Genomic DNA, 130,520 nt, shown 5'->3' on the forward strand with positions numbered 1-130,520 from the left:
CATAAAGGTAAAAAACAATATATACAGTGTTATCTTCATTTTAGATGTCAAAAAGTATTTGCGGCTCCCAGTGTTTTCTTTTGCGTGGAAACCGGGTCCAAATGGCTCTTTGGGTGTTAAAGGTTGCAGACCCCCTGATTTTTTTTAAGATTTTTAAAAGATTTGATTTGAATTTGTAATACTTTACTTGAATCTCTTCATCATAGATAAAATCCAACTATAATAAGAAGTAAAAATTACTTTCTTACTTATGGTGTAACTTTATGTTAGTTAGTTTGTTTGTGGCATTACAATAGCTTTGCCCATCTTTCATATACAGTCTATGGTTTGCACTAGTTTATACTGGCAGTTTAAAGCCCGCCTGCACTTGGGGTAAAGTAAGCTGCTTTGGCTTGACTGGGGGGATAGAGCACATATCGTCATTAAATACTAACTTGTCAAATATTGCATGACAGCGTCCTGTTGGGTCTTTGTGTGTATTTAACATGAACACAAGCTGCCAAAGTCTTAGACAGAGGGAGTTCAGGGAAGAGCAGCCAGCTGACAATCAGCACTGTGGCTATTCTCTAGAGAGAAGGTGGAGCTTTCTGACTGGGAATCAATTTTTTTTATTTTATTTATTATTTATTTTGCTTAGCATAATGAGTGAAATCATAGTATAAATAACTATCCTGGCTCTGTCACAAGGTTAAGAATTACTCCATCAGAACCTTGAGAACTCACTATTTATAGATATTTATAGAGTGTATTAGTACGCTTGTGAAAGTCTAGAAGGTTTAATGTGGTTAGTATACTCTCAGAACACCAAGCCTTACCATTTCCTTCTCTTTATTTATGGCTGGTGTTTCCAATCTTTCCATCTAACTTCTCACAAGAAAGTAAATTCACATATTTACAAATACAGAGCTTTTTGTTATAGATATAAGCATGAAATATAAGGATTAAAATGTAAAAATATGAAAATAAGAAGGGCCTCGAGGAACAGAAGCAACAACACACGATGCTGTTTGAAGGTACAGTCTATCTTTTCTATTAATCAGTCACAGACACCTCATAGCTTTAATGCACCAGATCTCAGTTGTACTGGAGACGAATGGAGTCCAGTCAAAGACCATTTACATAACCGAGTGAGTAACGCTGCTGACTCTTGCTAAAATACAGACAGATGGGTTTAATTCCATTAAGTGAGCTACTGTGTGAGAGTAGAGTAGCAGCTGATCTACAGCATAGCACGAGGCTCTAGACTGTAAAACGAAGCCGAGCTTTAGGTGGAGATGACACGGGTGCAGGCAATCAAAGTAAGAGATGACACGTGGCAGGAGGTCAGCTAAGCAGATTACATCTCTCAAGGCCACTGACCAAATTTCCGCCGAGTGGTTTGTCAGTTATATGGTCAATACGGTCATTAAATGAAGCGATTTCGTTTCAGCATCAAGGGCAGCTGGATGTAAGCAATGCTGCAGAGATTATGTGTAGTACATAGATCATAGCTTCAGAGGAAGCTGGAGGCACACGCTCCATCATCATGAACAAGCTGATTTATAAATGCTTCAAATTATTTAATGGAATTTTTCGGGGTGTTTTCAAGCAAAATACAATAAATCAATGTAGTCTACAGCTTTCTGCTTAATAACATGCACTTCCAACTTAACTTTTTTTGGTCCATTTTCTGATGAGATGCTCTGTTTACCAAATGTGTAAGTTGTAACTAATGAATTGAGTCATAAATCATTTAAGCAACTTGAACTTTTCCATTTGTAGGCTCTGAATAATATCCATCAGTGTGACCACACACCTGCAAAATACACTAATTAATGGTGATTAGCTGACATTAGTATGCTTATGAATCTTTAGTAGAGCAAACCTTTAGGTTTTAGATGCATCATTAATCCAACACAGCTGATTTAAATGGCTGGATTTCATCCTCAACTTGTCTTGAAGTTCTCCAGAGTCCTAGTAATGAACTTATGTAATGAACATTTGATTCAGGTGTGTTGACCCAGGGTGATATCTAAACCCTGCAGGACATCGGCCCTTGAGACGTGGAGTTCCCCACCAAAGAACCACCGTCCTTTCTGACCATGCGCTGCAAAAATAACTACAAAATTACTTGAACTTAGGTTGGTAATGGGCAGGGGCTGCTGCAAGGAAACCACTGATCATTTGCAATTATTTCTATCCAACTGAAATAACTACAATCTACACAACAACAAAGTTAAGTCCTAAAATCTCTGTGACCCTATCTGTGCGATAGGCTCCAGCCCCAGACAACCCTGAATCGAATAAGCAGAAGAAAACTGACGCATGCATGTGCTATTGAAACGCGCAAGAGATAAATTGGATTCTGGTTTGGAAAGTTTTGAAGCAAACTGTAATTTTATAAAGTCTGTTAACACTAACCAACGGCTTGGCTTTTTAGGTAAAACATAATCACGATAATCCGAATAACTTGTCTTCAACAATGCATTGAAACTGAATGCTGATTTTTTTGAGGGAACAGGTTTTAAATGTGTAGCCAAAATTTTGCACGTACAGATTTTCTTTTCTTTTTACCTTTTTGCCTTCATTTAAAAGGGGCAGTAGAGAACAGAGAAACAGTAGACATCGTGTCCCCTGTTCTACAAATGTGCCGAGGAAGACACAATCCAGGGAGAGTGAGGTTCGTGTCAGGTACCTTAACCCCTCAAAGGGAGGATGCTTCAGTTCGCTTTTGCTGTGCATATATATTTAAAACCATTTGCATGGACTGTCACCTTGGAACATGTGATTCTCCTCCATTTTTATGGACAGAAATTCTCAGACAGCCAGAGATTCTGAGTTTGACAATAACGAAACTCAGAAACAGACAGACAGGAACACAAAAGCTGTCAGTCATTCATCTGTCCTTTCATTGATTGATCAGAGTGACAGTGAGGGAAGTGGAGCCTGTACTTTTATTTTTCATACCTATCTTACCCTCCTCATTGTTACCCATCTTTGTCGACTAATATATTTACTTTCATAACTTTATTTGCATTATTTTCACTTTATATATTCGCTGGTCACTATTAAATTGGGCCCACTTTTGCAGTCAGAGCTGACACGAATCTTCATGGCATAGATTCAATAAAGTGCTGCAAGCATTCCTCAGAGACTTCGGTCCATATCGCCTTGACAGCATCACACAGTTGCTGCAGATTTGTTAGCCGCACATCCATGATGCAAATCTCCTATTCCACCACATCCCAAACGGGTCTGTCTACTGGACTCAGATCTGGTGACTGTGGAGGTCATTTGAGTACAGTGAACTCAGTGTCACATCTGAGAAACCAGTTTCACTTTAAATAAAGCTCGGTTGATAGTAAGGTGCCTAAACTTTGATACACCTTTGATACAAGACAGGATGGATCCATACTTTCATTTTTTTAAGCCAGATTTTGACCTTACCATCTAAATGTGAGAGCAGAAACTCTGACTCGTCAGACGAGGTAACATTTTTCCAATAATCTTTTAGAAAAACGTCAAATTTTGGTGAACTTGTGTGAATTATCACCTCAGCTTCCTGTTCTTAGTTGAGGCTGCAGGTGTGGTCTTCTGCTGCTGTAGTCCATTTGTTTCATAGTTCAGTGCTTTTTAAGTGGCTGATTAAATATTTGTCATAATGAGCACTGTTATCACAGACAGCAAACAAGATTTGATGTCTTTTAATGATGAAAAATCATATCATGAATATTGAATGCTTTTGCCTGTTAAGGAACCACAATTTGAAATACTGCCTGCTGCATGGTGCGTCATCTATAAGGAGTTTCTTTTTGAGCATGCTATACACTTTGGCCTTGGTTTCCTTCCATACAGCTACCACAAGAATGAAACTGACCTGCTGCCGCACAGGTCAAACCGTGAAAATATTTTCTTGCTCACTGGCTGAACATTAATAATCTCTCTGCTTTGCATCAGATTTAACCTTGGCCCTGCTGGTTGAGAGCCACAGATCCCCGCATTCGTCTTCCAGACATTTAATGACATTGATTTAGCATTTAGCCTTTGTCTCCACTGTGCCACTCCAGTCTGAATTGTAATATCTTCATCTTCTACGCCCCAATCTATTTTATTGCATCCATATAACTGGGTTTCTAATGGGGCTTTATTAGCAGGCCCTGTGCTCAGGGAAGACATTTGATCCTCACTGTAAACCCAGTAATACTCTGTCACTTGCACGGCAAAACAAGTCCTCAGGACAGTGAGTACACCACACTGTCAGCTGCATTTCATTGCATATACACACACACACATAGCCACACTTTTTAAACTGTTAATGTTTCCTAAGTTGCACACTTTAAAAAGCTTAATGATCTTAAGAAGAAACGTTTTAGTGTTTTATAAGGAAATATGTTACTTAGTGTATCCTTCATGTTTCATATTTTGTCTGTCTTTCAGAATCCAAAGTGGTCCCAGAAATTATTCATCTACAAGAAATTAACTGCTTACTTTTTATGTCCCATCATCACAGTGCAAAATTTATGCTTATGCCACAGGTGATCCACATGGAGCAGATGATGTGATTAGATTTTAGAGCATCTTTCTGCATAAATCTGCATGAGATAAAACTGATTTATTAAAAAATTCTCCCAATTTGTAATGAGAAATCTCTCCTGCGAGGATACACCGGTAATCTGTCACTGCACTGGTCACGCAGTCTGTTTTCATCCAATAAAGCAATTCCATCTGGGATACAGTTGACATTCTCCAGTGAGCTATTTCTTTACTTTTGTGTAACCTAAATCCGAATTCCCAAGGTAGTTTTCGGCACCATCTTTACACAGATCCTGATTTTAAATCTGCCCGTGTGGATTTGCGCAATCGTAAACATGCTTTACCAAGCATGTTTGGCTCCCAGTAATCAGCTAATTTAATTGCATGTACACACAGGCAAAGACAATAAAGCAATGAATGCGCCTCTTGCTTTGTTCAACTGTTAGAAAAGGGCCGGGTAGTTACAGATAGCTTTAATGTCATGTGGTGGTTTATCATTTTTTTGACTCACTTTCTCACATCAGCTAGTAATCTGCAAGACGAATATATCAGGATTAACTTGATATTGCAAAGAGGGAATGTGTGTTGTATCTCAAATTCTTTTGAACCTTCTCTTTTTGTTTATTGGATCTAAGCGGAGCTTTTAAAAAAAACTTTTAGATGATATATTATAACACAAGGATTATCCTTCTCCAAATATACAGAGACTTTTCAGCAACACCTAGGAAGAAGTTATGGGTAACCAAATATAGCAGAAACCCACAGAGGAGCCATCATGTGCAAATGTCTAATGCCATGTGAGCCTGCATGGCAAGCAGACTGGTTTATTCAACTTCTGTCACACTGTGAGATAAAACAGAGAAGTGTGAATGAGGCTTGAATTTCACTGATGATGTAACAACAACTTGTGACAGTTGCCGACATTCTTCAAAGGCTGTGGCGTTTGAAATTTTATTGATTGCCATTAATATTCCTCAAACAAATGCAAAAGAAACAGCCTGGACTTTTGAGAAAGGACAGGGCAGATTTGTTTGTGGTCTTATGCTGTTGTAACTCATCAGCCTATGTGTTGGATATATTCTTCATTGTGCTTTTTGGCTAATTTCAGTTATGAGACTGGTGATCTTTAGTTACCATACCCATTTTCTTTAGCTCCAAATCAGGTTGGCTGTTCAGCTTTATCATCAACAATGTTTTTTTTGTTTTGTTTTGTGGTGAATATCTCAGAAGGTCCGTTTCAGAAATCCTGCCCTTACTCATGTGTCATAGTTCCTGGCCTCCATCTCCAGGATTTTATCTTACATACTGCCTTGCCCCATGCCCTATGCTGCTTTACAACTGCATCGTGCAGTAATCACATGATTAAGCATGTGTAGAGGTGTTCTTATTCATCTTCTTGAAGTGCCCAATGAGTTTGTCATGTGCAACCCTCATCTTTTTCATTTTCGTTGTAAAGTCATTACATTTGGCCTGGTTTTGTGGCAGGGTGGTGTTGAGAGGGCCATCAGTAATGAAAAATTATATAGTGCAAACTGCAAGTCAGCATTTTGATTTCTACACCTTCTGCAGTAGAGGCATTAGCAGGATTTTTTTTACATGGGGTGGACCAGGAGTGGCAAGAACACAGCATGGGAACACAGTGAGGGGGGCTACAACACATGAATGAGACCAGAAATGTAAGGTTTATGTCACAGCTGCCTGAAATGTTTCTGTAATATTTAATCCACCGGTATGTGGAAGCGCTTTAGCTGGAATTATATTTATTGTTTTACAAAAAAAGCAAAAACATGATCTTAAAGCATTTGATTATTTTTCAATTAAGATGCCATATTACAGCTATTTACTTCCATTTCTGAACAGAGAAATTAGTTTTAGTGTTTTTTGTTTTTTTGTTTTGTTTTTTTACAGAGAGAAGCTTTTAGTGGTTTAATATTTGATTAATTTCTGATTTCTCAGAGAAGTCTAATGTGATGGTTTAAATTCAGGTATAAAAAACATGAATTCAATTTGTTATTTACCTAATAACTAATGTTAAACTTGATTATCCAGCATACAGTGGAGTAAAAGGAAAAGGTAGTATAAGATGGAAACAGTAAAATAAAACACAAATACATTAAAGCTCAGCAAAGCATTAATTTGGGTTAGCCGCTATTAGCCTCAGCTAACAGATTAGCTTCGCTTAGCTGTTTTTAGCTTGCATTAGTGAATCTTTCTTTAAATAGAACAACATTGTTGAACTTGGACACTTGCCGAATAAACTCTCTTATGATGTGAGCATGTAATCAAATGATCAAAATTAAATCAGAGGAAAACTGTGATTTTATTTTTTTAGGACATTTTATATTAGGTATAATGTTAGCTTAAAACTAGCTCCTGTTATTATTTAGCTGGCTAGTTTTTTATCTGACCAGACACACTACTCAATTTCAATTTATTCAATTCAATTCAATTTTTAAATTAAATTCAGTTTTATTTATATAGTTCCAAATCACATCAACAGTTAGTTGCTTTAATTGTCTTTGTACTGTAATGTAAAGACCCATAGAAGGAAAACAGAAAAAAAACAAAACAAACAACAACAATCAGATAATCCCTATGAGCAAGCATTTTGGAGACAGTGGGAAAGAAAAAACTGCCTTTTAACAGGAAGAAACCTTTAGTAGAACCAGGCTCAGGGAGGGCTGCCTTCTGTTGCGACCAGTTAGTGGTGAGGGGAAGAAGACAGGACATAGTTATGAGTATATATTTTTCCTGTTAAAGAAACAAAAATAAATAAATAAAAAAGCTCTTCTCATTTAAAACTTCTAGAGCGTGCAAAAAAATGTGTAAAACCAAGTGTTTCAGGCAGTCTGTAGCCTGAGCTTTTGGCATGTAAAGAAAATCATAGTAGGTCCACTTTAAATCAAAGGATCACATGAAACAAATGTGGATTTTTTTTTTTTTCTTACACTCATCCAAAGTCAGATTATGTGTTTAAACAATGTCTGCTGCTAGATTTTTGCAGCAGGAGGAACGTAAATGAAGGCCACTCAGTCACTGATGGGCTGGAGACAGAAACAGAGCCACTTTGTCTTCAATAATCTCAGCGCAATATGCCTCGCATCTCATCTCCCGAGAGCATCATTTCCCTTTATGGCTCACACTCCTAAATGGCTGAATTATGCCACCAAAGATCAATGCAAAATTTCACCACTCCCTAGCGTCTCAAGACAAGTTGGCTTTCCAGCCCTTAATCTTAAAATTATAGGCCTTTGGAGCCTGTCTGGCATATAAGACCTATGAGCACAGCATTAGAAGTAAATCTCTCTTTGCCCACTAGATGTATAAGGATGTTATGATTTAGGAATATAAAATGACATAAATCTTGACTTGGTCTACATAGAATTTCAGCCACGTTTATCTTAGGCCAATCAGACAACAGCAATATTTCCATTCACCTACAGGCAACCATGAAGGAAATTCTCAGATCACACTGAACCTCTGTCGCCATCTGCTGGTTAAACAAAAAAACCCATCCACTCCTCAGAAGAATATATTTCTTTAATACATTTCTCAATTCACCAGTCACATTACAGCCGACATGATTACTTTTTATATTATCAAAATCACTGAGAAAAAAAAAAAAAAAATGCAGTATCATAAATATATGACAGTCTCATATATATATTTTTTGTACATATTCATTTCAAAGGTCCCTTAGTTTAAAAATAAGTGTACAACCCACCTAAAAATCTGATAGAAATCTGCTAAATTCAGCGCTGTTTTTTTTTCCTGTAAGAAGTATTTGAAACAGAATGGCTTCTGTCTTTAAAGGGAAGCAACTATAAAGTAATGATTGCCTTGATCTCATTTTATTGCTAGAAAGATATCCTGATTCATCAAACAACCATTGAAGATCTTAACATATGTTCAATTAAATAAGATTTAAAAAGGCCCTATTAGCAAAAGCAGAAGCATAGCACACGGACATTTTACACACACAAAAAAAAAAAACAACAAAAAAAACAAACTGATTATTTCAAAAGGTACAAATGTGAAAATGTGGAGTGTGGCTTACACGCTGACGGTGTGAATCTGAATTACAGTCAAAGACAAACAGTTCAGGTCAGGAAACAAGTGAAAAGATCAACAGGAAGACTTTAAAAGCATCTTGTGCTTATTCTGCTCCTCATAGGGGAGCACGTGTTTTTAAACACCTCCCTCCCTGATTTGTTCACCATCTCCCCTCTATTTACACGTCAATCCATCCCATTAATGTTCGTCTTTATATCGGTCTCACTGCCAGTCTTCATCGTCGTCATCCTCCCCCTCTGATGAGTCCTCTTGGCTGCTGGCCTCAGCCTGCTCTGACGCTCCATTCCCATTACCTCCCCGCTGGGTCTCTGCAGCAGACACAGCTGCCGCCGCCGCTGCTGCTGCTGCCACCGCTGCCGCCTTCCTGGCTCGAGCTTGAGCTGCTGCCTGCTCCTCCTCCTCCTTCTGACGCAGCGCTGCAGCCTTCTTCTCCTGCTCGGCATGACTCTTCATGTGAGCGCTTCGACTCTTCACTTTATAAAACACTCTGTAAGGGAGGAAAAGGGTGCAGCGTTATGCTTGATAGCAACTGCTTGGAATAAAGCGGCGCTATTGAAAAAATAAATAAATAAATAAATAAATAAATAAATATATCACGGAATTCACGGAAACTTCTAAACACACTGTGCCCCACAGAGATCAGCACACTGAGATGAACCAAAAATCACCAGCATTATTTGGACTCTTATAATGAATGAGCAAACATTCATAACACAATGCTAACAGGTCAGGAATTAACGCCAATCTCTGTGATGGCTTTTGTCGTACCTGTTGCATTTCTTGCAAGGAAAAATCTGCTCAGGTTCCTGCGAGGGCTTCAGTGGCACCCGGGGCTTCTTTGCAGCAGGCTCGGCCCGAGATCTGGGAAGTGCTGGAGACTGATGAGCCTCTTTATGAACAGTATCTGGCTCTTTGAGCACCAGCACTGTTCCTGCCTGAAGAGGCAGAAACAGAAGGTTGCGTTTTAGCACAGTTTAGACCAATGGTTCATAAAATTTTGATTTTTTCAAATAAATAAATAAATAAATTGTTTTTTCCTTATTTTAAATATATTAACTGATAAGGATGTGTATCAAAGAACTATGAAATGAAACTTACATAGTCATGAACCTGTAGTGACTGAGCGACCCTCGCCTGCTGTTTTCTCTCATTGATCTGCTCTAAAGACATATTCTTCTTGTCATCCTCATCCGCTTCACCTTGAGTCATCTTCGGCTGCTGTGAACTCTGTAAGGAATCCCACCAGGGAAATTAGGCAGACTATGACCCAGAATCTTAAACATTACTTCAAGACAATAAGATCCTTGTTCCTTCATTAAAGGGGACCCGTTATTTATTTTTTTACCCTAGTCTTTCTTCTTAATTGTCCCCCCTAACCCCCCAAAAAAAAACAAACAACACAAACAGCGGTTTTCCTTAATAAAGTCGCAGCTGTTGAGAGTTTTGCAGCCTCCACTCCCTGGTACACTTGACTCAGCTGTCTCAAGATTTCCTCAAAATGCTTTCTTAGTTGCCAGACCCCCCCCCCCCCTCCCAAAAAAAAAAAAAAGAAAGTACATTAACAGTGGATACACAAAATGTATTACTCTATTCAAGGAACCCAGATGAGGGGCAGCCAATCAGAAGTAAAGTGGGTATCTTGTTTCAAACTAACAGGCTCTATATACGGGGAAGGATAGGATTAGATTAAAAATTGGATCTAGACATCTTTATATGGAGTAATAATCATATATAAATATGATTATTACTCTACATTTTTAGACCAGCTAATGTGCAACCCTTCTTTTCTCACAACCACCAACTCATCGTTCTTGATTCCAGTGGTCTTAACATTTTGCGTGGCCAGAGCACATCCTTATTTTGGTACTTTTGTAAATAACTGCTGTCAACCAGAGAATAGGTCCAGGGGTTGCTTTATTTAGGGTCACACAAATACATGTATCAGAAATGCTGAAGAAAGCCACTGGCTGAAGGGTGTCTGTTTCTTTTTGCTGCCGTGTATTTAAAATAACATAGCAGCAAAAAGATGTGGCACAAAGCATCTTTCTCCATGTGCAGACATCTGTATTCACACACAATGAAACCCCTTCTTAAAAACACTCAAGTTCCATTTGATTAGTTGAAAAATGTTGACGACTTTTAATTAATCCTAAATATATTCACACAGATAAATATAGCATGGAAGACACATTCAACCATGCACACTGGAGCGCACATGAGACATTGCAAATACTACATATACGGTCATGGTAAACAGTACACCAATCAATTCAAAAGGTTTTATGTACAAGCACATAATCTAAAGCACACCTGGTGTACTTAATGCTAGGTAAATACCACCTCAGGTGAGCAACAATACAACATATTACAAAGTGTTATTATTTATTTAACAACAATTTTGCCAAAAATTAAGAAGCAGTGTTTGAAAAGCTGAGTGCATCCCATAATTTGAGAGCTTATTTAACCACCTTTAGAAGCACTAATGTGAAGTAACTGTTTTCTGTGACTTAATCAGTCTCTCACATCATTGTGGAGGAATTTTGTCCCACCCTTCTTTACAGTGTTGCTTCAGTTCACTAAAGTTTGCAGGCATTTGTTTATGCACAGCTCTCCAAGCTCCTGCCAAAACATTTCAGTCAGGTTGACGTCGGGTTTTTAATTGGACAATTATAACACCCAGAAATGATGTTGCAGATTTACTGCTGGGTTTGGGGTCATTCCCCTGTTTTATAACTCTAAGCTTAAGCTGTTGGACAAGTGGCCTCACATGGTTGACTTTGACTGCAAAACCAAGCCCAAATCCTCACTCCTCCACCAACGTGCCTGACAGTTGGTATCAGGCGCTTGTGCTCTAATGTGTGTTTGTATGAGAGGAGTTTCAGCAGATGTGGCGCTATTAATTATGGCCATGAGGCTGTTGAAGAGGCCTTGGTTTCAAGCCACACTGAAGTCATTTATTGCACGTCTTCCTCCTGCTCTCTTACCCAGCTTTCCCGATTCCTCTCCACTGCCCTATCTCAATAAAGGTTAACAAAAATCAATCAAATGCATTTGATTAGCAGCACCTGGCTGCCACGTAGCCTCTTGAGGCTGTAATTTTTCACACAGTGCTTCTGCATTTTGGTTTAACTTTTGTTTGATAAACAACAAATTAAAGGACCAGATTACTTGACCTTAGAATTCAGGATGTGCTTTTTATTACCATGACTGCATATTGACTCTTTAAAATAAAGGTCAGATTTAACCGCGCTTACCTTGACGTCCACGACTGCCTCTGCGTGTTTTTCCACAGGTGAATCAGGAGGGCCGAACATTAAAATCCCATTGCGACCAACTTTCACCTGCTTCTTGTATGTGTAGTAGAACTCCACACACTGAGCCACGGTCTTAGTCCGCACCTTTAAAACAGTCAGAGAAGCGTGCACATGTAAAGCTTTATTGAATAATAAGAATACGTAAGATAATCCTTGAGAAGTCACTCTGTCTCAGCTTATTTTACCGCTTTTTTTTTTTTAAAGCCCACATTTCCTATAAAAATAGTCATTTCCTGTCGCAAAGAGGATGTGAATTTTTCAGTCTGAATGACTTTTTGAACCTTTTTAAAGATGCAGCTCGTCTTTGTGTTGAGAGGTGAGCATCCTCTTCCTGTTTACTCATTTTCCATTACATCTAAATCTGGCATCATGCAGCAAAGACCGAACGTCTTAACTATTATTGTCTTGTTTGATTAAAGCAATTACGTGAATGCCTCGAGGAGTGCACAAAGGATTTATTGACGCTACACAGAGTGCATTTAATCGTATTCAACTGTTTGTTTGGTTGCTTTCTTCCCCCCCACTGATTCACAGTTGTTCTTGCTGCAGGGTCAAATTAACGAGCATACCAGTTTCTGCACCAGAAAGAAGTCCTTCCTGTAGGCAGAGATCCCCTTATTGAAAAACCGCTTCTCCTCTGCTGTCCAGCTGTCAGAGCCTGAGGGGAAAACAAATGCAGTAAAAATAGGCGAGTGAGCAAGAGCATAAATTGCAGAGAAAGGCAAAGGGAAAGCACGTGACAGCCGATTGAAGCAATTAGCATAAAAAGCTTCTTTTTGTTGTTGTTACCTGAGTAGTGATAACCTATCAATTGATGGCCTTTGGGGAAAATTGGATCCTGATGCATCAAACGTCCCAGTGTTTCCTTAAAAGTTGGCATCACCGTGAGCAAAGGCATGTCCCTCATTTGAAAGCTATGAAACACTTATAAGTAGTAGTGTAAATAATGTAATATCTGTACGTCACTTTACTCACAAGGAAATCTCCTCCACATTCATGAAAACAGTGCAAAGCCAGCTCCTGATTGGTTCCTCCTCCTCTCAAAACGCTTGAACATGCCATGTTCATCAAATCATCCACTACAAAGAGAACGTGAGGAGTGTCGATGGTGACAAAAAGCTCAAAGTATGAATAAAAAGCGAGGTCGGTAGGTCACATGTTATGATGGACACTTACTGGTCTCTTTGTCACCATGTTTGAAGGCGGCGTCATCAATAGGAACCCAAACCAAGTCCGCTTTGTGCTGGGCGGACTGGGAAGAAGCTTCATCTTGCAAATCAGGAATTTCTGCCTGGTACTTTTGCCCAATGTTGATCCGTCTGAATGCCAACACAGAGGGCTGAGTTATGAAGCTGTCAGTTAGAAACAATAGTAGGTTGTTTGGATGTTTAAGTGCTACTCACGGTTCGAGGCTCACAGGTGTAGCCTCGGCGTTCAAGGTGAAGCTAGGCGGCGTAACGTCTGAACTCGCTGGAAGAGGCGAATGAAAAAGCACTTGCTTGTTAAGTAATTTATTCAAATAAGTAACTCACATATATCACTGCAAAAGAACTGAAGCAAACGAGACTCACTGGAACGCAGAAGGCTCCGAGCTGCAGACTTGGGCGTAGGCGGGGGCGGCAGGATTTGGTTGGTTACAGCTATGTTAGTGAGGAAGGTGGAGAAGTAGAGTCCGGAGCCCTCCCGCACAGGAGACAGGATGGGTGGTGGCGTGTATGGGGGAAAGGTAAGAGGGTTGTCCATCAGGCGCACCGGAGAACGGAGGTTGCTCTGAAAGGAAGTGATGCTGGAGTAGACGGATGGTGCGATGAAGGTGGATGGTTTGGGGGGAGGGATGATGAGAGGTTCGGGACGTGGCCTGCGCTTCAGTTTAGCTTTTCCGTCCTCATCAAGTCCTGTATCGCTTTCCTCATCCTGAATGGAAGAAGCAGAGTTAACACAAACCTATATTTTTTATAACAATCATAAGCAGGTTTCACGCCTGACTGATCAAATTCAAGGAATCAAGGAATAAATTCTCCCTGCTATCCTCCACCTTCCTCCTGTATTAACCTTTATTGCTCCTGGATCAGACACAACCGGCCATTAAGCTGACTGAACGTTCTCACGTGGTTTATCGTGACACAATCTAAGTTTCTCTGTGAGAAGGGAAAAGCCACACACAGACGACAACACCTCATCAGCTGGGGTGTAAATGGGTTTTACACAACAAGTCAGGTTAGAAAGGCGTTTTCAAAGTTCACCGATTTATTATTAAATCTCAGGTCCAGATCGTTAACTGTATTAAAACATCCTTTTGGACTAAACCGTTTCTGATATTCAAATTATGCTAGTGTGAGAGAGACTTGAGACTTATGTGATAAAGTTTTGTACCTCTATGTCCAACATTTGAAGACCTTGTTGGAAATTAAAGGAACAGTCCCACACAGAACAACTGAACATTTTCTCAGGCCTGTAGTGCCATGTCTCTGTTGGTGTCAAACGCCCAGCTTTGGAGGCATCGCCTGTGCATTCACCTGGGACTTGCCTTAATTTTATGACTTTGCAAAAAAATAAATAAAACTCCGCTGCAACTCCAGAAATCCCAGCGCCCAGTTTCTCCAGTAAACAGAGAAACAGAATCAGAGCTGGCACAAGCTAAAATACCCTAGGAAGAAGTACTAGGACCACATTAAGGAAAAGTACATTGTTGTTCATTTCATTTTAAATTTGGAGATTAAAGTTGTAGTTTGAAGTCAAACAACTCCCACGGCTGCTATACTCTCTACAAAATGCCGGGTATAGATGAGTAATTGAAACGCCAACTTTAATCTCCGTATTTTGACTGTTTTCTCAAAATGAACAATGACATTTATGTTGTTGCACTAATACTCCTACCTAATACTATCATTAATGTTTACTTCTCACCCCACTGTCACAACCACATGCAACGACATGCATGCTAGCTTAATTTGCGATTCTAAACTGAATGTGTGAATGATCACCCATTTTTTTTGTACAAGCCCTGTGACAGATTCATGACCTGTCTGGGTTATGTGGTTATGAAAATGTATGAATAAAGTCATTCTGAAAAAGACACTGAAGCTGAATTTTGCAAATGTATTTTTGGCACGTTTAGCCCTAAACGGGTCATGGTGTCGCTTTACAGTAAGAATAAGCAGACCTCTCTACACCAAACCTACTCGACCAGATAAAAATATCTAAGCTCAATTCGGAGTTTGTCTTCTCCCTACATTGATTTTTTTGCATTACACACATAAAATAGATTTAATCATCTGGCCCAGTGATGAGTGCACTTCCTGAATCTGACTTCACTGTGAACCTACAGTCTGTAATGATGTTCATGTGGTTCAGGATTTTGGAATTAATGAGTCACATCATCTAATTCAGTCCATAAATTGTGGGTTGGTCCAAGTTTCAGTTGCACATCTCTGTTACTCCTCAGCAGATGTCTGAAAGACTCAAAGTCTCAATGTTTAACCACTGCGAGGTCTGAGCCGACCCATGAGAAGTTGAACTTTGAGGTTGTTTGTGTAACTGGGTGGGATGACATTGTCTTTGCTAACAATACTGCTCAAACTTGCATTTTAAAGGGGGGTTATCAAGGTAGTTATGCAATGTGGTCTAAGCCTGAATAAACATCTACAAACACGACGTCTGTAAGTGTTTCATCGTGGTATGCAAAAAAAGAAAAAAGTCCCTTTAAAGTGACTGAAAGGAAAACAATTCAAATCTCTCGTCCTCAGGGAACTAACCTGAGCAAAACTCTCAGTCATGGTGCTTCTCAGCGATCGCCGGCGAGCCACAATGACAGAAGGTTTGCGATCGGATGGTGCAGCAGGCCGCTCGCCCTGACCGGGCCGCCCCTGAGCCCAACCACCCTGAGGATCTGTTTGACCTCTGTGGACTGGCACGGATACTGGGATGACCAGGGGCACCATTGTGGCTTGCCTGCTTGAAGCACCGTCTTCCTGTTGAGGCACAATAAGGAAAGAGGTAGGAAGATTAGAAAAGGCAGAAGAGAGTTGAGGAAGTAGCAGGAAAATAAAGGAAAAGGGATTGAGATATAAAAAGAGGAAGAAGTCCAAGTGGTCACATGAGCTTTTTTTGCATTCGGCTCCAATTTAAAAAAAAAAAAGAATCAGAATTACTGTTTCTGAACAGAAATATCTATTCTTTCGTTGTTTTTTGTAACATTTGAATCACTAAAAAGTCCCCAAGATACAACAGACATACATTTCTTACATTCACCAGCCACTTTATTAGGTACAGCTGCTTTAACTGCGCATCAGTACAAATATCCAATCAGTTAATCACATGGCAGCAACTGGGTGCAATTAGGCAAATAGACACGGTTAAGATGATCCGCTGAAGTGCAAATCAACCACTTGGAAGAAATGCGATTTAAGTGACTTTAAATGTGGCATTGTTGGTGCCAGATGAGCTTGTCTGAGTATTTCAGAAACTGCTGATCTACTGGGATTTTCCCACACAAGCATCTCTAGGGTTTACAGAGAATGATCAGAAAAAGAGAAAATATCCTGCGAGCAGCAGTTCTCTGGGAAAATTGCCTCGTTGATGCCAAAGATCAGAGGAGAATGCCCAGACTACTTTGAGCTGTTAAATAGGCAACAGTATCTTCAATAATAACAATCAAGGTACGCAGAAGAGCATCTCTTAACTCACAACATGAGCTACAGCAGCAGAAGACCACACTGGGTGCCACTCCTGGCAGCTAAGACAGGAAACGGAGGCAACAACTCAAACAGGCTCAACAGTTGCACAACAGATGAAAAATGTTACCCGGTCTGATGAGTCTCAGTTTCTGCACCGACATCCAGGTGGTAGGTCAGAATTAGTGTAAACAACAGGATAGCGCACCATCCTCTCAAACTGTTCTTGAACATCCCAGTGAGCTCAGTGGCCTTCGCAGCCACCAGATCTCAATCTGGCTGGGCACTTTTGGGATGTGGCAGAACTGGAGATTCATGCAATGGACGTGCAGCTGATAAATCTGCAGTGTTATGTCATGACATCAATATGCATCAAAATCTCTGAGGAATGTTTCCAGCACCTTGCTTTAGTTATGCATACACTAGCAGATCTAGTTGTACCTAATAAAGTGTCCAGTGAACATAGAAAGCACAAAAAAATGCAAATAAAGTTCAAAAATACATTATTCGAATAAAAAGTAGCAATGACAACAAAAACATGATACTATCACGTCAATCTGGACAGATTTCTCTGAGACAACTCGTTTAATCAATGCCACAGAGGATTAAAGAATAGAGGGGAACATGTACCCAATAAAGTGGCAGATGAGTTTACTTTTAAGATTTAAAAGCACCTAAATGATAAAGTAGTAACTTATTATTTTCCTCAAAATTAATTCCTCAACCAATAAACCACATATCAGCTTGAAACGCCATAATTAAGAGATCAATTAAAAATGAAAATTTAAAATAAACACCACAGAGCAGAAAAATTAAAGTCTCTTTCAAAACATGTGCATTCCACCTGTAAAATAAAAATAGAAATATATAAAATTTCATCATAGGGCTTTACAAGCACATACTTTGGCAGGCTTTCGGAGACGTCCACATGCCTGCCTGGTATTTCTGCTCATTTTAACTCAAAGAAAAACTAGCAAAATGAGTAATCCTGGCTTCTAGTGGTGGGGGTTAAAGCATGAATCAGTTTTGTGATTTATAATTAGTAAAAGTTAAGAACAAAAGTAAAGACACTCGAGTCTCGTCTCCTGACCTAGAAAACAAAGTGCAGTTTAACTAACCACAACGAAACAGCTCTGGGTTGTGAATCGCCACCTTAAACCTGTTTGGCGTGTAGTGGGGAGAAAAGGAGTGTAGCTATACAGGTTGACAGTGCTGCCCCTCCCTAGCTCTGCTGAATGACTGGGAAAAGGCCTGAGGAATGTGGAGGTGTGCAGACATGCAGCTGCTCCAACGTGCGCGCGGTGCAAGAAAGCCTTCGATAAGCTTCGTAACCCCCTGAGGGAAGAGGACTACCTGTCCGTTTGCTTGCGTTAAAATGGACTCAGACTGAGTTTTACTCATTTCTGCGACTTGTGTTTATGTAAAAAAAAAACAAAACAACAACAAAATAAAAACTGCTAAAGAAACCTTAAAGAAGCAGGCCCCAGTGGGTGTGCCACGATTAAAGTAAATATTATATATCCTGAATAAAACGACAGAGCGTATCATCTTTCATACAGCAGTAAAATGAGGAGAGCAGATCAAAAAGGCGAATCTTCAGTGAACGGCAGACATTCAGGTTTCACCAGATACGTTGTCTGCAGTATCGATGTGCAACTTGTTAAAACAGCCCGCAATGGCTGAGGCTCAACAGCTGCACGAGTCGAGTAAACAAGCCCAAGAAAAGGATTTTGTAAACCATAGGGAAGTTCTGCATAGAAACAGAGTCCTTCCTCTTTGTACAGCTGCTTGCCAACTTTGCCAGATGAGAAAATCTGCTCTCACTTGCACAAATGAGCTGCCTGCCCCGTTCCCTCTCAAGCAACCTGAGCCTAAGAGTATTTTATTTCTTTTTTTTTTTAAATCATATTACTCTCATAAATGATTGATATATTCCCTACAGCAGCAGTGTAATGAGCCATTTCTCTTTTACCTTTACAATTTTTGCAGGCAGGGACTCCATCTCTGACGCCTTCTGTGCCAGGGTTTCCAAGTTGATCTCCTTGGATGCTCTCCTTCTCCTACGGATGACCCCTCCTGTTGTCACTTGGCTTTCCCCTGCTTTCGCAACCTGCGCTCCCGCTACTCCGTTTTGGGGCGGTGGAGGCTCTTTGGCTTGAGACCAGATGTTTGTGGAAGGGGGATCCAGTGGCGACTGCCCCTCCCTGGAAAGGCGACGCGAGCGCCGAGGAGCAGCCGCGTTTGCGGGCTCTGTGGGATTTGCGCCGGCCTTTTCGGGGCATTGATCAGGAACGGCTGACGCGTCACAGCTTTGAGCCTCTGCTTCCTGCTGCGGCTCCGTCGACTGAACATCTTCTTTGGACCCAGTTTCAGATGAAGGCGGCTCGGCAGGCTGATAAGCGACGAAGTTTTGGGTCTGCTGCTGTTTTGGTTGCACCTGTGGCTGTGTCGTGTCTTGCTGTGGCACATTTTGCTGCTGTAGCTGCTGCTGTTGTTGCATTTGCTGGATTTGTTGCTGTCTCTCCTGGAGCTGCTGCTGCTGCTGCTGCTGCTGATACTGTTGCTGCATTTGTTGCTGCAGCTGTTGGATTTGATGTTGCTGGATTTGGTGCTGCTGTTGCTGCAAATGTTGCTGTTGTTGCTGCTGCTGCTGCAACTGAATCTGATGCTGTTGATGCAACTGTTGTTGCTGCTGCTGCTGTTGGTGATGATGGTGATGATGAATTTGTTGCTGTTGTTGTTGTTGCTGCTGCTGCTGCTGCTGCATCTGGTGTAGAAGCTGCTGCTGAGTTTTGGGCTGCTCACTGTAGGGCAGGTTCGGAATTGCCTTGTTTGCCGGAAAAACCGAGTAATAGCCAGATGAGAACTGTTGCTTGCTGGGTCTAAATGTTGCCTGGAAGGGCTGCAGCATGGACCCCTGCAAACCATGAGGTGGCACATGTGACTGGCCTTGGAGCTCCACGCCTTTGTGGCCATGTTGATAGGCTTGCAGCTGAGCCTGGTGCATCGCCGCCGCTGCAGCATGCTGTTCCCACTCGATCCCCCTGCCTTGAGCCGGAGCCTGTGTGGCATCTCTATAAACCTCCACAGGTCCGGACAGCTGATTTTCCCCTCCCATCGGCAGAGCTACACCTTCGTGGACTCCCTTGTGGAACGTCATCTGATTCCTGACATTCACTCCGCTCATGTAGGGGCCAAAATTCTGTCCCCAGGTCGACACAGGAACTTCCTGGGACCAGCCAGGGGCCTGTAAGGAGTCCTGGTGCATCCATTTTACTGGAGCACCCTGTTGATAGTGCGGTAAACTCTGGGGCCCTTTCTCTTGATTATAAACACCAGAGCTGCTGGCAGAGTCACTGTGGCTTGACTCTAAAGCTGGCGGTCCCATACCATAATAAACCTCCCCTGGGTGCTGCACAGCCTCTTTCATGGCTGCAGCACGGTGCTTACCACTCTTGTCAGTATTTACTTGAGCAGGAAGACTCATAGTAATAGAGCTTTCAGTCCCGATCTGTGAGCGTGCAAAAGCAAGTTGGTGCCTCTGTAGTGCGCTTTCACTGCTTGTGGTGAAGAAATTCTTTAACTGTGTATACAGAGGTATCTGGGAGGAAATATAAATCCCAAAGGAAAGCACAGGGTGGAGAACACGCAGTCCTCCTTCAAGAATCAAATCTGAGGCTCGCTGTCCATCCTCTTTAGGGGGTGCAAGACCTTACGATAGAAAGAAGAAGTCAGACACTTTTGTTTTCTTAGAAGACACAGAGTTTTCACTCGACTCTCAGTCGTCTTTGGCAATGAGGAAATTGAGGCCTACACCAGCAGATAGCCCCGTTAGAGTAAAGTGAAAATATACAGGATTGCACGCAGATTGAGCAGAGAGAAAGAGTGCGCGCAGATAGGGCATTGCAAGTTTCGAAGGGACAGACAGACCGCAACACGGCGGCGCTTACAGTGTAGCTGCCATTTGGCACAACAAGAAATACAGGAAACGAAGGGGCTCGTGCAATCACCCGAGCGATAGCCAGTGATGTTTGTGTGAGAGGAGAAAAAAAGAGCAATAAGGAAGCGTCTGAGGAGCGAAGAGCTCTTAGGCAATCCAGCAGATTAAAAAGCATTACTTACACACCGTGTGATCACCTTATCAATGGTGCAAAGAGTCGCCCGTGTCCAACTCCACGGAGTCACTTTGGTTTCGATCAACTGCGCGCAGCTCCATGAAGGGATCGTGCGCAGCAAATGTCATAACTCTTGACAACTTTCCCTCGAGTTTCACAGCGCGCAATATGGCGAGCAGGCGGGCGAGCAGGCGAGCGAGCAGCCCCGCGGAAATACGCTCCAAAGTCCGGCCAGGGCCCGGGGCAGGCTCAGTAACGCCGTAGTTACAATGTTGCACACTGTATCCGCAAAACCGTGCACTTCCAGGAAAACATGTCCACAACTTTCCCCCCCTCCACCTCCTCCCCTCCTCCTCCCCTCCTCCTCCCCTGCACGCAACGTAAGTAAACCCACACGCGAGACGCTGAACGTGCAGCGGCCCGCTCGGGCACTTCCTCAGATCAGTGCGCTTTCGCTGAGAGGAAAGCTCCGAGTGTTTAAAGCCGCCGTTTCGGTTTGTCCGAGGTGCGCGGAAAAAGAAAAAAAGGCTGCGAAACTGCGCAAAACACGCAGAAAGTTGTGCACCTCCAAACGCACCGCCTCACCCCAAAACAGCTCAAGTCACATCCTGTTATCCAATCCGATTGTTTGGCCACTCCCATCGCCGTATCCGTGTGCGTTTGTTTCTCAGTGGCGGCTTCCCCGGAAATCGGAGGCTCGTCACACGGACGCAGTTTGTTGTTGGTTAAAATCAGGCCTCCAACCGGGTTTACGTTTGGATAATTCATCTGGTTCAACAAACCCCAGCTCTTCTATTAGAATTTATTCATCGTTTTATTCATTAAAGCGGGCTTATTACGCGTTATTTAAAGCCCAGCTACTCACTTTTATCATTTCATCCATGTTTATGTTTTTAACAAGAAACCTATTTTAAGCAGCTTCTCTGTTTCCTGCCAGAGACGAATACATTTCCCGTCATCTGCATCTGTCCACAGTGTTATTTACGAGCAGGCACCACACTGATTATCTGGGGTGCATGCACAAACCCTTTTGTGCCTCATTTTTCACATGCAGAAGACCCACCTACACCCACCAGCCACTTTGGTGGTACACCTGCTCAGCTACATTTTGGCATGCAAACATTGTCAACATGACCTACTGAATTTAAACAGCGCATCAGAATGGTGGAAGAAAAGTCAATGACAGATAGTTTTCATCTTCTCTATTTAAATGGGTTGTTTAATGGACTGTACTTAATATTATTGTTCACCCAGTCGCGTGCACATTTATGCAAGGTCTTTTTTTTCCCCTTTAAGCCTTAAGTTCTTCCTCACATTCCCACAGACTCACTCATATTACAAGGGATGCATCGGGAGAGTTCAGTCTCTTGCCCAAGGATACTTAGACATACAGACTGGGTAAGCCAGGGATTGAACTGAGAGTGTGTCTCTGTTGGTTAAATAAAATAAATTAAATATAAATACAGAGCCCCAAACCTCCTCTGGCATTAGCATCAAGACAAAAGCTGTGCACTAGGAGCTTTGTGGCAGGGGTTTCCACAACTGAGCAGCTTCTGGAGGTGCAATGTGTAAGCGGCCCAGTGCTTTTGCCCATATAGTTTATGTGGAACGGGGCTCTGGGGCTTTGACTCAAACATTTTGTTCTTCACCTGCTTGTTTTTGTTAAAACAAACTTGAGGAGCGACAGGTGGCTCTGATTGAAAATCTAAAGCCACTGCATGCTCATATAGTAGCCGACTTGCAGTAAATGTTTTCTTGCTTCTCTATATTTAATAGCAACATTATTCTAAATATTGACATCATCGTGACTTTAGACTCACAAGTAAAACAGAACTCATCAATAAAATGTTTGCTAAGGTCAGAAATCCGAGAAGTCAAGTATACTTAGAGTTCTTTTTTATTTTTAGAGGGGCTGCCACTGCTAGAAATTCCAAATAATGATGACAACTTTTATAATCAGTTGTTGACCTCATGCAACACACTTTATTTATCTTAGTTTTTGATACTCATTGCATTTAAACACATAAATGAGAACACATCATGATTTCATGAAACAGATTTGTGTTTATTTTGCATGTGTTTCAAACACACATGCCTCTGTTTGTAGCACACATGTATAGTCAACTTTTGCATGTTCAGCTCTTTATCTTTGTTTTTGTATCCCCATTGTTAGTGGGGCCCTGTATTATCGCATGCACATACAGTCAGCAATCACAAAGACGTAAACATAATACAAATATCAACTAAATTCATAGAAGAGAACACAAAAATAAAATAATAGTCAAGTTTAATATTAGACACACAAATGTGGTCACTTGGCTGCTGAGATCTACCCAAATGAGGAAAAGATGGGCCTTCAAAATGCACCTCTTTCAAATGCAGGAACTGGAATGTACCAAGTGTCACGTCATCGCAGGGGAGGCCAAGAAATGTTTACGTGACATTTGAGTTTGGTATTCAGTTGTTTTTGTTTTTTGCATTAGATTATTGATAAGTTAAACTAACTGACAAACTAGTTGCTGTTTTATTTACTTCTTATAAGATAACTTCTTTGTTGTAGTTCCCCCGTTGGGCGTCTTTGGTGTGATCAGCCAGTATTTAAGTTCCCTTTTCTTTTGTGTCTGATAGCTCAGTTATATTTTCAGTCTGGTTTTGTGTTGTAGTTACTTTACCCTCATGCCTAACCAGCTGAGTCCCTCACAGTCTGTGTTTTTACCCCTTTTGGAGTATTTTGGAGACAAATGCTGGACTTTGTTCTCCACTTCAGGTTGACATTGTTTTGTTGATTTAGATCATAAATGCTTAGAATAAATAAGCTAATAAATGATGCATTATCACAACATTTGCACAGAACAGTAGATTTAAGCTGCAATCTCTGCATGTCTTCCTTCATTGCTTCCATGAACCGCCTTAGTGGCCTTCCGCCTTTCCTCCTGCCTGTTAGCTTCATCTTCAACATTCCACCATCCCTGCTCTGTGCATGTTGAGACTACCGCCGCCTCCTTACACTCTCCTCCATCTGCTTCCTAATCTCACCATAGTTGACAATGTGGTCTGCAATCATCACAATCCATGGAAACTCCAGCCTGACATTGTCCTTTAACCTCTTCATCACAATAGCAAAGAAGAAAGGCTCAGGACCATCCCTGATGTAATCCCATGCCCAGGTTGAACCCTTCTGGTGCTGTGCAATACAGCAAATGTTGGTATAGAGCCAATAATAAGTAAATACAGGGTTATACCAATACTGATACTGACACTTTTAATATACCAAAGGCAGACAATATAGGGGAGAGCAGTGTGTCATCACTTATGAAATGACCACTAAAACACTGTGATGTTTTACTTTCCATGGCAACATACACTGAACTGAGGCTAGAAACAAAGTATCGATCCTATCAACCCAGTATCGATCTGATAGTGATATCAGCATTGGTATCGATGCTATCGATATTTCGATCGGCCCGCCCATCTCTTCCTTCTGCCACTCCTGTGCATACCTCACCACTATCTTGCTCATAACAAATGAATGTCAGGACTTTGGGATAAAGTATATCTGAATTCCACTTAAAGTAATACTTTGGCATTTTTCGCGGCCCGATTGGCTTTTGGGCCCTCATGTTGCCATATTTCTTTTAATTTTTATTTTGTAAAGAAAGAAACGTAATCGTCCCTGGAGACAGTGTGTGTCGCGAAGTGAAGGCTTATCTGTATTTTTTTCAAGGGCACAAAGCTGCGGCTCCCACTTCGTTTCTCAGCCGCTGTATTCAGCACTAAGACTCCTTTCCTCTGGAGCGGTCTCCGTCAGCGTCTCGCGGATGCGGGACTTTGTGGAGCAATCAGTGGACTCGAGTTCTCTGACGTCACCGCTACTGAGAGAGAGCGTTCGGGGCATCAGCAGCAGGCTAGCTGGCTAACTGCGGCTAACGTCAGCTATGGTCCATCACCATTGTCTCATTTCTGAAATAAACAACTCATTGGAACCGCTCGCATAGCTCGGAGTACGCCGGGAGCATGGGGACCGCTTGGATTTTACACTCTAGCCGAAATCGCGATAGCGCACAGGAGCGAGGTGAGAGAGGCTTGCTACCTAACCGTTATCCATTGGTAAATGTGCTAGTTAGCTTGTTTACAGGACCACTGCAGTGAACACTGTGTGCTGGCGAGGGTACCTTCTAAATGGCTTATCTTATCTAACGTCAACTGAATATTCTGTGCTATCTGTGTTATGCTTTAGCTGTGATTCCAACTAACTACACTATAGTAGGTTCTGTCTTTAAAAAAAATCAGCTAGAGAAGGTTTGGGTTTTAAATGCTCCTTTGAGAGACGTGAGCTAACCTTCACATATGAGCCACATGCTCCCGTCAGAGCACAGTAAGATGACCTGTATGTTCTGTGGATTCAGCATCACGAAGTTTGCAGTGTTTTGAAAGAGGAAACTGACCTGGTCTCTAAAAGCTGTCCCCTCTTTGCAGTGAAGTGCTTGCGACACTGATGCTAGCTGTAGGCTGTAGCTGAGAGCACTCAGGATGAGTGGGGCTGGAGAGCACACAGACATCCTGTCGGTGGGAGACGTGGTCAGAGACAGATGGAAAGTGGTAAGTCCCACTTTAGAAGGAAGAAAAATCACGCTGGTTCATTTCTTCACTATAATACACTTGTTCCGACAATGAGACTTGCCTTCCTTTTCAGGCCAGGAAGATAGGTGGAGGTGGGTTTGGGGAAATCTATGAGGTTCTGGATCAGCTGAGCCAGGCCACAGTGGCATTGAAGGTTGAGTCTGCTCAGCAGCCCAAGCAAGTGCTGAAGATGGAAGTGGCTGTGCTGAAGAAGCTTCAAGGTGAGTTATACTGTGCCAAATCACTGGCAGCGTAGCTGAAGTAATTCTTGGGCAGGGTGTTTTCTGCGCTTAAATGCATTTGGCACCCATCAGAGAGTTTTTGGGCTTCCACCAAAACATAAAGAAACAAAGGAAATTCACTAGGACTGCAATTTTTGAGGCATATTTGTTTGTGGAGGTGAATTTATTCCGGGTTAGACTACATTTGTGTTCATGAAATGACAAAAAAACGACAGGGAGATGCAGTCTTTTGTTGTCAGGTAACGCAGACTCTTTGTCTTAACTAAATGTAGACCATTCAAGATTAAGTGCAAAGTCACTCCCCACAGGCTCAGTTTGAAAAACCCTGTTTGGGGGAAAAAATGGTATGTAAAATGCCTTTTCTACCATTTCTTCTTAAAAATAGAATTTCTTTAATTCAATTAAAGTTGTTATTTCATGTAAATGTGGGTCATCTAGAGCACACAACACTGCAAAAAATGTGGTGTATCAGAATCATGCTTTGTAGCTTGTTCAAACAGGAAAGTAATGGATGACTTGTGTATTATCTCTAAGGAAATGTCTAGGAATGTACCACTTCATCGATATTTGCCTGGTTGACTGCAGTTGGTTCATTGGTAAATGACATGACATTCAGAAATGGCACTGGCTTTTTTTCTGTGGTCTCCTGTCGTTTTTGCAGTCTTTATAAAGGGTGTGATACAAAGCTGAGATAATTCTTCTTTTCCCCTTGTGCAAAATAGAATATGTAATAGAAATGCAAACTATACAAAAAGAAGAAGAGCAAATTCTTGTTTTGTACATTGGCTTTTGTACATTACAATTATTATTACAAATAATCGGTGCTGGAAAATATGTATTACTGAAAGAAATGTGTATATATATTTTATATACTATATATATTTATTTGCTTTTATAAAAATATATACCATATATTTTTATAAAAGTATGCTTTCACTGCAATGGCAGTGTGTTTGACATCATTGTCGTGGTAACAAATAAAGTCATTGCCAATCAAATACTTCCCAGATGATGGATCATAACCTCTTTCCTGATCTTCTCTATATATATTGATGATAATTGGATTAATCACTCCATAAGACCAGTTACCAGACGTGTTGATTTGGGCTGGTATTTCTTTTTAGCCTGCCTTCTTTTGTTCTCCACTTGTCCAGTTTCCTTAGATTTTTCTAAGGACACGCTTAACACCATGCAAATGTGCCAAATTATCAGCTAATAGTTCTTTGGGAATCACCGTGTTGATGTTTATCAAACTGTGTTATCTTTGACGTTTTTCCTTGAGTCAGCTAAAAACATTGGAATGAGTCATGTTTTTTGCAAAAGGCTGCTAGTATCAAAATGCCTAAAGATGCATTTTAAGAACTGGTTCTTTGCTGACTTTTCTGTTATGTCAGCTCTGGTTCATCGAGTTAGGTGCTTTTTTATATGCAAACAAAAATAAAAATCATTCCTTTGATAATGGGCCGGAAAAAGTCTAGACGGAAAATGAGTGGAAAAGCAACCAATGTCCAAAGATGAGTTTTGAAAGAACTTCAAAAATCCTGGAGAACTATTGCTCTAAAAAATACAAGAAAGCCTGACTCATTTGAAGCAAATAATAAAGAAATGAGTGGTGGCTCAAGACTTTTGCACAGCACTGTATATCTTGTATAGGGATCTAATCCTTTGATGGGCTATGCTCTAAACATGTTCAGCGTGAGACTAGGTAAAGAGCTGCAAGGCACACACAGATTTGAGTCATCCACCCTTGCTAGGTGTGCGCTTGTTCTCGTAACACATTCCCTGTCATTCGAATAAATTCAGATTCGCAGAAGCAACAATCACAATCACAGACATGGTATAAAACACGCTTTTTTCTGTGTTAAATTTAGCACAATTTGCAGTAACTTTCCAGCCATAAATCGCATTAATAGCTTAAATTACTCTCTGCCAGTGTTGGTCAAGTTACTTGAAAAAAGTAATCAGTAACTAATTACTGATTACTTCCCCCCAAAAGTAATCCTGTTACTTTACTGATTACTTACTTTCAAAAGTAATTAGTTACTTAGTTACTTTTTTAAAAACACGATTTACAACCTGAATAGGTGATAAAGCAATAGATCTTACAGCCCAATTCTACTTTTTCTGCATAATCCATCATACAAAATGTAATCAAATCTCTTTTTAAAACTTGTTATATTAGTTTTAATCTTTATGCATCAATCAAAAACGTAATTATATGCAACATTCTCTGACTGGAAGAAATTTGTTTAACATTTAAACTTTTTTTCTGCACATTCCAGTAAAATATTTTTTTTTTGTGTGTTTACACTCAGTCTTTCAAATAGATGCAAGTAAAACACAGCAGAAAAGAAATAAAATCAAACACTAGCGGTCCTGTTGCTCTATTTTCACCTGTAAAGCAGGAGTGGGGTAGGCAGATGTTTGCCCTGGTGCAGGTGTGCCGCAGCGGTTAGTTTCCCATTACGTGGTAGTGCACTTGGTGCTTGCTCGGAAGTTTAAGGGGGGTTTTTTTGCTGTAAAAAGAAGTTTTCTTCCCACGCACGCTAATGTTTTTGTCACTTTTTATGGAATCAAACTCAAAGTAAGGTCAGTACTTCCACGCTTTAAACGCTGCATGCTCATTCTCTCTCCCCACTCGATATATTATCCATTGTTGATCTGCACACAGCTGTTGTCACGAACGTCGCACTCGCTTACGTCACTGTCATGAGACATTCTCGCAAAAAAATCACGGTTTTAGTAACGCAGCGTCCTTACGGGAAAGTAACGTAATCTAATTACCGTGTTTGCAATAGTAATCCCTTACTTTACTCGTTACTTGAAAAAAGTAATCGGATTACAGTAAGGCGTTACTGCCCATCTCTGTTCTCTGCCCCCCAAATTTTCTGGAGCAAAAGTAGCACTGACTCTGAACCTTATTAGTAAATCCTGATGGTAGTTTTTCAACACCAAATAGGGGTTTGAACATGAAGATGGGCAAAGCTCAAACTGTATAAATCTTTCTTTCACAGGCAAGGACCACGTGTGTCGCTTTGTGGGCTGTGGTAGGAATGATCGCTTCAACTATGTGGTGATGGAACTCCAGGTAAGAGCCTTGCAAATCAGCAGTAGTTTATTTAATCTGTTCTACTTCTTGAATTTGACGGTGTTGACTTTCTCTCTGAAGGGAAGGAACCTTGCAGATTTGCGCAGAACGATGACCCGCGGCACCTTTTCTGTCTCCACAACTTTAAGACTTGGCAAGCAGATTTTAGAGGCCATTGAAAGCATCCATTCTGTCGGCTTCCTGCACCGTGACATTAAACCAGTAAGTCGACCGTTGGGTTAGATCTTGTTTTATTTGAATATCACAAAAAGAAACTTTTAAACTTGTTTGTTTCTGTTAAAATTGTAGTCAAACTTTGCGATGGGAAGACTAGCCAGCACCTGCAGGTGCTGCTACATGCTCGATTTTGGTTTGGCCCGTCAGTTCACCAACTCCAGCCAGGAAGTCCGTCCAGTAAGTACTCTGTGCCGATTATACTAGAGCATAGTTGGGCTTTTAATCATAAAGGTACTTGTATACATAAAATTATATGCTGAGAAATGGTTTTATAGCATAGTCTGCCAGCTGTTAAATTTTTTTTTTTTTGGAAATTGATTTTAAATAGTGCCCAAAATAAATCAAAAAGAAGTTAGAAATGCATCACCCATGTTCTGTATATAAAAGTGCCAGTATGTATGTACACACGTAGACTCCCTGTGTAATGTTGTGCAGTTTAAAATCCTAACTTGATGTTAAACAAAAAAATATTGCTCTAGAGCACCAGAGCGTGATCCAGGTGTAATCCAGGGATTACAGAGTCAGAGGTATACATTAGAGTTCACACACAACTGCTGCTTTAACTCAGCATGTCATCATGTGACGTGAGCCTGGGACTCCACACTCAGAGCTAAAGTGTGTTACTTATGAGTTTTAAATGTGGTTTTAGCTTTGTGCTTGCTTTACATTTACACCCGTTTATCACTATCACTCTGCCAAATATCTCTTTTCTTTCAGCCTCGTCCCGTGGCAGGCTTCAGAGGAACTGTGCGATACGCTTCAATCAATGCTCACAAGAATAAGGTGAGCTTGCACTGTAGATGTATTGAGCACATCGATTATATGGAAGTTGGATGTAGCCCCTGAGTCTGAAAAGTGAAGTGCCTTAAACTTAGCTTCTCTTTAATGGCCAGCAGGGGGCGACTCCTGTTGTTACAAAATAGAGTTTGGGTTGTATAGAAGTCTATGGGAAAACAGACCTTGCCTCCTTCGCTCTGTGACCTCATCTTATCTTCCCTAACGAGTTAATGACCCAGTGGCTGGTTTCAGATCATAATGAATAAAACATGAAGTTTGTCAGTCTAAGAGTCAGAAAAGAGGGTTGTCTGGAATATGCTCAAATCATGTCTCAGATCCAGTTTTTAGAATCCAGTAGGTGAATATGGTGAAAATTGCTCAAATTGGGGCTTCATAACAGAACTTCACTAATCATATGGTGACATCACAGTGGCAGTGAGGAAACACTATTCCTGAGTATATACGTCTAGTTTTGGGAGCATATGTGTTTGTCATAGACATGGCAGGAAAGTCAAAATCCCTGCTGGCATTAGGTCCAATTTTACCCTTTAACCCCCGTGCCCCTTTTTCTTGTGTCCAAATTTGCAGGAAATGGGTCGTCACGATGACCTGTGGTCGCTCTTCTACATGCTGGTAGAATTTATGGTTGGTCAGCTTCCCTGGAGAAAAATTAAGGACAAAGTATGTGCCTCAGTGAGTTCATTACTACATTTTAGCAATACACTGTAAGGTCATCCTCTCACTCTTTTCCCTCCTGTCTTCCCAGGAGCAAGTAGGAAATCTAAAAGAGACATACGATCATCGACTCATGCTGAAGCACCTTCCCTCAGAGTTTAGTACCTTCTTGGAGCACATCATGACCTTGGACTATTACACTAAGCCTGACTATCAGGTTGGCATTCACTCCCTTGTTTGGCTTATTTTGCATGTGCTGTTTTTTCTTCTGCAACTGTAAAATGCTGATGCATGTGTTTTCTTTTTATTCTCCGTGACAGCTCCTGATGTCTGTGTTCGAGAATGCCATGAAGAGCCACAACGTGCTGGAGAATGACCCCTATGACTGGGAGAAATGTGATTCAGAGGATATGCTGACCATCACTGCCGCAGCAACCACTGCTCAGCAGCTCACCCGCCTCACGCCAGCATACTTAGGGTACGTGTTTGAAATGCCGTAGGTCCATCGTTTAACTCACACTTCCTTCACACTTGGTTGGGTATGCGCTCAGTTATATAGCTGCAGCTTTTTTTAGACTCGAAATCTGCACAGTCAGATATCCCTGAGAAATCACTGCTCTAAATTATGTTATGGGAACGAGTTGCAAGGTGACCTTCCGGTCTCTTCCACAGCATGGCCAATGCTTCAGTGCTGCCAGGCGAGCTGCAGAGGGAGAACACTGAGGATGTCCTGCAAGGGGAGCGCCTCAGTGACGCTGACAACTGCCCCCCGATCCCCACGCCGACCACCCCTGGTGCAGATGTATGGGAAGAGATGGACCGTAACAAAAACCATAAACACGCTCAGCCAATGATCAGGAAGGTCAGTGGAATGTACCGTAATGTAAAGTATGATGCTCTTAGCTCGGGATGTAATACTCATACAGTACTGCTGCTCTTTTGTGCTGTCGGGTGGATCATTTTGCAACACTACGCTGGCTGCTCATGCCCCCCAGTCATTACACATCATCACAGAGTGTTTCCCATAAATATGATTTAAGAATACATTTATTTTTTAATGAGAAAAGCTCTCTCTGACCTCTGCTCCTACATCTTCCTCTGCTAAACTTTGGTTGAAATTGCTCACTGTCTTCCTGACGAATTGGTAAAGAAGAAACAACTTGGGCTGCCTTCCCCTCTTTTTAAAGTGTCTTGCTACAGTTTCTGAAACTCCTTCTTCCTCTTTCTTTTTTTCCCCAGGTTGTGAGTGAGGATGAACACAGTCAGAACCAGGGAAACCAAAGTCCAAACACCGGCTCCATGCAGAGCTCACCTAGACGGGTGCGTTCAGAGACAATGTTTTTGGAACGGGCTGCACCGTTGCTCCGGAGGATGAGACACAGCCAGAGCTTGGCTTTTGAAAAGAGGCTCGGACCAGAACCCAAGCCCACCATTGAGCGATTCCTTGAGGCCTAGTCAGTAATTAAAAATTGCAATTAAACAAAAGCTTCAGCCTTTAAGCAGACGCATTCTTACCTTAATGCTTACAATGTGTCATTTCAGCCTGGGCAAACAGCGGCCTGTCCTTTCTCATGTTGGAGAAAAGTCAATTCCTGAAAAAGGCCCTGAGCAGCAGATGTCTTCCTGCAATGAAGAGCGCTCTGGCACAGCAACCCCCGACCCAGAGGAAGCTGCAGCAAGCAGCGGCTTTGTTGCTGTAAACTTTAGTCCTGTGCCTCAAGAGGGAGACTCTCAGGAGTGGGTGATGCTGGAGCTAGAGCAAGGATCTGGAGGAAGCAAGCCAGCAGCAGAAGCATCACACGAGGGCAAGCCCGGGTCTCACATTGCTGCTGACACGGAGAACCACTCGTCCGAGCGGCAGGATGGCCAGTCCACCGGTGTGCCCAGCAGCCCTGTGCTGTCACAGATGGCCATGCCTGGCACGTGGTTACTGGGACACAGAAGGCTGCCGGGCATGCTGGGACAAATGCCTTCAGTCATTATGGGAAGGTCCCAGATGGAGCAGGTAGGAATAACAATAATCTTGTTGTACATTAACTGAGATCAACACAGGGGAGATGAATTCGACTAAACAGGTTCAACTTAAGGCTGACTTCACAAAGAGTTTCCACAGTTGCTATGCAAATGTAGATGCAATTTGAATGTTGGATGGATAATTTTAAGAATAAAATTTAACAGTGTACAACAGAAAAGAAATATCCAGTTATTACATGCAAGGTTAATATTATATCAGTTAGCTATTGTCTTTAATCTTAAATGTTATTCCCATCTAATAATCATCTAATTCCCTTCAGTCCTCCAGCTGTGCGCCACAATCACCTGTACAGGAGAGGAGTGATGCAATACCTCTAGAGGCACCATGTGGTAAATCTGAGGAAGGGAAGTTGGACTTGGCTCCTGTCCCAAGCCTTGCCAAAGGCCCCACAGCTCATCTGGCCAACGACAGAGACCCAGAGAGCGATTCTGGTCTGCCCGATCGCTCATCGGAGCCGAATCAGCAGCCTCAAGCCGATACCGTGGGCGGTGCTGTGGAGAGCACAGTCACCGTGTCCTCCTCGCCGCCTCCTGCTCTGCTCAAACGAAGGGACTCTCCCTCATCGCCAAGGTTGAGTCGAATCCCTGTCCGAGATCCCAGCAACCCCCTGGACTCTCCGAGCAGGGACTTGAACATAGAGAAGCGTAACCGCTGGAGCAGTCCCATCCCTGGCTCCCCCACCCACTCACCCTCTCCATCTCTGTCCTGTGACAACCTCCCCTCCGCCCTGCCCAGAGACAGGCTCTCCTCAGACCGAGGCTCCAGATCCGACTGTGCAGGAGAAGACCCTCTCTCGCTGTCCTTGTCATCATGCAGTAAAAGTAAAATCCCACGTCCTGTGAGTGCCACGTTTGTGCCAGAGCAACTCACTAGCAGGTTTCTGCCCCGGCCACCTCCTGGGAAACCGCCCATCCGCCCATGTGTAGACAACAGGTATGTGGTCCAAACTGGGGAAATGTGATACAATCATTGTTTCCCAGTAGTTTTTTTTCTCACCTGCCCAAGAAAGTGAAATGATCTATAATTGATGTACTACTAATAATAATCCACTCATTCCTGTTCTGAATGTTCAGCTGCTGCTAACCAGTTAACTCTAAACTCTGAACCAGTAAGCAGTAAAATGTGCAAATGTCTGATGTGATTTGTGTGTAACTTTTGAGGACTCATGAATGCCCGCTCTAATCCACACACAAATATGAAGCAATTTGACCAAACATAAAATTAATTTACAAATGCATACGATTTTACGATGCATGCGCACGTGGAGATTTGAGACTAATTTCATGCTGCCGGCTTCGGACAGATCCATGAATGTACGCAGTAGTCAACTCCCAGTGTAAAACTGGGACATCTGGGCAATACATAACTGTATATCTTAACACAGCAGAGACAAAACAGAGTTGTCAACAAAAATGACAAAAGAAATGAAACTACAGCCTTACATTAAAAAAATCAACTATATGATTCTGTTTGGGAACATTGAGTTTTAAAAAAAGTGAAAATAGGGCAAATAATAATCTTTTTTTTCTTTGACTGCACAAAAATCAAAGCATCCATCCGTCATATTAAGTCTGTTTGAAAACAAACAACAACAAAAGGATGGACACTGCCAATAGGATAAGCATACAACGAAACTGGAAGCACTGCTGAACTTTGTGTATACAGACAAACATAAACAATCATACTATTAAAATAACAGAATAATAAAAAGTAGGTTCTTTGCTATAATAAATTAGAACGATAAATAAATATGTAATAATCCTAATGATAGCAGCTAATACTAATACACAGTAATTCAAATAGCTGCTGAGAATTAGTTTTGTTTTTTGGTTTTTTTGGTTTTTTTGCAGACGGCGGCGGTTAAGGGTGCGTGCCAGCAGCACCAGCGACGCAGACTTCCTGGCGAGCCTGACCCAGCTGATGCAGGACCGCAGCGGGATGCTCTTCAGCCCGCCTCCTTGCCCTCGCAGCTCATCTTCCTCCCTACAGCGTTCGCTCAGCTCCTCCCCGTCCCGGGAGCTCCGCGACGGCGGGGCACTGCAGGGCCGTAGCCGCTCTCCGTCTAGCTTATCTGGCTCCCCTCCTCGGCACGCTCACCCTCCGGACAGGTCTGGCGGGCTGGGTCAGTGGAGCCACGGCTCCAGAGGAAGGGGTTCGATCTACGAGGGTAAAGGCTCCGGCAAAGTGACTTGATGTGGCCGTGTTTCCACACAAATGACTGATCCGTATCGTGCAACTTGTAGCGAGAGGCTGCCTCACATCCAGTCACCCCGATAGCATGTGTAAATATGGTATTTACTCAAGGGAATGTACTGTATGTAATGTAAAGTGTATGATAAATTGTATTTATTTATTTATTCATTCATTCCTTGGATGTGTCTCTCAGAATACTTGACTTTGGTGGCTTGATACCTGCAGCAGAAACACAAATAGTGAGAAAATCTTGAGATTGCCAACTTTTACCTCTCATATCACTACACTCTCTTAACACTCCATATAGGCCTACTATGAGACCAAAAAGGTTATGTTTAATACTTGAGGGATGTAAAGAAACCTAAAATAAAGTAATGCTAATTGTAGATATGTACCATTAGGAAAATGGTATACACTAATAGAGACCATGTACTCACATTTAGAACACTACAGTAGTAAACAACACCACAAGCAGCACACAGACATCAGCATTCATGTATAGAAGCAGGGCATGCAGTCCCATATTGACCTCACTCCTGTAAAACTGCTAGATTAATTATAGTATGTAACAATGAATTGCTCATTTTGGCATATCAGAGTGTAATAGTGTGCTCTTACTTTGCTATAAAGTATTTAACATGCAGAAGGCATCAGCATATTAGAATGTACATGTTTAAGTGCACTCATACTTTAGTATTGTAAACGTGCATGAGTGTCATTGCAAATGATTTCTGGGTTGTTTTTTTGTTTTTTTTATTTGTACAATCGGCTGAAGCATCTGCATTTTTATTGAGCTGCTTCTGATCAAAATACATCCATGACATAGACCAGCAATGACTTGGACTATTCCTTCTCATGAGTTTTAAATTGTATCTTGTTGTTGTGCTTCATGCTTATCTTAAAGACAGTTTTAATATAGTTTACATTATAAGTAAGTAAACAAATGACAACTCCCCAAAAAAAGGTTTTCCACCCCTTTACGTCTCTGCTTCTTGATAATTAACAGAATTTCTGCAGTTTCTGTTAGAATCAGCCAGTTATCAGATAAGGGGGAAAGAATGCACAGATGAACCTCGACTGAGCACACTCAAGTGAAAAAGTGAGGTCAGACAACATCTAATATTTAGATAAAGGTAGATTAACTATACATCACACTGTGTGGTCTTTAAGATATGATGAGACCTGATTACCTGCATACAGTAGTTCATAATACTGTGATGATCACGTTATCAGCTTAATACAGTACTTTTCTCTTGGAGTGGAGGCTTACTTGTTGTCCTAAAAGTAGAATGGAAGACAGAGACTTCAGCTATCACAGCCCTCTACTTAGTTGTGCTGCAACAGGACTTCCGGTGATGCACTGAACACTACAATTCCATTGATGTGCCATGATGTGATGTATCCCAGTTTGTGTTTTATCGTCATCTCTCTATGTTCTTTTCTTTCCTTTTCCCTCATCTCCCCCAGTTGTTTATAGCAGAAAACCACCCCTCCCTAAGCCTGGTTCTGGTCTCTTCCTGTTAAAAGAGAGTTCTTCTTTTCCACTGTTGCCAAGTGTTTCCTCTTAGGGGATTGTGTGGTTATTGGGATTTTCTCTCAAATATTGTAGGGTATTTGTTGGCTCCATATTTTAGTGGATTGCATGTTTGTTTGGTAAATGAAAGGTGGCAATATAAATTCAAGTGAACCAAAATGGAAATTTGCTGGCACGAGTGTACAACTTCAACAGTTCCATTAGTGAAAATGTCTTAACATTTAAATGCTAATTTTTTTCTTTTCTTTTTAGATTTAAAGTAAAATAAGTGTTCTCGATTCATAGCATCATCCAACATGCAGGAAAGTGTAAGAAAAAGCTTTATAGTATAAAATATGTTTATTTACAATATAAGGTAAGCTGACAGGTTTTATGTCATAATGAAAGGTCTTTAAAAGTTATGCATACATATATTCTGCTCTCCTCCAATTAGCATACAGTAGTTCATAAACAGCCAGGAACTGCACCAATGACATGCTTAATTATAGAAGGACAAAACTTTGAGCGGATGACAAAAATGGTTGGAACCCTAAATGAGAAGCCAGCACCACACGAAACCTAAAAACCACAGGTTTCTTTTGAGGTCTAGAAGAGCGGCGCAGACTGTCTGGGGTCGTCTGGTAAAACGCTGATGGAGTCCTCCGCCTTTCCACACAGCATGCAGAGCATAGTGTACTCCTGGACAACACAGAAAAAGACCCGTAAAGTAACAGAATCCACAGTGTGAATCTCGACCGGTTTGGTGACGACAGCGCTACTTGCCTGATATTCATCGACAACAGAGAATGTGTATTCGTGCCTGGCGATGACGTGGTCACAGTTTTTACAAACATCTGGAAAGACAAACAGATGACGGCATTATTTTTAAACTTGCTTCTGGATGGGTTTTCCCACAGTCTGGAAGTAAAATAAAACAACAGCAAAAAAAAAAAAAAAAGACAGATTTACTATAAACTACTGTGTGTGACCATTTTGATTTAATAATAATAATAACAACACTATATCTAGGAGGAAAAGAAAGGAGGAAAGAAACTTGTTGCATCCTATTACAGTGCCACGCTCTGATTCGGTGAGCTCTTTAGAACGACCCATTCGCTCACAAATGTTTGTAAAGGCAGACTGCGAGGCTACGTGATTGATTTTACACATCTAAATTAAAATACTTAACATACTTTTGAATTCTAAATTAAGATTAAAACTAAATTAAGGACGTCATGTTTTCGGTGGGAGAAACGTTTCATCACTCATCCAAGTGACTTCTTTAGTCTCACCTGACTGCACGTTTCTTTAGTTCTTTAATTTAAGCTTAAATTTCAAAACTTACATTTAACTACTGATTTTATCTACTGTTCTGATTTTCTGTTTTGATTTTATATACTGTTTTGTTTGTTTGTTAATTAGTTAGTTAGTTTATTTGCTTGTTTTAATCAATTTTAAATCATGCTTTTTATTTGTTTTTGTTTCTAATGTCTCTGTAAAGCACTTTGAATCACCTTGTTGTTGAATTGTGCTATACAAATAAACTTGCCTTGCCTTGCCTTGAGAAAAAAATGCAAGTAATCTCTTTTAGCCCAAAATTCAGGCTTCAGACTGCCTGAAAACCCTCCATTTCAGGCTTTTTTCCCCCCTAATCTTGGATCTGTATGTTGCCAGTGAGAGTGGATATCCATAATATGGTCACCTCAGACATCCCCAATCAGAAGAAGCTTGGCCTAAAAAGGGAGTCTGTTTTGTGTCATCCACTCATTTCATGCAGTAGATGAGGGCGCACCCAGGCCCAGCTTAAGATGAATGTGAATGAAATCAAAGCTACTCTAGTAGATTGCATACAGTTACAGAGCTGTACATGAGAGTAAGGAGTCGTCTTTAAAGACTTTCCACAAGCTTTTGGAATTTGGCTCTTATCCATCTACAAGAGCACTTATGTATCGTCCAGAGGTTATGGGATTTTCCATGGAACCCACTACGTGGAAAGGGAAATAAAAAATTGCAAGGACAGTTTTCTATAAGATGTCAGTGCAGCCATACAGGTCCTTCTCCAAACAGACTGCCTGGGAATACATAACAGTAGGTGGGGTGTGGGCCACATACTACCGCCCCATTGAAGTGCATTTTTATCTGGTGGCACTGCTATTATCTTCAGGTTTTCTCTTCTAGTTGGAGCACTGTTGGGAGAGACTAACGGTCATATGTGACGATCTCTTCTCCATCATCGTCCTCGGTGGCCTTGTTGCTGATCATCACGAAGTCCCTGTGATGGCAGTTGGCACAGCCCAGGTAGTTCATCAAGTAGGAGCCGTTCTCCAGACAAGTGTTACCCTGTGCGGGGAATAAAGCATTGCAAACATATTTTGGCTCCTTAACGTGATTCTTAAGTATTTTATCAGAGCATCACTGTTTGTTTTGGATTGTTTACCAAACGGAAGTGAGGCAAACGTCACTCATAGCTAAGTGTAGCATTAGCTGGACGGGGTACTTTAAGTTTAGTCACTCGGTATCATCAACTTACCCGGTCCGGATACTCTTTCTGCACACAGCCGTTGCACATTTTAACAGAATAAATTTTTAACTAAGTAAAATAATTATAATTATTAAAGAAGAAAAAACGCCACACATACAGTAACACCCAGCTAACAAATATGTAGAAAAACCGCCTCTTCCGCACGGGACGGCGGTCTCTGTAGCCCAACCAGAGCTGTAAAACATCCTGAACGGCGGACATTGCTCGAAATCCTTCTACTTGCCCCATCTTACCTTTTGTAGATCTACGACATCTCCTTTCCTCTCACAAGCTTCCGGTCTCCGGAACGCGATTGGTGGACTTTGACGTGACGTGATTTACGCAGGCAAACATGGCGGCATTAGAGCAGTGAATGCTTGTTGCCTTGTGAAATTTACGAGGTAAATATTATCTGCAGCTAAGATTTTGTTGCGTGGAACCCAAATAGGCGTCACTTTGATGCGATAAACTTTTCCCAGCGGCTTTGGCGAATCGTAATGTCGTTAATGCTCAAAAAAGTGTTAAAACCGTTTCAAACGAGTGGCTAGTTCTGAGTTGAAGACCACGTTGAGCTAATTTTCAATGTGTTTCAATGGCTGTGCTTCTTTTCTACTGCTCAGGTTCAATATAAATGCTGCCATCAGCAATGACATGTTGAGACACTGAACAGTTTGGGGTTCTAGTCTCACGTCATCAGAAATGGCAAACGTCCAAACGCCACACGAGAAGGTGGTCAAATCCCATGTGGAGCAGAATCCTCCACAAACCTCCCAGACGTCTAAAAGCAGCTACTGCATTTTGTGTCGCAGCTGGTATTTGAGGCATGTAAGTGGCTCTTAATTCACCGAAGCATCTGTATTCTCAGTAGAGATGAATAACCTGCAGTTTCTTTATAGATAATTTGTAATCTTGATAATATGTCTCTAACTACAGGAAGCACACGAGCATATGCACAGCATGCTGCATCACAGAGAGCTGGAGTCAGCGTTGGGCAAGTGAGTACTGTGTCTAATTTGAGAAATGTGTGTTTATCACTGCTGATGACAAACACTTTTCATTCAGTCAGACATACAGTGCAGTGCAAGAGTCTTGAACCACCTCTCTTTTCTTTATACGCTGCCTCGGAGAAGCCAAAACCTTTTGCAGTTTTTCAAGTAGCCTTGAACAATATTGAAAATAACAAAGTTTCACTGACATATAACCGTATTTTTTAATTCTGACAGTATATGTTGTACCCTTTCTTGAACAGAGATTCCTTTCATGACTGTCAGGCATGCAAAGCTTCCTCCATGGGTTTAAATGAGTATGCCCAGCACATCTCGACCGTTCAGCACAAAGCCAAGTTGAAGAGCTTGATGTCCAAAAATGTGAAGCCCCTGTCTCTGTTTAAGACTCTCAGCACAGAGTCTATAACCCGGATCAAGGAGAGAAACAAGGCACTGAAAAGAGAGAAGTAAGTTTTTCACCTGTTTTTAATAAAATGATTGGAATCTCTCCATGTTATAATATGTTGTTGATGGAAACAACTGCCTTTTTTTTTTCTCCCGTCGTAGGAAGAAAGTAACAAAAAAAGAGAGAAAGAAACTGAAGCAGGTGGCTGGTCAGAGGCGTGCTCGTTTGTCAAAGGGAACCACCAAAACAAAGACTGGTGCATCCAAAGTGGAAAAGCATAGACAGTCAAAACAGGTGCAGCTGGAGCAAAGGCAGAATGATGAGCACAAAGGCAGGAGCAATGGTGTCGTCCAGAACAAGGAGAACAAAGTATTCAGTAAGCAAAGACCTCCTCACAATGCAGAATCAAGCCTTCATTGTCAAAGCAGGAGACTGGCTGCTATGTCTGGAGAGCCCGAAGGTCGAAGCTGGCATAACGCGTCTGTCAACAATCAGCCCTGCCGAGTCAAACTTGTGACCTCCCAAATGGAAAGATTCGTCAAGACTCAAGGGGGTGCCACCGACCTCTGGCACCAGATGGCAGGACCTTCTGTGAGCCAGTACAACTATCGCAGCAGGAAGTATAATGGTGCAACAAACACAGTCTTCACCAGCGACCAGCTCCCTGATAATGGAGCCATCATCTTTGATCGGAGCCAAGCTGCGACTACAGGGCAGGAAAGTGTACGCCGCTCAGCTCAACCTGCACCGGCCAACAGCGCAGCTCCTATACGAGAAGTTGATGTCACTGCCATGCTGAAGCAAATCAGAAGAGCGCTGGGTGTGAGGGAGCCATGCAGAGCAGACCGAGAAGCCCGGAGACAGAAGAGTGAGGCCGGCGTCCAGGTGGCTGATCCCGTGACCTCACAACAAAGCAGAACTGAGGCAGAGCAGCCAGCAGGCACCTCCGCTCTGACTGAAAAAGCTCAGGACCGTGAAAAGAGCTCAGGAGGTGCAGACAGACTGCCAAACAACGGGAATAATGCATCTCAGGTGGCCACCAACGGCCTGACTTCACCTAAAAGATGTACTAAAAAGACCGCTTCATCTGAGCCCGACTCAAACAAACCTAAGGTTCGAATTGCTCACAAAGCAGGCCAAGCTCATGGGGAGAAGGAGGCTGGATGTAAATCAACTACAAACACGTTGCTTAGCTTTTCGGGGGCCAGGAGTAATCAGAACTGGACAGCGGGGCATGAGGAGGTGAAAAGGAAGGCAAAAGGCACGCAGAGGTGAGGAAATCGCCATCCAATAAGGTGTTTCGTTGTATTTGTGCTTTCCCAGTTTGGAGTTGATATTTCTTTATGCTGTTTGTTGTCACTGTTTAAACTTTCAGGTTTGGAATTGAGTTGTCGAATCGTCCGACTCACCAAGGCAGCTCAGTGCGTCCGCAGGACTTTGACCTGCCGCTGTCCGAAGGCTTCCACTGGGAGTCGTTTCCAGACTCTGTTTCGGTGCCACACTCGACTGCACCCCCTCCATTCCGAGACACTGCTGATACTGAGCGTGACACAGGGACACAGTCAGACTCTCAGGTTCAGGAAGCTTCAGGGCAGCCGGCTGCAGCTCAGGATCCTGGCAGCAGCCAGACAGCTGCACAAATACAGATGAAAGTGGAGCCAAACTTTGAGGATTTTAATTCAGATTTAAGGGGCAGCACTAGTGCCAGCAAGAGGAAACACACCACGGTGACGGTGATTAGTACTGCATGCTGTGACGCATTTCTGAAACATCCAGTTTGCAGATGCATTTCAGTGGTGGAATTGATATGTTTTTGCAGGTTGACGGTCATTCTGACGAGGAGCCAAGTGGGAAAAAGAAGAAAACAAAGTCAAACAAAGGTGATTCTGATGATTAGTAAGATTTTTTTTAGGTAACAAACCTTTTTATATGCAATGAAATATAAGAAACTGGAACAAACATTGTCACATTTGACCTCTGACCTCTCCGTCAAGGCCAATTGATTGAGCTTAAGGTCAAAGTGACAATCATGCTATATTTAAAACGATGTTTCTTACTGCCATGGTTTGTATTGACATCATATTGGGAATGATATATGGGGATTCTAAATATCACGTTAACCTTCTACCTCAATCTGCTTTCAAACGTTCATAAACTGTCTTTTATCCTTAAAACTATGCTTAAATTCTGAGGCAGCTTAAGATAATGTAGCAGTTTTTTGAGGGGGGGGGGTCAAACATTCGTCAGTCATTCCCTTTTTTTTTTCTCCCTCCACTTGCAGATCAGGAACAAATGGACCAGCTGTTGGCGGTGTCACTGCGTGAGGAAGAGTTGAGCCACTCATTGCAGAATTTGGACAAGTCTCTGGTCCAGGCCCGTAATGCCCTGCAAACTGCGTATGCAGAAGTCCAGAGACTTTTGCTACTGAGACAGCAGGTAATGAAGAAATGTCCAATAAATAAATGTTTGACCTCAAAGGAGCCATTCATAAGTTTGGGTCTTTCTGCTGTTTTAGTTCACTTCTGAGGTCAACAGCCTAAGAGCCAAGCGCATTGAGATCCTGCAGGGAATGCAAGGTACGGTAGATGTGTGAATGTGTGCGTGAATGGGTGGATGACTGGATATGTAAAGTGCTTTGAGGTCCTTAGGGACTAGTAAAGTGCTATATAAATACAGGCCATTTACCATGTACACTGGCAGTGAAAACTTGAACTCAGAATGGTTCCGTGGGCAACAAATGCTTTTCTCTCGTCTTTCTTAATCTCTTCCAGAAGGGTACTCAGGAACATCGTCATCAGCGGGAGCTGCCAGTGTTCGATCTCCCTCCATTCCTCCTTCGAGCCTGTTACCTGGCTCCTCAACAACTCAGCAATCGGCTTCCACAGCTCCAGCATTATCTATCACCCCACCTCTTCCAGCTCCGCTCGTTTTAACAGTGAAGCAAGAAATGTGCCATCGGTCCACAGTTGGACAGGCCAGCCACTTGTCCACAACAGTGCCCAGTAAAACCGATGCTGCTCAGGTCCCTCTGAACCAACCCGTATCTTTGTTTCCCTCCCTGCTGCTCCCACAAACACACTTAGCAGCTCCCTTAACTGCTGCTGCTGCCATCTCTGCCAATCAGTCCAACGCAGAGTGCTCCACATCTGCAAATATACTTCTTTCTCTTGAATCATCTGCCAGGCAGCAGCAGCAGCAGCAACAGCAGCAGCAAGAAACAAGAGCGGGATTACAGGACTGTGCAATGACAAAGATGGTGGCCAAAGAACCAGAGCCAGCCGGTGGTAATCCCGAAAGAGAAAAACGGCAACCTGTGGCAGATGACAAGGGGAACGAGAGCGACGATTCTGTTGAAATGATCGATCACTCCAACATGGAGGTCATAGCCGTCGATGAATCGGACTGTGAGGACTCATTTGGAAAAGATTTAAAGGTTCCGGCGCAGCCACAGGAGCCGCCTCACTCTGTGAATGCTGAGTTCAGCTCTGCAAGCACACAAACGTCTCAACAAAGTCAGGACGACAGGTGAGGTTCACGCTTTGGATCGTTTCAGGGTTCCAATCCTGAACTTTACAGGAAAACTGATCCATTTCTCTCATCCCTTCAGTGAAATTAAGCCGTCAGCTTTGGAAGGGAAAGATGCCAACACGCCTGCAGGTGAGTAATCTCTGCTGTTTGTCAGCAATGATAAAACATACTGCCTTTTTGAGCTAAAATTTACCACGAAAATTTCAAATATGTATTATTTTTTTTTAGATTCTTAAAAAAAAAGAAAGAAATAAACCTAGTCGCTGTTATTTCAGCATCCGTTGATGATGAGGAGCCATCCTTGGGAGAGTTTCTAAATCACAGCGGCCCCGTGAACAGCCTTCAAGTCCACAATGGCGTCCTGTACACGTGCTCGGGGGACAACACGGCTCGGGCCTACAGTCTAGTGGTATGTTCTTGGCACTTCAAAATTTTGTCCAGTTTTATCTCTAGTGCATTTTTTTTCAATTTGAGTCTCTGAACTGGACTTCTCAAGTATCTTTGTGGCATTGGTGCAGTTTTTAATGAAATGAGCTGACAGTTAACCACGAGCAGGGGTTAAAGTGGGATTTGGCATTGATACACGCTGGGTGTAGAATTACTAACGGTACCAGCTGAATTCAGTAAGATGTAAGCAGATATTATGTAAGATATTTGGCTAATTTCCAGTTCCTATTTGCTAAAATTTCACTTGCAGTTCTCACCTGTGAAACTGTGCAGAAACCTTGCAGACATGCTCCTCTTTAGTAGGCGGCTATAAGCTTAACTACAGCAACCTCAGCTTTACGTGTGCACCATGAATGCATCACAGGGGTGAGACAGGGTGTGTTCAAGGTGTAAATGAGCCGTGGGACGTTATTTTCTTATCACTGAAGTATCTCCAGGCCATCACCAGAAGCAGCGCCAGGCTGCAGCGTGTGAACTCATATCAATATGCACTAACCTGACTGCCAGATTTAGTTGCTCATTAGCTGAATGCCGTCTTTCCAAACCTTTCTGGTCCACTTTAGCCCTGACTATGGACAGCATAGCAGATTGTAAATGTGAATAAGAGGTTGCTGGCAGTTGACTGGAGAAATTGGTCGTAAACTTGCAGTTGTGTCATTTAATGTGGTGGTTTCAGGTCCAAGCCACACCTTTCTTTGGAAGGTAAATGTGCTCTGTTTCTGATCTGCATTGCACTTTTACAAGTTTTACTGCCACTCTGTGGTTAGTTGGCCAGTGTTTGCAGACAAGCATTTTTCATGCAAATGGATGGAAACTGAGGGCCATCTGCTAGCGACCAAATCGATCACAATGAGGTTTTTGGTACAGCACCCTCTTTGAGAGGGATTTTAATCAGACAAAAGCGACTGAATGTCACTGTTTTGTCTTTAAAGAAATGTATGTCTCTTTCCTCTATTATTAACATCTATATTTTGTCTTATGTATCCAGACCAAGGAGTGCTTAACAATATTTGACGGTCACACAAATAAAATCAACTGTCTACTGGTGTCATCCATCCCAAATATGCCGACACGCCTCTACACAGGATCCAGCGATCAAACTATCCGCTGTTACAGCATAAAGGTATATAATGTCTTGATAGGACTTAATGTGGTTGGTGTTGGACGTGTTTTTGGAAGTAATAAAGTGCTGCTGTCACAAAGTTGCTCACTGGCTGGATTTTAGTGTGAAACTCAGTCAGAATGTGTTTTTTGAAGTAAACGTGTTTTATTGAGCATTTATTGATTTTGTCTTATAATCGACTGTTTTCTGCAGTCTAAGAAGTGTCTGGAGCAGCTTGCCCTTCCTGACAGAGTGCTGTATTTGCACATAGCCTGGAATATTCTGTATGCTGGGACTGCCAGCGGATCAGTTGCTAGCTATGATGTAAAGGTCAGTGAAATTGGATAATTACATGCCATAGTGTTCATTAAAAAAAAAAAAAATCCCTTCTCTTCTTTCCAACAACTTTGATCTTTTTAGACTCTGAAACAGCTGGATGTGTTCGAGTGCCACGGCCCACGAGGCGTGAGCTGCCTGGGCACAGCTCAGGAGGGCGCTCGCCGGCTGCTTCTGGTCGGATCGTATGACAGCACTATCAGCGTGCGCGATGCCAAGAGCGGCCTGCTGCTGCGGTCACTGGAAGGTCACACCAAGACTGTACTTTGTATGAAGGTGGGGAAATTCTACATCCTTTAACAGTCTATTTTGCTGAAAATGGTTATTAAAGTTTTCATAATCAACATCAAGTCTGTATTGACATCAGAGTCAACATTCAGCATGTGGTAAAACTTGATAGTCATAAAATGACAACAGTGAAAATGTTTTGTTTTCTGTATGTGTGGGAGGAAATGGTTGGCTGGTGTTTGGTTTATTACCTGCACGCAGCAGTTCTTGCATCTTGTTGACTTTGGTTGTTGTTGTTGTTGTTGTTGTTGTTGTCAGGTAGTGAATGACCTGGTTTTCAGTGGTTCCAGTGACACATCTGTACATGCCCACAACATCCATGTAAGTGACTTGACTTACTTAAAAAAGATCAATGAAATTATGCTAGTGGGAATTTTCAGAGTTATTAGTGTTATTTTAAAAAAGTTGAATTCTGTTTTAATGTTTTCTTTTTGTTTTAGTTTTTTAGTTTGGGTGTTTTTAGTCATAAAATGTTGATTTTTTTTTTTTTTTTAAAGCCTGGTTACCAGTCAACCATAAAAGGCTCATTTTCATCCGGCAGCCGCATAAAAACTCAAGTTTGAAAATGCAATAACTCAAGAACAAGCTGGTGAAGGATTTTGAAATTAGCACAATTGGTGCATCTACTAAAAATCTCAAAAGAATTTGAATCTCAGGGAGCTCGACCTCAAGATCAAGGTCAGAGGTATATTTTTTTTAAACGTGAACAGAATAAATCGAGAAAGATGTCACTGAAGATTTTTGAACTGCTACCGTAGAGGCACTACTAAAAGTGTCTGACGACTTCTAATCCTGGTAACCTTGATCTCAAGGTCAGAGGCCAACTTTTGTGAAAATCACTGAGGATTTTTGGATTTATAACATAGGTGCTTCTACTAAGAAGCTGAGGGCTATTACTGTTGGCTGCCGGTATTTGTAGTGTAACTTTAGTAATGTGTGCGAGCCTTGTGCTTTTGGTAAGTGATGCATGCTTGTTATCGTTTAGTTTTGTTGCCATGTTTTCCTGTCTGCAGACGGGCGAGTTGGTTCGCATCTACAAGGGTCACGGTCATGCTGTCACATCAATTGTCATCTTGGGGAAAGTGATGGTAACAGCCTGTTTGGATAAACTGGTTCGAGTTTATGAGCTACAGGTATTATGACTCTATTTTCTTCCAAAATAGAACAGAAAAGAACGCAACAAAGTCGTTTTTGAATGGATGATTAGGTTACTATTTTTTTTCTTTTGTAAATGACCGTTACAAATCCATTTAGACTTTAAATGCTGTGCTGCTTTGGTTGATGCTACATATTTGTCCCTGTGCATGTAACTACACAATTTGAGGAACTTTGATTTTTTTTTCCTTCCACCTTTTTAGGTATTTAAAAAAAAAAATAATTTTTTTTTATAAAAACCTTTGTAATCTGTTTTTAGTTACAGTTATCTGTTGTCGTGTGTGTGTGTGTGTGTGTGTTTTGCTTTTTGTTTAGTCTCACGACCGGCTGCAGGTATATGGCGGTCACAGTGACATGGTGATGTGCATGGCTATACATAAAAGTGTGGTAAGTGCAATTAAAACCGGTCCAGCTGTATTTTTTTGCTTTTTAAATATAAACTTGCATGGCAGCGGTTCATACAGGAAGGGATGAATAAACACTGCCGACTTGTGTCTCTGTGGTCGATTGCTCCACACGCAGATCTACACAGGCTGTTACGATGGCAGCGTTCAAGCTGTAAAGCTCAACTTGATGAAAAACTACCGCTGCTGGGTAAGAACCTGATGTTATAAACTGGAACAGTGACTCCTCCACGTTCACACAGTGTCTTTTTCTTGAAGATTTTTTCTTGTATTTGCTCTCTTTCCAGTGGCAGAATTGCTCTCTGATCTTTGGCATGCAGGATCACTTGCTACAGCACCTTACTAAAGATCACAGCAACCAAAATCTGCAGACGGTCAAGTGTCGCTGGAGAGGCTGCGACACTTTTTTTGCCACGCAGCATTCAGTCAGACAGGTAGTGAACAGTTTGTTAGCGTACCTCATTAGCTAGGCTATGTGTTTTCTTCTTGTGGTTCATTCAGAGAGACCAGTTTGTCAGCTTTGTTTGCATTTTGCCGCAGGAGCTTTCTGAACACATGCAGACTCACGTGGAGAACGACAGTAACGTGCAGCCCTGATGGGAATGGTGGTAAAGTGATGCAGCAAGCCAGGGTGGAGTCTCACACGCTCTCACGTTTTTGTTTCCAGCTAGTCATTTTGGTGGTATTCTGAGATTTCAAAGTCATCAAACTGCAAGTAAAATTCAGAAATTCTCTGAGATTAAAGTTAGAAAATTGAGAGAAATACACGACACAGATTGTGTTTCAGTGAGAATGAGCAGCGGGTGATAGCTTGAGCTGGAAAACATGAGCTTCTAAATCATCTAAATCACTCTGTTGCTTTCTCCTGTAAACACACAGTGCTAAAAATCACTAGTGTGCTACTGATGGTTATAAAATAAAGCATAATGCGATAACTCATGCATGAACCTGATCAGCATATCTATGCAGAGTTAATCCACTTGCTTTGTTTCTTCCTCTCATAAATGTGTCAATTAATCTCAGGCGATTTGTATTTTCTCACCGCTTTGTGAGTTAATAATAATATTCGGCTTTTTTCCTCTTAAAATATTCTGCATTTTTCTCCTATATTTACCACTTTAATCCCACAAAATTGAACTTCTTTTCCTTGGACGTTTATAACTGGTATTTTCTTGAAGTGCCACTAATCCATTAGATCATTTCATACTTTGTAATTTGGATTTATTTGTTAATTAAAATTGTTTCCTGCTTCTTTTTTTTTTTCCTTTTATTCCTGTGAAGACGTCGAGCTGTCATGAATACCATTCATTTGTATGTGAAGCTAATAAACATGCAGCAAATTGAAACGTGTCAGAATAACTGTGAAGTAGACTGTACGGTGAACTCCACCAGCTGATGATGTTATGGAAGCTCGTGAAAAAAAAAAAGTTTGCTCTCCATAAATCAACATTTCAAGTTGTATATCTTGAAATTTCAACTTACTCAGAAGCACCTTAAAATTTTGGGGTATTTAGTAAGCCAAAATTTTGAGATGCGCAACTCAAAGTTTCAACTTTGTCTGGCGATTTTTAAAAACTTATTTATTTATATTTTTCCAGTGGCAGAATTGAGATTCCGTATGATACCCATGAGTTTTCTAGGAGACTCCTCGACTCCCCAGACAGACGGGAGAGATCAAAGATGATGCAGCAGAAGCAGAGATACTGTATTTCTTTGACACATAGCTGAACCGCCATGATTTTATTCATGTAAAGCCTCAATTCTCCTGCTTATTATTCCTTTATTTTGTTAGCTGACTTTTGGTCATTTTCACATTTCTGACTGTAACTCTTGGAAATGTTCTGTTTCCCTGATTAACTTTGTTCTACATCACATATTTGAAACCAGGCTGTCCAAAGACTCTCCAGCAATCTTGTATAATAAAAGTCACGCCTTAATTTTAGTACAGTATGTATTTTATTTTGTTTAATACCTACTGTATGTGTACATCAATAAAATTACAACAAATAATCACAGTGTTTGCTTCCACTTTAAAATAAAAGCATTGATAGCCACATATTCTTTACGACTTAACAACAAAGGGAAATTCTGCATCTGTGCGTGTCTGTTTACATTTCACATTAACTTCTGGTGTAACCTGGTTATCAGAGCTCAGAAAACCTACTTCTTATCTGTTTTAATATTTAAAAGATTACAGGAATAAACCTGACCATTAAATCTGAATCTAGAGGAAATTGGAGCAATGACGAGTTATGTCGTGGTGAAGTTTATTCCAATCTCACGTGATGAGTCGCCAACTGACATGGACATGATCTATGAGTACATCGTCAGCTGAAGCCACTGTAAAGAGAATAAAAGAATTATTGTCATTTACTGTAGCACAGCAAAAGCCACCTTGATGATACCATTTCTGTGTTTTGGTTTTTACTGTGTGACTCAAGTCAGCAAAAAAGATATTAGAAACACCCTTCAGGGAAATGTAGTTTTCACTCTGTACATAGTACACTTTTCGATTTCTGTAGTTCCAGGCTTTTCCCCCCTCATTTTATTCCTACTTTAAGTTTTATTCTTTACAAGGTCACAAATGACCTAAATAGGACCAGATTAAGTTATGGAACGAGGCACAGAACGGCAAAAATAAGAGTGTCTTACCTCCAGGACGTTGAGCTTGATTATTCCATCTCCATCTTTGTCAAAGGCACTGAATGCTCCTATAAGAGACAACAGATTATGGAGCTGGGTAACTTTTCAACCACTCAGAGCTTTAAAAATACATTAATTCATTCTGTAAGATAATTAGATTCAGTAAAGTAAATTTAATATCACTATATCATCATAACAATGTCTTAAATCTGTCAAATAGGCTAATAATCAGTCCTATGCAAGTGTTTTTGGCACCAGATGTGTGTGGTCTGTACTTACTGAACATGCCTTCTAGCCTCACAAAGCAGCAGATGTAACTATCAAAATCAATGTTCAGGCGTTCATCTGCATAGCGCATTGCTATGATGTCATACAGTTGTTTGTTGAGTTGAAACCCTGATATGGAGATAAAAAATATATATCTTTAAATATGTAAATGACATCATTCTCACATTAAACTGGAACGCACGGGCAAGGAGTGCATTGGCAAAATATGTTAATTCTAAAAAGAAATAATAATTATTGTGCTACAAATGAAAAATCTGCAAGTGTTTTCTGCTCACCTGCATCATTAACAGCATTCCTCATCTCGAAACTACTGATAGACCAGGTTTTATCTTTGTCGTAACGTTTGAAGATGAGCTGCAGACCCAAAGTCGGACAATCAGATAAAAACATATCAAGCATGAGCAGACATCAGCTGTGGTTAAAGCTATCCTACCTGCCAGTCCTTGATCTTTTTCCACAAGTGTTTGAACTCCTGCAGATTCAGCTTTCCTGTCCCATCAGTCTGAGCACAAAAGCATCAGTCATGGAAACACCTGCTACGTACTGTTCAACCCAACTGTTTTACTTTCTGTTACTGGGAAACTGGGCAAACAGTAGAGTTATGTGCACGCAATCCTCTAATTGAAATCAGTTGAAAGGATACGTCCATTAAGGCGATCATACTCCGACACGTCTCGAGGCTGAAACCTTCTGACTTTATGTTATTATCTGTGGAAAAGCACAGCTCAGTGTGAATGCCGAGCACGCTGGCGGCAGCTGTAATCGCAATCTTTTCTGCGTACTCACGTTTGGAAAGCACGTTTTTTAAGATCGTTTTGAGTTCATTGGCACAGATCTGCATATCCTGAGGGAGCGATGATTTGTTTCATATTAGCCGATGAGAGTCTTTATAGTGTTTTCCTCAAACTAACTGTGCAATACTCACATCACCAGCAATCTGTTGGTAAATAGCCCTGAACTGCTTTTCCTCATCGGTTTCCTCAGGTTGGAGAAGTTTCTGCTGAAGGAGAGAGGAAAGAAATTATTTACAAAGACAGGTTCACAAAAAGAAACTGCGAAGACTTAGAAACGTGAAGGAAAGAAACACTGATGAACTTTGCTGTGCAGCAGTAACTAAAGATTAGAAATAAGGTTTCAAAGTTCGAATGCTTCTAACTCAAAGAGTCCAACACCTGTAGTTGTGGAAGAAGAAAGTTTTCACAGGAATCTGTGCAGTCCCATGAAAAACTAAAGCATGGCTGATTCAGTCACTTGTAGAACTGCACAATAACCTGAAGTAATCATTTTCTGTATGACTTTATGAGTCTTTACAATGATGCGTCAGTTCATTGGGGACATTTGTGCACAGGACCTCGATTCTTTTCTTTTTCAGTCATTCTGTTGTAGATTTGTTGTTGCACGACCCAGTTTCAGCTTTCGGCAGCTGTTGACGGATGGCCTCACATTTGGATCTAGAATACTTTGGTATACACAGGAGTTTATGGTTGACTCAATTACAGCAAGGTGTCCAGGTCCTGTGGCTGCCAAACAAGCCCACATCATCACCCCTCCCCCAGCATGCCTGGCAGTTGGTATGAGGTTTTTGTGTTGATATGTGGTGTTTGGTTTTCACTAAACGTGATGTCGTGCACCTTCACTTTGGTCTCGTCTGTCTAAAGGACACTGTTCCAGAAGTCTTGTGGTTTATTCAGATTCAACTTTGTGAGCCAAAGCTCTGCTGCCATGTTTGTTTTAGAGAATAGAGGCTTCTTCCTGACAACTCTTCCAGTTCAGTTTCTCTGAGCATTACCTTGGGGTGAACTTGGTGATACATCCACTCCTGGGAAGATTGTTGCATTGTATTGACACACAACAGAATTTTTCTCATCAGTAAACAGTCAAAACCTCTGATTTAAAGAGGTGCTCCCACTTTCTGATGATCAATTAATCAAGTGCATTTGATTACAAGCACCTAAAAGCATTAACAGTATACGTCGTTTCTGAGAGGACTGCAAAGAAAACTTTTTTACACGAGTTATGGATATAAGTTTTAAAACTTAAGTTTATATAGACATATAAGCGATCAAAGTGGCACCTTTGAGGAATTCCCCCTTTCATCAATTCATGACCCAATGCATGCGTCCAAATCAACAAAGACTGGTTTCACCAGAAGATTAAAGTACTGGAACGGCCCAGCCAGAGCCCAGACCGGACTCCACTACTGAGTCTGTGTTTGGCTTTGTGAAGAAATAATTGTGGATAATCTTCTTCCTGCCAGACAACGATTTTTCCTGATGTTCGAAGCAACAAAGTTGGGTCATTTTCAAAAGGTTTTCACTTGAAGATTTCACTTTAATTTTATACAGAACGCTGTACACTCAGTCAGTCTCTATTTGGTACTACTGTGCAGTATCATGTAGTCCAATACATCTTGGGGTTTTCATGGCTTTTATCAGTCTATTTAATCATTAAATGATTGGATGTGTTTCTCTATGATACCAGAGGAGAGCAGCATATGGGAAAAACAAGACTGCGGACAGCTAACATTAGAGTGTCTCTACAGGAAAACAGGTGCAGCTGAGTTACTTGAGCTCTACTGGCTTCAGACTCAATTGTTTTATTCCCAGTCATGTTATCTGATCCAGTAAAGATTGCATTTTGGAGTCATCAGTCACCAGGAAAATATGACAGACATGAGCTGTTTGCCATGTGACAGAAGACTCGCCACACCAAGGACATTTACCTTTGGTTTCTTCTTCTTCTCCCCCCGAATCGTGTCGTGCTCGATTTCTTTGCTGGCCAGTGCTCTATCTGACACAAATACAATAGGCTGACATGTAGAAAAGACAAAAAGAATTTTAAAAAAAAGAGTCAGTTTGCAGTAATCCCACTGGTCATAAACTCTACATTTAATATTGTGTCGGCAAACGCTTCTAATAGCTGACACGTGTTGGAAAGGAGCAGTGAAGAAAGAGCTCAGCAAAAAAGCAGCCTAACAATCCAACTGCTACAGACATTCATTACCTTTTCTTTCTGTTTCTTTTCTTGCTGGTGACCAATAAGACAAGGAGAGACAAAAAGATGAAATGAGATGAAATGGAGGAGGAAACACTTGGAAGTTCAAGTCTATTAGTTGGTCTGAGTACAGAACATATGCATCAGAACAAGCTAGGGAAAGTTCAAGAGTAAAGTTAATGAATATGTAAGACACAAAGCTGGGTTTTGAAATCAAATTCTAACCGACATTGCAGTGATCTGTAGGACATGCTGATCTGAAAGGCATATTAATGCAGACTTTAAACAGGGAGTGGGATGTTTAGTGTCATATTCGGCCAGATATATGTATGTATGAATAAGAGGGTGGGCGGGGCCCTGCCACTTTTTGTTGGAGCAGCCAATTAGGAGCGAGTGAGGTTAAGTGGAAGGGAGCTTGTTTCATACAGTGGATTAACTGAAGGGGGTGCACCTAGGATACATGAGGGTTATTTTGAACCAAATATATGCAAAGCTACTTAAGTTGAGTCCAAGAATACGGAGTTGTATGTGAGCATAGTGTTAAAGTTAAATGTGGCATCTAATGACTGTCTGCTGCACTCCATGGAAAGATGAATTTAGTATTTTCATCCTTCTTGAAGCGGGATTTTCCCCCCAAAATTCTTTATCTTTTCTACTTTTCATCTCTAGTGCTTTGGTGTAAGGAACTGAACCTGCATATTTGTATGTATGGATTAACAACCCCGTCTTTGTGTCCTTCATCAGAGTCCTTCAGTTATATTAAAAGTCCCATAAAAAGGTAAAGAGGTGATCTCCATTTCCATTTTGTACAAAAGAAACAATTAAAGAAGATATAGTATGGTTTACACTTCCCCAAACAGTCAATACACTGTCACAGCTGAGAAAGTCCAGTATCTTCATTAACTGAGTGCAAGTATGATGAGGGAGTTGAGTGCTACAGTAAGGATGTGATGCAACCCCAACTAGCAAATTTGGCACTGTATAAATAAATAAACAAAATTGAATAGATGTTTCTGAAATACACTCACCAGCCACTTTATTAGGTACACCCATTCAACTGTTTGTTAACACAAATCAGCCAGTCATCGTGTACATTTCTTCAACAGCAGCAGAAGAACAGGAAACCGAGGCTAGTTTGCATAAGTTCACCAAAATTGGACAACAGGAGATTGGAAAAAATTTTGGGTGTTCTGAGTCTGAATTATGGATGGTTGGGTCAGAATTTGGTGTAACCAACATGTAGGCACAGATCCATCATGCCTTGTATCAACAATTCAGCCTGCTGTTGGTGGAATAATGGTGCGGGCACCTTTTGGTCTCCTTAGTACCAAAAACATTTAACTGTCAGAGCCTACCTGAGTATTGTTGGTGACCATGTCTATTACTTTCTGACCACAGTGTATCCATCTTCTGATGGCTGTTTCCAGCACAGTAACATGCCATGTCACAAAACAGGGGCAGTTATAGCTCAGTAGGTAGAGTGGTGGCCCCATGATCGGAAGGTCGGGGGTTCGACTCCACTGAACGGTTACCCCGAGGTACCCCTGAGCGAGGTACCCCTGAGCAAGGTACCGTCCCTACACACTGCTCCCCAGGCGCTGCATTATTACATTATTAAACTCAGATAATCTCAAACTCGTTTCTTGAACATGACAATAAGTTCACTGCACTCAAATAGCCTCCACAGTCCCATGATCTCAATCCAATAGAGTACCTTTGGGATGTGGTGGAACAGGAGAGTCCTATCACGTGTGCAGCTGACAAATCTGCAGAGCAAAAAGGGTACAACCTAGTACTATGAAGGTATACCTAATGAAATGACCGGTGAGTGTGTGTGATTAAAACACAGGTTTCTAAACAGGAAAGATAAACCAGCCTTTCAGTTTACAGTCCACTGCAATAAAAGCAAGAACATATTTTAACCCCACTGTTTCTAACATTACGCTGCAAACCTGCGTTTGATCTGATCCAATCGTAGTCTCTGCCTCCCTGTGGAGAAAAGCAAACATACCTCAGCAATGCTGCCTTTCTACATCTTGTAATTTTAAAAGCAATTTGGCTCTCAAGAAAAACACGATAGTAACCCTTACTCTGATGTGCTCTGCTTCTCAGAGAAGACCCTGAGGATGAACTCTCCTTCTTCGTGGGGTTTAAAGATTGTGGGGATGATGACGTACTCACCGGGAGGCAGACAGAAACGCTCCGTTACCTCCCGCAGGTTAATGTAACTCTTGCATTTTGCCTTGGAGGCTGTGTAGAGGAAGAAGTCCTTCTGCAGATGTTGATTCTGCCCACACATCTGTGAACAGGGTTGTAGAAATGGTGACTTGTTAATGATAGCAATAAGAAATATTATAATGTATTGTAACTTTTCTTTCCCCCCTTTTTATACAAGTGAAACCTCTCTTGGGGATACAAGCAAATAAAGTGAAAGATGCAAGATCATCATACCTCCTTCGGCACCTGCAGAGACACAAAAGAAGTTAAATATCAGGTTAACTTCTGAAATCCTGGACACGTGTGTACTTTCTGAAGAAAAAATGAGGTGTGATCACTACCTCGTAGATGGAAAAGCCTATGGTGAGAAATTTGGCCCCTTGATGGCGCTGCATCCTTCGACCTTTCTGCATCAGTGCCACGACAACAGTGCAGGCCACCTGCTCGTCATCCGGGTCATCGTCCTCCTCATACAGCTGCAGACGATACTGAGGGTTTGTCCAAAACGTGTCTGTAAAATACACAAAGTAAATATGCAGCACAGATTCATATAAACACGAATTATGTAAGTGAGAGTTTTTACAATATCGTCTTTTAAAAGTATGAAAGCTGATCCAAAAAGAACAAAGCCTACCTGGGAAGTTCCTACAGCCACCAGCAGAGCTTCCTCTCACCCAGCGACCCTCGTGGACCGACACTGTCCAGGTGTTTCTTTCATCCCCCTGCAGCGTGTCGGGGGTCAGGTTGCACATCTCCAGCTTGCTGAAATTCTTCTTGAAATCAGCAAAGGACATCCTGAAGTGAAACACAAAAGAAGTAAAAATAAAAAAGGTGCTTGCTGAGTAAATACAATCACTAGGTTCATCATTCCCTCACAATGCAATGCAAACAAATGGTTCTCAAGTAGGAAAATGTTAAGTAAACAGTGGCAGAACAACTCCAAAGAGTTTTACAGATATTTGAGTACAGTTAAATACTTTTAGCATTCACCTAGGTTTTATTGGCTTTTGAAATTTGACTGTAGTATTATACTGTAAAAAGTTAGAAATTGTATCTCTTTGCAGGTTCATTTTGTAGTGAACAAAACTGCTTGGTGGATGGATGGATGGATGGGTTTTGCTATTTATAGGTTTTTATCAGTAGTGGGGCAACAAAGAGGCCATGCACGGTGGCAGTTGAAAAGTCATTCTATGTACACTGATATCTCAAAGTCACCATAAGGTGTTTGATGCTAAGCTGTGATTTGAGCTGAACACTAACAGTGATGGTAGCTATATTATACTGTAGTAGTAACTTCTCACAAAACTGTGGATGAAAGATTTAAAAAAAAAAAAAAAAAAAGTTAAGTCATTATAGACAAAAAGGTGTGTGGGAAGGTGTTTCACTCACCAGAACTCACTTGCCTCTATGGTCTGTTTTTTCAGGTTTTCTCTGTCTGCAGCGGAAATTGTCGACCACTCCTTTGAACTGTGGAAAGATCAAATTTCCTAAATACAAACTAAGCAAATAGGAGACACTATTTTTTTAATTATGCTGGCAAGTGGTGAGACCTCCACTACCACCATGTCTTACTTAAGGGTGATATGCTGCGTTATTTAAGAGTAAAAATATACAAACTTTGCACTCCAGGGTCCTTTCCAGAGCACAAAACCCCAGGGATTGCGCAAACGAATCAGGCGAATTCTTGTGTCCTTTGAAACCTCATCACACTTGCAAAGAAGCAGGAAAAAAAAATTACCAAAAAAATGCCTTGTCCACCAGACGATGTGCATTTACATGGATGTCTCACTCTACCTCCTCCAGGCTTATGATGGAATAGGCATGACCCCTGACCAGCCCCTGCTCAGTCCGACTCTCCAATTCACTCTCTGAAGAAACCTGACAGACAAAGCATACATCATGTGTTTTATTATTAGACTCCATAGTAGCTTTGACTGATTCACAGTTCAAAATAATCCTTGTTTATCCTATACTTGGTATTGTTGTGGACACTCAGTTTATTCCCTGTCCGAAATAAGTCATTTTAACTCTAAGCCATTTTAAGCCAATAACAGCAAAACAGCAGGTGGGTGGGGCTGCGTGCCTGAGAGTTACATATGACAGATATCTGCTCTCTTTGACAGAGCTGAGGGGAGGGAAAAAAATGTAGAAAACTTTGTGTGAAATCTGTGCATTTGACTTGCTAACACTTAAAATGAAATGAAAGAAACATGACAAAGAGTGATGCTTTAACCTCAAACACATACATCTATGGAGCAGCCCATCAGTGAGCCTCTCTCCAGTGCATTCTTCATGATCTTGTAGAGCTCTGTGGGATCATCAGACAATTCAAAGTACTCGGTAACTCCACCTGTGAAATCCTCCATGGCTTCCAAAGTGTTCCCTCCTTTCAGTGCCTCATAAGACCCGTGCAACCTGAGAGAGAGGTCGATCATTCTGGTCAGTGTGCTGACATGTGTGTTCTCCGGGGCTGATACTTTTCACACAGCTGGCTGTCAATTCGGGAAATATGAGGACGCTCGATTTGTGTCACAAATCAGTGTGAGAGTACACTGCAAAAGTACATACGGCTCAGTAACACAGTTCATAATTGGTTGCTAAATCGCAGTTTAAGACTGAGATTTGTTGTTCAGACTAAAACTTTTATTGAAAAACCTCAATTTGCGTTAAAAACACCTGAAACAGTTCAATGCCAGACTTTTTTTCAATAAGAAGAAACAAGAACTGTCGTTCGGTGTATGGACTGGAAATCTGAACCACGCTGAACAGCAACGCGTGTCAGATGACGGTGTGCATGACTGCTTGACTGCATGGGACATTAATAGGCTCTGCTTACTTGGCATAAGCTTTTTCCAAAAGAGCGCTCCAGAACTCGTTCTTTCTGAAAGACTTTGTGAAAACCAGCTGGTTGTTGCAGGTGGGAATGCGGTCGTCCACGACGACATCAATCCACTCGCCATAACGCCAGAACTGAGTGTGGAAACGACAGAGAAAGTCATTGATGACATGGCAAAGTATTTTTACCATACAAGGAAAATAGCTCGCCATCCACAACATGATTTATTTATTTATCAATTTTAAGTAAGGTGAAACAACTGATAACTTTTCATGTGACATGTGAAAAACATCTTTTAAACTTTTATCATCAGCTCAAAATGTGTTCTATGCCCTGGACTACTGCAATTCATTGTTTTCAGGAGGTCCAGAAATCTCCCTGAAAAGCTTTCAGTTAATCCAAAATGCTCCAGACTGAGTACTGACATATAACTGACATATAGGGACTATAAAGAGAGCATATTTCTCCTGTATTGGCTTCCCTTCATTGGCTCCCTTTTAAATCCAGAATTGAATTCAAAATCCTGCTCCTCACATACAAGGTCTTAAATTAACAGGCCCCAGCTTATCTTAATGACCTTTTAGCACCATATCACCCCATTAGAGCACTTTGCACTTGTTGTTCATAGAGTTTTCAGGCCCCTCTTCTATGGAGTCAGCTTCCAGTTTGTATTCGGGAGACAGACACTATCTCTATTTTAAGATTAAGCTTAAGACTTTCCAACAATTGCATATAGTTAGGGCTGGATCAGGTGACCCTGAATCCTCTCTTAGTTATGCTGCAATTGGTGTAGGCTGCTGGGGGACTCCCATGATGCATTAAGTTTTTTCTTTTCAGTCACCTTTCTCACTCACTATGTGTTAACAGACCTCTCTGCATTAAATCATACTTGTGATTAATCTCTGTCTCTCTTCCACAGCTTGTCTTTTATCCTGTTTTCTTTCTCTCACCCCAACTGGTCACGGTAGATGGCCCCGCCCCTCCCTGAGCCTGTTTCTGACCGAGGTTTCTTCCTGTTAAAAGGGAGTTTTTCCTTCCCACTGTCGCCAAAGTGCTTGCTCATGGGGCGTCATATGATTGTTGGGTTTTTCTCTGTATGTGTTATTATAGGGTCTACCTTACGATATCAAGCGCCTTGAGGCGACTGTTGTTGTGATAAAATTGAATTGAACTGAATAAACATGAAGCAAAAATTCTGTCTGAAAAAAGGCATCAACATTTTTCATTTGACAGAAATATCTGTATATCCTTCATCATATCATGTTTCACATTAATAGATACTATAGTATAATTCCATGTTGAGATATTTGGATTTTTTAAAAAAGGTTTTATTGTCATCTACTCAAATGTGATTTTGAGTTACGTCTTTAAAATTTTATAACACTTTATAACACTGTGTTTATTCAAATATGTTTTTGAGGCAAACATTAAACGTTTTACCCCATTGTATTCATTTTAAAGACTGAGCTATGAGTGAACATATTCACAATCAGGTTATTAACACTAAATACACTCAACAAAACCAAACCAAGGCGCATTTTTAAACTTTATCCAAGAACATAAAAATGTATTTATAAAAAATTACTCTCCCACTGACCAAACGATCATAGTAAAAAACTAATATATCTAAATCTGAAATACTCTTTGACATATGTTTTACTTGGTTTTCCTTTTACTAGAAATTTGACACACATACAATGGTTTTCTGTTAACAGCACGATGTCCAAAATGTCACATTTCAACCTGGAAGTGGAAGATGCCGGCGTAGTTTTCGGTGAAGCTCTGGTCCGGGGGAATAACTCTGTACAGCAGCTTCTCGTTCAGCGTGAGACAGGCGATGGCAGCCAGCAGCCAGCAGTCACCTGTCGACAACAGATTGATGAGCTGTGATTTCATCCAAACAAATTACTTCACAGGGTAACAGAGTTGTCACACACCAAATTGCTGCAAGTGTCAGAATTCGAACTCGAACTCAGGCCCGAGGTCAGTAATTGTTCAGCATGCTCACTTGCCCCATAACCAATATAAAATCAGATGCAGATGAAACTGACACTTACACTGCTCGACTTAATGCTTTCAGGCTCTGGTAGCTGTTTTGTTTGATGTCATCCCTTTTATAAAAATTTGTTAGAGGCAGGGCTTTTGATAGTAAACTATTCACACTGCCAATTTAGAATCACTAATTAACCTATTAATTAAAACCATGCATGTTTTTGGACTGAGTACCCGGAAAGAATCCACACAAACATGAGGAAAACATGCAAACTCCACACAGAAAGGCCCCAGCTGGAGCTTCTTGCTATGAGGCGACAGTGCTAACTTAACATACAGGCTTAAAAAACCACTGTAATGTCTTTTCAAAAGAGTGAAATGTGGGTAAAATCACTTTTTTGAAAGCGCAGGCAGTTCAGATGTTACCTAATTCTCCCTGACAGATGTCTGTTCTGTTGGCTCCATCTATGATGAACTGGGGGTTTTCACAAATTTCCTGGAAGACAAAAAACGTCAGGAAGGGAATTTTTAAAAAAATATGTTATGAAATCTCAGTCGTTTCACATTATGAAAGTAATGATGTACTTTTTCATTTAACCAAAGGATGTTCTCCATGACATAATGCATTTGTTATGTGTCAGCAGATGACGAAAATGACTAAAAGGCAGAATAATTGTTCTTTCCGTGGAGAATCGGTATAGAATCTCAATTGTTATATTTTCTTCATCCAGGAAGTGAAACTCTTGAGATTAAAAATCTCTTTTGCAACACTTCCTGCGTCCTGACAGACAGTTACCCCGTGAGAAACCTGAGCACCAAGAGAAAACCCAGGACTTTCTTTCTTTGCGCCACTTTTCCTTTGGCATCAAACTGCATGGAAAAAGTTGGCTTTGTATATAAAACCAGAAACTTTGGTTCCAAGTTATTTGTACAGATTAAGCTCCTGATTATAATGTAACGGATACCAGACAAAGGTTCTGTACGGCTGTTTGTGTTCATACAACTTTAATATCTGCTTTCAAACATCAGATTTATGTTTATTCAGTAGTTTGTATCACAAAATTATTTTTTGACATCAAATTATTTTGATCCCAGAGTTTTGTTATGTATGTTTAAATATACGATATATTTTATACATGTATAAATCTGTAATGATTTTAAAACCTGTTATTTAAAAGCTTAGGGAGAGAGTGGCAAAAGCTTGGAAAAATAAGTGGTACTAAAAAGAAACAGCTGGGGAAACATTTTGCAATTAAATAGTTTATTTGGCAACAGGTTAGTAATATGACTGGTTTAAAAATAACTTCTTAGAGGCAAAGTTTCTCCAGAGTAAAGGGCAAAGCTTCACCAATCTGCAAAGAAAACTGAATTCACGAATTGTGGCACAATTTTAGAATAATACTCCAAAATGTAAAATTGTGACAACTTGGAATATTTCACCATTTAAAGTGAATAATATCATCACAAGGTTCAGAAACTCTGGAGAACTCTGTGTATCAGAAAGGCTGAAAATCAGTATTGGATGGTCATAATCTTTGGGAACTGAGGCAGCACTGCACGATTCTGGCATGGGAATCACTTCCAGAAATCTTTGAATGTGGACACAGTTCATCCTGCAATCCGCAAATGCTTTGTGATGCAAAGAAGAAGCCATGTATGAACATGATCACATCTAGAAATCTCATTTAAAAACGACTGAAACAAACTGAAAAACTGTTCATCTCTGAATCTACGATCGTCTCTGAACTCAGCCTGTGCATCTGAAAAGGCACTATCAGTGCTGAAAGGTATATACGGGTTTTAGAGTGACATGTGCTCCTAACGTCTATTCAGAGAGAGCCTTACTTATTCCAGAAACACAATGGTAAACCACATATTGTGTCTATTAAAAAGCACAGCTTCGTAAAAGAAAAGTCCGTGTGCTGAACCTTTTCAGAATTGGGTTTGTAAATATCCGTCTCCTCAACTCTTCTCTCCTCGTGTCATTTCCTCACCTCTTTTGGGACGGATTAAGGTCTTTAGTTGAGGAGTTTCAAAGATTTGAAGCTTGTGAAATGATAAAGGGGATTTGTCCATCCTGACATGCTGCCCTGGTTTGCTTTCTGTTTTTACCAAACTTCTCATGGTTAGATTTCAGATTACCGCTTCCCCAACACTCAATTTACTTGCAATATAAAATATATAAAATATAAAAGCTTATATTTCTGTTGCTGGAAAACTAAAATCTGGATTTACAACTGAAAGCAAGTGATGTAATGCCTTCTGCCAGGTCAGGTTTTGGAACCATGAGACGCCCTCTGCATTCACTTCATATTTACATGGAAGCTCCTGTTAGAGGCCCTCTGGTATAAAAGACCTCACCTCATAACTCCTGATTACAAATGTATTTGTAAAACAAGGCGTTGTTGTCCAGACTGTCTACTATAATGAATATTCACACACATATACATACATGATTTCAGCATTTGACTTAAGTATGAATTATGCTGTGGGTCATACATCTCCATTGTATAATACAGCCTGTGACTAAGGCCGTAATTCCCCTGAATTAAAATGGAAAATGTATTTTATTTGAAATTACAACATAGTTAGATTTGGTACACAGAATATAATGTAAGCAATTTTTAGTAGTGTGCAATTTCATAGTAATTTTGAAGAAAAACAAACTATTTTCCCCCATTTTACATCATAAAATATAAAAATGCAGTTTCATGTTCCTGATTTAAAGCACCCTCCACAGCTGACCCCTGTGTGGCATTCAAGTATCACTGATCTCAGCTGAGTGTCTCACGCTTCATTGGTGAAACATGAAGCAGCAATCAGCCTTCGTGTTAGTGTTATACTGGATTTACAAAGCAGGCATTTAAGAATGAGATTAGCGAATAATGTTGGGTTGAAAATTATTTTCTTATGATTTAATGAAAATGTAAAAAATATATCATACCATCATGCTGAAAGGAATAGACAGAGCCATATGTATGCTGTTCATACAGGTCAGTGATGATGCAATACATATATGTATTTATTTATTTCTATTTAACACCTTTTATAATCTTGCACCCGGGTTTTTAAACAACTTTTTATCCTAACTTTTGATTTTCTTTTCATTTTTATCATACTTCCGTCAATTTTGTGTAATGGAATCGAATGCCTTTGTACAACACTAAAAAGTGTTGAATAGGAAAAAAAATGTAATACTTCCACTTTGTTGTGGTTTTAACTCCACTTCCTTTATCTGATATCCTATATTACACTACAGATTTCAATTTTTTTCTTCTTTTTGTTCGCTCATCCAGCCAAAGGATCGATGAGCTGATGTCATGGCGAAGCATCAACTGTCCACAAATCTGTCCGCCCACAATTGACAAGAACTAGGTGTGTCACGAAGTGTAACAGTTTAAAGCTCTTAAATCCATGACACATACCACAATGTGGTTTTTTGTGCATATTTCCAGCCTGTACATGCTATGCAGGGTAAGAAATATGGACACTGTAGCTCATAAAGCATTTATATTATGACGGAAACATTAAATATGCTAAAGCAAAAACAGCTGATTAGCAAGGCGTCCAGTTGGATCCACTGATTTATTTACTATGTAAAGATCCAGGTGGTCATCTTACATTTGTGAGCTAATATTTGGAATAATTCAAAAAGAGCATTTTACATTCTGGCATTGATTCATAAGTTTTGTGTAACAGGCAGGACTTTTCTCATCGCTGCTTCTGCCTCTTGGTGCTAATGTCTTTCTCAGTGTGTTTGCATGTAACATGAACATGTCTGAATACCTTTTGCCAAATGCCACTTTAATGACTGCCAATCTGACTCATTTATCGCCAAAGGCAAACGCCCTGGAAAAGTATCAAGCCCTTTTGGGAGTGTGCATCATAAAAATATGAACCCCCGAGGTCAACGCTGAGTTGCTAGTTTGAATCCCAGCACCAGCTGAGTGCGACCCTCTGCGTGAGAATCACAGCTGTCTGTGATTGTAGAAGGTGATAACCGAGCGCAATGCGTGAGCCACCATGCAACCGTCTGAACCTGACACTCCAGCCATGTGGTGTGGAGGAAGTGATAAGGTACACAGATTTAAGAGAAGCACTTATGTAAACATGTAAGAGACTCATTCGCATTATGTGCAACTTGGCCCAAACAACACGATCCCTGAAGACTGGCACTCACCGACGGACGTTTCCATTCAATCTTCATTGAAGGTTTCCTACTGTAGAAAAGTGAGGAGTCATCTGCAGGGAACAGAGGGTCTTCAAACATAACATTCTTCTCCACATATTTGTCTCGCAGCTCCAGAAAGGTCTTAAGACGCTTGGCATCTTTGACGGCTTCATTCCTGCTGAGAATTGCTGAGTAGATGGAGTTTGACCCTGCATTTGGGTACTCAGCTTTGGTATCCAGCTGGAGAGATGTCTCAGTTTCATAAAGCACTTTCACCTTTGTTTCTTCAACGAGAAGCACTTTGCCGTCTTGTTTCTCATCTCCCATCTTGTTAGTGAACTCCTTGGCCTTTCCTCGGCTCTCTCAAGTGCAAAACGGGAACTCTGTTGCACAAGAAGCTTCGAAATAGCCCCAAAAACGTTCTTGTAACCTCCCTGATTCCAGTGCTCACTTTTAGTTCCTTTATTTAATAAAAAGTGCTGTCATGGGTCATGGGCAGCCACCAGTCTTGCTCTCACACCAGCACTCACTGTTGTGTCCCTGGAGCTCATTGAACCTAATTATAGACCTTTTAAAAGAGGGGCGGGGGCTTCTCAGAGGGAAACTCTGACCCTGTCCTAACATTTCCAAGTCACCGTGAGAGGTTAAAAAGGGTGGTCCATATTCTAAAAGAGCTTAATCAATTTTTTTTTAACTTTTGACAAGAAAATCTGCAATGGGGGTCAAGATGAGACTAGAAAATAAGCTGCTACTATAGTCCTCATGCCACTTCCTAAAAAATATTAATTGAATTGTTGGTTAGTCCTTTTTATAATGTACAGCTTGATAATTACTACTTTCATACAACAGTCAAAGATAAACTCCCTGGCCAATTTGTTAGGTACGCCTTGCAAGTATCTGGTTGGACCCTCTTTTGTCATCAGAGCTGCATTAATTCTTCATGGCATAGATGAGACAAGGTGCTGGAAACATTCCTCAGAGACTTTAGTCCATATTTACATGATAACATCACACAGTTGCAATGTGAGGAGAGATGTGAATCTCCTCTTCCACCACATCCCAAAGGTGCTATATTGCATTGAGATCTGGTGACTGTGGAGGCTATTATAGTGCAGTGAACTTATTGTCATGTTCAAGAAAACAGTTTGAGATCATTTGAGCTTTGTGACATGATGAGTTATCCTCCCGGAAGTAGCCAGGTAGATGGGAACATTGTCATCATAAAGGGAGAGACGTGGTCAGTAACAATACTAAGGTAGGCTGTGGTGTTGAAATGATGCTCAGTGGGTGCTACATTGTTTTTCCAGTCTTCTATTGTCCAATTTTGGTAAACGTGAACGAATCCGATCTGCTTCAACGTTGTATGTTTTGTGTGCTTCAAAGATGTTCTTCTATTTCTTGGATGCAGCGACTGGTTATTTGTGGTTATCTGACACCTCAAAGCGCTCTGGGAATACTCTTTCTGATCTCTGACATCAATGAGGCATTTTTACCCAAAAAACGTTGCTCACTGGATATTTTCTCGTTTCCAGACCATTCTTTGTAAACGACAGCGATGACACCAACAACCAGGCCACATTCAGAGTCACTTAAATCATTTCCCATTCTGATGCTGAGTTTGAACTTCAGCAGGTCATTGTCAGCATGGTAAATCAGTAAGTTACACAGGTGTACCTAACAAAGTGGCCAGTGAGTGTAATTAAATTTACATAAATCCAGCCAATGGGCAGTGAGGAAGAATTATTCTGGAATATTTCTGGGAATTTAAAGAGTTCACCTTTTTTGTAACTTTATCTTACCTTGAAACCACAAAATATTAAAAATGCAGCATAATACTACATAATGAGCAATACACAAATATCTACATATCGACAGAAAAGGCTGTTATACTATCTATAAATAAATATTTAATGCAGACTCTACGATATTTTGGATTTAATACCTTTACACAAACCTAATTATGTACAACACAAAGTCAAAAGTCAGGAGGTAAACATTTTCAATTAAAAAACAAATTAAGTGGTGTGTTCTGCTTGAATTTGGACTCAATTTAAACCCAGTTTAATTCAACATTAGTCGTGTAGACTGAAAAGACACCTAGCGGTAAAACAAACGCAATAACACTGACTTCCTTGTGAATGGTTTTATTTGGCTGACAAAGACAACCATTCACCGGCATTCACTATTCAGTTGGCCTACATGTCTGTCAGTCAATGCCCATAACAAATACAAAAAGGAAGGCCGTTAAACACTGGTTGCCAGGTCTGAGAGAAACACGCTTTCCCCCCCAGTCCTTTAATAACGAAGCATTATGACATTCATGCCTTCTAAATCTTCTTCTTCATTTGTGGCTCCCTTTACATGAATAAATCAAACTGATTATGTTTAACTGTCTTAAAATTATCAGGTAAAATGATGGCCTACCAAATCAAATATTGCAAATTTGACTTATTTATCATTTTGACTTTTGGATACAAATACTTAACTTCTTGCTGGATATTTTCTGACCATTCTCTGTAAACCCCAGAGGTAGCTGATTTGGAAAATCCCAGCAGATCCAGAAAACACTCACTTAAACAGTCTCTTAAATCCCCTTCTCCCCATTCTGATGCTCAATTTTAACTTGATGATAATGATAAATACTTATTGCTAATCAGCCCAAAAGCTGTACTGTACCAAGTGTGACACAAAAAAATTATGTTTAGGGGGAAATTCATTTTTCACACGTCCCGTTTTTGTTTTTCCTTTAGTAAATCATCACTTAAAAGACTATGTTTTCCCCTTTTTTGTGTAATTTTGTCTGCTATTAAAATCAGCTTGATTTTTTAACAGTGAAGTGGGATAAATGTACAAGAAGAAGGCAACACCGTGTAAGTTACGTGGGAACGATCTGAACTCCCGAGAAGGGGGATTCAAAGCATTGTATCTGGCAACCCACAACGGCTTTGACGTGCCCGAGCTCGTAGTGCAGTGTGCATCTGGAAGTTGTCGCCATCATATCTGGCTAAATGTTAACCTAGCTCTCAAGTCAGTTAGCCACTGTGTTCGAGGATATAACGATAATGGTACGGTTAGCCTGCCCGTGCTTCCTGTGCTGAGCTCCTGTGATGGTCGTGATGCTTTAATCAACACTTAGGACTGTGGTGCTGTGACGTTTACTCGCACTACCAGCGGCTGTTGTCAGAGCTCACATTAGCAAGAGTCTTGAGAAGAGGTAAGGGGCGGAGGACTGCTCCGACTGACGAGGTCTAGCAAGTACAAACAGCGACAGACGTTTAATGTCAGAGTTAGTAAAGTAAAGGTTCTGGGTGTCTCGTAGACTCTTCGTTAGCTGTGTCTGCTGTCGTTGAAGTTCGCAACGTAGCTCCGCAAAGCTAGCTGCAACTCCGCCGAGAAACATTGAAGATTCGCAGCTGACAGAGCTAAACCTCCGGCCCGGATTGCTCTTCGGCGACGGGAGTCTGTTAAACTGGAGCTGGCATCGTCTCATCTCCCATCTATAACATGTATGTCCATGTGTTTGTGCTCATAATTGTGACTTATTGTGACCTTTCCCGTTGGAGCTAACTTCCTTTTGCAAAGTCTCCACGGTGACTCTTCACCTGCAGCTAGATTAGCCGGCTACAGCCACCACGTAGTTACATGTTGTTGCCTTGCTAGCTTTCTAATAACAGTCGTACAGCCCCAGCAGATGAGAAATGACATTATGTAGTGTGGCGTTTATATTCCGGTGGGTCATTTTGTGTGTCCTGCAGCGGGCTGCTGGGCCTCACAACCGGGAAGATGTCTGAGGGGGAGAGCAAGCAGGCCCCGGACACTGTCCAGGAAGTGAAGCCGGAGTCCGCGGCCGCTGCACCCACAGGTCAAGGTGTGTCATCCGTGTCTCCGCCGGTGTCCATGGTGACCCAGCCTCCTGCTACTGCTGCCACGGAGGATGAGGAAGAGGAGAGTGAGGATGAGTCAGAGATTTTGGAGGAGAGCCCCTGTGGACGCTGGCAGAAACGCAGAGAAGAGGTAGGGAGGGGGGGGCAGTTTTTTTTTTCTCCACAAACTTAACTTGGATAAACACCTGGTGCATTATTTATGTATTTATTTTTACTCCCCTAAAGGTGAATCAGCGCAATGTGCCTGGGATTGATAATGCTTACTTGGCCATGGACACAGAAGAAGGAGTCGAGGTGGTGTGGAATGAGGTCATGTTCTCGGAAAGAAAGAATTTCAAACTGCAAGAGGTGGGTGCAGAGCGAGGCCGGTGTGGTAAAATACAGCTAAAGCACAGGGTGACTGTGCATGTAACCACGATTGACCTATATGTAGTGATGGTGCAGGTCTCTGTCACCTTACTCGACAGAAGCCTGTGCATTTTTCTGCTTTCTGTACTGCTTTTTGGCAATTTCATAAACAAAACTGATATTTAAACTTGATTGATGGCCAAAACCTCTTTTGTATATGCAGGAAAAACCACAGTTATGGTCAGTTATATGATTGTTGGAACTAACAGCATACTTGGAATCAACAAAACAGCCTAACAATGGTTTTAAGGCTTTTTTTTAATGGGATTTGTTGCTCTCTTTTCTGTAATACTGCTGCTTTTTTCCTCTTTGGTTTTAAGCTCCTTAGGCAAGTTGTTGGACTCATTGTGACCAGAACCCATAGCAGAGTTCACGCTGTACCCGTGTAGTTGCAGAAACAAATCAGAAATTTGGAAGGGAGGGAGTGTGTGGACTACAAGAACAGAACAGTACAATCTGATTCAAACTTGCTGTCTAAAAAGATTTCAGTGCTGGTTGATTTGGCGACACCTGGAGTCAGTGGTGGAAACAGCAATGACAGTTTTATGCTACAGGTCACAAAATTATGGGCCGCAAATCAAATTCTTGTTTAACTAAAAAAATTCAGAAAGAATTCGGACTTTGTCCATCGTGATATGAGGAGCTATGATTGATTGATTTGGTTACCTTTCTGGAAAAGTGAAGAAGTGCAGGCCGTCTTCTTCCAGCCTTCTTTGGATTCTCCTTCCTGTTGTGCCAAAAAGTGATTTATGGTAATTCCCAAAAAAGGATTGTGGCAAAACTATCTCAAACATACCTCTCATGAGTGATATTAAGTCATTTTGAGCCACAAAGAGCATTGCTATTACAAGGTAGATGCTGCAATCGTTTTTGGTTTTTTTTTGGCAAAGTGACTGTTATATAAATGTCTTTTTCAAGAGACATTTGGCCGAGAGGGCAGTGGAAATTGTAACAAATATAACATCAAAGTTCTATAAAGATATTTTAAGGGCCAAAAAAGGAGTAGATTGATTATAATGTAGGTACAGCACGTTAGGATACTCACCAAACATGTCATTTCTTTATTTTATATCTAACTCCTTCATAAAATGCAGTTCAACATATTTGAAATCACATTTTAGCAGACAATCACTTTTTTGGCACAATCTCGCCTCTGCAATATTTGTCGCAATGATCCATCTGATTCAAAGCGTTTGTTTATGTTTTTTTTAAAATACCTTGAGGAACAAGATTTTTAGATTCTCTCAATCTAATTTTGTCTCCAGGGGTGGATTTAGTTCAAGATAATTAACACTGTGGAATTTGCATATTAACCTTTTGGTTAATAGGCATACTGTCCAAACATGCTAAGAAGATTTGAATCTTAATATTGTTTAGACTCTGTTTGACTCTTTAACTTGTCTGCAGTAAAACAAGAACATATGGGATTTTTCATTTATGAGTAAAGTGTTTCATATTTTTTCTTGTTTTTACCAAAGGAAAAAGTCAAAGCCGTGTTTGACAATTTGATCCAGCTGGAGCATTTGAACATTGTGAAGTTCCATAAGTACTGGGCAGATGTCAAAGAAAACAGAGCGAGGGTAGGAGTTTGTTTCATCGTTTTATTCTTTGATCATTTCATCAAATGATATAAACACAGGCACAATGGCCTGGATTCTTATTTGAATTCAATATTGTCTTTTGTCTGCAGGTTATTTTCATCACTGAATACATGTCCTCAGGAAGCCTCAAACAGTTTTTGAAGAAGACAAAAAAGAACCACAAGACAATGAATGAAAAGGTGGGTGGATTTTGAAATGTTGATACATTTGAGAGATCAAACACGGTTAATTAAAAATCATGTTTAAAGATATTAACTTCTCTGTTTGTTGTTCTTATCTGACAGGCCTGGAAGCGCTGGTGCACACAGATCCTCTCTGCTCTCAGGTTGGTGTTCTCTGTCACAGTATTTGTGGGGTGTGGCACTGACATGATTCACTGCTACACTAATATGAGATACATTTATTACAGCTTTATTAGGTTAGCTATGGTACAAAGGTCCTGGTTTTTATTTTTGACCACTGTTTGCTATTCTCCAGTTACCTGCACTCATGTGAACCTCCCATCATTCATGGCAACCTCACCTGTGACACCATCTTCATCCAGCACAATGGCCTCATCAAAATTGGCTCAGGTGGGTTCCACGGATCGTTTAAAGCAGTTTGGTTTGGTTTCTGTGTTGAAGATGTTCACTGTTATTTTCTTTTTTTCTTCAGTTGCTCCTGACACTATCAATAACCATGTGAAAACCTGCCGGGAAGAGCAGAAGAGCCTTCACTTTTTTGCTCCAGAATATGGAGGTGAGGTCCTCCAGGTGTATCGTTTTATGCTGCTGAGGTGTGCAGTTGTGTTTCTGTGATACTGATTAGGCTTCCGTCTGCTTTCAGCTGTTGCCGATGTTACCACAGCTGTGGATATCTATTCCTTTGGAATGTGCGCCTTAGAGGTGAGGCGATGCCTTTTTCTGCTCCTAGCTGTTAGTCACCTGCTCTGTTGTTACTGTGGTAATATGAGCGCAGTTTGCCTGAAGACCAAAAGCAGTGAATGCTCAACCTGTTATTTCTGTCTTAAAAATCCTTCTTTTGTACCATAACAGCGACTGTTGTTGACTGAAGGCTCCTGTTTATTTCATGAATCTCTCCTTTGTCCATTCACTTGCTCAGATGGCTGTGTTGGAAATCCAAAGTAACGGAGATTCGTCCTATGTGTCCCAAGAAGCCATAAACAGTGCCATTCAGTCCTTAGAGGACCCGCTGCAACGGGTGAGCGAGGAGCAAGCAAGCATCTAAAGTTCTCGTGGCTGTTTGGAAGAGAGATTTATAGCCTGCGTGTGTTTCAGGAGTTTATCCAGAAGTGTCTGGAGGTCGACCCCAGTAAGCGACCCACAGCCAAGGAGCTGCTGTTTCACCAGGCCTTGTTTGAGGTGCCCTTACTGAAGCTGCTGGCTGCACACTGCATTGTCAGCCACCAGCGTGAGTCAAAGCACGCGCGCACACACACACACACACACACACACACACGGAAAATCTGATCCTTTATAAACACATACTTTCACTTTAATAATGCACTTGATTCCCTGTTCTTCAAGCTTGCTGTTTTGGCAGCATCGACTGGGCATTCTGCTCAGCAGAGCCCCAATAAAACACTAACACACCTACCAAATATCTATACTTAGACTTTATTGCAGTAACATAAGCAGTTTGAAATAATGTCCGCAGCTTTTAAAGGACAAATAGTCAATATTTTTTAAAACCATAAATAAGTGAGATGGAACAGGTTAGCAGTTACAGTCATTATGACTCTTCCATCGTATGCCAAAATACTTTGTTATGCAATCTGCAGGCACAAAGACTTGAAGACTTAAGCACAGTCACACAAATTGCCTGTAATGTTGTTCTTATTTTGGAAAACTAACTATCATTGATCGGTGTTTTTCTTTAATAGTGATCTTCTCTGTTTACCTCAGACATGATTCCTGAAAATGCTTTAGAAGAGATGACAAAGAACATGGACCCTAACCTGGTTATCGTTGAGGGCAAAGAGGGGATTCAGATGAAGTAAGTCTGAGTGTAAATGTAGGAAATGTAAATTGTGGAGATTTGATGATTTCTGTGATTTGATCATCTTTAGTTTATCATCATTGCCTTTCATTAAGTCCTACTATGTCTAAAGTTTTCTGACTGTTTAATTACTGGAGTGGAAATAATAGTCTTTCTTTTGCTCCAGGCTTTCCCAGTTTCCTGCTCTTGAGCTGGACAAATTTCTGGAAGATGTAAGGTAAGAGAACAGCTGGAAATGCAAATGCAGTTTTTAACACATTTGCAGTTGGTTATAAATTTTCTCACTTTAAAGCTTGGATCAGTTGGCAAAATCGGCTAAGGAAAGTGAAATGAGAGTTGTTTCCGCTGCACTGAAATCAAAAACAGGAAGCTGTGGTTGTGTTTGTTGTGTGTTCAGTAAAAGCTTTTTTGGATGCATTGAGCAATGTGCAACTGCCACATTTTAACTAAAGCTGTGGTGGCTTACATTTGACGTTGATTTAACAGGAATGGAATCTACCCTCTGACTGCATTTGGGGTCCCCTGTCCTCAGCAACCCCAGCAGGAGGCTGTGAAGTCACCCATAGTTCCCCCATCGGTCAAAACCCCGACCCCTGAACCCGCAGAGCTTGAGACAAGGAAGGTAAGAGCAGAAAGCACTACTCTACATAGATTTTAATACCATAAAAATAAAATGATAATGCACGGCTGTTGTCTTTATCAGCATTTTCCTTTATAAATAATAATAATAAAAACTTGAAATCATTTTAATTCCAACTTGTCAATGCATTAAACAGTTTTCCTTTTGGTCCTTGAAGGTCCTTCAGATGCAGTGTAATATTGAGCCTGTTGACGAGGGCACGAAACATCACGTAAGTCACAGCTCTGCCAACCTGCTGAGTGATGAAGTAACGACATCTGTACTACATGTGAACGTGCTTTGTTAGAACTCTGAATGGACTGCTTTCATTCTACTTTCAGCTGACCTTGCTGTTGAAACTTGAGGACAAACTGAACAGGCACTTGAGCTGTGATTTGTTACCAAGTGAGTGTCTTGTTTTGAGAATAATATTTCACCATGCTTTCATTTTTGCATGCCTTTCACAAGTGAGAAAATGGTTTTAAATGCTTTTTCAAGGGAGCACAGGTTTGCTGTAGAGGTTTAACTCAAAGCAGAGAACTTAAAGATATACTAATGATACTACGATTTAGAACCCCCCTCCCCCCCCAAAAAAACTTAAATGCACACTATCTCAAAGAATATTGCTACGATCTGCTGCTGATATTTGTTGCATTGCTACCCTTACATTGCACTCATAAGCAGTGCTGGGTAATGTTGCTTTTAAAAGTAACTTTATACGTCACACTATTAAAAGTCATCCGATATGTTACAGTGTTGCCCACTAAAAATAAACACCCGTTTTCAGTTAGCTTGCGCAAGTTGGTTATGTTGTCCAGTCTGTTCGGCCTGCTCTGCCACTTCTTAGTGTGGGCCGTGGCCCCCTTGTGGGCTTTGTAGGTAGTGCAGGTGGACTATTTTAAGCTGCACATAGGTACCTCTTAAGCGATGAAATGCTTATTTGAAAGAGTAACTAAATATCTAATTTGAGTGCTGTAACCTGTGACTTTGGCACTGATCATTTCTCAGGTGATGCAACTGTTACAAACGATAGGACAGGACAAAGTAGGCATCTAAATGCTTTGTAACCCTATCACTATTTAAATATTGTGTTTTTGTTCAGATGAGAACGTGCAGGAGCTAGCTGTGGAGCTCGTTCAGCTGGGGTTTATCAGTGAGGTGAGGTTTTATCCGTGAAGTTACCACATACTGCTATCAGAGAACAATTAGAAAGATTACTTTGACCTCACTGCCTTTTCATTTCAGGGCGATCAGCCTCGACTCGCATCTGTTCTCGAAGAGGCCTTCTCTAAGTTTTACAGCCGGAATGGTTCGCTCAATCCGGTGACTGTTTCCTCATAGCCGAGGAGTCGCCAGGCCTTCTTTCAGCCTTCCTCATCCATTTACAGCGGGACTAGCTTTTGCTTCACCTCCGAGTTGCAGGAAAGCCTTTGCGAGGACAGAGGAGGAAGCCTTGGTCTGACTGCAGATCCCACAGCCTGTTCTTGTATCTTCTAGTGGGAAAAGCTGCCACTAAGTGGTTGTTGCTTTAGATCACTTTGTTTTCCCACCAAATACAGCCATCTGCTTCTCTATTAAGAGGAAATCCTAGTTGCAATGGAAAATACAAATGTTTTCACAGTTTGGCCTATTTCTTTCAGTTCTGAAGTAGTGAAGAAATGTTAGAGGTAAGCAAGAAAATAAAAAAGGGGGTGGTAAAAGTATTTTCCTTAAGTCAGTGTTAAAATTGTATTTTAAACATTTTTTCACTTTACACTGTTTAATAGTTGTCTGTATGGAAAAACTTTGTCTTGTGTGTGAGTGTGTGTGTGTGTGTGTGTGTGTGAGAGAGATGGTAATGTAGGGTTAAATCTGGTTGTCTGGTCCTTTAAACTGTGTCCTGAGCAGTGAGTGAGGAATCATCGTATCTTGTATCACTTCTGGAAGGCTGAATCGCATCAAGCGAGTATCAGTTTTACTTTACAGATCTGAAATTGTGCAACATATTCATGAAATGCAGCTGAAAAACAATCGAAAGAGCTACAGATAAAAAAATATTCAAAAGATCAAACTATTTATTTGTGTTACATCTTTTTCTCAGTGTGTATTGTACTTCAATTCCAGCACTAAGGCCGGTGGGTGTTTGAATGTATGCTTTTACTTGCCCTTTTTCTTTAAAATCACACACTTATTTATCACAACAAAAAGGTGGCACCGCTTCACTGCGGTCCAGCTACTATAAGTAGGGAATTGCAGCACTTATGAGTCGGGGTTAGGTTAATGAAAAGTTGTCTGTAGGTGACATTTTACAAACAGGGTGTTTGTTCGCTCCATGTGGGCTTCCTCTAGTGTTTTAAGCATGTGATGGATGATCATCATTGAGGTTGGTGAATGCATGTATGCTTTTCCATGCCTAAATGGAAACCGATGCATGCGGTAGACTTGCTTCTGGAGTTTGTTTAGTTTTTTTTTTGTTTTTTTAAGATTTACTCTGATAATGTACCATGTAGAGACTTGTGTCAGCTTAGGCCTATCAACCTTTAGCTCGAGTAGCTCTGACATAGGTTTCCTTCATGGATACCTGAGCTAAAATCTTTTGAGAAGTTCAGCTAATTGGCTCAGACCGCTCTTTATCTGTTAAGTGTCTGGGGATCTCTCTGCTAGTTTGCACATTTCTGTATCCTGTTGGGAGATGTCCTGTGGCTTGTTTCTCGTGTACACCAACCGGAAGTTAAGATTTAGAGATTGAAATTCAGTCGGTGATCCAGTCTCGGTGTCTCCATGCTGTGACAGAGCCTGTTACTGTGAGAGACGAGTGTGGCGCTGCCTGGCATGCTTGTAAACATCTTGTGCACTGTATGCTGGACACTGCTCTGTCTCTGCATTACCCTCTTTTTTTCACTTCCTGAAATAAAAAAAATTACACTGTCAGCACTTAATGATATTGTTGTGTGGCATCTTCTTTTTATCAATAACAAACAGATCAACTAATAAGCAAATAATAGAAAAATCATCATTCTTATTTGTGCTCAGACCAGAGTTAAAGTTATCTGCCTTGGTCTTTCCATGGGGACTCAACAGTGCTTCCTACCCAACCTCCTTAAAATCTGGTTTATTTGCATAATTTTGGCATATCTCATGAAGTCCTATCACACTATTCCAAGTTACAGGCCCTTGAAGTATATGATAGATGGATGGAATGTAATACTTTATAAATCGCCTTGGGTTTTTTTCTGCATTTTTGAACTCTCATTACTTCTACATTCCCAGAGAACTAAAAATCAGCTCTGTTTAAAAACTCCCACTGAATCAATTTTACAACCACTCCAAGGGTCACAATCTCCAGTCCAGTAGGGTTTTTTTTGCTTGTCTTTTTTAAAAGATCTTTATTCTTTGATCAACTTTAAGCATGTACACAACAGAGATGATTTAAATGATAATAATAATAATAAGAAAAAAAAAACCCGAAAGCTGTTTCCCCGTCCCTCCCAGGCCTTTACTGCAGCCACCTTCGGTTGCTGCTTGTTTGTGGGTCTCTGCTTGTCAGGTTCGTCTCCAGCAGTGTAGAGACGCGTTATTAAGTAACTACAGTAACTACGTTATTATTGTGGTAACGAGCACGATAACTAGTTATTATGCCAAAATTAATGATGCGTTTATCGTTACTGGGTCGTTATTCGTGTGTTGCGTTCGTTTTACCTCGGAAATCGGAATACGAACCTGGGAATGATGTCACACTCGAGTAAACGGCGTTCTGGTTAGTCTCGTCAGAGAAGCCGGGATTTCAATATGGCGACGCCTTCGAAAACGGTTGTTTTTCTAGCCCTCTACAAAAACAAATTACTATTAAACACATATTCAGCTCATCTGCAGTCTGGATTTACCTACATCTTCCTAGTCAGAAGGCAGAATTTCCGAGTTCAGAGCACAATCGAAAGCACCACGACTGCAGTTTCCGTGTTGGACGTAAAAAGCGCACGTGACGCTATGACGTAGGCTAGAATCTTAGACCACTGAAGCACTTAATCTACCATCATATTTTACTTATCTACATGGCCCGACTGGAGGAAATATTATTTTGGTTAAATATTGACTATTTGTGAAGCTGAAAATACTTTTAAGTTTGCCCGTCAATACTGAACTGACGGGCAAACTTGCACAGTTGATGCAGTTCAGCTGTTTTCAGTTAAGTTTACAAAGAATGGACAAACTGTGTGACAAACTGTGTTTATGTTGAACCATTTTTGCACTATTTTGATACTTACAGCTCGTAAATGGTCTGAGGCATAGTTTAATGTTGGCACTGCTAAAAGTATACTTTCTACCCATTTCAATGGCAAAAATAAATATACCTTTCAAAAGTTTCAACACACTGTGTGCCGTGTTTTGCGATCCACTGCTGCTTCCTAGTGATACTACGTACGATTACAGTACTGCTGCATCAACCCCAAAATGATGTGTTTGCATTTATAGACGTTTGAAACAATAGAAATAGATTAAAAGAGAACGATAAAAAGTGACACATAAAACAAACATTGTTCATTTCTAATTTAGTTTCATTCCTTTCATCATTAACTTGCACTCACACTACTACACTGCCATTTTAGGTTCAGGCCATTGGGTGGCACAGTGCACTTGTGGCAGGATAGCGCTAACATGTAAGCAAGCTAGAAGACTGGCATCCTTGCTGGGTATTCAGTTAGCCGAGCAACACATTAATAAGAGAATTCTGAGTAAAACCAAAGTTACTTTCCCTAGTAACTAGTTACTCTGAAAGTAACGAGTAAGTAACCGAGTTCAAAATGTCTTCAAACCCATGCCCCAAAGGCACTCTGTAACTTAGTTCAGCATGAATCTACAGATCAGAAAAGGAGATCATCTTAAATAATCTCAGTGTCTCTTGTTGATCTGTTGTGAGGCCAAAATGTTTATGAAGATGATCTTTATTAGCCATTACACTAAAGTTTTCAGAAAGCACTTCCATTTGCAGAAGAAGTCAATTTTGCTCGTTTTACCTTCAAAGTCAGAAAATGACACCATAAATGGCTCCTGAGTGAAGGAACATGCACACGTCTGCACAAATTAGACTCATTTGATAACTTAAATAATTTATACAAAACGGGGTCCTGGTGTATCAGGAGTGTGATCTCCAGCCTCAGAGCATCATCGTTTGAATTAACAATTGTTCGTCCAAAAACGTTAAGAAACTGTAGCCCTTGTACAAGTACATCCAGGTACATAAAGTCACAATGTGTGCTCAAATAACGGTTGAATAAAACACATTTCATGCTGACAAACACAGTGCCGTACAAAATGACAGCAGTATAAGAAGAACAGCAAGACTAAAAAATATTTTTGATATAAAACACCCTAGAAACACGCTCTAAATAAAAAGCTACCAAAATGGCGACATCCAGTTCATGAGTGTTTTTCAGCTGCGTGGGTAATTTTTCAATTCTGTACACTGAGTAAAAAAAAAAATTAAGAAAGAAATGAAGCAAAAACTACAAAAACAGTACATAGCACTTCAATTTAAACACATTACTCTTTCACATTAAAATTTGTGTTTTACTTCCGAGTTTGAAAGTATATAGGCACAGTAATTTCATCCGTGAGCCATGTTTCGTCAACACCGTCCCCCTTGTCCTTCCCGGCTCTGCTTTACTTCTCGGACAAGGTCGCGGTCTCTCTTTTCCAGATGCCACTGTGGAGCCACGAGCTGCCAAACATCAAAAAAATAGTGGGCTCTCAGTCGTAGCTGAAGTCAGCTTTCTTTTTAAAAAATTATCAGGTCAGTAAGACAATAAAACATCACTTAACTATTCTCAAGAGTCTCCCGGATGGCAACCAGGAATATTCATACAAAGATGCCGCCTGTTATGCAGGAATATTCCAACTCTGAAGGGTTTCATTCCAAAGCTCTGTGTTGAACGCACATATTTTGTCTGAATTTCAGCACAATTAAGATACTCCTAAATCTCTATTTACAGGCACACACAAGAACATCTTGGTGCATACTTGTTTTAAACATTTGGGGTATGTTAAATAGTCCCATTTACACTTTGATAGAATGGTACGAGGATCGGCCACAACATTAAAACCAGACAGGTGAAGTGAACAACATTGATCATCTTGTTATAATTTTCAGCAGGAAGATTTTAAATTTACTTTGAAACCCACCCACTCATCTGTTTTTGGGTCCGGGTCAGAGCTTCTAGCAATTCCAGGAAGCTCTGACCCGCTACATGGTAATGGCGTTTCCCGATGGCCGCGTTCTCCCACAAAAAGTGCTCATAAGCATATGAAGAAGCGCAGAAAACAACCTAAGGCGGTGACGGTACTCAGTTTGGGACAACAGACACCTGAAGAGACCATAGAAGAGTAGTCCCTCCTCTTAAAGGGTCTCAATCCGAACTCTCAATCCAAATCGAGCCCAACTCAAAACCTACAGAAAATATGCAGTAATCCGAGGACCTGCAGCAGGGCAGATCCGTGAAGGTTTTCATGGCTCAAGAGGGTCGTGCACATTATTCAGCTGGTGGTTTTAATGATGTAGCTGACCAGGTTATATAAATATGTGCATGTATGTATATATATATATATATACATATATATACCAAATTTATTATTCAAAATTTTTTTCTCCAATAGAGACATTTAGAGAAACAAGTTCATTATCATAACCACTGAGGCTTTGACAAAAGTCTGTATACGAATTTCTCATCTTTCTATAATCATGTTTAGACATGAATGTAAATAATGTTCACAACTCCAATATTTGCCCAAAATCCGTTAAAGATTTAAGTCTAAAATATGGCCTCTTTTTCAAAGAAAAGCCGAGACGATGAAAAAAGCGTGATGGCTGATTTCCAGTTTCAGAGTCACGTGGTTTGACTGTCACGACTGACTGAGACACCGGAACAGAAGTCAGCCACTGTTTTCTTAATTTTATGATCAGTACCTGTACTGCTGGACCTCAGTGATCATTTTGTTCTAATAAATACTGACAAATAGGGCTTAAAAAAGATATTACTTTGAATCTTCTTGTCAGTATTGCAGCAGATCAAGAAAACTCTGAATTCTTACACATCTGTAAGTTTAACACATGAACGGACTTAAATAATGTTGTTCGGTTAGTTTTACTTTCATGCCAGGAGTTAAACTGTAAAGAGCGGTTTAATTAAATATTTTACAGCTGCAGCAGAGAACCTGTCAGTGCCATCTTCCTCTAGGCATGTCCACATCGGGCACCAGGTCTTCATTCAGATAAATCTACTTGGTTTGTATCTCTGCTGACACCTGTATTTGTATTTAATCGGGATAAGTAAACCTTTTTTTTTTTCCTTCAAAAAAATGACCAGCTCTGCATATTAGATACCTCATTTTGGAGTGAAACTCTTCGACCTGTGATGTGGCAGAAAACAGGAAATATACAGAATAATATCAAGTTAGCACCATCAGTGCAGCAAAAGGCATTCGACTCGTGGAGGCTTGGCCTGGTTCCACTCATGGCTGGAAGTAGAGGACTTCGCGGTGTTGTTTAGCTCTGTGATAAACTCGTCCGGATCTGACGAGTTCTGATGAGGTGTGAAAGCTCTGGGACGTCCCCTATTTCTTCAAACACTGGTACATCAATGCTCGTGGATTCAACACGTAGCGCTCGGAGTTGAGCAACTTGGTGAGATTCTGTGGCACGTGGGGCCGGGGCGCCATGTAGGACATGCCGGGGCTCACCGCCATCACCTCGGCAATCTTCTTCTTCATCTCACTTATCTCCCTGTCCTGCTTCATCACCTTATCTGTCAGAGGAAGGTGTAGATGTAAGGAGATAGATACTGAATGAGCTGCAACGCATAGGATTTCTGTTATTTCTGCACTCGAATGTAAGCTGAGCAAGATTTTCTCTGTCCGTGCAAAATCCCCTTAATCTTAACCTTAAACTCAAATCGAGGTAATAAGCTAGATGGATTATTCAAAGAAGACTTTATCTGAGCAGAAGTAGTCTAAACTCATCGCTAAGATTTGTGGTATCAAGGGTGTTATCTAAATTTGGCTGAAATTCCCCACAAGGAGGAGAAGTGGTCGTGTGAGGTCTGACAACTGAAATGTTAAAACACCCTCTATTAAACCACAAAATCATTGGGTTTAATTTAATGGATTTTTGGTCGAATGCCTGAAATCAGATCTGCAGTTTAGCACAGCTCTGACATTTCTCCAGGCCTGAGACTGGCAGTAGAATTACAGTAGCCTGTCACCTCTAGAGGCTAGGGTTATGTCTCCACCTGCTCATAAACTGGGAACATTTCACATGTTAAGTGAATGTGTTAACCACTACACCACAGAGCCACTTTCATAGTCTCTCACTAACCATTAAAAGCATTTGCCAAAGACAATACAAACGAAAAAATTAAGCTAGTGCAAAACTTTTTCTTTCTAATGGCCAGGAGGGGAATGCACGGTGAACAGCTCTCAGCAGCCTCGCTCTGTCACCTCAGCACACACTTTCTGATGTATACGCAGTCTCAACTGATAGTTTCAGGTCGTACTGATGAAACAAGAAGTTCACTTTGTAAATAAAGGTCCATGTTAGAGTCAGACAGCGGCATCATTCATGGTACGCTCAGAGGCTTGACCATCTGGTACCCTCAGTTTTTCAGGCAGATCAACCTTGAGGTTAAGGTAACAGGGATTTGAACACCTACTGTATCTTGGACGTCTATGCTGACAACAATACCCCATCAGCCTTTTACGACTGATGGGTAAAAAGCTGAAATGCCAAAACTGCTTCAAATCGGGACTTCATTAACCAATCGGTAACATCATGGCTGCATCCATCTTTTATACTTTTTATGCTACCGACAAGTGGCTTAAAGGAAGATTACAGAAGTTCTTGGGGATAATACGCCTCATCGTATTATCCTAATCATACGCAGTGGCACTGATGAAGCCATGTGAGCATGGTCTAGTAGTTTGTATATTACTTAACATTAGCTTTTTACTACTGCCAATTGGATTCAAGCTTCCAAAATACAACATATAAACAAAAGTACTGGAGCAACTACACACTACACCTACAGGAACTGCTCAGCAATGGAAACCCATGCCATGAAGCTCCCACTATCACTAAGCTCTTTAGAACAGCTCATTCTTTCTTTTACAATTGCTTGTAAAGGCAATGTCACTGAACAAAAACTGAACTCAAAGATTATGAGGTGTGGCCCAATACTATTGTCTATGTAATTTATCATAACTGGCATCAATTTGTGAAGAATTTGTTTCCAAATATGTTTTTGTGTATTTAGTGATAACCCAAAAGTAATCAATTTGGCTTCTTTCTTTTTTTTTGAGGGAACCACGACAATGCTAAAAGAAAAACATTAAATAAACAATTTTTAAAAATCCCAGCAGTCACACGGTGGTGCTGTTCAATCCGACTCACAATTTGCCCCACATATCATAGTTTACTTTTCCTTGACAGTAATTTCTAATCTAATGGCAGTTTGCAGATCAAACTGAAGAAGGGGAAAAAACACAGTGATGTAAATCAGGGATGTCAAACTGATTTTACAGTCCGTTTAAAGCATATCATATTTGATACATGAGTTTTTGAGACTTTTACATCATCAGTATGATTTTTAACTAATTAATATATAACATTTTTCCCCAGAGGGTTGACTAAACACTTCATTTTCAAACAAATTGAATTTTCTGGCATTTATGTCATGGTTCAGGATTTAACGGATTAAGTGTAAATAATTTTAACTAGACACCGAATCCCTCAGAGATCTTAATATAAGAAAAACGGTAGATCTTCTACATGATAAAGAAATTGCTGAAAGTCATCTGACGACTCTTTGAGAATAAATTGTAAGAAATAAATGTATAAAATTACAGAAGAAATTCTGGTTAGTCACTGTCCAGACTGTCCTGTAATTATAAAATAGGTTTTGTTAAGTCACAGAAAATATATTTTCTTTTGGTTTTACATTAATGTGGACCCCTTTCTGTCATTTAATAGTTTATCTATCACTTAAGTACTCTGGTGTCGTATGAATGCCAGTGGGGGAGGTCTTTATCTATATGAAAAACCTGTAAAACCTCTGAAAATACAATAAAAGTCCCAAATTTATGTCATAGTATCCTTCACATTTTCCAAAGCTGTCAGGTGGGTTTGACACCCCTGATCTAAATTAATATCAGAAATAAGTATATCAACCTTGGGCGATTTCTAGCTGTCTGCGGGCATCTCCCAGCGCAGAGAAGAGGTCCAGTTTGATGCGAGTCTCAGCGCTCAGGTTGTACTCCAGATGTTGAGCCTTTTCCTGCATGGCTGACAAAGTGGACAGCAGCATATCTGTCTCTTTTTCCACACAGCGGTACTTTCCCAAAGCCTGAGTCCAGAGAACACATTAGCGGTAAGAATAAGTGCAAAACATCAAAATGCCAGTAGTAATTCCTGCAGCGACCACCTGTGGGAGTTGGTGCTTTGGTTTCCTGAGTATCTTTTTCTTTTTTTTGTATTTCAGACAGGCACAGTTTACGCTCAGAAAACCAATGACCCACACACATAATTACTTCCAAACAGTGATGACGGCCAGCCAGCCATTCAAAAAACATAAAATCTGCAGCACATTATCATTAAGATATTTTGAAAGATGAGTCTTTCTAGGTTAACAATTTGCCTTTTGTGAAAGGTGATAAAAAAGTGTAATGTTTTTATGAAAGACCTGGCTTCTAGTACAGCATGCTCCATGGAAAGTATGCCACTAAAATGACATCAAATACCACACAGAACCACAATTTACACACCTAATGTCACACAAAAACACCCATACAGTAATGCTGCATACTGATGTGATGACAGAGTGCATTATGGTGACTGCAGGCCAAAATAAAATGGATTACAAAAAAAATGCTCAAGTTCCTCAATGAAAACCATTCTGTTTTCTTAGAGAACAAAGAGAGTTAAACACACAAAAATCAGAAACAGCAAATCAAACGGCAAAAGAAGGACTTCATGACCAAACTGAGGACAACCGAGCACTGGATCACTTGAGACTCACAGACACTTAAATGCACAAGTTCATTCCCAAATAGAGTAAAAAGATACCTCAACATCACTCTCTAGATCTACCACACGACTGTCTTTCACTTGATACTCCAGTTGTAGTTGTTTGTACTCTGTCTCTAGCTCTTTAACCTTTTTCCTTAACATTTGGGTTTCACAGTGTTCCTGCCTGGTGTGGGAAACGGAGAAAATGAGAGCGTTTGAGCAGTGACAGAGAGGCTTTGGCGGGAACTGAAGACCAGTTTCCACAGAAAGAAACAGAACATTTGATTTGCATTATAAACACTGATGTTTTCTCTTTCAATTATTTTGAACACACACACGAGAGATTTCTTTAAAAGAAGTAACTGCTTATGGTAGATTAAAGAATCATCTGTTTTCTTGCAGAGAATTAGAGGAAAAGATCAATGTCACTCTTGGTTAGCTTAGAGCTAAGACAGGAACGCGGGAAAAGCAGCTAGCTCGGCTTTGTTCGAAGATAGCATACGCTCTTTGGCCACTCAAGTACGCCTGTTCAACAGCTCATTAGCGCAAATATCTCATCAGCCAATCACATGGAAGCAACTCAGTTCATTCAAGCTGGCAGATACATTCAAAGAGATCAGAATGAAGAATAAAAGCGATCAAAGTCACTTTGTTTATAGCACGGCGAATGGTGCCTGTATTTCAGAAAGTGATGATCTACTGGAATTTTCCCACACAACCATCTCTAGGGTTTACAGAGAATATCAAGAAGAGAAAATATCCAGTCAGTGGCACTTGTTTTTTAAAACGTGTCAACCCTGTATTGGACTATTTCTTGGCTAACCTTTAGCGAAAGAATGCCAAATTAAACAGTAAAGTGTCGGTTAGCATGGTTTCGTTCCCACATGTTTCAAGACTGGTAAATGTATTCCCAACCAGTTGGTGAGTGGTTGTAAAGCTGTTCACAAAGGATGCTGCACTGAAAACCTCTTTCAATTGCTTTGATTACTAGCAGGTTGCCATGGTCGCCCCTAGTTTACATGGAAGTCGCTGACTTGCCTGCAAATGCTGGATAACTATTTACTGTGCTGTAGTGGAACTTCAAAAACTGCGACATAACCCAGAAATGGAGTTCAGTGACTTTCTAAGAAAATGTTGTAACAACATGTGTTGACCCAACATGTATTTATGTTTCTAGGGAGGTTACACCATAGGCTGCAGTATAAGATTTCAGTGGAGGTTGCAGTTACGACATACCTATGGCACAGACGTCCTGCTGAATCATAATTCTTGCTGTAAGGATGACCGTGGCAATCTGTGAGCAACCAAAGCAGCTGCAAGGTAGTTTTCTTTGTAGCACTCTCTTTGCAACCGATTTCACTGACCGACTCCCAGCAACTTCATGCTGAGCAGTTAAGGAATACACATTTTTACTTAGCAAGTGCTGGTTGCCAGAGGGCCACCGGCTGGTCTCTGGGCCTGCGTGACTGAGGCTTAAGGTCTAAGTGATGACTGGCAGCCTTCTTAACCTCTGAACAACGCAAGGCTAACTGGCTAAGGAAGGCTACTCAAAATAATGTTAATCTCCTCATCTAACTCTCAACAAGAAAGCAAGTAAACATCATTTAAACCAAATGTTTGGCCGCATGCTTACAGCAACATTTAACTCAGAGCATGTTTCAGGAAATATAAGAGGGAATTTAAAAGTGTGGGTTACCTGTTTGTTAGACTCCGTGCTGTGCTCGCCGCCTCCTCCAGTTTTTGAGCCTGAAGCTCAGCCAACTGCTTCTCAGCAGAGAGTCTGGCCTCTGCCTCTGCTCTGGTCTTCTTCTCCAGCATCACACAAGTCTGCTTGTCCCTCTGCTTGTTTTTAGTTAGGCACAGAATCCTGAAGGGATGACATTAAAGTGGTTTTAAATAAGTTGCAGAAAAAGAGCAGCAATATGTGGGTTACTGCCACATGCAAATGGACTCGTTTGAGATCAGCGTCAAGCATACTTCAAAAACAGACATAAATGTTAAACAGGTTTCTTATCATCTTTGTAGTTGTTGTAGTCACTGGAGAGCACCTTCCTTTAAAAAAACTGGAGCATGCCTTATCAAAGCTGGTGGTGCTGATCAAAACTGCATAACATGCTCTTCTCAAATGCGATTTTATAGCCTTTGGCTGCTGGACGTGGCTTTGATGTGGTAAATGTGTTAGGAGTACCTCTGTAGTGGGATAAAATAACTAACTGAGCCTCCCTCCCCCCATTTTTTTTTTTAGCTCTAAATGTGCTTAGAGTGATAATCTGAGTCACATATTGGAGGAAAAGGAGGAGTGGAAACATAATTTGCATAAAAAAACATAAAAAAGTAGATACTGTGGCAACGTACAGGTAATAAAAATGGTTTGTGTGACAAAGCAGGTCTGCAGCAGTGCAGCTGATCAGCAAAGTCAGTGATCTCATCATATTCTCTTTTATATAGTGATATACTATACTTCATTCATACAGCACATTCACCTGATCTGATATTGTAGCTTTACACACAAACCTTTTCTTTTTCTTGTGCAGGTTTTTAATTCTACAGTGACAGTTAAGTTCAAATCTTTTGCTTTGTTTCATGGACAGAAGAAACAATTTCATTGTCACTTTAGGTTTGGATAAGATGGGATAAACATTTTTTCATATTTACTGACAGTAGCTACAGTATTTTAAGTACTATAAAATCCGGTTTTGTGTGATAACAACTGGACACTCACTTGCTCTGGAGAAGCATGTTGGACTGTCTGAGCAGGGAAACCTCTGGTCTAAGGCTCCTCTCGCTGTTGGTCAGGTTGCAGATGTGACTTCGAAGCTCCTGTTCGGTCTGCCTGCTCGACTGCAGCTCACTCTTCAGCCTCCTCAGCTCCTGCTCCAGCCTTCAAGATAAAAAACAACATTTTAGCACTGCTGTAAGCATCACCCGAGTCAAGCTTAGCTAAATACTTACTTGCTTGTCTGTTCAGTGTGGTAACTCTGAGCTGCTGTGGCACTCTTTTCTGCTGCATCCCTGTTGGGGCTGACTGTTTTGGAGCTAGACCTGTGTTTCTTCTCAGTCCTTCCCGCAGGAGGTGAAGGAGTATTTGAGCTGCTTCTTCTGACTTTTGGTGAGGAGTTCTTAGCTGCTCGCGTTGCTTTGCTGCCGTGCTCCTCTTGAGGTAGATTTTCTGGAGTTGTTGATGATTCCGGTCCTCCTGTGCTGCTGTGCAGCAGATCTTTGGACTCACCCACACTGGGTTTGGATGATGACGACGATGACGATGGTGGCCGGCGGTTTGGTTCGGCTGACCTCACCTCCTGTGACGCTTTCTCTGTTGCTCTCTCCTCACTGCGGATCTGGAGGCAGTCCACGGTGTGTGCCTCATCTTGGGCCAGCACAGCACCGTTCTGACACTGATACTGACTCGACTCAGGCTTGACTTTCCATTTGGAGGCTGTAAAATCAAAACAGGTCAGTTTTAGGAGTCTACTATGGAGCTCAGAAACATCTAGGATGAGTAAACATTTATGGCTATCCTCACTTTGGTATGAACTAACATTTAAAACTTTAAATAGGGCCAGCATCAGTCACTAGAATTACTTATTAATCACAATGAATTCTCACTGACTTAACCCAACCAAAATATTTGCCTGCAGTCCTTTCACTGATCCTATGGAGTGATAAATAGGTTCTCCACTGCTTTGCACAGTTTATACCAGGGATGTGTCAAATCCATTTTACATCATGGGGCACACACAGCCCACTTTGATCTTAAGTGCACCCGAAACACCCCTTTCTGTCAGTGTAAAGAAGTTTAAATACACATTTACAGTGGGGCAAAAAAGTATTTAGTCAGCCACCGATTGTGCAAGTTCCCCCACTTAAAATGATGACAGAGGTCAATAATTTGCACCAGAGGTACACTTCAACTGTGAGAGACAGAATGTGAAAAAAAAATCCATGAATTCACATGGTAGGATTTGTAAAGAATTTATTCGTAAATTAGGGTGGAAAATAAGTATTTGGTCACCTCAAACAAGGAAAATCTCTGGCTCTCACAGACCTGTAACGTCTTCTGTAAGAAGCTTTTCTGTCCCCCACTCGTTACCTGTATGAATGGCACCTGTTTGAACTCATCATCTGTATAAAAGACACCTGTCCACAGCCTCAAACAGTCAGACTCCAAACTCCGCCATGGCCAAGACCAAAGAGCTTTCGAAGGACACCAGGAAAAGTATTGTAGACCTGCACCAGACTGGGAAGAGTGAATCTACAATAGGCAAGCAGCTTGGTGTGAAAAAATCAACTGTGGGAGCAATCATCAGAAAATGGAAGACATACAAGACCACTGATAATCTCCCTCGATCTGGGGCTCCACGCAAGATCTCATCCCGTGGGGTCAAAATGATCATGAGAACGGTGAGCAAAGATCCCAGAACCACACGGGGGGACCTGGTGAATGACCTGCAGAGAGCTGGGACCAAAGTAACAAAGGTCACCATCAGTAACACACTACAACGGCAGGGAATCAAATCCCGCAGTGCCAGACGTGTTCCGCTGCTGAAGCCAGTGCATGTCCAGGCCCGTCTGAAGTTTGCCAGAGAGCACATGGATGATACAGCAGAGGATTGGGAGAATGTCATGTGGTCAGATGAAACCAAAGTAGAACTTTTTGGTATAAACTCAACTCGTCGTGTTTGGAGGAAGAAGAATACTGAGTTGCATCCCAAGAACACCATACCTACTGTGAAGCATGGGGGTGGAAACATCATGCTATGGGGCTGTTTTTCTGCCAAGGGGACAGGACGACTGATCCGTGTTAAGGACAGAATGAATGGGGCCATGTATCGTGAGATTTTGAGCCAAAACCTCCTTCCATCAGTGAGAACTTTGAAGATGAAACGAGGCTGGGTCTTCCAACATGACAATGATCCAAAACACACCGCCCGGGCAACAAAGGAGTGGCTCCGTAAGAAGCATTTGAAAGTCCTGGAGTGGCCTAGCCAGTCTCCAGACCTCAACCCCATAGAAAATCTGTGGCGGGAGTTGAAAGTCCGTGTTGCTCGGCGACAGCCCCAAAACATCACTGCTCTCGAGAAGATCTGCATGGAGGAATGGGCCAAAATACCAGCTACTGTGTGTGCAAACCTGGTAAAGACCTATAGTAAACGTTTGACCTCTGTTATTGCCAACAAAGGTTATGTTACAAAGTATTGAGTTGTATTTTTGTTATTGACCAAATACTTATTTTCCACCCTGATTTACGAATAAATTCTTTACAAATCCTACCATGTGGATTCATGGATTTTTTTTTCACATTCTGTCTCTCACAGTTGAAGTGTACCTCTGGTGCAAATTACTGACCTCTGTCATCATTTTAGGTGGGGGAACTTGCACAATCGGTGGCTGACTAAATACTTTTTTGCCCCACTGTATTACTTAGATTACCTTAATATAAGAAAAACTGTGTTTTTCTTATATTAAGAAAATCTCAGTTCTTCTATATGATAAAGAAATGTTGCTATAGTGAAAGAAAGTCACTTGACAACTCTTTGAGCTTAAATTGTAAGAAAAACATGTGTGAAATTACAGAAATCATTCTAATGAATGCCAGTGGGGGAGGTCTTTATCCATAGGAAAAGCTGTAAAACTTTCACCAGTACTGACTAGTAATGTGTGCCGAGTTTGTAATTAGTAAATTAGCCAGAAAATGAAAACATGGGGAGACATGACTGTTTAAAAAACAAAAAAAAAACAAAAAACAAAATCTACAACTTAAAATTTCAAATGTATTTTTTATAATGCACGTATTAAATTTTTTTTTTGTCAAAATTGTTTTAAAAATGTCAATTTTTGCACCTTTGCTTCTTATTCCTTTCCCTTCATCTCTGTCCATGTTAGTTTCTCCCCCTATCATGTAATTACCATATTAAAAGATACATTTATACATCGGTATGCAGCACTTATCTATTTTCAGAAGCACTCTGAAATATTTTGATAGCACAAAGCGTCAAACAGTTGCAGTAACAAGAAGATTGCTTACTTTGTTGTGCCAGCAGCAACACATCATGTTCTAGGAGGTTATTAAATACAGTTTCAGCTTGGGACTTTTACTGTCTGCGTCTTCTCAGCGAACTGACTCACAAATGTTTGTTGTAATCACCTGACTGAGTGGCTCCATAAGTGGAGATTGTAATAAACTGTCAGCTTGAAAACAAGAACGACCGAAACCAAAAGAAGAGTGAAAAACCCTCCAGATAGTAAGAATGGTAGGTAGATGGTGCAGGTGCACAGACTCACTGCTGCTGCCATCTGTGCCTGTCTTGGGATAAACCTGCAGGCCTGGGGGGAGCGAGTGCTGAAGGAGGTGCATGTGGAAGTCATTCTCACTCTGCACTGCTTTCTGTATGCGCAGCTTAAAGATGTTGGTGAAGTAGCAGGTGGCATCAAACCCCAGATAAACTACAGGATATCCAATACTGAAAGTGAATACAAGGCAGTTAGAATAGAATAGAACAGCCCTTAATTGTCATTGTACATGTACAAGGAAATTGTGGGTGCTCCACATTAATTGTGCCGGAATAAATTATAAATATTAGAAAGTAGTCAGTATATAATCTTTCAGTGATGAAATATTAAATACTAAATCTAAACTTTATACATTTTGTATCAAATAAACATACCAGTGAGCGGCAAAAAGATGGGACAGGTTGGCATGTGAGGTTTTAAGGTCTTTGAGTCGAAGTGAAGCCTCTGTGTACACGAGCAGGATCCACAGAGACACAGTTGATATACAGATGCCCTTCTCTGAGGAAAAATAATCAGATGAGAAGAAAATTACTAATAAATTTAAATAAGAGAATATTTTTTATTTTATGAGATGAAGAAAGTTGGGCAGATTTTGCCAAGTGGATGATAATTGTCATACTCACCTGTGTGCCATATGTAATTGAATAACACATAGGTGCTCGCCACAAAGAACAGCCAGTGCAAAGGAACAAAAATTAAACAAAAGATGTCCAGAGTGAAGGCAGCGCAAACAAAAACAACACAAATAACCTGCAAACAAAAAGGGAAAGAAAGAAAAACAACAACAACAGGAAAGTAAAATGTGAGTAATTCACTGAAAATAGAAGAAAAGCCATGTTCTTGTTCACTGCGTGAAGCCTACTACACATCACTGGCTGGCTTATCATCATCAGGGCCAGTGCACAGAATATGAAATCACACACAGCAGGAGTCCTCACCAGCCCATGGCAGTGGAAAGTGGTGTACACGCTCCCAAAGAAGAGCCAGCACGGCCACAGGTACTCCAGTCTGAATTCAAGGATGAAGTCTGCCAGCAGCACCAGTGTCCACATCACCGTAAACTTCAGGAAGGTGTACGCGCTATAAAGACATGCAGACATTATTAAAAAGAAGAAGGAAAAAATCAATCCTCCTTCATTATTATTATTTCACTTTGAGCTCATGGCAAACAAACGTGCCTCTTCCTCTGAATCCAGTAAATAAAGGCTGTCAGATAAAGCACCAGATACTCACACACAGCCCAGTATGAGACGGGAAACTGCAAAAACGGCATTAACCTCTAATTGAGCCAGCTGTGTCTTAAAAATACAGTCCTTCCTTTTAAGCAGGGCCACTATAACAAGAACAATGACTGTTCCCTCATTTTATTAGGCAGCCGCAAGCCAAACAGGAGCTGTGGTTTTCCTCCTTTGTTCTGCTCATCCATAGGCTGCTATCACATCACCCCTTCTTTGTTTGGTAACCATGGCAATATTTCATCTGGAGGAGAGAGGGAGCACCACAGCATCCTTCTGCAAGTCCACAACAGCCTTTTAATTTTACTTATAAAGAATGCATTTCAATTAATCTCACTTGTATTTATATTATAACTAACTGCTAACTGTGCAGGTTGTTCTACAAAAAATTAGAAAATAAATTAGAATCAGCTGGGAGAGGGCTTTTAAACAGCATATTAAATCCATCCTAGAAGCCCAATATAGTCTTTTTTATTATCTTATTCTCCTTGAGTAGCATGCTTAATTGGCCTAATAAAACTCCCAAGCAGAGCTGATGTAACTTTAGTTCTCTATATGATGTTATTGAAATAGCGCCCTTTATTGTATTTAGCACTATCACTAAATATAATTACCAAACAAGCTAGTGAAGTGTAAAGGAATCACCACAGCGTCTTTAATTCTCCAATCAAGTTCTTATCTGCTTTGTAGTATTTCCAGTAGTGTAATTCAATTATATGTGTTTGTGTTTGTGTGAAATCACTGCACACAAAGAGCAAGAAATTTAATATGTGACTGGCCCACAAAATAAAATAGGACGTCTAAATCTCAAAAATAAACACAATCTCTTGCATGTGTTGTTTTTTGTGGAAAGAAAGAAAGAAAGGTGCACAATGAACAGAAAAAGTGGTGTTCCGTTCTTATTTGCGTGTCTTTTCTTGTCTGGACTTAGTCTAGACGCTTCCAGATTTTGTGTGCCAAATAAGCCAAAGAGGAATGCGCGTTTGTTTCTATTTTTCCAAAGGACGAATGGAAATAAATAAACAAAACGCAATGTGGCCGTGTTAATTTCACGCGCGATTAAGAGTGGGGGATAGAGCAGGCAGTGAGAACGCAGATGAGACGAAAGTAGGCCGACGTCAACTTGCACAGCTTCTGTTTTTATTCTGTAAACAAGGCGGGCTGAAGTAACCCGGTGCAACATTTGCGCCTTAATTCCGCCGCACTGAGGCTAATCAAAGCGCCACGCTGGGTCATTTAGGATGTGAGGGGCGGATGGAGGTGATGGGATGCGAGTCGGACAGGTGAGCGGGATGACGACGGCTGAAATCTACACAAAGACGGCCACCACAACAAAAGCAGCCGCCGGGCGCCGCGGCTCGCTACCTTTCAGACAGCTTCTCCGTGATTTTCAGCTTTTTCATCTTCCGTAGCCTGTTCGCGTCCACATAACGTTTCTTCATCTTATGGCTTCTGCTCCCCGCGTGCTGACGTTGGACACACTGCAGCAGAGGCGACAGCGACGGGGGATAAACGACAGAGCCGAGAGGAAAGACAAAACAGCCCGGCTCCCTCTTTGTGGATGAGGATGCTCACTTCAACCTGTGATGATGTCTGCGAGCAAATGTAGAGGACCGACACTTCTGCGCATGCTCAGTGGAGGTTGTACCTACAAGCGTTTATCGCAGAAGGGGAGCAAATCAACACACTGTACACATGTGTTCTGTTAATTATGACACACACTGCACAAAAATACTAACCGGGCTCATTATAAGTTCGATAATAAAGGTGATTATCATTCAACTCTCAGTTTTTAGTCTCTTTCAGTTCCTTGATTTGGCTTTAAACTGCATAACTTTACTGTTTCAATCCAAAGCGTGTCAAACATCAGGTCCGGGGACCCGGCAAAGACTCCTGTGCAGCCCACTGGACAGTTTTGGAAAATGTGATGGAGGGACTTCTAACTGTATTATAGCTTTTTCTACTGATCAGGAACTCCCCCTGCAGTAATTAAGTGAGGGATAAACACCGTCTACTATAGAAATTGCTTTTTGTTTAGTTTGTTTAGTTTTTTTTGTTTGTTTGTTTTTGTTTTTTTTTGGGGGGGGGGGGGGTGGGTTTTATAAATATGATCAAGATATTTCTGCTAATTACAGGGAGTGCAGAATTATTAGGCAAATGAGTATTTTGTCCACATCATCCTCTTCATGCATGTTGTCTTACTCCAAGCTGTATAGGCTCGAAAGCCTACTACCAATTAAGCATATTAGGTGATGTGCATCTCTGTAATGAGAAGGGGTGTGGTCTAATGACATCAACACCCTATATCAGGTGTGCATAATTATTAGGCAACGTCCTTTCCTTTGGCAAAATGGGTCAAAAGAAGGACTTGACAGGCTCAGAAAAGTCAAAAATAGTGAGATATCTTGCAGAGGGATGCAGCAGTCTCAAAATTGCAAAGCTTCTGAAGCGTGATCATCGAACAATCAAGCGTTTCATTCAAAATAGTCAACAGGGTCGCAAGAAGCGTGTGGAAAAACCAAGGCGCAAAATAACTGCCCATGAACTGAGAAAAGTCAAGCGTGCAGCTGCCAAGATGCCACTTGCCACCAGTTTGGCCATATTTCAGAGCTGCAACATCACTGGAGTGCCCAAAAGCACAAGGTGTGCAATACTCAGAGACATGGCCAAGGTAAGAAAGGCTGAAAGACGACCACCACTGAACAAGACACACAAGCTGAAACGTCAAGACTGGGCCAAGAAATATCTCAAGACTGATTTTTCTAAGGTTTTATGGACTGATGAAATGAGAGTGAGTCTTGATGGGCCAGATGGATGGGCCCGTGGCTGGATTGGTAAAGGGCAGAGAGCTCCAGTCCGACTCAGACGCCAGCAAGGTGGAGGTGGAGTACTGGTTTGGGCTGGTATCATCAAAGATGAGCTTGTGGGGCCTTTTCAGGTTGAGGATGGAGTCAAGCTCAACTCCCAGTCCTACTGCCAGTTTCTGGAAGACACCTTCTTCAAGCAGTGGTACAGGAAGAAGTCTGCATCCTTCAAGAAAAACATGATTTTCATGCAGGACAATGCTCCATCACACGCGTCCAAGTACTCCACAGCGTGGCTGGCAAGAAAGGGTATAAAAGAAGAAAAACTAATGACATGGCCTCCTTGTTCACCTGATCTGAACCCCATTGAGAACCTGTGGTCCATCATCAAATGTGAGATTTACAAGGAGGGAAAACAGTACACCTCTCTGAACAGTGTCTGGGAGGCTGTGGTTGCTGCTGCACGCAATGTTGATGGTGAACAGATCAAAACACTGACAGAATCCATGGATGGCAGGCTTTTGAGTGTCCTTGCAAAGAAAGGTGGCTATATTGGTCGCTGATTTGTTTTTGTTTTGTTTTTGAATGTCAGAAATGTATATTTGTGAATGTGGAGATGTTATATTGGTTTCACTGGTAAAAATAAATAATTGAAATGGGTATATATTTGTTTTTTGTTAAGTTGCCTAATAATTATGCACAGTAATAGTCACCTGCACACACAGATATCCCCCTAAAATAGCTAAAACTAAAAACAAACTAAAAACTACTTCCAAAAACATTCAGCTTTGATATTAATGAGTTTTTTGGGTTCATTGAGAACATGGTTGTTGTTCAATAATAAAATTATTCCTCAAAAATACAACTTGCCCAATAATTCTGCACTTCCTGTAACAAAAACTTCAGTTTTTTAATTAGCTACAGGACAGGCTGGGAAATAAGCTATTACAACTTTTTCTGTAATTGTATACAGTATCTTACAATGAAAGCTCCAAAAGTTGTGCTGGAAGATGATTTTCATTTACTACAGCAGCATGTCTTTGTCATGTAGAAAATACGGTTGAGACTGCATTACCTTTTTATATTAAAATATCTGAAGGATTAAATGTGTAGTTTACACTGATTTTTGCTGTTTTCACTGGTCTGTTCTACTTAATATAAAACTGATGTTAAATGAGTTGACAGGTGAGACGTTAATTTGTTATAGCAACATTAAGTTAAACGCAAGTAACTTAAATGTCTGTGAAGGTTCTCGCAGAGCTCATTGTGAAACCTGGACCCACCCTATCGTGTGATTTCCTGAGGTCAGATGGCCCAGGGTGTGAGTGGGCGTTAAGGCGTCTAAGAAGGGATCTCAAAACTGGATTATAGATGGCAGACAGATACAAACACACCCTATCACACGATAGGGTGTGTTTGTATCTGTCTGCCTGTCTGATCCTCTACCTAATGTGATTAGGTAGAGGATCATCAAGGGGTCCTTTGTCCCTCTTTGGGGGGATACTCCCACTGGGTTTAAATCTGGGACTCTCCACCATTTGACCTTTAAAACTGAAGAAGCTTCTCGGATGAGAGGTGAAACATCTTCAAGCAACTTAAAGAAGTCCAGACGCTTTTCTTTCGAAACTCCTTAGACTAAGTAACTTAAATACACTCCTCGACTGATCTGAAAACGTGAACATCAAGTCAGTTAAACTTCAGAAAATCACTCAGTCTAGTAAGGAAATATAAAACAATGTGAATTTGTTTCACCTGCGTGGATGTGAATGAAAGTGACAACAAGTGCACTGTAGTGGCAAACCGTGAAATGGACACAGTGGACCTGCATGTTTATTACACACTTTGCCATGCTATCCGGTTGACCTGATGCTAGCAATGGTCAGCAATCTGTCAGCAGGGAAATGGAGTAAAGTGACTGCTAAACCATTTCTGCTTTGGGAAGTTTTCTTTCTTGTTGCCTCTGTGAGAAAGAAATACTTTAACTTCATTTAAATGTAATGTTTGGAGATTTTGTAATTAAAAAAAACAATACACAAACAAAACAGGGAGATGCAAATAAATGACACAGAAACCATTTAAACAGTAGAAAATCTGACCATGTAGAGCATGTTTTGTAGTGAATGGTCTTTACAGCTAGTTTTTATTCATAAGTCTGAATACAGGAACACATTTTGTGCTCCACTGAAATGTTATGAAACAAGTGTTTACACTGCAAGGGAGCAGATTTATTTTTCCTCAACAGAAATAAACCTGTTTTTTCAAGTAAGATAAGATTACTTTTGTGGAAAGAAATGCAGAAAGTAGAGGAAATAAAAGAGAAAGACTCCCCCTAAATGATTGTGAATTGAATCATGATTACTGGATATACCACAGATGTAATTTGCCATACTTTGACCAACACCCTGTGTTTGATATATCGTTAGCTTGCAGTATTGTTATTACTTCATAATTTATTGTATGAATTGTGTGTTTTTGCTTCAAAGGAGAAGTTTGCGGATCTGACCAGTTCTCCATAAGCTGACAAGAATATAGAGAGGAGAAATATTATCAATGCTCTTAATCGCATTTGAATTTTGTAATACCATTTATAGTCATGTTAAAAAGGTCTTCACGGGATTTCATGCAGTTCTGTGGAAAACTAAATAGATACCATGATTCAGTCTTTTACAGCAGTAAATTGGAGCAATAGTTTCCTGTATGACTTTATCAGTTACATCATTGCAGAGGAATTTTGGCCTTTGATAATGTTGATAATTATGATTTGCTTCATTGACGTTTGGAGACATTGATTTATGCATAGCTCTCTTTAGGTCCCACCTCAGCATTTGGACTTTGACCAAACCATCACATCACATTGATTGTTTTCTTGTCCAGCTGTTCTGTTGTAGATTTGCTGCTGTGATTGAGATCACTGTCCTGTCGCATGTCCCCAATTTTTTCAGAGCTCTTTCCAAAGTCAGTAAGGTTTCGATAAAAGTCAAACAATTTGGCGTCTAAGGTTTAAAATTATGGTGAAAGGGTTTTTATTTGTGACTCACAGACGTGAAGTGATTGACTGTTTTGAAAAAGGTGATATGAGTGTCTTTTGCGCGGATGAGATTGCGCTATGAAAAAAGTCTTTTTCAAAGCATCGAAACATCCATCCATCCATCTTCATCTGCTTTATCTGGGGCCGGGTCGCGGGGGCAGCAGCCTAAGCAAAGAAACATATGGAGAAAAATTCTAACACAGAGCTGAATGTTTCAGACTAGACAAACTGCCAAAACCTCTGCTTTTACATGGATGGTCACATTTGTTAAAGTTCAGTTAGAATTCATTTGATTAGCAGCAACTGGCTAATTATCCTTTTATTTCCCGTGGAAGCAGTAAGGATGCACTTAAAGAGGACTTTAATGCAATCTTCTGCTTGATATTCAAAATTACAGCAAAAAGAAACTATGCATAGAAAAAGAAAATAAAAACAGGGGTGCAGTGAAAACACACACCTGCGACCCACAGACATGGTAAATGGCCTGTATTTGTATAGCGCTTTACTTAGTCCCTAAGGACCCCAAAGAGCTTTACACTACATTCAGTCATCCACCCATTCACACACTGGTGATGGCAGCTACATTGTAGCCACAGCCACCGTGGGGCGCACTGACAGAGGCGAGGCTGCCGGACACTGGCGCCACTGGGCCCTCTGACCACCACCAGTAGGCAACGGGTGAAGTGTCTTGCCCAAGGACACAACAACCGAGACTGTCGGAGCCGGGGCTCGAACTGGCAACTTCCGATTACAAGACGAACTGCCAACTCTTGAGCCACGATTGCCCCACATGACCAAGGACTTGTCCCATGTGCGAATCGAAGCAGTTTGGTTGTTCTCTCATTAGTCCTTGAATTTGTCTGTTTGTTTCACTCATGTCTAAGTGGTCCTGCCTGTATAAATCACACATGTGGGGGGTCTTGGAGGGTGACAGGTACAGCTTTCCCCTGCTGTGCGCTCTGGAGTATTCGTGTAATAATTTCAAATATGCGATTGACATGAGTTAATAACGTTTCCTCTGAAAAACCTGCTTATTACAGCTTTAACAGTGCTTGCAATAAGCATAAACAAAAGAGTTTTGCAGACAACAATGTGTTATTTAAACATTAAAGATTAAATGGCCATTCTTCTGCTCTGCTCTCCAAAGAGATGGAACAAGGATGGGGCCAGTGCTGAGAAATACTTGATCCATTAGTCACAGGCCAGCCAGTAAGTTCCTGTTTCTTTGACTGTTTTAATGTAGTAACTAGGAATCAGTCATTTTTTAAAGTAGTCGAAGGGCACATACAGAAAATCACAGAAGCATGCAAATAGCAGCACATTATAAAATCCTTATAGTTGGACAAATAAAAAAAAATATTAACCTTGTTTCTTGTGACATTTTGTTGGCCTAAGTTTAAGTGTTATTTCATTTAGTCTTTTTTCTGTACTGTAATCATGTTTCATTTATTTGACCGTTTTCTGAAGGGGCCCGTCGTCGTCATCAATTTCTTAGACTTTCACAAGGCAAGACAGCAAATTTCCTTTGGGTTCTTAATGTGAGCACTCATTCATTTTGGGATTTAAAAAGTGTCACCACACTGATTAAACTATCTCACTCCTCCTCTTAGCCAGCAGCTGTGGGGAAAATCTGTACATGTCCAGCTTTCAGAACACCTGGAGCAACGTAATCCAGACCTAGAACGACGAGGTGAAGGACTTCAGCTATGGAGTGGGATCTATCAATGGAGGAGTGATGGGACACTAAACACAGGTTCTTCTCCACCTTCTTCTTTGGGCTGCTCCCTTTAGGAATCGCCACAGTAGATCATCTGCCTCCATCTCGTCCTATCAATTCCATCCTCTTCTGTCACACCAACCCTTCTTCCTTCTTCACTACACCCATGAACCTTCTCTGAGGTCTTCCTCTTTTCTTCCTGTCAGGCAGCTCCATCTTCAAAACCCTTTGTCAAGTATATCCTGCATCCTTCCCCTGCACATGTCCAAGTCATCTCAGTCTCACCTCTCTAACTTTATCTCTAAAACCCTGAAACAGACATATCCCCCTGATGCATTGATTTCTAATCATGTCCATCCTGGTCACTCCAAATGAAAATCTTAACACCTCCTGTCTTTTTGTCCAAGCCACCATCACTAAACCATACATCGTATCAGGTCTCACTGCCAACTTGTAAAATTTCTTTTTTAGTCTTGCTACTATCCTCCACAGGTACTGTTTTATATAAATATAGAGACATATAGTATATATAGTATATCTCAGGCACCCTTACTTGAGGTAATGCCACTGGATATGTGTCCTTCCACAGGTGGTTTGGCACAAGTCCAATCAGATCAGCTGTGCTATGGCCTGCTGTCCCAACTCCAAATACAAGTACTTCTATGTCTGCCAATGCTGCCCACCATGAGTATAAAGCTTCCTGTAGTGATGATGTTTCTTAAAATTTTATTCACTTCAAATGATTGTTGAAGAGTAATTTGCAGTAAATGGATCCAAATGCTTTGGAGCATCATGCAATACAAAATGAATTTGGAAGCAAAAGTAAAATATAATTTCCTTTATTTTACCCTGAATGCATTAATTTTCTCTTTCGTTATTATCTTTGTATTGTGAAACCTGTTCAGCTACTCTACTGAGTGCTTTCTTATACACACAATAATGAAATTATCATTAGAAGCAAAGGTGATGGGTGAAATGCGAGCAACTTGCATCTACTTCAAACACGGCTTGAGGAAAATAGTGACAACTTTGGGCTGATATCAAGTGTTTGCTGTAATGTTTAGTATTTGATGGTCTGACCTACAAGGTCCCTAGAAGAAGGGACCTTCCTGCGGTGACTGCCCCAACGCCTGTAAAAACAAACTATGCAGTAAGTAGCATCCAATCAGAATATAATTTGTACAATTTATTCATGATCACAGATTAGCTCTACTTTGAGCAGTTGCTAAACAATGACAAAATAAATATTCTTAAATGGTGAGGAAGGTTACAAAATATATTATATGGTTTATGCTACTGTTTAATGCTTCTGTATCAGTCTGATGAGTACATTGACTGTTGCGAAGTGAAGCAACAGTGGCGCTACAATCACCCAACTGTGACTTTGTGGTTTCCCGCTTCTTGCGAGTGCACCAATCAGATCATCTAAATGCCAAATATCTGCTGATTGGTCAGCTTCAATAAAGATATGCTTATTAAAAACTTGCATTTGTGTTGTGTCTCTTAGCTTGGTCACCTAAAATCGCCACATACAAAAAAGTCAACTTGTTATGCTTTTATAGAATAAATGGTCTATTTGATGTGTTCAGTAATTAGCAGAGATTGAAGAGGAAATTTACTTTGGTCTATGCTCCTACTTTTCTGCATCTGAGGCTGAGAGTGCTTCTCCTCAGGGGTCAACTCCACATGTCCCAGCTACACAGCGGGTTCCTGGTTCACATAAGGTTGTGTCTGTGTGAGGCAGGCTCATGCAGTCTACCAATGAGGAGCACAGATAGATCTACAGGCTCATATGGTTGGAATTCATCCCAACTGGATCCTTTTTTTCTTGCCTTGAGTTTCCACTTTTCACTAAGTGGCGGGTGTTTTCGTTTCAGCCCATCAAACTTTCCATTCCAACTTAAACATTAGATTTCCTATTGCCCGCACTGTCGCACGGACTGCCATTGTGTGAAAATTAGTTCCCTTTCCATACGATAACAAACTTGTTTTATTGAAAATAAACACTTGGACCACATTTCTGTAACCTTGAGCGCATGCCAAAAAAAGCCTCTATGCTCATCCCCAACCTTATAAACAGTACATTGCACAATGACTGAAACTAGCACCACTGAATGAATAATGGGCCTGAAGGTCAGTTCATTGATCATTAATAATGATCAATGAACTGCAGGGCTGGGGAAACCTGCAGTCAGCTGAGACTGAAGAAGTCACTTGGATGAGTGACGAAACACTTCTCCCACTGAAAATGTCACGTCCAGATGAACAAAATCAATCTTTTGGGAACGATTTGAACTATGGTTTAACATCTCCACTTGTATCCTCCAGCTGCCCTACTGCTACTGAAAAAACACCAGTTACTCACCTGCTTGCCCTGCCTCTCCACTGTTACTCTACATTAGACCAACATTTTTGCAGAGCTCTTTTCAAAGTCACTAAGGTTTTGATAGAAATCAATTTGATGTCTAAGTCTTAAAAAGTAGGTGAAAGAGTTTCCATTTGTGAATCACAGAGCTGAAGTGATTGACTGATTTGGCATATTTTGAAAACGGTGATCTGAGCATCTTTTGCACAGGTGAGTTTGCGTTATGAGAACAGCCTTAACTGTTTCGAGAACTGCATTGAGAGTGGTGAGAATGATGTTCCTTGTCATGGTCCTGGGTCATGGGACACAGTGTTTTGAGTTTCACTGTATTTTATTATTCATTCATGTTCTAGTTTCATTTTAGCTTATTTAGTTAATATTTATTATGCCTAGGTTGCTGTTATTGTTCGTTGTTTAGTAGATTCCCCTTGTGTCTTCACCCTTGTGTTTTGGTCTCCCTTGCCCTTTATGTTGTCATGTCTGCATCTCGTCATGTTTACTGTTTATTTTGAAAGTCTTGTTTCCATGTTCATTGTGTTTTGGCTCACTTCCCCTGTGGCGTCATTATGTTCATTCTAGTCAGCTGTTTCCTCATATGTCTCCACTTCCCCTGATCACCTCATGTGTGTATTTAAGTCTTTTGTCTCTTACTGTTCATTGTCAGGTTGTCTGCCTATATTTCCCCATGTTAGTCATAGTCAAAGTCATAGTCAAAGTTATAGTCTTGTCTTACTTGTCGGGTTTAGTTTTTCTTTATTCATGAGGTTCATGTTTGTGTAGTCCTCCTCTTAATTTTGGTTTTGATTCTTGTCACAGCCCAAATAAAGGTTCGCTTCTTGTTTAACTTCAGTTCTCCCGTGTCTGCTTTTTGGGTCCGTACCTTAAACTCAGCGGTTGCCCAGCCGTGACAGTTCCTGATTGGAGAAAAACAATAGAGAAAAAATATAAACTGACAAAACCTCTGCTTTTATATGGTTGGTCACGTTTGTTAAAGTTCACTTAGACTGTATTTGATTAGCAGCACCTAGCTAATTATCCTCTTACTTCTAGTGGAAGCAGTAAGTATGCACTTAATGAGGAGTTTAATATGATCTTCGATACCCATCATCCAGATGGATGGCAAAACAACTAGTAGCTCAGTGTTCCAACATTTGGTAGAAGTAACTGCTTTCATAGCTTGAGATCAATGAGGTACCACACAAATGTTACCGCAAGGGGGAGTCAGGACGACAGGTCATGGGCAGATATGATCACCCCCACCCAACATTGGGTAACACGGCCCAAGTACGATGGAAGAAACAACATTAAGTGGGAGAGTAACTAACCTAAAAGATAGGATCATGGCGAAGGTTTCAATCTGGACCCTCCGCAACTGGCTACCAATATTACGTGAAGTACCCTCTGAAGGTCTACTAGAAGATGTGAATACAGCACTAAGGACAAACCCTACTGCACAGAAACTAGTCAGCTGATCTACACCACAGTAACAGTGATCCGTGAGATGCTTGGCTACAAGATGAACAGCCACAAGGAGCAGTACCCTCCATGGAGAAGGAGACCAGAAGCCAAGATCAAGGTAGCATAGAGGGAAGTTAACCAACTATCACAGTTGCAGAAAGGTGCAATGAAGAAGGTGCCTTGGTACCCGAGGCCTTGGAAACTACCAAACAAAGACTCACACCCAGGCGCTTGAAGAGGTATACCAGAGAGATAGAACCCAGAAGAACAAGCCAGCTCAAATCAAATCAAATCAAATCACTTTTATTGTCACATCACATGTGCAGGCACACTGGCACAGCACATGCGAGTGAAATTCTACCCCACAGAACCATCTAAGGTGTACTTAGTACAGTAGCAGGAGAACAATATGAGAACAGCCTCACCAATGTTGGAGATGGAGCAAAACTGAAATAGCATACAGGAGAAGGACACAATCCATAATCGCGATGCTCAGTGGCTAGTGGATGTAAGAGCAGAACACAGGAATCTCCCTAACAGGGTCCAGTAACCATCACATTGACAAACATCCCAGGAAAGGTCTCCGGTATGAAGAGTTGGACAGCACCAGGTCCCGCCATGATTTATGCCTACTGGTTGAAGAAGCTGACTGCACTCCTTGAGTGTATGGCAGAATGGCTAACTGAAGGTTGGACTGTGCTGATCCCTAAGGATCCCCAGAAGAGACCCTCACCATCTAACGACTGGCCAATAACCTGCCTCAGTACCACATGGAAGCACCTGCAACATGTAGAAGATGGTAAAACAGGCAAATGCTGAGAAATGGGCCAATACCTGCTCCATGAGTCACAGTCCTGCCAGTAACGGAACGATCAGCAGTAAGTTCCTGTTTCTTTGACTGCTTTAATCCAGTAACCACAAGGAATCAGTCATTTTGAATCAGTAGTACAACCATGCATGGAAAAAACACAGAAGCATGCAAATAGCAGCACATAATGAATCCTTACATGTTGGACAGAAAAAAAAAATCCTTATTTCTCGTTTTGTTGGTCTAGGTTTAACTGGTATTTTATGTTTGTCTTTTTTCTGTACCGCTGTACTGATGTAATCATGTTTCCTTTATTGTTTTATGAAGGGGCCGTTCGTCGTCATCACTTTCCTAGATTTCACGAGGCAAGACAGCAAATTTCCTTCGAGTTCTTAATGTGAGCACTCACACTTGACTTCACGAAGACGATGAAGATGAATTTTCTTTGATGAGTGATTTTAAATTGAGCACTCATTTGTTTTGGGATTTAAAAAGTGTCACCACACTGATTAAACTATCGCCTCCTCTTAGCCAGCGGCTGTGGGGAAAATCTGTACATGTCCAGCTTTCAGAACACCTGGAGCAACGTAAACCAGACCTAGAACGACGAGGTGAAGGACTTCAGCTATGGAGTGGGATCTATCAATGGAGGAGTGGTGGGACACTAAACACAGTTTCTTCTCCACCTTCTTCTCTGGGCTGCTCCCTTTAGGAGTCGCCACAGTAGATCATCTGCCTCCATCTCGTCCTATCAATTCCATCCTCTTCTGTCACACCAACCCTTCTTCCTTCTTCACTACACCCATGAACCTTCTCTGAGGTCTTCCTCTTTTCCTCCTGTCAGGCAGCTCCATCTTCAAAACCCTTTGTCAAGTATACCTTGTATCCTTCCCCTGCACATGTCCAACTTTATCTCTAAACCCCTTTTTTTTGGATAAAAAATATTTTTATGCTTTTGTTTTATGCTTCTTTATCACAGTAACTGTCCCAAACTGAAGCAACAGTGGAGCTCCAACTACCCAACTGTGACTTTGTGGTTTCCCACTTCTTGCAAGTGCGCCAATCAGATTATCTAAATCCCACAAACGTGCTGACTGGTCAGCTTCAACAAACATATGCTTATTAAAAACATGCATTCGTGTTGTGTCTTCCCAGCTTTGTTCCCTTAAACCGCCATATGAAAAATGTAAAATTTTTATGCTCTAGGAGAGTAAATTGTTTGCTTGATGTGTAATTAGCAGAGATTAAAGAAGAAACTTACTTTGGTGGTCAACTCTGAGGACAAGCACTGCTGTTAGCCCAAGGGCCGTTAGCATTTAACTTTATAGCAGGGTTAAACTTGCAGAGAGTAAGAGGAGCAGACCCAATAGGGTGCATTTCTTAAGAGTGATCACAAAAAGAATTCAATAAGAAAAATTCATAGTTTGACCAGTACTAGTATTTCTAATTAGCCTTCTATATTTAAAAAAAAAAAAACTTGTTTAAAATAATAACTGGCTGAATAAACCATAAATTACGATATCAAATAAGTTTTTATAAAACCTCCGCTAACACACTCACAATGAGTTAATGATTAAATATATAAATAAATGTGCATTTAAACACTTTGCTAATCACTTTCTTTATAAATAATGAACATGAACACATTATTTATGAGCTCATTAATGAAAAAGAAACATGTATTTCCCTCGCCACATATTATGTGCTAAGGATGAGTAATGCTTTACCAATGATGGATTAAGCATTTACTAATGCCTTATTATTGCTTAATGTCATTGTTGTGACGTGTTACTGGTTCACACATGTCTGAGTGGTACTGGCTCTATAAATGAGACCTGCGGGCTCTTGCAGTCATTGACAGTCTTAGATTAAACAATGACGTTTTACACTTTTCTTCTGCTGTGCGCTCTGGGCCTCACTGCAGTCCTTCAGGTGCCTGGCACCTTGGGGGTAAGTAAAGTCATATATCCTCTTTAAAGTTCTTTTCATTTGGTTATTTCTTCGTTTTTTGAGCAATAATTTTTTTACCATTATTTTTTCTCTCATCTCTGAATATCACATCTGAAGCAGGGTGAGTGTGGCAGTTATTCATACATAAATCTTGACTGATATATTTAATCTCTCATTCAAGGTGTTAATTTGCTTTTAATGCTTTCATTTAGTGACCACTACGACTGAGAAGAATGAGATTGTGAACAAGCACAATACTCTGAGGGGGAATGTTCAGCCTACTGCGAGCAACATGTTGAAGATGGTAAAACTCAGAAGTTATAATGTTAATGCTTTGCACAACTAACATTATACTGTTGTGTCATGTTCAGCTTAATAATGAAAGCACACAGCACTTTTTTGTGTACACATTTGTTCTTATCTACATGTTCTGATTTAACGGGCCGTCTTGTCCTCTGCTCCCTGCAGAACTGGAACAATGAGTCTGAAGCCACTGCTCAGAGATGGGCTAACACCTGCTCCATGAAGCATAGTCTTGCCAGCGACAGAGTGATCAGCAGTAAGTTCCTCATTACTCCTCGCGCCTTACAAAAAAACACCACAAAAGCACAGAAAAAAAAGCACTTTTGTGTTTGTTTTTTACATGTTTAACTGTTTTGTTTTTTTACTTTTAAGTTTATAAAGTGATGTGGAAGTACATTTTAGATATATTTATGGCAGCGCGGTTTAATTAACTCAGTTGTATTTGTGTTTGCTTTTGTCCCGAAGGTAAGAAATGTCAGATTGAGAGTGGCACGGCAGTGCAATACGGAAAAACAGGGAAAGATGCATATAACAGCACATTATGAATCACTATCTTAACAGTTTGGTTTGTTAACATTTTGTAATTCTTTTCTGTTTGTTTCTCTAAGTTTTAGAAAGTGTTATTTTTCTGAACTGCCATCATCATCTTTCATTTATTGGGCAATATTTTGCAAAGATGCTTTTCTCAAGTCCTTTGATTTCACAAGATGATGATGATGATGATGATGATGATGATGATGATGATGATGATGAATTTTCTTTGATGAGTGATCTCGAACTGAGCATTCATTTGTTTTGGGATTTAAAAAGTCTCACCAACCTGATTAAACTATCTCACTCCTCCTCTTAGCCAGCGGCTGTGGGGAAAATCTGTACATGTCCAGCTTTCAGAACACCTGGAGCAACGCAATCCAGTCCTGGTATGACGAGGTGAAGGACTTCAGCTATGGAGTGGGATCTATCAATGGAGGAGTGGTGGGACACTACACACAGGTACAGTGATACATATACATGCACTTAACTAAAAGTGATTCTTAAGCCCAAACCCTGGCTTTAAAAACATTTGTATTTTGTCTCTCTGTGCAGGTTGTTTGGTACAGGTCTAATCAGATCGGCTGTGCTATGGCCTACTGTCCCAACTCTGCTTACAAGTACTTCTACGTCTGCCATTACTGCCCACCGTACGTATCTAGCATAATGATGTGTTGTATAAAATGGCATATTTTAATCTTTTGAACGTCCTCTTTTGTCTGCAACCTGTATCAGTATTATTTGTACATTTTAGACCCTCATAAGCTAAGTCATTAGTGATTCTAATATACAATGATGAAATGATCACTAGGAGCAGTGATTGAATTGCAATTCCTTCAAGAAGAATATGTGGATTTTGTCATTCATTTAATGCACAGAAATTTGCATATAATTTGTCATTAAATTGTATTTCAGAGTTGCTTTGAGTTCTCATAGGATAACTGTGACATGTTTGGGATGACATCCAGCGTTAGTGTTTGCTGTAATTTTTAATATTTGATGGTCTGACCTACAATTACAGTGGAAACTACCAGTTAACCCAACCCTACAAGAAAGGACCCTCCTGCGGTGACTGTCCCAACGCCTGTGAAAACAACCTGTGCAGTAAGTAGAAATATCCTATAGGAATATAATAGTTGTAAACAAGGTGAGATATACATGTTTCTGTTTTGCAGACCTTTAGGGACATTTCAATGTAAGCCTTTGATAAAGTAATATATTATGTAAAGATGAAGTTACATTGGTTCTGTGTGCACCACATACAATAAAGTTGCACGCAACAACAGTCAGCTTAAGGCACTTTATATTGTAGGTTAAAGACACTACAATAATACAGTGGGGATTATGTGCATAAATTTTGTTACAGCACTTTCAGAATGGCATCCACTTTAATTAAATGTATTAACCAATGTTATCAATAAATGATCAGACAGAAGAGGGTTTTCAGGGATTAGTGTTAAATGTTCAGCTCTTATGCTTTTTATGTGAGAACAAGATCCAGAGTGTGATTAAAGTAATCTTTTACATTCTGAGAAAAGCAAATTGAGTCTAATATTGGAGTAAATGTAGTGTTGGAGCTGTCATTTTCGGGTATCTAAATGGATGTTAAAATCATCCACAACAATTCTTTTATCTGAACTAAGCACCAAATTTAATGGATCATCTTATAGCTAAATTTATTTTAGCTGATAAACAAAGCTAACCTAAAACTGTTGTCTCCTCTCCAACTTAATGCTTATTATGTTCTTTATGCTTTTCTCTCTCTCGCAGCCAACCCCTGTCCCTTCTCTGATAAGTACAGTAACTGTCCCCAGCTGAAGCAGCAGTGGGGCTGCAACAACCCAAATGTTGCCTCTTGGTGCCCCGCCTCCTGTAAATGCACCAATCAGATTATCTAAATGCCCCATGTCCAAATGTGTACTGATTGGTCAGCTTCAATAAAGATATGCATAACAAAAACCTGCGTTTGTGATGTGCATTCTTACCTATCTAACCACCATATGCTGTTAGTGAGTAAATGGTCTGTTTGACTGGGTCAGTAATTAGCAGAGATTAAAAAGGAAATTTACTTTGGCACACTATTTCTGAGGAAAAACACTGCCGGCAGGAGCAGATGCCCTTTGACTTTACGTGAGGTGTAAACTCACAGAGAGGAAGAGGAGCAGGGTGGATTTGGCAGAGGTTAGGAGGAAATACAAAAAAAAAAAAACACAAACTTGAGCCAAGAAACATCCACAGTTTGAGACCGCATCTGATAGCAGTGATTAATTATGATATACACCACAAGTAGAATTTTAGATTTTTTTTCTTTTATATTTAAGTGCCTTGATTTAAGTGGTTAGGTTATAATTAGATTATTTTGTATTTATCAAATACAAAATAATGGGCCATTTGTCGCAGGATCTTTCAAGTATTTTTGACTTTCAAGTTTTGTTTTTGTGGTTTTAATTATTCTTTTTGATTCTTGAGTGTCCTTCTGAGTTCCTGGTTGCATTAGAGGTTATTGTTCCTTCCTCTTGTCCCAGTACTTCTGTATTAGGGTCATCCATGTGTCTGTGTTTCCCTGTTTAGTTATCTCTTCTCACGTCCCACTTTATTGTGATAGTTAGTCGTCCCTTGAGTCTTGCTCTTGGTCTTACTTCCCTTTTCTCATCCGCCATGATTTAGTTCAGCTGTGTCTTGCTTTCCCCTTTTGTCTCCACCTCCCTGCTTGCTCTTCTGTGTGGGTACAGATAAATAGTGCTGTCCTCCCATTAGTCGTTTGTCAGAGCTTTTGTTTGCATGCACTCAGTGTTTCCTGATTTCGTGTGGTCCTTTAACTTTGTACGTAGTTTACTTTTTCCTTTCAAACTTTGTTTCACATTTCTCCCTTGCCCTTTATGTTATTTTCTCTGGACATTTTTTTAACAACCAAAATAAACTCGTCACTTTTTGTTACAGCTCGCCTTTTTCCCTTTTTTGCATTTTGGGTCTAAAACTCCATTACTGACAGACTGTGACAGTATTGTGCATTTACATATGACTTTAATAGTTTTAAAGGTCGCCCAACTGATATAATCAATAAAATAGTACGCTAATGATGTAATAGCTCATACAGCTTACAATCTATCACACATTTTTCTTTGAGGAGTACAGAAAAAGGTCTCATTCACCACCAAATTAAAGTGTTTAAATTCAGGAGCATGGATAAAGACTGAGTACTAACCACAGCCATGTCAATTATCTTACTGGTATTAGCATAATGGCAAAAGGAAGACCTCATCCATATCATCCCAAAAGTACCACTTTGTCCATGATCAAGACCAGCAAAAATAATAATCATCACCATCTAGCAGGTGGTAGGGCTGGAGTCTTTGTAAGAATTAAAGAGAGAGAATGATGTGAGAGTGACAGCGGGCCGGGTTTCTTTCAATTCTAAGTTTCCATTTTAGCACATAACAAAAGATGCTGTCGGCCACTAAGCATCTTTAGAACCAAAACCTCCATGATATGCCACCAAAGCATTTCTTGATGTTATCCGATTGACACCGAGCATTATTTTATTGGCTTGTAGCTTCCATCTAGAATTATCATTGAAAAGAAGAGACTCGTCAAAAATATATCAAATATATCAACAGGGTGGGAATAGCAGATATAGGATTGTGAATGTTGAAAAGCATCCTTCAGGTTTTTCACTCATAAATACAGAATGTTATGCTGATCATGTTGGTGAACCAGATTTCTGGCCTGTCATTGCCAATCAAGACCCAGTGCCATGGTACTAGCTTTTGACCAGACCTAACCTATCTTAAGACATAATTATGCTGTAATCCAACTTACGTATAGATGGCAGAAAGGAGCACACAAACACTCATTTTCTAAACATAATAATCCAAACTGGCATATTCAGGAGTAGCACAAAACAACAGATATGACCTTGACCTCAAGCATAGTTTATTTAAAGACCATTTGGGTGATCATTGTGTGCAAGTTTTAATAAAAGTTGACCACTACTCTGGGAGAAGTGGGGATTCCTGTGAATTGTGGATGGATGGACAACAGATGACATCCTTCAGGCAGATGAACTAAAATGTATTTTGAAAAAAGTGCTTTGGCTCTGATGCGTCTCTGTGTTTGTTGTGGCTGATCTAGTCTAAAGCAACAGAAGTCTATCTGGCTCTGAATTATGAAAGCATACACATGTTCATCATTAGCAAGATATAGGTATAGCTTAGTTTTAAATGACAACTTCCCCGCTGTATTGCCCCTGAAAATAGCATCACATCCAGAGAAGGCGTCAATACAGACTTATCCCTCCATGACCAGTTGGATACCCTCATTTTCTTTCAGATTGCATGCTTTTACTTTAACTGCTCATTTGAAAAAGAAATGCTCTTACTTTCCCACATGCAAGGCTGAGAGAGAGTGCTTCTCCTCAGGGGTCAACTCCACATGTCCCAGCTACACAGCGGGTTCCTGGTTCACATAAGGTTGTGTCTGTGTGAGGCAGGCTCATGCAGTCTACCAATGAGGAGCACAGATAGATCTACAGGCTCGTCTGGTTGGAATTCATCCCAACTGGATCCTTTTTTTCTTGCCTTGAGTTTCCACTTTTCACTAAGTGGCGGGTGTGTTTATTCCAGCTCATAAAATAGTCCAATCCAATTTACACATTAGATTTCCTATTGCTGCCTTGTCGCACGGACTGCCATTGTTTGGAAATTAGTTCCCTTTCCATGCAATAACAAACTTCTTTCATTGAAAATAAACACTTGGACTGCACTTTTATAACACTGAGCGTAAGCCAAAAAGTCCTCTCTGCTCACATCACAGCATGTGGGATTCAAACCAAAAGCTGTAAGACAGATGAGTGAACTACCTGAAGTGAGCAAACGGGGGAGCTGCAAGGAGTTTCTATTCCCCCAGCAGAGGGGTGATAAGGGGATGAGTTTTTCCTCTGCCAGCGGGTGCAACGATAGCAGAGGTCTTCTGGTTTGGTCGGACTCGATAAGCCCTGTCTTGCCATCCTGTGGGGCTTATCAGCTGCAGCAGCGAGTCTCAACAGTTAGTCCCACAGCCAGAAAATGTTTACAGCTTTGGCGTCGGTTTGTCTTCCTGAAATGCAGATTGTGTAAAACAGAAATAATTACATGTTTGTTAAAGCATGTTTGTTGTTGAGTTTATTCATATCTATAATTAGCCATGGTGGATTTTGCTGCATAAGATAAATTCATTCTCTATAGTCATTTTATCTAAACTTGCATGGGCTGAGTTAAAATCAGACAGCTTATGTTAACACAGCTAAAATAGCTTGCTACATCTGCTCCAACAGACAGCTTTGCTGCATGTGTAGCAAACAAGAAAGGTTACATTTCCCTTGTTATTTCTTTTAATAAACCAGTGATGGGAGGGGAATAAGTTGGCGGAAGCACAGAAGAGACATTTTAATAGGCAGGAAGACACATACATCAGTCTGTCCAGAGACTGTCCAGCTCTTATCTCGCCACATCAAATACAGTCCCTTTGGATTAGAAACAGGATGCCTAAAAAAGAACCGAGTGCATCTGAACCTGACAAAAGATCTTGAGATTCAGTGCAACAAATTAGTATTGCATTCCTCCAACTTATTTGAAAACTAAGATTAAACAATACACACACAAAAAATTTATACTTTTCCCTCACAGACATGAAGCAATAATATTATTAAAATGAAAATGAAATATTTCAAATTAAAGGTTTATTCATTTCAATACTTAATCAGTGAGGAAAATATGCTTGCTATAAACTGAACGTTTGACCAAATTTAACATTTTTCTCTGTACTTGTGTAGCAAAGTGACTTGGAAAATTTACACAATATGATCATATTCTTTGAGTGCATGCAGAGAGAAAGTAACATCCAAAAGTTAAACGCTTTACTGTCATTACTGTCGAAACCATGAAGTGGTTATTGTTCATGTTCGTTATTCATGTTGTTTAAAAAGACAAAAATATATGAAATAAAAGGTTTTTTCCCCCAGTATGTTCCTTGAGTTTATCTCAAATTGGGGTGAAAATTAAACATCTCCAGTAAATGAAAAGTTTTCATTTCAAGAATTGGACATTTAAAGTGTACTTTAGTATTATGCGTCACTTGTAGGAGTATTAGTAGCATTAAAAATGCAGTTAATGCATTAACTGAACTTCTGGGACAGGCATCTTTGTCTGAGCTGTGATGTCAGGTGCTTGGCTGAAGGAACTCAGTGCAGACATTAATCCAAGTCACTCCTCTTCATTCACGTAGCATCACTATTTTATGTACTTATATTCACATCTCTTACTTGAAGAGCAGCTTTGTGTTGAGAACTATTTTCCCTCCATGACCTTTTCAGCAAAGGCCTCAAACGCACAGCACAGCACACTCAAGTATCACCTGTAGGAAGTGAGCTCCCGCTACACGAACAGTTAGGAAAGCCTCTAATGAAAGCAGAGCACTCGAATTGTGCCGCTTCCTTCCTTTCACTGAGTGCCATTAGATGCGGAACAACAAAGCTTGCTGGCAGGCTCCTGACCTTGCTCTTAAGCTTTCAACACAGAAAACAAGAGGAGATCTGAAGCAAAGCTCTCTGAGAACAGCTCTCCTCTGTCACATGCCAGATCACTGACAGATCACTTTTATCGATAAATACTTGAAAGAAGGAGCGCTATAGCATGGTAAACACTGTATTTCTAATCTGTATGCAGTAGTGGGTGCTGCACTAACTTCCCTTTATTGTCCTGAAAGGTTCAAAAACTGTTGTTTTATGATGAGTGCAAAAACTGAGCTCCACCCTATTAAATATAACAGGCCTGGTTCATTTGATAAATTAGCAGGCGGGTGGTGTTCGTTCTCACTGATAGCCATACTCACGCCAATGAGTACATTAGATGTACATTAAGCAAACACTTGGAGAAGAGATCCAAACAAGCTGCAGAGGAAAGGGTTAAACATGGGTGTATCCCAAACAGAATACAGGGCAAAACATGCAAAGCTGCAAAAATAAAATCAAGAGCGAGAAAAATACACAACATACCGATGATGTGGTCATAGCATTTTAAATAAAATGTGTTTATAGTTGTAGAATAAAAACGTAGAGCTCTCCAATGAGGCACCTTCATTGAGGCATTATAAAATATCCATTTTGTGTTCATTATTTTAACAGTTTAAATTCATTATTAAGAGCAACACATGTGCCTGCACATCTTTTCAGGGTTTGGTGTGTTTATAATATTTTTAAATCTTCTGTTTTTCTGTTTCATTTTCTTAACATTTCCTTCATCTGGTGCTGATTATGTAAAAAAGGTTAGAGCAGAGTGGGGAATTTGCAGGAAGTAGTAGAACACAATATGCACACGCATGCATACAAATATATAGTACAATGTGGAGTCTAGACACTGATGGTGGTGAAGATGAAACCTGAGGCTTGGATGGAGCTCTGACTGACTGGGGTTAGGTGGAGGTGGGGAGGAAGTGTGTTGCATGACTGAGATTCTGAAAAGGAGAATGATGAGAACACATGGTGGTGTGTGTGTGTGTGTGTGTGTGTGTGTGTGTGTGTGTGTGTGTGTGTGTGTGTGTGTGTGTGTGTGTGTGTGTGTGTGTGTGTGTGTGTGTGTGTGTGTGTGTTCTGTTGAGTTATTTTGAGTGCAGATATGTTTAGGTTCTAAGGTAAGTGTATGTGTGACAGACTCAGAGTAAATTGCAGGGGGTGTCTGCAGCAGTGAGGCTCACGTATGTATTTGGATCTCTACAATCTATAATCTTGGGCGACCGTGGCTCAGGGGGTTGGGAATCGCATCTGTAACCGGAAGGTCGCCGGTTCGATCCCTGGGCTCTCTGTCCTGGCTGTTGTGTCCTTGGGCAAGACGCCTTAACGCCCACTCACATCCTGGGCCATCTGACCTCAGGAATTCGCATGATAAGGTGGGGCCAGGTTTCACAATGAACACACCCGAAACTCTGGCTGATTGGGACCCACACCCAGTTTCACACCTTGGCTCAGGCGATTAGAGGATCATCAGGGGGTCCTTTTGTCCCTCTGTGGGGGGATACTCCCACTAGGTTTATATCTGGGACTCTCCACCATTTGACCTTAGAACTGAAGAAGCTTCTCGGATGAGAGGTGAAACGTCTTCAAGTAACTTAAAGAAGTCCAGACGCTTTTCTTTGCAAGCTCCTTTGACTACGATGACCTGGATGACTGAGAACCTTCACAGACATCTTATTTCTTAGTATGATCATCTGATTCCTCGTGTGAGAGTCTTTGTGGGATTTGTGGACTATAAAAAAAACATAAGACAGAGTTGTCAGATCAAAATCAATTTTCTCTTTCAAAGTCACTGAAAAGCCATATGTTCATTTATCACAGTGTACCATGCCAAGAAGTGTTGCAGGACTTCTTCAAAGAAATCTTATTAAATGATGTTATCAGATTTTTGTGCGAGAGTCTGAAAAATTACTCAGCTTAGAAAGAGAAAAAAAAACCCTGTAGTTTCGCTATTTGAAGTACCACTCAAGTGTGACTCCTACAAGAGCAGCTCAGTCTCCACAGGCTGTAATGTTTAACGTCCAACTTTAGAATGGAAATGCACATGCTCGTGCAAAAACAGTTTTGTTCTCTTATTAACAAGAATTTCCCGAATAAAGTATGCCTTTTCTTATCTTACATTTTTCCTTCATACCGAGTGTTATTTTTCTGTAACTCATTTTGAATTGGTTAAGGCTTGCAGATATGTATTATTACAGGCAGGACTGTTTGAAATGAAATGCAGGCGTGGGTCTGCTGGGCTTCACCTCCACTAATTCAAGTGACTGAAATGAACCATTGTGTTTGTGGTAACTGCACCTTTTGGCCTTGTGTTATCCAGTCATACTTTGGACTGCTGAGGCGTTATTTTTATTAACAAAACATATGAGAAGTCTTTGTTGCAGTTTTGGTGAGGGAAATTCTACTATTTTATTCTAGTGCTAAGTAGTGGTTGCTGAGTGGTGCTAAATAGTAGCACATATTGCTACTATATGGCTATTATTATAAAGCTAAAGTCATGATTTCAACACAGCACTTCACAAAACAGAGGGTGGCTGTCTGTCTTATGGTTCTCACACCCTCTCTGGGGCACTTGTGCCTCACCAAACATTAGTTTCTGCATAACATTACACATTTCCTGAAATATATTCCTGCACGAAATTATAGACAACTGATATTTGAGAACAGTGACAGAACCATTTACCTGTCCTGGTGTATAACACCCTGACAAAAACTGCATGAGAGCAACATTTTCTCCAGAGCACCAGTCTCACTGCAGCACTCTGGGTACCCCCCACCCACCCGGCTCTTGGCCTTAATAATAAATAAGCCTCACAGGTCTTTACATCTGCTTATCTCTGCTGCCACAATAATCTGACACAGACATTTGCCGGGCCTGACATTTACACAGAAACCTGGGAGAGCAGTGCTCCTTCTCATCCTGTGAATCTGCTTGGTATTAGCTGGTGTCAGACAGATGCACTGCCGAAATCCATAAGCTTCGCTCAGGTATGGCTTGCTCGTGCATGGGGTCGATCACTCACGGTTCATTATTTCAGTGAGCAGCAGATGCATTCCTAGTACAGCAGTTGTGTGATGTGAGAGTTTGAAAGGTCAAGTCTTCCTGGAAAGACTGGCAACTGTGTCGAGTGTTTCCACTTGTAAATAATCTTTCTCACTGCAGAACGATGGACTTCAAATTGTTCATAAACGGTCTAATAACCCTTTCCAGATCGATGAGCAGCAACAGTTGCTTATTATTGCCGATGTCCTTACTCCTTCGCACAACACTAAAAATCAACACCGCTCACACACAGTTTGGTTCAACTTATGTTAAATTCTGCATTTTATTTAATTTTTAAACATAAAAAGTTAATTCAGGAACTACTACTTCAACAAGCTCCAGGATCTCAGACGAGATTTCAAAATTCCAGGTTGCGTCTACGTTCCAGATTACAATATTGCAGAAGACGATCTGGAGGAAGCTTGGCGATAAACTAGAAAAAGAAGCAAAGACAGACTGAGTGTTGCAGTCGATAAAAAAACATCACGAGCCAGAAGAAATTCCTCATATGTTTCAGATTATATTCTGTGGCTGTATCGTGCTGAAGGAGAAAATATATATGTATTTACTGTGACAGTCTAAATCTCATAGGGAATATAAATGACAAGATGGAGAAAGATTCATAGCAGGTAATTATTTCTATAGTTGCATAATCGGAGCCCTCCTCTCACCGCTGAGTACTCTACACTAAAAACTACTGCCAAGTGTCATCATAAATTTCAAATTTATTGTTCTCTCACAACCAGCTACAGCTTTTAAAACAGCATGTATTTCACCACAGGCATGTGAAGCATTCTCATTGTCCTCTACAGATATATGATGACAATTTAAAGCACAGTTTAGTTATATTACTTAACATGAAAAACATAAAACACTATTCTCTTACTGCAGCAGTGGTACTGGTTGTATGTGGTGTTTCCATGCTCTCTCTGGGCACTCCAGATTCCTCCCATGGTCCAAAACACCTGGGATAGGCTCCCTCCACCCCAGCCCCCGAGCAGTATCTCCCTCACTAGCAATCTCAATGCAGAGCAATTGAGATGAAATTCTGCTATGAGTCACAATGCAAAATCTCCACACTCTGTGATCGAACTCCAAGATGACAACACATGGAAACAATCAGAGACTTCTAAGAACATTTGGGAGTGGAGAGGATGGAGCGGGCTGCCTGCAGTCCTGATCTCTACCCCAATGAGGTCAGCTTGGACTGTTCATGCCAGACTGACCAGCACAACCAGATTGGCTAACTTGCAACCAATACTGGTTGAATGCCATCCCACAGCAGGTGTATGACCAAGCTGGCGACCGGCACAAGGATGAGGTTCCAGGTTGTTGTGGTGGTGTATGGTTCCTCAACATGCTGCTGAAGCCCCTGCTTGTTAAATGAATAAACTATTAAAGTGCTAATGTGGTTTGTTACTTTAGATTTCAATCCTCCAATTCAATAAAGGACACCAAACAAGAGTCAAGAGCAGAATAGGTCGTGTGGAAGAAAAGATTTGCCGAGTGTTTCATGGGGGCAACCCCCATACTCAACTCTGCTGCTCAGCCCACAAATGCATTTTCCTTACAAATTTAGGAGGAAATAAAAAAAACTGTCCAGCAGTTTAAGATTTGGTGCCAAGAAGCACCGTTACAACAAAAGAAACAATCGACTAAACACAAATTTCCTTACTTTTCGTGATGCGCTTCTTTGAATAACTAGTCCCATGACAAATAGTCGCAAACAACCCTCACGAGAAACTGTCCGTAGCATTGCAAGTATTCAACATTAAAAATGCTAAAGTTTTAACGTTGCTCACTGGCTGAGAATAACTGGCTGTTACTATACCCACAACCACAGCCTCTTGGCTATCTTACACATAAATCATCATTGTACGCACACATACATATAAATAGAACATTCTAAGAAAAAGCAAAGTATTTGCACATCGAGCAGACACGGCTTGTTAGATTTGGAATAAACTGTGACTGGCTTTCACTGCTTTGACACAAGGCGTGTGACACAAACTGTGATGAGTACACATGTGGACACATTTGGTATATATTTAAAACATGTCCTAGAAGATTAATTAAAGGGAAACTGATGTAACGTTCCTCTGTTTTCACCGGCTGCCAAACAATTCTGCAAACTGTAAATGTTTTCATTGACTCTGAGTTTTAATAATTAAGTCGCTGGTTACATCATAGGTCCTCTCAGCTGTGTAGTCTGTGGTGCTGTTTGCGTGACAAGTCCTTTTCTCTGTTTTCCTCTCCGTACTACATCTCTATCATGCTTAAAAAAGCCTCTTTACATCCTGTGCACTGAAAGCCCACTCCTCATGTTGTTTGGGCTGGGATGTTTTCTCATTTTGCACCGCCCCCCCCCTTCCATTCTTGCTATTTCTATGGGACGTCCTGGGTTGTGGCCCAATCATTTTAGTTTTTATTAAGATGTGGTGATAGTCTGGCAGGTTGATTGCCCGCATGGAGATGCATGAGGAAAGGGTGCGGCAAAGGCCTGTAATTAGGCATCATTTAAAGAAACCCGTGCTAGATAAAGCAATTACCACATCACTGTAGGGAGGCCATAGTACATTGGGATGTACTGCAGAGGAAGCTCTAGCTATCAAAGTATTTCATCCAACAATAATATCGCAGCAATTCCTTTCAAGCTGGGCAGTTTATATATAAGGATAATCAGCGTGGAAGAATAGAACAGGGGTGATATTGAATGCCCTTTAACGCATCTCCACTTGCTGCTGTCTCTGCTATGCATGCAATTAGCTTGACATTTAAAAGGCAAAAAGAAGAATGTGGCTTAGCACCGACTTTACGAGAACAAGCCTGGCTCCTGACATGTCACCCGTCGCTCCGTTTGAATGCATTTCTCATCGTTTTCTGCACCAGAAGAAATGTCAAACTTTAATAGAGTTTTAACATATATTTAATGCTTGCACTGGCCTATTATCAGATGCTGCTGGTGTTATCTTTGTAATTGAGGAAACTAGAAAGCAAAGCAAAGATTTATCTATGTATGTGAGCAAACAGAAGAAGTCCCACGGCACTGCAAAGCAACCCCCACCCCTCTGCTGGCTTTCTGCAGCTGGCCTGTTACACATACTCCCTCGAATAGACCGCGTACTGTGTGTGCAAACAGTATACATGGCTTGAAAAAACTTTGTGGAAATAATGAAGTCAAACTTACTATAGAGTACACCTGCTTTCTTCTGGTCACTGATAAACTTGCACATTTAAAAATAATCTTTATTTGCATTCAAGATAAAGCTAAAAATCAAACTGATCTGCAATGTGCTTACATTGAAAGTGAAATTTCTATGAGCCTTCTGGGTTTAAAAATGCTGACCCCTCTTGAACAGCCGTGCCTCTTTAAAACTGCCTTGAGAGGTTAAGTTGCTGTTCATCTTTCCAAGTGCCGTTTCCCTCTATCGCATTTTGCACATGTGGTTAGGTCCATCGGCATAAATTCAGTATATTCGCTCGTCTGTCTGCACTCTCTTGGGACTGATGCCTGCTTTGCTTCCCATGGTAACATGATAAGCACACATGGTACCAAATCCTGCCCACACCTGTTAAACATTCAAACTGAGCGATGCAGCTATCATCATCTGCAGTTGTCTGTAAAGATTTTGAAGTACTGTACTTTAATTACTATGAAGAGGCCAGAACTGATTGACATCAAAGTATTTTTTCTTATCAAGCTCTTATCTGAAAAGACATTTTGGCCCCATGCTATAGTTTCTGTCTGACCTCACTTTGGTCCTCCGGGTTATAAATTCACCCTACACTACCGAGATGCTATGAAGCCCACAACAGATGGAAATTAGCCCTTGGCTATAATCTGGTATGTTTACATTCATGTAATTTTTTTTTTTACATTTATGTTCATTAACATGCACTGTCCTAAATAAATAAATAAATAAATAAACTGCTCTTTACTTAAATAACATTAAGTGCCACCACAACATAAACATGATGAGAGTTTATGATTGTCCTTGATTGCTAGCATCCAACATGCTGATTACCCGCCTGAACAGGCTTCCCTCCAAGTGGGCTTATCAGGGCGTACAACTGTTTCTCAGCTCTAGCCACAGGAAACGAGCAGTGGGGTGCAGACAGGGGACTGTGGTGAAAAAGTAGCTCGAGATGGAGAGAATGAGCATCCATGCTATCTCCCTTAAATAATGTTAGAAATTATATGGTGAGACCAAGGACTTCGGTGGAGGTAATGGTGCAAAAGGACGGTGATGTTTGTCAGGATATTTCACTACAGTAAAGTGTCAGAAAATTGTAGGCAGGATTAAGGATGGCAGTTTTTTTTAACTACTACAGTTTTTTAAACCTCCTAGTGATTGCTTTGGTTGCTAGCAGGTTGCCCGGGCTTTGTTGTATCACTAAATACACCTCGTAATTTATTGAAGTCAGAGTCTCTAGTTGGAAATAAAAACTTTTCAAAATCTGAACAGTCAAAGAAAATACAATAAAAGCATAAAGACACTAACTCAATTCTAACAGCTGGTTCAAATGCTTTTTTTAAACAAGTGAAATGATCTCATCGCCTAGGAAAGCAGTTATTTTAAAATGAACCGTAAGGAGTACAGAATATTTCTCTTTTTAGGTCTTTGAAATAAGAGGAGACCAGATCCTCTCTCCTCTCATCTTTAACTTGAATAGACACTCACTGAGTGTCTGAAGTGGACCTCTTCTTTGACACAGTACCCCCTGCTACTGTTGTCCCATTAAAAGGCTGTGGTTGCATATAGACCTAATGACATATGTAGAGCAGGACTGCAACACTGAAACACTTTTTGCTTTTGGAATACGAGTTCTTTTAAAATAACTCACTGCACAGGATTTTAATACATTATGAATCTAAGGAAATTTCAGTTTAATGTAAATTTCTGAGTAGTGACAGATTTGTAACAGATGCCAGCACATTTGTGATTTTTGCTGATTTATCATCATCAAACAGATTGCATCTCATTTCCAACATGGCCCCATTCAATTACATACCGATAGCAGTCATACTCTTGGCGCACCAAAATCACTTTAAAGACAGCAACAGTCATGTGAGCTTGTAGATCTGGTCCTAGTCTTCAAAGCAACCATTTGATAATGTTGCTTAACTCTGAACACTGTCTTCTCTAGATCTGCATTCTTATTACACTATTCCTAATATAAGCTAGAAATTGTAATCACCCAGTGTCCTTGTCACTAGTAGATTGCAGCTTTCATTTACCTGCTTCAGCTACATTTACAGACAAACTGTTCTTTTTATTCAATGTAATATTTTTACCTTCCAGTTTTTTGGTATTCTGGGTTTTACAGGCAGAACTGGCCTGCAGCGCTGCTCTTACCATGAAACAGATTAAAAACAGAAACAGTACAACAAATGTTTCCCAGTGGATGCACTAGCTTCAGAAAAGACTTTAAAGTATCACAGCTGCCTCACAGAGCGTAAAGGTCAGCGCTGACTTCAGAAATTCTCCTCGATTTCTTCATCAGACCTCATAAATCCAGATGGATTACTACAGATGCTGCACATGCAAATCTCTTTGGATATCAGGCAAAGCTGCATGTGAAGTTGCATACACGCTACATTCAAACATCAAAGATTGATTGCTTTGACTTATGAGGTGAAAAGATCTGGGTTTTGTCTGTCACACTAATGGTCTCTGTTCCTAATCAGTCACACGCATATCTTTATATGGAGTTATCTTCTGTATGCCGGAATGCGGTGTTGCTCCCCTGACTGTCAAACAAAGTATGTAACTTTGCATGAAGTCGGTGTAAGGAGAGTAATCATCATGATTACATAAAGGTCTTATCTTAACTGATGGTAAGTTCTTTTACAGGGGGTGCAGAATTATTAGGCAAGTTGTATTATTGAGAAATAATTTTATTATTGAACAACAACCATGTTCTCAATGAACCCAAAAAACTCATTAATATCAAAGCTGAATGTTTTTGGAAGTAGTTTTTAGTTTTTTAGTTCTATTTTAGGGGGATATCTGTGTGTGCAGGTGACTATTACTGTGCATAATTATTAGGCAACTTAACAAAAAACAAATATATACCCATTTCAATTATTTATTTTTACCAGTGAAACCAATATAACATCTCCACATTCACAAATATACATTTCTGACATTCAAAAACAAAACAAAAACAAATCAGCGACCAATATAGCCACCTTTCTTTGCAAGGACACTCAAAAGCCTGCCATCCATGGATTCTGTCAGTGTTTTGATCTGTTCACCATCAACATTGCGTGCAGCAGCAACCACAGCCTCCCAGACACTGTTCAGAGAGGTGTACTGTTTTCCCTCCTTGTAAATCTCACATTTGATGATGGACCACAGGTTCTCAATGGGGTTCAGATCAGGTGAACAAGGAGGCCATGTCATTAGTTTTTCTTCTTTTATACCCTTTCTTGCCAGCCACGCTGTGGAGTACTTGGACGCGTGTGATGGAGCATTGTCCTGCATGAAAATCATGTTTTTCTTGAAGGATGCAGACTTCTTCCTGTACCACTGCTTGAAGAAGGTGTCTTCCAGAAACTGGCAGTAGGACTGGGAGTTGAGCTTGACTCCATCCTCAACCCGAAAAGGCCCCACAAGCTCATCTTTGATGATACCAGCCCAAACCAGTACTCCACCTCCACCTTGCTGGCGTCTGAGTCGGACTGGAGCTCTCTGCCCTTTACCAATCCAGCCACGGGCCCATCCATCTGGCCCATCAAGACTCACTCTCATTTCATCAGTCCATAAAACCTTAGAAAAACCAGTCTTGAGATATTTCTTGGCCCAGTCTTGACGTTTCAGCTTGTGTGTCTTGTTCAGTGGTGGTCGTCTTTCAGCCTTTCTTACCTTGGCCATGTCTCTGAGTATTGCACACCTTGTGCTTTTGGGCACTCCAGTGATGTTGCAGCTCTGAAATATGGCCAAACTGGTGGCAAGTGGCATCTTGGCAGCTGCACGCTTGACTTTTCTCAGTTCATGGGCAGTTATTTTGCGCCTTGGTTTTTCCACACGCTTCTTGCGACCCTGTTGACTATTTTGAATGAAACGCTTGATTGTTCGATGATCACGCTTCAGAAGCTTTGCAATTTTGAGACTGCTGCATCCCTCTGCAAGATATCTCACTATTTTTGACTTTTCTGAGCCTGTCAAGTCCTTCTTTTGACCCATTTTGCCAAAGGAAAGGACGTTGCCTAATAATTATGCACACCTGATATAGGGTGTTGATGTCATTAGACCACACCCCTTCTCATTACAGAGATGCACATCACCTAATATGCTTAATTGGTAGTAGGCTTTCGAGCCTATACAGCTTGGAGTAAGACAACATGCATGAAGAGGATGATGTGGACAAAATACTCATTTGCCTAATAATTCTGCACTCCCTGTACAATAACAATGGATGGAGAGGTGATCTTTGCATGGGAAAGCCCAATAAAAGCATCAGTTCAGAATAATTCAGGTTTATTTATGTAGTGTCAGTTCACAATGACTATGAATAATAAATATAGGCTTAGAACAACACATATTGCATTGTGTTATTATTTGACAGAAATTACCCCAAAAAGCAGAAGCAGTGTGTGAAAAACTAAGGCATCTCATGACTCAACTTGTAGCTTGTTGAACAACCTTTAGCAGCAATAGCCCGGAGTAATCATTTCCTCTATGACTTTATCAGTCTCTCTCATCACTGTGGAGGAATTGTGGCCGACTCTTATTTACAACACTGTCCCTGTTCATTGAAGCGTCCAGGCATTAGTTTATGTACAGCTCCCTTAAGGTCCCACCACAGCATTTCAATCAGGGTGAGGTCCAAGTTCATGACTGGCTCATTGCAACGCCTTGATTTGTTCCTTTTTCGATCATTCTGTTGCAGGTTTGCAGCTGTGCTTCATATCACTATCCCGCAGTGTGACCCAGTTTCAGCCAGGCTTTAGCTGCCAGACAGATGGCCTCACATTTGACTCTAGGATACTTTATTATACGGAGTTCAAGGTCGACTCGGTGACCACAGTAAATTTTGTTAAAAAAATAACGACACTGTGTAATGTGCTGTGATATGATACGATAAGGATTAATCCTTTTTTTCCTATTATGTCCTGAAATGTAAAAACCCTCTGGTTTTACGATTGAAAGGAGGTGCACTTTCTTTTGACCATGACTATAAGCATCAAGTGGCAGCATGCCAGACAGTAGAAGATAAAGATTTTCTATCAATGGGAAGATTTTTTTTTCTTGCTTTAAAAACCGTTCACTGCAAAAGTGATGTAAAACTACATTTTGCCTTGAGGTGGAGAGTTCATTCAAAAAGCTACTATTAGGAATGTAACTATATGCATTATATATGATATACTGCGCTTTTATACCCTATTATACTCCCACAGTTGACTTAGTACAACTCAGTACATCAAAAGACTCATTTCTCTTGTCTCTACCTCTAGCTAGCTCGAAGCAAGCCTCATTTTCTTGGTGTCTTTCTGGATGTCGTGTTTATTGGCAGGTCTTCGTGCAGGGTCTGTCTGGTGAAGCTCAACGCTGGTTTTCATAAAGTGTGCCCAACCTATTCCCACCTCCTTCTTCCGAATTTGATTTCTGCTGTTTCCACAAGTTAATGTTGCTGATGTTGTCTGGCAAATGGATGTCTTCAGTATTCAAGATTGTGTATAGGGTAAGGACCTCTATCCTGTAAAACATTTCTTTGCAACAGAAACGTCAAAAAGAAAACATTTCAAGCATAGCATAATCCAAAAAAATACATTAACAGGAATGGATATGTACAGGAAGTTTTTATGTTTTGAAATTAAAATGGTTTTATGATTCAAAAGGGAGCAATTAAAAAAGTTGTTTTGTCTCAACCTACTCTGTTTACTGCACATCAAGCAATCAAGAAATCTAATTTCATGGTGTTTTCTAACTTTGAAGTAAACATTTATTCATCGAAACAAGTTCAAATGCGAGAATGAACCTCCAAATCTAACTTTGACTTTTACATATGGGCTTTCCAAGAATGTCCTGAAACAGAAACCTACGGCAAATTGGAGTAGTGATTAATCATCCAAGTCCTTCCCGCTTTGATCCCGTACACTGAGTCGTGCTGCCATTATAGGAAAAAAAGAAAAGACTCCCGGAGTTTCTGACACATGGATCAAACGAACAGAGTATCAGCTGGTTTGAAAGCAGAACAAGAAGCTCTGTGAAGTCATTTATGTTGCATAACAGTTCATGAGGATCCGAGACAAAAGGAGCCAATTTAGCCCTGATGTCTTGTTTATTTTCCACAAATCTGCATTTTACGGCGGGGTTGTGGCTGAGGAAAGATAAATGGCTTAATGGCTTTCCTGGAATGCGAAGTTCACAGGAAGGCTAGATTAAAACTGATTTTTGCAGATACAAGAATGCTTTCCTTTGCTTTCAACTTTAATGTTCAAAGTTTATCCGTTTTTGTGAGCCTTAACAAGCCAACACATTCCTTTGGAGAAATAACAACAGCATTTGTTTGATGAAATCGCCAACGTATTCCATATAAACCTGAGCGACTTGCAAAGTGCAAAAAACGTGATCTTGAACGCCTCACAGATTTGCTGATACAGATAAAATCTTATTGTGCTTTAACTACAAGTGCTTTTCATGCGGTTTTCACAACACGAACAGAGAGAAACAAACAGTCTAACTTTTATTCGGCTTCAGTTTCACAAGTATACGCAAACGGTGCATCAATCATGGAGCGCTTAAAGTCTAACAGATGAGGTTATATGGATGGAAGAAGCATCAGTTTCACCATTTTAGAGTTTCTCCTTCAAAGGGTAGCAACCATTCATGGGTCATAATAAATCTGTATGTTCACAGTGATGTAAATAAATTCACTACGAGCAAACAATTTAATTCAAAGACACTCGCTTGGGGCCCAGCTTTAAAGAAACAAATACATATAATGAAAAAGTCATTAAAAAATGAATTCTTCCACATATTTAACGTGTTTATTGTTTACTTGCAGCTCACACTTGAGCATCCCTGTGGCTTTCACCAAGTGTAAAATAATAGTAATAGTAAGATAAACAACTGCACATCACGACAGAATTATTAGCTAAATTTTAAAATTTCATGTGTAAGTATTTCCCGTCCTTCCATCCATCCATTTATCTTCTGCTTACACGGTGATGAGTCGAGAAGCCAGCAGCCTAAGCAGAGAAGCCCAGACTTGCCTCTCCCCAGCCTCCTCCTCCAGCTTATCCAGGGGAACACCAAGGCGTTCCCAGACTACGAGAGATACAATCTCCACAGCGTGTCTTGGATATCCTCACCTCACCCATCCTAGTGAGATGCCCGCGAACCACCGGAACTTCCTCCTTTTGATGTGGAAGAGTAGCGGCTCTACTTTGAGCCCTTCTCTAACAACTGAAGTCCTCACCCTATCGCTAAGGGAGAGGCCAGCCACCCTTTAAAGAAAGCTCATTTCTGTATTGTCACTCTTATGGTTACAAAGCTCGTGACCATAGGTAAGGGTAGGAACGTAGGTCGCCCAGTAAATCCACAGGTTTGCTTTTATGCTCAGCTCTCTCCTCACCACAATAAACCAGCACAGCATTTACATCACTGCAGATGCGCCTAAGTATTTCCTGAGTGCTGTTAAACGGGGAAAACTTGTCTGTCCTTTTTTTATTTTATTTATTTTATGATTTTTTTAAGGCTATATAAAGTCTGATGACAGCCACTGTGAAATGAAATTATACAAATAAAACTAATTTGTGCTGAAAGTTCAGTTCTCCATGCATTGTAATTTTAAAGCAAACTTCTTATCACAGTATGGATACTTAAGCCCTGCGTGGAGTCATGAGGCTTACTCTCCTACACATGCAAAGTTACACTTTGTTCGATGGTCAGGGGAACCGCACCACATTCCTGCATCTAGAGGATTCCTCTGGATAAAGAGCAACATATTGTGCAGCTTTGCACATAAATGAGCAAAAACTTATCCACCCATATCTTGTTTTTTAAAAGTCATTAAAGATCTTTGCGGTCATTTCACTCTGGAAACAGCACACTTCAAAGAAATCATTAAAAGCCCCAAATTACCATAGCATTCATACAGATGATGTCTGGATATGAACATCTTCGGTAGGCTAAGCTTTACAAATGTTCTGATGTAATTTTTCAAAAGAAAGCAAATATTGTATTTTCTCAAGCTTATTTGGTTAGATATCCAGAGCAGACAAGCATGATATCATCTTTACCCATAAGGCCTCAACCTTTGTCTAATCACTAGATCAAACACTGGCACTAAATTAAAGACTCCTGGGGATAGTCGCTGTGAAATGTGAGATTGAGAGAATGTACTGTTATCGAAAAGTAAACAGTTCTCACGCTCTCTGAAAATGCCGACGGACTAGAGCCAAGTGAGAAAAAGCTAATCCTCAGAGTTCAAAGCAATCAAGTTAATATATTTTATGTCTTAAAATGTTTTCAGATTGGAGCTTCATTTCTCCAGGGTCCAGAGTTACACTGGGAAAAATCTGTACATAAAATGGACACAGCCGAGTAGCTTATTTTTTTTCAATAACTAAAATCCAGAAAAAGAATTTAAGTCACAACAGCAGTCGCCTCAAGTCGCTTTATATTGTAAGGTAAGACCCTACAATATGAAGAGAAAATCCCAACAATTAAATGACCACCTCAGAGCAACCACTTCTCAACGGTGGGAAGGAAAAACTCCCTTTGAATAGGAAGAAGCCTCCGACAGGACCAGGCTCGGGGAGGGGCCATTTGATGCAACTGGTTGGGGGGTGATGGGAGAAATAAGAAAAAGAAATAAGATAAAAGAAAAAGAAATTACGACAAGAAGAAGCTGGTGTGAGAGAGTACTCGTCACTGCCATGAATGAATGGCTACAGGTGGTATGAGGGGCCGTACAAGCCAAAATTCTTTCTTTCACTTTCACACACATACATTCTTTCTTCACATACATATACTTTAATTTTTATTCTCATATTTACACATATTTAACATGCATAATGCAATATTATGCTCTCTTATACATGTGTTGTCATTCATGCAAATAACATATGTATGTAAGAAGAGAGTGCATGCATGTCTGAAGAAAATATATGTATGCAAGAGAATAATGTATGTGTATGAAAAAGTATAGTGGAAACATAAGGAGTAGTGGAAATGGAAGGTAGAGTGTCTGCACGGCTGTGATTGGCTGAGAAGCACGAGCCGGTTACTTTCAGGTGTCTAACAGCATGGATGGGGGAGAAGAAACTTGAGTACTTCAGCAAGCTTTGCAATATCAGTCTTTTCGATATCAGACCCAGAAACACTTTGGCAACTGAAACCACCGATCAAGGAAAAGGTAAGAACAAAACAGGATGCTACTTATCTGCACATTTGCCAAATACAAAATATTAAATATGCTTTGCTGATTTAGCAACACACTTTGTTACAACATTTTAGCACTAGCTAATTCGTTCAGATAAGCATCCACATTAAGAACAGTAAAGGCCATGATGTTTATTTAAATATTAGTGGGACTATTTGTACTTGTGACCCAAATGTAAGTTGATGCGTACTTTGATATTATTTATACTAAATTATCTTTATTAATGTGGGAGGTGGTAGCTACATTAGCTTGAAGAAGAAGACTGAAGAAGGATGAGTGACGAAACGTTTTCCCCACTGAAAACGCTACATCCAGATGAACAAAATCAACTTTTAGGGTATGTAAATATAAAAATTAAAATAAAACTTTGTGAAAGTATACGTATATGTATGTGGAGAAGAATGCATGTGTGTGAAAGTGAAAGAAGGATTTTTGGCTTGTTTGGCCCCTCATATCTTTCTCTGGTTTCATAAGCAGTCAGTAAAAAAAAAATCAGTCATCCATTTAAGGACTGTGATGTATTCAGTTCTTAACTATTTCTCTCATTGTCAACGAATCTTGACGATCAAAACAAACAAAAAAATCGGTAGCTTCTCTTTGAATTTGTTCAATACGTTCGAATATATTGTTTAAGTTATAATGTCATTTTCATTACTACTACTAATTTAACCACAATGCTAGTAAAGAAAACACAATGGCTTTGACCAGCTTCATTGCTTGGTTCTTCTGGGTTAGGTCTGGGCATGTCAAATAAGTTTTCCAAGTGTATTCCATTTTTTGGTTCAAGAGTGACTTCCTGCTTAAGGATGAACTTCCTGTGTTACAAAATGCATACACGTGAATGTCAGAATGCATGTATGCAAAAGGATGAATATTGGGATTGTATGTATATGTGAGTAAAGGAGTACAAATATCTATGCGTTGAAAAATAAAGAGTATATATATGCACAAGTAGAAATGGCTGCACCTGTAAGGGTAATAAATGTATGTCAGCATAAAAATATGTAGCATTAATAAAAAATAGAATATGTGTGAAAGGAAAATTAATGTATGAGTGAATATGTATACACATTTTCACTGCAATGTTGACCCTGTGCTAACTTGCATATGACAAATAAAGCTGAAACCGATATGAAATAAGAAGAAGAGTGTACAAAGATGACAATACATGTACGCATGTGTGACAATATCTGTATATGAAAGAACAATATATTTACACAAGAGTGACATAACAAACTTTAGCTTGTATGGCCGCTCATAAAATGGACCACAAAACGCCCCTATATTTTTTCAAATTTACCAAATAGCTCACTATGCCTCTCCCCACTTAAACAGCTTTGTTAGAAAGCCAGAGTTAAATTCTACATCGAACACCAATGGAATATTTAGTCAGTGCAAGCAGAGCAGTCTCAGCAGTGCGGCAGTGTTTCTGATATCTATCAAAGTGATTTCCCAAAGGGTCAGGGTTAAAAAAAAAACAAAAAAAAACGCTCACTGCTCTCAGTTCTAAAAGAAGTAGAAATGTGTTGCTGGCAGTGATTTTCTGCTAGTTCATAAAGCCCCTGGCACAGTTGGAGGGCCTCTGGCCTCAGGTAATTTGGTGAAGAGTCTCAGATTGTCACCACACTCTCAGTGGGAGCCACTTAAAGGATCAGCGCCTGCGGCTCAATCTGAACCACTGTAAGCTTGGATGGTTTGTAGTGGGAAAGCAAGCACAGGGCATTTATGCTGTATGTAAGAGTGACTAAACAGCTGATGGTAAAGCACTGAAAAACCCTGCTACCCTGACAAAGAAGCATTATAATTTTTAAGATTGTTTTGTTTTCTCCCAGCTCCCAGTTCTTGTTAAAAGAACTAGAAGGTTCATGAAGGACACTGAGTCAGACACACTCATAAACTCTCATAAACAACATATTATTCTAACCATAACGCATTGTATTGACGAACAGTTAAATGACTATTTTAAATCTTTGGTGGGAATAAGAAAAATCCTCCAAACAGCGTAAAGATGAAAGACTATATTTTCATAGTTAAATACTTGTAGTACACTTTAATAAACACACCAATGCTCCTCTGTATATCAGAGACAGATTTTTACTCTCTACTGCGTTAGTTTACCTGGA

At 40.7% G+C, this 130,520-nt stretch overlaps 8 protein-coding genes across 17 annotated transcripts; 4 read left to right on the forward strand and 4 right to left on the reverse strand.

Moving 5' to 3' along the window:
- Positions 1 to 6,108: 6,108 nt before the first annotated feature.
- On the reverse strand, positions 6,109 to 21,320 carry mideasa (mitotic deacetylase associated SANT domain protein a). Of its 3 annotated transcripts, none has more exons than XM_005921573.3 (13): positions 20,711 to 21,320; positions 18,546 to 20,284; positions 15,656 to 15,871; positions 13,472 to 13,814; positions 13,304 to 13,370; positions 13,077 to 13,219; positions 12,876 to 12,979; positions 12,690 to 12,765; positions 12,470 to 12,558; positions 11,841 to 11,984; positions 9,685 to 9,813; positions 9,355 to 9,521; positions 6,109 to 9,073 (listed from the first exon to the last, which is right to left on the reverse strand). In XM_005921573.3, exons 2-13 carry the CDS (start codon positions 20,058 to 20,060, stop codon positions 8,788 to 8,790), a joined length of 3,279 nt encoding a protein of 1,092 aa, XP_005921635.1. In that variant the 5' UTR covers positions 20,061 to 20,284; positions 20,711 to 21,320; the 3' UTR covers positions 6,109 to 8,787. The 3 variants fall into 3 exon arrangements, with proteins under 3 accessions (XP_005921635.1, XP_005921636.1, XP_005921634.1); XM_005921574.3 differs by having other exon boundaries at positions 20,700 to 21,320; XM_005921572.3 differs by having other exon boundaries at positions 20,696 to 21,320.
- A 2,904-nt stretch (positions 21,321 to 24,224) lies between these two features.
- ttbk2b (tau tubulin kinase 2b) lies at positions 24,225 to 37,073 on the forward strand. The gene is made up of 15 exons (XM_005921565.3): positions 24,225 to 24,760; positions 25,165 to 25,287; positions 25,382 to 25,529; positions 28,565 to 28,638; positions 28,720 to 28,860; positions 28,948 to 29,052; positions 29,593 to 29,658; positions 30,241 to 30,333; positions 30,419 to 30,544; positions 30,648 to 30,805; positions 31,000 to 31,189; positions 31,567 to 31,781; positions 31,870 to 32,332; positions 32,622 to 33,295; positions 34,213 to 37,073. The coding sequence occupies exons 2-15, from the start codon at positions 25,219 to 25,221 to the stop codon at positions 34,553 to 34,555; spliced, it is 2,865 nt and encodes a 954-aa protein (XP_005921627.1). The 5' UTR covers positions 24,225 to 24,760; positions 25,165 to 25,218; the 3' UTR covers positions 34,556 to 37,073.
- On the reverse strand, positions 36,410 to 38,811 carry churc1 (churchill domain containing 1). The gene is made up of 4 exons (XM_005921567.1): positions 38,599 to 38,811; positions 38,273 to 38,408; positions 36,852 to 36,922; positions 36,410 to 36,767 (listed from the first exon to the last, which is right to left on the reverse strand). The coding sequence occupies exons 1-4, from the start codon at positions 38,635 to 38,637 to the stop codon at positions 36,675 to 36,677; spliced, it is 339 nt and encodes a 112-aa protein (XP_005921629.1). The 5' UTR covers positions 38,638 to 38,811; the 3' UTR covers positions 36,410 to 36,674.
- Positions 38,812 to 38,862: 51 nt separating this feature from the next.
- znf106b (zinc finger protein 106b) lies at positions 38,863 to 49,251 on the forward strand. Its single transcript, XM_005921568.3, has 21 exons — positions 38,863 to 38,990; positions 39,210 to 39,414; positions 39,523 to 39,584; positions 39,839 to 40,042; positions 40,143 to 41,252; positions 41,357 to 41,714; positions 41,801 to 41,861; positions 42,263 to 42,417; positions 42,497 to 42,557; positions 42,753 to 43,506; positions 43,589 to 43,638; positions 43,785 to 43,918; positions 44,945 to 45,079; positions 45,272 to 45,388; positions 45,479 to 45,670; positions 45,941 to 46,003; positions 46,696 to 46,815; positions 47,153 to 47,224; positions 47,360 to 47,431; positions 47,529 to 47,675; positions 47,782 to 49,251. Exons 2-21 carry the CDS (start codon positions 39,289 to 39,291, stop codon positions 47,836 to 47,838), a joined length of 4,050 nt encoding a protein of 1,349 aa, XP_005921630.1. The 5' UTR covers positions 38,863 to 38,990; positions 39,210 to 39,288; the 3' UTR covers positions 47,839 to 49,251.
- Positions 49,179 to 64,928, reverse strand: capn3b (calpain 3b). Of its 4 annotated transcripts, none has more exons than XM_042220359.1 (23): positions 64,392 to 64,928; positions 60,638 to 60,707; positions 59,963 to 60,081; positions 58,220 to 58,353; positions 57,630 to 57,798; positions 57,178 to 57,261; positions 57,001 to 57,092; positions 56,773 to 56,850; positions 56,018 to 56,178; positions 55,725 to 55,894; positions 55,618 to 55,629; positions 55,257 to 55,465; positions 55,119 to 55,155; positions 53,176 to 53,199; positions 52,895 to 52,981; positions 51,098 to 51,169; positions 50,959 to 51,016; positions 50,816 to 50,880; positions 50,606 to 50,674; positions 50,448 to 50,526; positions 50,164 to 50,280; positions 49,894 to 49,952; positions 49,179 to 49,581 (listed from the first exon to the last, which is right to left on the reverse strand). In XM_042220359.1, exons 1-23 carry the CDS (start codon positions 64,707 to 64,709, stop codon positions 49,555 to 49,557), a joined length of 2,310 nt encoding a protein of 769 aa, XP_042076293.1. In that variant the 5' UTR covers positions 64,710 to 64,928; the 3' UTR covers positions 49,179 to 49,554. The 4 variants fall into 4 exon arrangements, with proteins under 4 accessions (XP_042076293.1, XP_005921632.1, XP_042076294.1 ...); XM_005921570.2 differs by having other exon boundaries at positions 51,098 to 51,172; XM_042220360.1 differs by lacking the exon at positions 53,176 to 53,199.
- Positions 64,929 to 67,316: 2,388 nt separating this feature from the next.
- nrbp1 (nuclear receptor binding protein 1) lies at positions 67,317 to 75,810 on the forward strand. 2 transcript variants are annotated; one of them, XM_014333352.2, is made up of 19 exons: positions 67,317 to 67,596; positions 67,702 to 67,888; positions 68,138 to 68,396; positions 68,492 to 68,614; positions 70,153 to 70,254; positions 70,365 to 70,454; positions 70,560 to 70,600; positions 70,753 to 70,847; positions 70,930 to 71,013; positions 71,101 to 71,159; positions 71,377 to 71,475; positions 71,553 to 71,685; positions 72,180 to 72,270; positions 72,440 to 72,490; positions 72,760 to 72,895; positions 73,071 to 73,124; positions 73,234 to 73,297; positions 73,995 to 74,050; positions 74,138 to 75,810. In XM_014333352.2, the coding sequence occupies exons 3-19, from the start codon at positions 68,166 to 68,168 to the stop codon at positions 74,231 to 74,233; spliced, it is 1,605 nt and encodes a 534-aa protein (XP_014188838.1). In that variant the 5' UTR covers positions 67,317 to 67,596; positions 67,702 to 67,888; positions 68,138 to 68,165; the 3' UTR covers positions 74,234 to 75,810. The 2 variants fall into 2 exon arrangements, with proteins under 2 accessions (XP_014188838.1, XP_005921623.1); XM_005921561.3 differs by having other exon boundaries at positions 67,317 to 67,888.
- A 1,154-nt stretch (positions 75,811 to 76,964) lies between these two features.
- On the reverse strand, positions 76,965 to 111,432 carry si:dkey-12h9.6 (macoilin-1). 4 transcript variants are annotated; one of them, XR_006054354.1, is made up of 12 exons: positions 103,657 to 103,748; positions 102,098 to 102,278; positions 97,293 to 97,447; positions 91,154 to 91,295; positions 90,839 to 90,965; positions 90,590 to 90,713; positions 90,207 to 90,385; positions 86,877 to 87,360; positions 86,647 to 86,805; positions 85,621 to 85,791; positions 83,088 to 83,262; positions 80,533 to 80,670 (listed from the first exon to the last, which is right to left on the reverse strand). XR_006054354.1 is itself a non-coding variant. In XM_042220362.1 (11 exons), the coding sequence occupies exons 2-11, from the start codon at positions 91,265 to 91,267 to the stop codon at positions 80,480 to 80,482; spliced, it is 1,851 nt and encodes a 616-aa protein (XP_042076296.1). In that variant the 5' UTR covers positions 91,268 to 91,295; positions 110,793 to 111,432; the 3' UTR covers positions 76,965 to 80,479. The 4 variants fall into 4 exon arrangements, 3 of the variants coding, with proteins under 3 accessions (XP_042076296.1, XP_005921624.1, XP_042076295.1); XM_042220362.1 differs by lacking the exons at positions 97,293 to 97,447; positions 102,098 to 102,278; positions 103,657 to 103,748 and adding exons at positions 83,982 to 84,108; positions 110,793 to 111,432 and having other exon boundaries at positions 76,965 to 80,670; XM_005921562.2 differs by lacking the exons at positions 97,293 to 97,447; positions 102,098 to 102,278; positions 103,657 to 103,748 and adding exons at positions 83,982 to 84,108; positions 92,816 to 93,185 and having other exon boundaries at positions 76,965 to 80,670.
- On the forward strand, positions 105,474 to 108,360 carry LOC102289164 (cysteine-rich venom protein). Its single transcript, XM_005921564.3, has 8 exons — positions 105,474 to 105,580; positions 105,698 to 105,701; positions 105,793 to 105,884; positions 106,049 to 106,139; positions 106,734 to 106,876; positions 106,970 to 107,064; positions 107,436 to 107,518; positions 108,185 to 108,360. The coding sequence occupies exons 1-8, from the start codon at positions 105,506 to 105,508 to the stop codon at positions 108,310 to 108,312; spliced, it is 711 nt and encodes a 236-aa protein (XP_005921626.1). The 5' UTR covers positions 105,474 to 105,505; the 3' UTR covers positions 108,313 to 108,360.
- Positions 111,433 to 130,520: the final 19,088 nt, after the last annotated feature.

This window comes from Haplochromis burtoni, unplaced genomic scaffold (genome assembly GCF_018398535.1).
Source record: "Haplochromis burtoni strain Fernald_Lab_line unplaced genomic scaffold, NCSU_Asbu1 Contig_47, whole genome shotgun sequence".
Taxonomy (NCBI): domain Eukaryota; kingdom Metazoa; phylum Chordata; class Actinopteri; order Cichliformes; family Cichlidae; genus Haplochromis; species Haplochromis burtoni.

What these genes read in the sequence shown, in the direction of transcription:
- mideasa (XM_005921573.3), bottom strand. Translation starts at nt 20,060, where the DNA reads ATGAGTCTTCCTGCTCAAGTAAATACTGACAAGAGTGGTAAGCACCGT. An exon ending in AATGTGGAGGAGATTTCCTT is followed by an intron (nt 12,766 to 12,875) that starts GTGAGTAAAGTG and finishes CCAACTTTTAAG; the next exon opens with GAAACACTGGGACGTTTGAT. An exon ending in TCTTTCTGGTGCAGAAACTG is followed by an intron (nt 11,985 to 12,469) that starts GTATGCTCGTTA and finishes ACTGTTTTAAAG; the next exon opens with GTGCGGACTAAGACCGTGGC.
- ttbk2b (XM_005921565.3), top strand. Translation starts at nt 25,219, where the DNA reads ATGAGTGGGGCTGGAGAGCACACAGACATCCTGTCGGTGGGAGACGTG. An exon ending in TCAGAGACAGATGGAAAGTG is followed by an intron (nt 25,288 to 25,381) that starts GTAAGTCCCACT and finishes CTTCCTTTTCAG; the next exon opens with GCCAGGAAGATAGGTGGAGG. An exon ending in GAGCGATTCCTTGAGGCCTA is followed by an intron (nt 31,782 to 31,869) that starts GTCAGTAATTAA and finishes GTGTCATTTCAG; the next exon opens with CCTGGGCAAACAGCGGCCTG.
- churc1 (XM_005921567.1), bottom strand. Translation starts at nt 38,637, where the DNA reads ATGTGCAACGGCTGTGTGCAGAAAGAGTATCCGGACCGG. An exon ending in AGAGATCGTCACATATGACC is followed by an intron (nt 36,923 to 38,272) that starts GTTAGTCTCTCC and finishes TTGTCTTTCCAG; the next exon opens with ATGTTTGTAAAAACTGTGAC. An exon ending in CTGTTGTCGATGAATATCAG is followed by an intron (nt 36,768 to 36,851) that starts GCAAGTAGCGCT and finishes TGTGTTGTCCAG; the next exon opens with GAGTACACTATGCTCTGCAT.
- znf106b (XM_005921568.3), top strand. Translation starts at nt 39,289, where the DNA reads ATGGCAAACGTCCAAACGCCACACGAGAAGGTGGTCAAATCCCATGTG. An exon ending in GATCCTGCAGGGAATGCAAG is followed by an intron (nt 42,558 to 42,752) that starts GTACGGTAGATG and finishes AATCTCTTCCAG; the next exon opens with AAGGGTACTCAGGAACATCG. An exon ending in CGCAGCATTCAGTCAGACAG is followed by an intron (nt 47,676 to 47,781) that starts GTAGTGAACAGT and finishes ATTTTGCCGCAG; the next exon opens with GAGCTTTCTGAACACATGCA.
- capn3b (XM_005921570.2), bottom strand. Translation starts at nt 64,709, where the DNA reads ATGGGAGATGAGAAACAAGACGGCAAAGTGCTTCTCGTTGAAGAAACA. An exon ending in CATCTGTCAGGGAGAATTAG is followed by an intron (nt 60,082 to 60,637) that starts GTAACATCTGAA and finishes TGTTGTCGACAG; the next exon opens with GTGACTGCTGGCTGCTGGCT. An exon ending in TTGGATCAGATCAAACGCAG is followed by an intron (nt 53,200 to 55,118) that starts GTTTGCAGCGTA and finishes ATTGGTCACCAG; the next exon opens with CAAGAAAAGAAACAGAAAGA.
- nrbp1 (XM_005921561.3), top strand. Translation starts at nt 68,166, where the DNA reads ATGTCTGAGGGGGAGAGCAAGCAGGCCCCGGACACTGTCCAGGAAGTG. An exon ending in CAGATCCTCTCTGCTCTCAG is followed by an intron (nt 70,601 to 70,752) that starts GTTGGTGTTCTC and finishes GCTATTCTCCAG; the next exon opens with TTACCTGCACTCATGTGAAC. An exon ending in AAATTTCTGGAAGATGTAAG is followed by an intron (nt 72,491 to 72,759) that starts GTAAGAGAACAG and finishes TTGATTTAACAG; the next exon opens with GAATGGAATCTACCCTCTGA.
- si:dkey-12h9.6 (XM_005921562.2), bottom strand. Translation starts at nt 92,892, where the DNA reads ATGAAGAAACGTTATGTGGACGCGAACAGGCTACGGAAGATGAAAAAG. An exon ending in GCACGGAGTCTAACAAACAG is followed by an intron (nt 84,109 to 85,620) that starts GTAACCCACACT and finishes TTCCCACACCAG; the next exon opens with GCAGGAACACTGTGAAACCC. An exon ending in ATCTAGAGAGTGATGTTGAG is followed by an intron (nt 83,263 to 83,981) that starts GTATCTTTTTAC and finishes CTCTGGACTCAG; the next exon opens with GCTTTGGGAAAGTACCGCTG.
- LOC102289164 (XM_005921564.3), top strand. Translation starts at nt 105,506, where the DNA reads ATGACGTTTTACACTTTTCTTCTGCTGTGCGCTCTGGGCCTCACTGCA. An exon ending in CGAGCAACATGTTGAAGATG is followed by an intron (nt 105,885 to 106,048) that starts GTAAAACTCAGA and finishes TGCTCCCTGCAG; the next exon opens with AACTGGAACAATGAGTCTGA. An exon ending in TGGTGGGACACTACACACAG is followed by an intron (nt 106,877 to 106,969) that starts GTACAGTGATAC and finishes CTCTCTGTGCAG; the next exon opens with GTTGTTTGGTACAGGTCTAA.